At 38.6% G+C, this 115489-nt stretch overlaps 2 protein-coding genes across 2 annotated transcripts; one reads left to right on the top strand and one right to left on the bottom strand.

Annotated features, from left to right (window-relative positions):
• Positions 1-32860: 32860 nt before the first annotated feature.
• NUDT15 (nudix hydrolase 15) lies at positions 32861-43051 on the top strand. The gene is made up of 3 exons (XM_036746155.1): positions 32861-33043; positions 36703-36899; positions 42134-43051. Exons 1-3 carry the CDS (start codon positions 32874-32876, stop codon positions 42271-42273), a joined length of 507 nt encoding a protein of 168 aa, XP_036602050.1. The 5' UTR covers positions 32861-32873; the 3' UTR covers positions 42274-43051.
• A 4119-nt stretch (positions 43052-47170) lies between these two features.
• Positions 47171-89166, bottom strand: MED4 (mediator complex subunit 4). Its single transcript, XM_036744597.1, has 7 exons — positions 88956-89166; positions 68263-68329; positions 61927-62097; positions 58925-58982; positions 57722-57808; positions 53066-53197; positions 47171-49581 (listed from the first exon to the last, which is right to left on the bottom strand). Exons 1-7 carry the CDS (start codon positions 89084-89086, stop codon positions 49409-49411), a joined length of 819 nt encoding a protein of 272 aa, XP_036600492.1. The 5' UTR covers positions 89087-89166; the 3' UTR covers positions 47171-49408.
• Between the last annotated feature and the right edge of the window lie 26323 nt (positions 89167-115489).

Below are 115489 nucleotides of genomic sequence, written 5' to 3'. Positions count from 1 at the left end.
AGAATGACAAAATGTCATTGATGTCTAGGATACCCCTGGTGAAAGAACTAACCTCTGCCAGCACAGGGCATCCCCTGCTTGGCCACTTAGAGCCCTTAAAATTGTCTGGGATACTGAGAGTTTAAGTGACTGGTACCCCTTGTTAAAGTCGGGAGGCGGATGAGATGGGACTTGAACCCAGGCCTTCCCTGAGCCCTGTCCACTAGCCATTCTATCAGGCTGCCTCCTCTCTGTTGTTTTAAGGTTTAGGGCCCCTTACAGAAACCCTGTGAGGTAAGTCTAACAATTGTTAATATCCCCTTTTTACAGGTCAGGAAACTGAGGCTTAAAAACATTGAGCTAATTTGTCTGAGGTCATATAGATAATAAGTATTAGAGCCACGAACTTATGGCTGCTGTCTCCCAATCTCAAGCATTTTCCATTACAGAATAGGACAAGTAATAATAGCTTGCCAGTCGCTAGCATTTATATAGCGCTTATGGTTTACAAAGCACTTTGCATAGGTTAAATCCTTTGAACCTCACAACAACACTGTGAGGTAGGTGCCATTATTTTCCCCATTTTACAGATGAAGAAACTGAGTCATGGAGATGTCCAGAATCTCACAGCTAGTAAGTGTCCGAGGCACGATTTGAATGTAGGTCTTCCTAACTCCAAATCCTGTGCTCTATCTGCTGTTAGGAGAAAAATAAAGTTTACTCAAAGAGGAAAGGACAATATGTATCCTTTAATGAGCCATAGATCAGTACTGAAGACATAAGTAAATCCCCAGAGTCGCGGTCAGTCCTAAATACAAAGGCCCCTTTGGCATAGACCCCCTCCAAAATTCTGTCTTGACTTGCTCCCCACATCAGTGGGTGAAGATGGGCCATCCCCTTCCGTCTTCTTTTCCACAACAACCTGCTGGCTCATCATGGATCAATAACAAACCTACCCAATTCAAAAGTTTTTCAAGCCGGGACAAATCTCTAGAGTCTTTCGATCTTTCCGTGCCAAGACTGCTGAATTTGGAATCAAGGAACCAGAGTTCAAATGCTGCTGCCTCTGTCACCTGACCTTGGGCAAATGCTTCATTTGTCTCAACCTCATCCTCTTCAGCTGAGGACTAGATGGTCTCTTTGGAACCTTCCAGCTCTGGATCTCTGACTGTGATTCCTAGTGCAAAAATTAGACCAAAACCCTCCAGAGGAAACCACTCAACAAGCATTTAGTAAGTGCCTACTAAGTCCAAGGCACTGTGCCCAGCACTAAGGATTCAAAAATCAAAACCCTCTACCTCCTAAGGGGCAGCATAACATAAGTCTAAGAATAGCTAACCTTTATAGAGGACATTAAGATTTGGAAGGTTTTCCATGTTACCTCCTTTGGTCCTCACAACCACCTCATGAGATAGGCGCTCTACCTTGATCCCTATTTAACAGATGAAGAAACTGAGGTAAACAGAGGTCAAGTGACTTGCCCAGGGTCACACAGTTAGTAATTGTCAGAGGCCAGATTTTATTCCAAAGCCAGCATTTTATTCAGTATGCTACCAGCAAGCTCTGGCTCATATCCTCAAGGCCAAGCAAGCTACATCTTCACTCAGGATCCCAGGGTACCCTGAGGAGTTTGGGTGGGTTTCTTCTCTACTGCTCAAGCCCCCACCAGCTGTGTTATCTTTCTCCCATTGTTGGGGGCCAAGTGACTATCCCCTAGTTCCATTTAACTATTAACATAGAGTAGCTTTTACAAAAGGGTATTTCAAAGCCATAGGCACAAACACAAGCATTTCCCCCAACACTTCTAGGGCATATTATCCTCTTTCCCATTTTGTTCTCTGGGAGGGGAGTAGGTTCAAATTAGTTCTATTCCAAGGTAGCATCAGTCCCACTCAGTCCATATCCAAAGGCAGTACCTCTGCTAGATGAGTCCTTTTCTCAGCTTCTGCTGAGATCCTCCCGATGACAGATCCTTGCTCCTTAGCATGGGTGCAGGACTGGCTGCAACATTCAACATAGGCTTAAACTCTTAGATTCCTGTGATGTGCTCTCCCCACATTTCAAAACTACCAAGGTCAAAATTTCCATTCCTTTCACCAATTGTTGTTGTGGAAAAGGACCATAACAACAGGAAGATGATGCCATTACTTGCAAGTGAATTGGATTTAAGTGAGGGAGGGCTGTGCAAAGTCACCAGCCTTACTTTCTCCTCTGGAGCCATCTGGGTCCAGTGGCCAGACATAGATCAGGACAACTGGAGATGGCCCAGGATGCAACCCTACATGGAGAGAGGAGAGAAAAAGAGGAGGAGGAGCTAAGTTGCCCAACTGGAACTGGCCAGTTGGGTTCCCAGTGGGGCAGCTCGGACTACTCACAGGTTGTGGTTTGTCCTTTCTCAAAGAAGACCAGAACATCAGAAAGATGATGCCAGGACTTGCAAGTGAATTGGATTTAAATGAGGGAGGGCTGTGCAAAATCACCAGCCTCACTTTCTCCTCTGGAGCCATCTGGGTCTACTGGCCATGATGGGGTATAGGCTCTGGGAGCCCCCTTGAACTCTTCTTGAATCTTCTCACTTGATCTGGCATTTGCCTGAGGCCATAAGCCTTCCATTTTTGCTAGGTCCAAATTTCTGTTACCCCTAACCTAGCCTAGCCCTCCATTGTCTGTTATCTCCAGGTAGCCTCAGACTACTTCCCACCCTTGATCCTACCAAAATCACTTTCTCTTGGTTCCTGGAGTCTGACCTCTAGTCACCCCAGTCCCATCAAGATCCTCCTTAGACTCACTTAAAAAAAAGTTTCTCCTTAGACTCCTCCTCAAGATCCTCCCTGGATCCCTCCTCCCATCACCCCAAAATACTTGGCCTCTCCTAGATCTCTCCCATAGTCTTTCTGTATATAAGATCCATCTGGCCTGCATGAAGGTGCTCAGATTCAATCTAGCTCAGATTCAGTCTGGCCCCTTTATCAATACAAGCATCACAAAGGATCAGATTCCTTAAGATTCTAGCCAATGATCAGATTCCTTAAGAATCTAGCCTATGCTGAGATTTCTTAAGAGTCTGGCCAATATGGTGGATTTTTAATAAACTTTGTTTTTCTTTGGCTGAAAGAAGGCTTGAGTTGAATTCATTCAGGCAGGACCCAGTATGTCAATATTTTGGGGTCCTGAGCACCCCTAAACCCTAAAAGCCAGATACAGATGAGGACAACCGGGTATGGCCCCCCTTCACCAGAAATAATTAACAAAGGAGTCACTGAAATCCCCCAGAAACTAATGAAGCAAAGAAACAGGAGCTGAAGCTGACAGACTTTTTTGAATACCTCTACAGCCAATCAAAAAGTTTCCTCAACACTTGATAAGTCAATCAGAACTAGTTAAAAATGTCTATGCATGTTCCACAGCCTGTCTCTACAAGTTACTTACAAATCATCATTACTCTCCCAGGAACAGGCTTTCCAAGTTCTCCAGGTGGAAAGATGTGTTCTACCCATGTGCCAGACCCCCATTACAGATGAAAGGGACAGTTTCAGAAAAATATCAGAAGACTTATACGAACTGTTGCAGAATAAAGTGAACAGAACCAAATGAACAAATTATATAACAACAATATAAAGACAAACCCCTTTGAAAAACTTAAGAATTCAGAATGATGCAATGAGCAAACAAGATTCGAGAAGACCAATAATGAAACTTTGCTGCGTACCACCTGACAAAGAGGTGATGGACTCAAGATGTAGAATAAGGAATACATTTTTGGACATGGCCAATGTGGAAATTTGTTTTGCTTGACTATACATATTTGTTACAAAGTTTTCTTTTTCTTTTTTTACTTTTTTGAGCTAGAGGAGGAAGGTAGAGAAAATAAATGCTCATTAATTGAAAAAAAAAGTTAATCAAAAATTCTCCTCTTCAACATGGCTAACCAACCAGAAACATTCATAGAATGTCTCTATGTGATTGTAATGTCTTTCCAAGGCACTTACCTTATATATCATCATAATTATCCTGGATGCATTCTCCCTAACATCTTCCATACGGAGTGATGCCATTTTCTCCCTAGTGTCCTCCATGTTGAGATGCCATATGAGGCACTCTATGCATGGATCAGACCCCCATTACACTAGGAATATTGAGATTCAAATCCTATCTCTGACACATACCAGCTGTGAGACCCTGGGCAAGTTACTTCACCTCTGATGGATAGAGAGCTGGGTCTGGGATTAAGAAGACCTGAGCTCAAATCCAACCTCAGACATTAGCTTTGTGACCCTGGGAATAACATTTTTTTTGGTTTTTTTTTTTTTTTGGCAGGGCAATTGGAGTTAAATGACTTGCCCAAGGTCACACAGCTAGTAAATGTGTCAAGTGTCTGAGGCTGGATTTGAACTCAGGTCCTCCTGACTCCAGGGCCAGTGCTCTACTCACTGCACCACCTAGCTGCCCCCTGGGAATAACATTTAACCTCTTTTTGCTTCCTCAGTTCTCTCAGTTGTAAAATGGGGATAATAACACCTACCTCCCAGGGTTGGTGTGAGGATTAAATGAGATAGTTATTAAAAAATGCTTAGCATAGTGCCTGGCACATAGTAGGTACTATATAAATGCCTGTTCCCTCTCTCCTTCCTCCTTCAGTGCTCTTAGCAACTTTCTATAAATGATAAAGAAATGTACCATTGGATAAAATAGTTTTCTCACCGGGGAGTTCTCTATACCAATGAAATCACAAGTCCAGTTCCTCTCCCCTATACTTAAACAGTTCTTGCCCTCCAGGATTTTACAAATTCTATGGGGGAAAATAAATCATATCCACATATAAGTAAATATGAGGTAATTTTAGGAGGGTGCTAACAACTGAGGGGATCAGGAAAAGATTCCCTGAAGAAATGGGATCTAATGCTGAATGTAGAGAGCAGAACCAGGTGAACTTTGTACGCAGTAACGGCAACATTGTGTGATGATCACATATGATAGATTCGGTTCTTCTCAGCAACACAATGATCTAAGACAATTCCAAAAGACTCATGATGGAAAATGCTATTCACATACAGAAAAAGAACTATGGAATCTGAAAGCAGATCAAAGCATTCTATTTTCACTTTTGTTTTTTTTCTTTCTCGTGATTTTTCCCTTTTGTTCTGATTCTTCTTTCACAACATGACTAATGTGGAAATATGTTTAATATGATTGTACATGTATAACCTATATCAGATTGCTTGCCACCTTGGGAAGGTGGCAGTGGAGGAGGGAGGAAGAAAAAAATTTGGAACCCAAAATTTTATAAAAGTAAATGTTTTAGCAGAGACATTAAGGGACCGCAGGTCTTGAAACACAATATATTGAAGAGCAAAAGACCTGGGGCTCTGGCCAAAGATATCATACCCTGCAAAGCTAAGTATTATTTTGAATGAAAAAAAGGACATTTGATAAACTTTCAGACTTTCAAGACTTTGTAAAAAAAATCAGCAACTTAATAGAAGATTCGACATACGAGAACCAAGAGAAACATAAGGTGTATACCAAAGACTAATAAGGGATTCATAAGGACAGACTGTTTACCTTTTATATAATGTAAAATGTATGTCTAAGAGTCCTATTAATAACTGGTGAGCTCATAAGAAAGATTGGAGTAAACCTGACTATGATATGAATTTTAAAAAGTAAGACCATTTAGGAACAGCTAAAAAGAGTAACTTTTATACAAATGAGGTGCAAGAGGAAGAAAGGATACAGAGGAATTAGATGAGGGAGGAGGGCTGGTAGTTCTGGTAACCTACTTTCATCAGGAATGGGTTTAAGAGGGAACAATACATATATATTTAGAAGAGTGTAAAAGTCTTCTAAATTTAGAAGAAATAAAATGGTAGGGGCATAGAGAGTGGGGAGAGGACAAGGGAGGGATCTTTAGAGAGGAGAATGAGGGAATAGTAAAAGGGGAGTATAGAAGGGTTTTTAGATTAATGGGAATGGGAGCATAGAGGAGGGATCCTTGGAGGGGGAAGGCAAGTAATAGAAGGGCAAGGTAGCTGGTAGAGAAGGGGGTAGGCAAATAATAGGAGGGCAAGGTAGCAGGTAGAAGTAAAGTAGAGCAGGCAGGAGGGATAGGAAATGAGAGATATGTACAAACATAAAAGTCAGGAGTAGAGTATGTTTGGGAAAGTATATGTATAAGTGTATGTATATATCTGTATGTGTATGTATAAATCAAGAAACATATCTAAACTATATTGTAGCCTTCTGGGAGGTGGGGGAGGGGGGAAAGAACAATGTTAAAAAGTACACAGCAGAGAACAAAAGAAAACACAAGAAAGCAAAGAAAAAATGGACAATTCTCAACACAAGGTGTATTATTTATCATACAGGCTTTCTTGAAATGAAAATGTATTGTTACATGTTCTGAATCCTCTCTTATGTTCTGCTATGGACATGACATGCTTTTTTTTCTTCTTTCTTACTTTGTATTTTAGTTTCAATATTTAAGTTTATGATATGGTTTTGTTTCTTTTCTCTATTCTGTATTTGTGTCCTAGTAAAATAAATTTAAAAAAGAAAAAAAAGTAAATGTTTTATCTTTACATGTAATTGGAAAAAATAAAATACCATTATGTAGGGGAAAAATAAAATAAATCACATTTGATTTAAAAAAAAAAAAGAAATGGGATCTAAGATAAGAAGGCTAAGGATTCCAAGAGGCAGAAAGTGAGGAGTTAGAGCATTCCTTGTCTTATCTCTAAGTGCTTTCACCACCGGCCTTTTCTCCCCTTTTCATTCTCTCTCATTTACCATCTCCAGTGATTTTCATACATGTCTCTTGGGGCAGACACGTCTTATTTTTCCAAGTTATCCAGATGAGAAAGAGAGGACAAATAATCCAGATACACTGTAACACAAAGAACTAGAATTGCGCTAAGGTCCTTACTGAACCAAGCAAGTCTAATAGATGGGCAGGCACCAAGTCCCCGACTCTCACTCCTCAGACCTAACGCTTCTCATAGTGGGCACATGGCCAGAGCTCCAGCCAAACAGGAGCAGAAGCATAAGTGAAAGAGATGCTGAGTTAGCCAAGAGAGAAAGTAACAAAATAAACCAACAGATCTGAACTCCTTCGCTTCTTTTTTTCCCCCACTGGACCTGTGATTTTATCAATATTGGTAACCCCCTCTACCAATGCAAATCAACATCTGCTCTGCTCAGGACTTACTTGCCCGGGGTTACACACCAAGTACAGGGCAAAGACCACATTTGACCCCAGGCCTTCCTGACTTGGAGGCCTGTTCTCTCTCCGCTATGAACATCTTGGATACCACAACTGTAGGAATCTGTACCTTTCAGATGAACTCCTTAAAAACTCCCTGGCCAATCTTTGATGGCTCCAGAGGGACAAGTAGTGATTATATATTATTGCTTCTACCTGATAAGGTTACCAAGAGAGAAGTGAATGCCATGATCGACAATACCCAAAGGCTGATAAGAACTATAGACTATTTTGGATGTTAATCAAGAATGGACAGGCAATCTAGGGGTAAAACTTCATCTTCTCTATTTTCCTTTAATCTATAAATCCTTTATGAGATGAGACAATAAGTGCCTTTCACTTTTTAAACCATGATTATACATACTTGGGAATATTTTTCCATTTACAGCAAAGATCCAAGTGAGAAATGGGCATGATAGGGAATGAAGAATAGCAATGATGATTCTTGTTTATAGAGCAAGTACATTATCTCCCAGAATCAGGCTGCTACACCAGCCTCTCAGGGTGGTAGGAGGTAACCTTGAGGCTTGGGAGTCTTCTCTTTTTCTCTACTGGAGCCATCAAAGATTGTCCAGGAAGTTTTTAAGGAGTTCATCTGAAAGGCACTTACCTTTGGCTCGATTCCCAACCAGTTTGTTCCCCACACTATTTAGCATCAGCAAATAGCACCTCAATTCCATTTAACCACTTAACATTAATTGGCTTTTACAAAGGGATGTTTACTTCAAAAATACAAATATTGCTCCCCCTTACTCCTTCACCAACTACTCCAGGCAAACTCTCCCTTATACCAATTTGTTCTTTGGGGGGGAATAGGTTCAAGATAAAGCTCTACTCCTAAATAACATTGGTCTCACCAAATTCATATCCAAAGGAGACATCTCTGCCAAATGAATCTTTGTCTCAGCTACCGCTATGCTGGGGTCCCAAAGATCATGCCCAAAGATAACTCCTTGTTCCTTGGAACATCAATGTCACACTCACTTGGAAAAACTAGGATGTTAAGGGAGTCTCCACTTCCTTCATACTTCAGGGTCATAATGTTGTGCTGGCTGCAAGCCTGAACTCTTGAATGCCCCAATGCTGAGGCACCCTCTAGACCTTTTGAACTGACAAGGTGAGAGGCTCTACTCCCTTTACTAGCCACTGTGAGCTGAAGGTGGCACCAAGGTCTCCCAAGAGCACTGAGGCAAAGGAAGAAATGGCTCAAGCTGATGGGCCTTTCTGAACACCTCCACAGTCAAAGAGCCTCCTCTTCAACTATGTCTAGTTGACCTAAACCAGTTATGGAATACATATGCACACTCCACGGTCTTTCCATGGCATTACCATTCCAGGTCATCAAAATTCTCTCGAAAACAGGAAGCAGGCAGCCCAGAGTTTCCACATCAGGAGAAGCCATTAGAGGCACTCTGCACACAAACCAGACCCCGCCCCCCCCCATTATATTTAGATGGAATAATGCTCTGTCTAAGTTCATTTTCATTTTATTCTATATATAATAAACTGTGATCTTTAAGGAGCTTTAGGAAGACATCTGACAGAATGATTATTGTTAAGCCGGTCAGAGGCCAAATATAATTGTGTTCAATAATCTAACATATCACTTCTTCCCTTAGAAATATTCATTTTATATGATACTTGTTAAATTCAGAATAAAATAAAATTCACTTCATCCTTTAGATAGGGACTTGGGACCAGAAGAAGTTAAAATGTCATTTCTGAACCAAAAAGGGAAAAATCATAGCAATCATTCTGAGACTGGGAGTGCACATATTCAGAGATCTAGGCAGGCAGGATCTGCTCATTCATGTATAAGGATTAACTGAAAGCAGCTTGGGCTAGTAGTGAAGGAGAGGATCATCTAGTGGCTAACTCAAATATTACATACAGAGCTAATTCAAACCACTTGGCTGGATTTTCACCTAGATGACAGCACATAATGAACAAACAACCCTAAAGCAAATGCCACACCCGTATTTACTGTCACATGCGTATGCTTACTTAGATTGTTGATTTATTATGTGTTGTCACATAACGTGTCTTCCTACAGCCTGGCGGAAAGAAAATTTCTCACTTTGCTCCAGCTAGAAGGGATGACATAGTAAAATGAAGTTCATATGAATCGTGGTGTAATGAATAAAATTCCAAGAGACAAAGTTCTGGATAAGAAAAATCAATTTATTAATCAGGCTAGCAAATAATTAATAAATCAAGGCTAATGGTCTCTCTCTTGTTGACCAAAGATGAAAAGATGGCATCTCCTATCACCTTAACTATCTGTGTTTCCCTTCTGACAGAGTCCTTCCCTGACAGGCAAATGGCAACCTTGAATGGTGAATATTTAATGAGAGGGTGGGCTAAGGATTTTCAGTCCCTTCCCATTACTTCATTGTTGCGGGGATGAGGGGAGCTCATGGAACTGAGGAACAAGGCTGGTCATGAGCTTTAGCAGCCTCCAGCAATCTGGGAAAGAAGAACTACTCTATTCTGGCTTGATTTCTCTTTTGTGAGCTAGGTCACCCCAAACTCTAATGATAGGAACGAGGTCATACAAGTAGCTCTTCATAGCTCTTAAACAGCTCAGTTTAGTTTTTGTTTACCGGGCAAACAAAAGTAAGACCCCCTAGACCTTGGGAGAGACAGGAATACAATAACATTTCTCAGCTAAAATGGGCGGGGAGAGCTTTCTCAGTAAGCTAGTATAAGAAATGGCCTTTTGAACAGAAAGGGGAATACTGCAAATTAATATTAATAATCAAATGACTGAGGCAACACACGCATTCAGTGATTAAGGCTAGGTAAGAAATGAGGCAGGTAATGGCCTCTTTTATCTAGTCAAAAAAAAAAGTCAATGGGGCACAATTTAACTAGATCAGATTCTCCAGCCTTTAATCAAAAATAAGCTTTCCCACTTGGGTAAAGTCAAGCACAAGATTGAGGAGAATGTCAATCCAATCTCATCATCAGCTTTGTCCTTCAAAGGCTGCCTTGATCTAGTCTTTAACTGAGGAAATAGAAAGGGGAAAAAACCTGGATTCCCCCAATATTAGTAATTAGTTCTTAATAATCATTGTTGACACTGTTTTATCAAAGTTAGCTAAACAACCACATAAGTGCTGACTAGAACCTAAAAATAAAAATATCATATAGTCAGAGATCATGTATATGAACATAATAAATGATGGAAACTTTTTTTCTTATTTTATCACTTTATTGTAGATTTAACTATTACTTATACAATAAGAAGAGACATGATCTAGGCAGAAAAGCAAGAGCTGCACTCTGGGCAATATTTTTGACACCATCTCAAATGTGGTATTATGTTGAACTTGGGGTCAAATTCCACTTCTGATATTTACTACCTGTGTGACCATAGGCAAGTATGTGTGTTTTTTCCCTGTCATGAACCTTAACTCTGAAATCCTCCTTTCATTTTCCATTCCAGAGTCTGTATGAGTTACTGTTAAAAATTGTTAAAACCAAATTCCTAATGCAAAATAATTGTCTGAATGAACCAATTCCTATTTTTTGATAGTTCACATACTTGTGTTTGGGCTTAAATTTCTCAACTATGGTTTATATATTTTGATTCTGTATGATTAATAAATTTACATTCCTGTTTATAGTAAAGGACCTATGAAAGTATAAACCATTGGGTAAACTGCCATGATGGCTTATTGCCAAAGCTTTATGGTTTTAGCAAGATGCTCCCAAGATCATGAGAACCTTGCAATGTGTGTAAGAGAAAGAATGTTTCTAACATTTCTGTTAGAAAATAGCACTACAAAATAGAGAGCTGCCTGGCTAGCAGTAGTGAGCTTTTAATACAGTACTAAGCACAATAAAATCAACCCAGGCAAACAGAAAAGAACTTAAAAAAAAAAAGCCAAGACTTGTAAGTAAGCTCAAGAATGGCCTGGACTTCTGGTTAAGTTGGCAATGTGAAAGGTACTCAGGGAGGCCAGCCACACATATACTCCAGCAAAGAACTAAAAAAGGTACCACATCAAATAATGATTTAAAATTTTAGAGAAAAACAACAGTAGGAGTCTTTATCCAGCCCAGAGCAGTACAAAAACACAGAAGCCTGAAGGCATTGGGAGAGGGATGCCACATGGGAAGCCAGCACAAGCACAGGTGAACTGGCCAGAAGAGTGACAGCACTACGACCAGAAATGTGCCTGTGGCACAGGAAGCCTCTGATGCTCTGATGGGGTTCCTCATGGAAAAACAGGAGCTCACAGCACTCTGACCATGAAGCTCCAAGGTGAGGGTGGAAGAGGGGAAGGAAGTGGGTTGGGGCACGCTCAAAGACTGGGCTTAAAGACCATAGCACATGGTCCCAGGATGTTCCAGTGGGACCTTAACAATACAGAGCTCTAACTCATAGTAATCCAGCAGGGACTGAAACCTGCTGGTGCTTTGAATACAGATGTACCAGGAAAGTTGAAGCTAAGGTCAGAAGGCCAGGAATTTGAGGTAAGAAACAAACAAATGCCATCTATGAGTGAAGAAGAAGAAAGAGCCCAAACTTGGTACAAATTCCCAAACCAGGATACAGCAAGGTTAAGGGAAAGACAGGAAGCAGCATGTGTGTCTGGCAAATCAAACCATAACCATGTTAATTGTTTTGGCTTTACTCCTAGTTTTGTATATTTCTTTCTTTCAAAAATTACTACATTAACACAAACACAACACTCAAACCACAATAGCTTTCATGCCAGATTTGCTGGCTGTACTATCCTGCCTGAAATCCTGGCTCCAAGGTCATCAGGTCTGTAATCACCGAGTCCCATCAGGATCACTCCTGGCACTTGAAACCAAGGAACACAAACAATACAAAATAGAGACCCTAGGCCCATTTCTTTGAGTCAGGGAAAAAGAGAGAGAACATGAGACAAGAATTCCTTCCCCTCTCCCAGTTCAGTTCATGGCACCCATGCTGTGGTTGAACTATGATCTTCACCCTCTGCAGCAGATAGATTAGGTGGAAATAAAAATAAGTGATAAGACTTTATTTAGGCAGAATTAATATTAAGCATTCTACAGAGGTGCAGTTTTTTAAAAATTCAATTTAATTTTGACTACCAAATTCTCTTCCTCCCACTTTCCCTCCCCACCATTGAGAAAGCAAGAAAAACAAAACCCATTACACTTACAATCAAGCAAATCAATTTCCCACGTTGGTCATATCAAAAAAAAAAAAAGGTCTCAATCTATATTCTTAGTCTGCTACTTCTGTCAGTAGGTGGGCAACATGCTTTATCATCAGTCCTCTGGAATTATTGGGTTGATCACAGTTACTAAGTTTTTCAAAGTTGTTTGTCATTACATTGTTACTGTATAAATTGTTCTCCTGGTTCTGCTCATTTTACATCAGTTCATATAAGTCTTCCCAGGTTTCTCTGAAACCATTTCCTTCATTATTTCTTACAGCATAGTAGTATTCCATCACATTCACATATCATAACTTGTTCAGCCACTCTCCAACTGATGGGCATGGTACAGTTATTTAAAAGAATTAATATATTGCAAATTTAACAAAACTATACTTCTCAGGAAGGCTAACAATAAACAAAATACCAATCATTTGAAGGGGACTGGTTTGGAGCTAACAGTAATCATCCAGAGTCATCCATAGAAAACAAAAGGGCATTTAGAGGGTTCAAGGAAAATTTAATTTTTTAGTTATTCAGGATGTTTAAGGTTCATTTCATCCTGAAAGGCAAGCAACTACCGAAGTCAGTCTCCAATGAGTGTCCTCTAGGGCAGGGGTTTTTCACATGGGAACCATTAATATGTTTTTTTAAAACATATATTGTGATAACTGATTTTAATAATTTTAATTTCCTTTGTAACCTAATATATCTTGCTTTATACATTTAAAGACATTATTCTGAAGAGTCTCAGCTCCACCAGATTGCCAAAAGGGTAAATGGAACAAAAACCCTCTCACCTTTAGGCAGGACAATCATTCTTATTTTGGGTGGAAATGTCTCTTTCCGATAAGAACAATACAATAAATACAATACTGCAAACATTTATTAAATGACTACTCTACTGGGAAGAATACTGGAACTGGAGTCAAGAAGGCCTGAGTTCAAATCCATTCTCTGACATTTATCAGCTGTGTGACCATGGGCAAGTCACTATCTGTACCCTGTCTGCCTCAGTTTCCTCATTTTAAAAATTGGTATAATACAATTTACCTCCTAGTTGTGAGGATTGAATAAGATAGATTTGTAAAGTATTTTACAAATGTAAAAGCTTTATATAAATGCTAACTATTATTAATTGTAAGGAAAATCTTCTAGCATGCATTTTAAGAGGAGGGAGCTAACTTCTGTACGGTAAGTATTAACTGAAACTAGGATAGGTTTTCTTTCTTCTTTGTTTAATATTTTAGTATACTTCTTCTACACATAAATCTCCCTTTGAAGTACACAGAAGGAACAAAAGAAATAGACACAATGGTATAAGGTATCAGTATGCTGGTTACATGGGTATGTTAATGTGGGCCATTTAAATATAGTTAATGGGAGGCATTAATAGCTATCCCTAGAATCTTGACTGCCACTGTTCTTGAAGGGAGACTGTAATTCCTGCCTGAAAAGAAGCAGCAGAAAGGCCATGAGACTCACTGCTCTGTTCTTTAACCTCTGAGACTGATACTGTCTGCCTCCCTAAACATAGCTGGTGTTGAGGGCACGATTTTGGTTCAAAGCAAAACATCAGTTCTCTGATCACTCTTAAGGGGCCGGAGGTTATCCCAAATTTACAACTATAGGCTTAACTCCTTCCCACAAAATACTAGTTACACAAAAGACTTAAAAACAAATAGCAAGTAAATCCATTTATCTCAGCAGATACAAACAAAAATTGGAGAAGTTATGCAATATCTGACATAACATAATAGAATATACATGAGTGAAAGAGCTTTTTTTTTTTAAGCTTTTATAAAGTAGTATTTACTTCAATAGGTATAATCCACATAAATTTACTCCCCCAATATATAGGGTTTAATCTTCCTCTCTCTTTACACTACCTCACTCTGGAGAAAGGCAGAAGATTAGGTTTATGGCTCAGCTTGGATCTTATAGAGCACAGTTCCAGTTCCAAATACCAAACCTCCCTTGGGCTCAAGTCCCAGGCACCCTGGCTTCTAAGGCTTTCATGCCGGGTTTGCCTGCTGTGCCATACTGCCTGAAATCCTGGCTTCCAGCCATCATGCCTTGAACCCCTGGGTCCCATGAGGACCACCTCTGGCACTTGAAACTGAGGAACAAAAATGACACAAAATAGAGATCCTAGGCCCATTTATTTGCAGCGAGGTAAAAGAGGGAGAGAAGGGAAAAAGAAATCCTTCCCCACTCACCAATTCAGTGCGTGGTACCTGTGTTGTGGTCAAATTCCACTTCTAGATGCAGTAGATAAGAGTAAATAAAGAAAAAGAGAGTGGTTGGCTCTTTCTCACCAGCTTTAAAGACAAAGGCAGCTAATCAAAGGTTATCTCTACTCACTAGATAAAGAATGCATAGGTCTCCACATTAGGCAATCTGGACACCCTCCAAAGGGCCCCTCAAGGTCAACTCCATGTTATGGACCTGGGTGTGCCCAGGTTAGACATTTCTCTATTTGAAATTTGCCATCCAACCAGGTAGGATCTCAATTCAATGAAGAGAGAGGCCCCAATAGCACCCAAGGGGAAATTTCCCAAAGTCTTGCCAGCTCCCCTACATGTCTGCAGTTTCTGAACCCTTTCTGTCTATCTAGCTGTCTCTCTTTCCACAGGTGTAGAATTGATCTCAAATAAAGCCTGCCACCATGCATGATTCTCTTGAAGAAAAAATGCCTTTCTCCTTCAAAGCTCTCCCACCAACTCTGCCTTCAGGAATGGAATATCTTGCATCAGCCTTCTTTCCACTAATCTGCAGCCATACTTAAGTGCAAAATGTCCCGGGCTTACCTGGAAACTTGAGTTACACTAGTTATTCCTGATAGACATCCCAAAATATCATGCTTTTTTGCTGAGTTCACTTTTTAAAAAGGAAAAGAGGGTTAAGTTTAAGTCTGTTTTATTCCAAATTTGAGCTTTTAAAAGGAAATAATGTTCTCAATGATACCTTCAGTGCAGGGGTATATTGGGACTGTTAAACTACAACTGCCATGATTATTTCCAAAATGTCTGGTTTGTTATGATATGTCTAAGGATATTTTTGCTTCTTAGAATTTTGTAACTGTAAGTGCCATCCTTCTCTCTGGGGAATGAAAATGAATGGATATTACTTAAATAGCATTGGGACATGGAGTGGACTCCCACCTTCCTGCTCTGGGCTGGCCTATTTACCCTAACAGTGTGGCAGTCACAATGGCAGGGCTGGAGTTCCCAGAATGGAACCACTAGCCCCTGGCTATAACTGAGGGTCCTAGGAGTAACCCTATTGTAGGGAGAACACACTTCTAAGGTTGAAGCCTTCCTGTAAGCTTATTCTCCTACTGATATCTTTATAGCAAGCTTTTCCGCTATATCCAATTCCTATTCATCTTTATCTTGTGAAATAAAATTCACAAAATCTATCTTTCTGTCAGATATGAAATTATAGTCCTTATTTAGTCTTCTCATAGACTCCAAACAGTTAGTATTTGATGTATAATTTTTATCAATTATAACCTTTCAAAATCTAAAAAGTAAATGAGTGGATGGCCTACAATGTCCTGTAGTTAGTATCATCTCAGTCATTTCTTTTGCTTCAAATAGATCCTCTTAGTACATTCATCTGAGGAGCATTTATCTATCCAGTTCTCTTAAGTTTGCATTTTCACAACATTTTATCTGAGAAACTGTTTCTTTACAAGTTGATTTCATTCTTTTTCCTTATACAAAACTCATTTTCCTGCCCTTTTATCAGCCAAATTGCTTACATATAAAAGGGACAGTGCCTTACACTTGCTAGAAAAATGTGTATGTGTATATATACATACATGTTTGTGATTAGTCATATTAATAATTAAACTCTTTCCCCTTATTTGGATTTTGTGCATTTGAAGTTTATTCTTTCTTCCAGCTATTGAATCATATGTAAATCCAAAGGGGAAAAAATTCTACAGTCTCCATCAGAAGCCTTTGATCCTTACTGAAATCAAAAACTCATCTGTAACTTAGCCTTAGAGTAAGAACTGGAGCATTGAGAGGCGATCCTGACTCCAAGGCCCGCTAACCACTGTAATGCACTGCCTCTCACTTCTATATACTGTAAATATAGCCATTTCTAAAATTTATATGTAATATATAGACAGAGGGCACATAAAAATAGGGGCTGAGTTGAATATGAAGGGATGATATCTAAAAAAATAAAATTAAGGGATGAGAGAGGAATATATTGGGAGAGATAGGGAGAGATAGAATGGGTTAAATTATCTCACATGAAAGTGGCAAGAAAAAGCAGGTCTATTGGAAGGGAAGAGGAGGCAGGTGAAAGGGAATGAATGAATCTTGCTCTCACCGGATTTGGCTTAAGGAGGGAATAACATACACACTCAACTGGGTATCTTAGGGGGGAAGAGAATAAGGGGGTTGGGGATGATAGAAGGGAGGGCAGATGGGGGAGGAGTTAGTGAAAAAGAATCATTTTTTAAAAGGGACAGGGTCAAAGGAGAAAATTGAATAAAGGGAAACGTTCATATACCACAACTTGTTCAGCCATTTCCCAATTAATAGACATCCCCTCAATTTCCAATTCTTGGCCATCAGAAAGAGAGCTGCTATAAATATTTTTGTATAGGTGGGTCCTTTCCCCATTTGTATGACCTCTTTGGGATACACACCTAGAAGTGGTATTTCTGGGTCAAAAGGTATGCAGTTTTAGAGCCCTTTGGGCATAGTTCCAAATTGCTCTCCAGAATGGTTGGATCAATTTACAACTCCACCAGCAATGCATTAATGATCCAATTTTCCCACATCTCCAACATCTATCATTTTCCTGTTTTGACATGTTAGCCGATCTGATAGGTGTGATGTAGTACCTCAGAGTTGCTTTGATTTGCATTTCTCTAAACAATAGTGATTTAGATCATTTTTTCATATGACTATAGATAGCTTTAATTTCTTCCTCTAAAAACTGCCTGTTCATATCCTTTGACCATTTATCAATTGGGGAATGACTTATATTCTTATAAATTTGACTCAGTTCTCTATACATTTTAGAGATGAGGCCTTTCTCAGAGACACTGGTTGTAAAAATTCTTTCCCAGTTTTCTGCTTCCCTCCTAATTTTGGTTGCATTGGCTTTGCTCATGTAAAACCTTTTCAATTTAGTGTAATCAAAATTATCCATTTTGCATTTCATAATGTTTTCTATCTCTTGTTTGGCCATAAAATCTTCTGTTCTCCAAAAGTCTGACAGGTAAACTATTCTTTAAGAGCATACTATCTTAAATCAATCAATGGTGACATTATAACCCCATAGTATCATAAATCTAGAGTTAAAAGGGACCTTAGAAGCCATCTAGTCCATACTCTTCATTTTACATATAAGGGAAATACACTCAGAAAGATTAGGGGACTTACCCAGGGTCACACAGCTGAAAGGTGAGATTTGAACCCAGGGCTTCATAACTCCAGATTCAGCATTCTATCTACTAGCTGCCTCAATTCAACATTTATTACATACTTACTATGTGTTGGGCTTCATGGAGATTACTGTCTAGAAGAGAAGATACCATAATGCACATCATGATACATGATACCACCATCATTTCCTTTTTTCTTTCCTCTTCAGAATGAAGGCTGTTCCTTTCCCCAGTAGAGATTATTAACAGGTTTGGGTAATTGGAATGCTCATCTAAGAAGCAAAATGTAGATACTTAGGAGAGTTAATTGGGATTCAATGGGAGAAGGCATATGGGTTCCAAAAGAGGGAGAAGGATACATCTTGATGCAAGGTACTCCTCCCAGCTGTCAAAGGAAGAAAGGACAAGAGAAATGTTGCTTTCTGCTCCTGCTGGGGAAGGAAAAGAGAGCTGAATTGATGGGAAGAGATTGGTGGTGAGAAAGTGCCAGCCCAAGTCAAAAAACAGCCAAACTGTCTGCTTCCAACTGCATTGCAATGTACAAAACCCCTCTGCCCCAGAGAAAGGTAGTTCACTTACTTTTGTGTTATTGTCTGACAACACATTGAGCAAGTCAGCTGAGTGGTTAATGGTCCATTATAGATTTCAGCATCAGGGAATCTTTGGTCCTATGAACAAAGGATTGATCCGGCTGTTTCCTGATACTGTATACCTTTGCAAAGAACTTTTCTGTACCTCCAAACCAGAGACAAACTCCCTAGGCCATGGTGGCAAAAGCCTAAGGAGATTCAAGGCCACTGACAACCATGCCTCCCAGCCTCTAACCTCTCCTGCTACTGTCCTACACTCACATCAGATAACAAAGACTTGACGCAACCAGGAACTCTGTTAAATATGCTATAACACTAGGACTGATTTCATAGCCACCACCTTTTGCAATTTGCCACAATCCCTAGCTAATGACTCAGGTGGAACCAAGCTGGAACTAAGTTTACATATAATCAAAAGCCTCCTTTTTGCTACACGATACAAGTACTCAGTCACCTAGAAGCAGAAGTATGCTAACCAAGCCTCTGCTTGCAGTTGGAATGTAAAGAATATGGGAAAATATCTGTATAGCCCAATGGAAGGGTAAATCTGGGAGTGCTCTAAAGAGTGGCCCCTCATTGGCCAGTACCTTTTTTACACATTTATTTGCTGTTTCCTCCAAACCCTACTCTTGAAAATCTATAATGAAATTACTCCTCTCATCAGCTGTTCCAACTGCAGTGTTTGCTGTGATGGGAATCTTCCCAGGTCAAAGTGAATATCTGCATCTCCTTATTCCTCCAAGTTCTACACTACAATTCCCTAATAAAGGTAGGGTTGGTGGAAATACTTAGAAAGGGCTCAAACAAGGAATTAAATTAGTGGATTAATCCAGAGATTAACCTGCAGCCTCGAGACCACATGTGGCCCTCTAGGTCCTCTAGTGTAGCCCTTTGACTAAATTCAAACTTCACAGAACAAATCCCCTTAATAAAAAAATTTGTTCCGTAAAACTTGGACTCAATCAAAAGGTACCCAAGGACCTAGAAGACATCGAGTTCCCTACCCCTGGATTAATCAGTCATTCAAGGAGCATTTACTAAATACTTACCCCATGCCAGGGATGGTGCTAAACAGTGAGATGAGAAGAAAGGCAAAAACAATCGCTGTCCTTGAGGAGAAAACTTGTAAATAACTAGGTATATACAAGGCATACAGTAGACCAAGGTATCTCCAAAGGAAAAGCACTGGCAGCTGGGGAAACCAGGAAAGTCTTCCTGCAGAAGGTGGCATTTGAACTGACTCTTGAAAGGAAGCCAGGGAAACGAAGAAGCAAAGGTGAAGAGGGAAAACATTCCAGACACAGGGGACAGCCACTGTGAAGGCATGGAGACAGGATATGAAGTGTTGCGTATGAGGAATAGCAAATAGGTTAGAATTGCTGGATACTAGAGTATGTGGATGGGAGTAAAATGTAAGAAGACTGGAAAGGCAGGAAAGGACCAGGTTGTGAATACCTTTAAATGACAAAGGACTATATATTACATTCTGCAGGTTCACAGGTCTTTTGGTTCCTATAGACCCAGCTGATGAGGTCAGGGAACCATACGTTGAGGTTAGGGGTTTAGCAGACCCCAAAATACCGATGCACCAAGTCCTGCCAAATGAATTCGACTCAAGCCTTCTTTCAGCCAAAGAGAAAAACAAAGTTCATTAAAAGATTTGCCATACTGGGTAGAGCCTTAAGAAATATCACCATTTGTGACGCTCGTCTGACAAGCGGGCCAGATTGAATCTACTGAGCTAGATTGACTTTGAGGAGCGCCTTCATGAAGGCTAGATGGAGCTTATATACAGAAAGACTGTGGGAGTGATCTAGGGGTGGTTCTGGAGAGATGGGAGGAGGAGTTTAGGGAAGGTCTTGAGGAGGAGTTTAAGGATGGGACTGGGGTGACTGGAGTGAGGTCAGACTCCAGGAATGGGATTAAGGGTGGGAAGTTGACAGAGGCATTCTGGAGGTAACCAACTATGTAGGACTAGGCTAATTTAAGAGTAACAGATTTGGTCATAGATTGGTAGAGATTTGGGCCTAGAGATAATGAAAAGCTTACGGCCTGAGGCAAAGGCCAGATCAAGTGGGAAGATTCAAGGAGAGTTCAAGGGGGCTCCCAGCGTAAGGGATCTTACCATTCAGTTCAGTGGTTGACTGAACAACAACAAAAAGGGATAGAAAGCCTTGGCTTTCAGAGGACCTGGATACAAATACCATCTCTGATGCTTATTTCCTACTTATGTGATTTGGGGCAAGTTACCTAATTTTAAACAGCAGATCCAGGACTCAAACCCAGGTCTTCTGACTCTAAATTCAGCACTCTTTCCTGAAACTGGCAGGGAAAGGACCTGGGAGCCACATTACAGCCCAAGTTATATGCATAACCTGGTTCTCTTGGGGCTTGTGGAGACTCTTGCCCTCTACAGCATTGACGAGGGATGAGGGTGGATAGACGTCATTACCTTGTGCAGAGGGAAAAGAGGAAGTTGGATCAATAAATCAATCAATTGGTTGGTTGTTGTCCTTCATTCTTGAAGAGGACCAAAAGGACATCACTATGGTGGAGTCAAGTTTCAGTGTGTCTGACTGTGGCTGATCAGACCAATACGAACGTGGAATGTTCTACCACAGGCTGGGCACAAATAGTCGATGTGAACATTTGGGGTGGGTTCTCTAAATTTTTGCATCTTATGTTTCCTTTGAGGTGTTTCAATTCTGCTTTGCTCATAGAGCATGGCACCTTCTGTGACGTGGGCATGCCATGCTGAGCAGTCCTGTGCTAGTGTCTCCCATGTCACACAATCAATTCCAAAGTTCTTAAGAGAGACCTTGAGAGCATCCTTGTATTGCTTCATCTGACCACCATATGAATGTTTGCCCTGTGTGAATTCTCCATAAAATGGTCTTTTTGGCAAGCTTACATTTTGCACTCAAACAATGTGTCCAGCCCATGGGAGTTGAAGTTTGAAGTTTGAGCCATCACCAGTCATCTTGATTCTGTTCTGCCACTGGACTATGACGACTCTGGAGGAGTAAGGCCCATGACTTCATACAACTCTGCCTCACTTAAATCCAATGTACGCATGAATCAAAAGACATCACCCATACCATTTTACATTTTACCTACGGTGAAAGGCAAGTGACAAAGCAGCAGGTGCGGATACACGGGGAATTGTAGTCACAATCCTGCACAAAGGCGGCACAGGCCGTAGGGTCATCTCACTGAAAGCAGCAGTGAGATTTGGCAGTCCCCAGGTGTCTGAGCAGCCTTTTAAGGATCCTGCTGCTCACCTCCTGGTGTGAGGAAGGAGATAAAGAAGGTGCCCTAAAAATTGTCTGCTTACCGAACCCTGGCCTGATTTCAGCAGCAGGCAGGGATCCCACTCTATGGTCAAAACACACAAAAAAAAAATGTACAAAAACATCTGCAAAGACAATTCCATTCACCATCAGCACATAAAATGTGTGCACACTCATAGACAATACAAAATCCAGTGGATCTAAAAGACGAACAGCTCTTGTTGCAAGAGAACTCAGTTTCAATCAATTCCTCATTTCGATCAATTAGTAAACACTTATGAAGCACCTACTATGAGCCAGATACTGTGCTAAGTACTGAGGATACAAAAAGAGGCAAAAGATAGGAATAAACAAACGAACAGACATATATATATATTTATGTATGTATGTATGTATGTATATAAAGCAATAAAGCAATTAAGAGGATTTGGGGAAGGTTTCCTATAGAAGGTGGGATTTTTGTTGTGACTTAATGGAAACCAAATGGAAGCCTGAGCAAAGGAAGGAGAGCATTCCAGGCAGCAGCAGCAACAGGGTGGGGCAGGCAATGCCTGGAGTTGAGTTCAAGAACAGCCAGGAGGCCAGTGTCACTAGATTGAACAGTACTTCTGGGGAGTAAGGTATAAGGGACCAGATAGCTTCTAAACTGATTTGGGTCCAAATCCCAGATCTGCCAATTACTACTTGTGAAGTCTTGGGCAAGTCACTTAAACTCTCTAATGTCTTTAGTTATCTTATTTATAAAATTGGACAAAAGGATCTCTGAGGTCCCTTTTGGCTCTAAATCTATGAGCTATAAGAAGCACTGAGAGTGGCATATGGTTGGTTTTGAGAAATGATTTGCTCAGATTTTCTATAAGCCACATAAGTGTACGGTTCCCCAAAACATTAGCAAGTCTTTCAGGTCATAAGCATCTCTGAATAAAGCACTGTAAGTATACCCGAGAGGAGAGTAACAAAATAATGTGCTATGAGAAGTTCAAGGAGAAACCCCATAGTACCTATTATCTTTTCTCTGCTGTAAGACATAGAGTTTATCTCTAATATACTAGCTAGTTTGATTTTAGAAATCAAACTGTAAGGACTTAAATGAACTGATACTAAGCAAAATGAGCAATGCTAGGAAAACAATATATATACTGACTGTGGGAAACAGATGGAAGGAGTTTTGTTTCCACAGGATTAAAAGCCCCTCCAGCTTTAGCAGAATGTAAGTAAGTGACTGGTTACAATCAGAGCTGTGATCTAAGCAAAACCAGACTTCTGATTGGGTGAAAGGTTAGAGGCTTGTGCACGTGCTTAGGGAGCTGTTTGAGGGTGGGTAGTTCAGGAGGTTGCTTCTGGCCAATGAAGAGCCAGGCAGAAGATTCGAATTAGAAGTCAATAAAAGGACTGGCATTTATCTGAGTCCGTGTACTCTCCTGTACTCCGTTCAGTGGTCATACCCATTTATTCAGAACGAATAAATGTAAAATATAATGAAAACCTTCGGGGCTTTCCAATGCGTATAGTTTATTCCTAGACTAAGTATGTTTCTAACACTGGTATCAACAATGTAAATGGAAAGGACAAAAAAATTGAATACTGTCTAACCATTATGAGCAAACTTGGCCCTATAGAAGAGACGAGAAAATACACCTCTTCCATTTCTTTGCAGGGGTGGGAGACTACAGGTGTGGAATACTGCATATCCTGTCAGACTCCATGTCATGTTACTTAGTTTTGATGACCCATGCTTTTATGTTTTAATCTTCTACTATAAGGAATGGCTATTTTGGGGGGCAGCTAGGCGGTACAATGAATAGAACACCGGCTCTGGAGTCACGAAGACCTGAGTTCAAATCCCACCTCAGACACTTGACACACTTACTAGCTGTGTGACCTTGGGCAAGTCGCTTAACCCCAATTGCTCTGCCTTCCCCCCTCAAAAAAAGTGGCTATTTTTGTAGTTGTGAGGACAGGAATATATGTGTAAGTAAAGGTGATATATAAATAATGTAGAACATTTTAAAATCAGTCCACAGGTAAAACATTACCAAAACAGCCTCATGAATTACAGGGATGAGAAGAGGGAGCCTTTCTCTGTTAAGATTCTGTAATCAGAGGAATGGGCCCATTTTAGAAGGGGCTCAGAATTTAAACCTCTACCACTGCATTTCTTTTTCTTGTGCTCCCCCCTTTCTATGTAACAGCTGCTTCTTTGAGCCTATTCTCTCTCTTCTCTTCCCCTCTCTCTCTCTCCCTCTCTCTCTCTCTCTCTCTCTCTCTCTCTCTCTCTCTCTCTCTCTCTCTCTCTCTCTCTTCCTCTCTCTCTCTTAGAACCTATCATCTCTTAAAAGAGAACAACCCTTATCACAGCCTTACTTTTCCACATGGAAGTAACAAAATAAGGATTTTCTTATCTGCTGTATCTGGCTGGCCTTTGAGAATTGGTATATAAAAGTCTGTGGAATTCTCAAAGGCACTAAATGGAAGAATCAATTCAGAAAATTAATCTGTTGGTTAACATTTAGATCTGAACCCACTACAGGGTGCTGAACGTTAACAGTATTAACTATCCAGATCTCTGAACGAACTTCTAGATAGATCCCTTCAGTAAAAAGCTTTAAAAATAAAGACAAGCATGAGACTTAGGCCTCAATAGGATGCCTGTAAAACATCATTATGTGGATTTAAATATGCCATAAATTCTCATTCTCAAAACATAAAAGCCAAATAGAACATGATCAGGCTATATAAAGCAGGCATGGCTCATGTCCCCAGCATGGGTGTTCTAAAGCAGTGCCTAAATACAGGGGATTCCAAAAGTCTACATTTTAAGCTGTGGGTGGAACCAAAGAACATTTAATTGGGAAATATTTAACAAAATAAAAATACGATAGAATCTAGACCATGTTAATATGTAATTTTCAAAGTCAATATGAAGTCTGACAGAATCCTTATGTATAAATTAGTGTTTCTTGTTTCTCGTTGAGTTTGATACCATGACACTACACTACATGACTTCTTTAGGTTCGTTTCACCTCTAGATTTATGATTCTAAATATGAATGGAATGAGTTCAGGAAAGTGAAGCCCTGTGCTGGGTAGTTATGACTCTCAGTATAGAAAAATAAACTTTTCCAATTAAATTCTCCTTTAAATACAGACTCCCCAAAGTCTGCTACAGCCAGACTTCCAAACCAGTGGATCTGGAATTACCGGTAGGCCTTTAAGCCTTTCCTGGAAAATACCCAAACAAGGGAGGGTCTGGAATACAGTCTGAAATGTTGTTGTTGTTGTATAGGCTTTATATATTTCAGCCACTAAATTCATCAATTATGAAAGAGAAGACATACCACTTCTTTTCCTATCTAGGATCACTAATTGACCTCTGGCTTCCCAATTTTTGCTGCAAGCTTCCTAATCTCTTCTTTTGGAAACACTTCAGAAGCTCATTACCCCTTTGGTGCTACCCTGTGCTGGTATTCAAGGCTATAATTTGTAAAGAAAAACAAACTGCTGAGCTACTTAGGCAATAAAGGGAAATGAAGGAGGGATTGCTTCAGATTTCAAAGGAATTATTTATTGCGAGGGAGAACATTTTACATTTTAAGTTGTGAAGTAGGATGAGATGTCCTCCAGATAAAAAGCCTCATTGGCAATAAGATGAATGAAAGAGTTTGGAAAATTGGGTTGAGTGAGAGGCTGTCTTTGCAGCCTGTGCTCTCCATTGCTGTATTAGCTTCTTGTTGGCAGAAACAACCAGTTTTTTAAAAAGTTTTATTGATGCACTTTGCTTTCACATCACCATCATGTTCATGTACCACTCCTTCCCACAGGCCTTCCCTTGCAACATTCTGTGCCCATACTGGCACACTCACCCCACCACTGAAGGAAGCAGGTGCATTTCCTCATCTCTTCCCCAGGTCAAAACTGGTCATTACAATTACACTCTTTAGCATTGTTTTAATTGACATTTTTATAGTCAATATGCTGCATATTGTTTTCCTGCTCCTGCTGCATTCTGTATCAGTTTATATATGCCTTCTCATATTTCTTCAATTTCTTCATTTGTTGTTGTGGATTTTGGTTTTGTTTTTGTTTTTGGTGAAGCAATCTGGGTTAAGTGACTTGCCCAGGGTCACACAGCTAGTATGCATCAAGTGTCTGAGGCCTGATTTGAACTGAGATCCTCCTGACTCCAGGGCTGGTGTTCTATCCATTGCACCACCTAGCTGCCCCCATTGTTTCTTAAGGTACAATAATCTATTATATATGTCTACTATAATGTATTCAGTTATTACCTAATCAATAGCCACTATATTTTACTGTTAGAACCCCATTATCCTTTTTCCCAAGGATCCCAAGGTCTTGAAAAAAAGAAAAGTAGTTGGTCTTCACAAATAAGACCACTGCAATGTTTTGCACTGCAAAACTTGGCTTTCAACTGTCCTCCAAAAGATAAGTGGCCAAAGATTACAAACAAATGAATTTCATATGAACTGAAAACTATCAACAATCATACGAAAGATTTTTCCTAATCACTAATTAAAAGAAATGCAAATTAAAACAACCCTGAGGTTTTACCTCATCCACCAAGCTCACAGAAGTGATGAGAAACAGAAATAGCCATTGTGGAGGTTCATGGTTTTTTTTATTCCAGTTGAGCTTTCCCTTTAAAATCTATGTACTGTAACAGCCCAAGCATTACCTATAGATTCTACTATTCTATATCATGACGCTGTAAAGACAAACTACGTGTGCATTAAGGTAATCAGATTTTATTTTCCCCTTGATAATATAAATCATACTCTGTAATACTCATCATCAGATCATATAGGACTCTGAAGATTCTTATGAAGTCCATCTGCTCCTCATTCTTATAGCACAATAGTATTCCATTACATTAATATGCCACAATTTGTTTAGCCATTCCCCAATTGATGGGCATCCCCTTGATTTCCAATTCTTTGCTACTACAAAAAGAGCTGCTATAAATATTTTTTGTACATACGGGTCCTTTTCCCCTTTGTATGATCTCTTTGGGATACAGCCCTAGAAGTGGTACTGCTGGGTCAAAGGGTATGCACATTTTTATAGCCCTTTGGGCATAGTTCCAAATTGCTCTCCAAAATGGTTAGATCAGTTCACAACTCCAACAATACAGTAGTGTTCCAATTTTTCCACATCTTCTCCAGCATTTATCATTTTCCTGTTTTGACATGTTAGCCAATCTGATAGATGTGATATGGTACCTCAGAGTTGTTTTGATTTGCATTTCTCTAATCAATAGTGATTTAGAGCATTTTTCATATGACTATTGATAGCTTTAATTTCTTCCTCTGAAAACTGCCTGTCCATATCCTTTGACCATGTATCAATTGGGGAATGACTTGTGTTCTTATAAATTTGATTAAGTTCCCTATGTATTTTAGAGATGAGGCCTTTGTCAGAGACACTGGTTATAAAAATTCTTTCCCAATTTTCTGCTTCCCTCCTAATCTTGGTTGTATTGGCTTTGTTTGTACAAAACTTTTCAATTTAACATAATCAAAATTATCCATTTTGCATTTCATAACACTCTTTTTTTATTAAGATTTTTGATTTTTAGTTTACAAGACTCAGTTCCACATGATTCTGAGTTCCAGATTTTCTTCCTCCTTCCATCCCCCCCTCCCCAAGACGGTATGGAATCCGATATATCTTCTATATATCTGATATAACTTCATATTAAACTTATCTAAACAATAGTCAAGTTGTAAAGAAGAATCATGACCAATGGAATGAATAATGAGAAGAAGAAACAAAACAAAAAAAAAAGAGAGAGAAAAAAAACAGAGGAAAACAAAGGAGAGCAAATAGTTTGCCTCAATCTGCACTCAGACTCCATCGTTCTCTCTCTGGATGTTGATGGCTCTCTCCATCATGAGTCCTCCAGAGTTATCATTAAACCCTGCATTGCTGAGAAGAGCCAAGTTTATCAAAAGTTAGTCACCACAGAATCAATATATCTGTGGTTGTGTATAATGTTCTCCTGATTCTGCTCCACTCACTCAGCATTATATCATGTAGTTTTTTCCAGGTTATTATGAAGTCCGTATCTTCCCCATTTCTTATAGCATAATAGTATTCCATTACATTCATATACCACGACTTGTTCAGCCATTCCCCAATTGATGGGCATTCCCTTGATTTCCAATTCTTTTCTACCACAAAAAGAGCCACTATAAATATTTTTGTACATATGGGTACCTTTCCCATTTGTGTGATCTCTTTGGAATACAGCCCTAGAAGTGTTACTGCTGGGTCAAAGTACCGCACATTTTTATAGCCTTTTGGGCATAGTTCCAAATTGATCTCCAGGATGGCTGGATCAGTTCACAGCTCCACCAGCAATGTAACAGTGTTCCAATTTTCTCACATCCTCTCCAGCATTTATCATTTTCCTATTTTGTCATGTTAGCCAATCCGACAGGAGACATGCAGTATCTAAGAGTTGTTTTGATTTGCATTTCTCTAATCAACAGTGATTTAGAACATTTTTCATATGACTATAGATAGCTTTAATTTCTTCCTCTGAAAACTGCCTATCCATATCCTTTGACCATTTATCAATTGGGGAATGACTTGTGTTCTTATAAATTTGATTCAGTTCCCTATATATTTTAGAGATGAGGCCTTTGTCAGAGACACTGGTTGTAAAAATTCTTTCCCAATTTTCTGCTTCCTTCCTAATCTTGGTTGTATTGGCTTTGTTTGTACAAAAACTTTTCAATTTAACATAATCAAAATTATCCATTTTGCATTTCATAACACTCTCAATCTCTCATTTATTCATAAATTCTTCCCTTCTCAATAAGTCTGACAGGTAAACTATTCCCTTCTCCCAAGCTGCTTATAATATCGGCCTTTAAATCTAAGTCGTGAACCCATTTTGACTTTATTTTGGTATATGGAGTAAGATATCAGTCTATGCCCAATTTTTGCCATACTACTTTCCAGTTTTCCCAGCAGTTTTTGTGAAATAATGAGTTCTTATCTCCAAAGCTGGACACTTTGGGTTTATCAAAGAGTAGATTACTATATTTGTTGACTACTGCATCTTGTGTACCTAACCTATTCCGCTGATCCACCACTCTTTTTCTTAGCCAGTACCAAGTAGTTTTGATGATTGCTGCTTTATAATACAGTTTAATATCTGGTATGGCTAGGCCTCCTTCCCTAGCATTTCTTTTCATTTATTCCCTTGATATTCTGAATCATTTGTTCTTTCAGATAAATTTTATGTAGCTCTATAAAATAAGTTTTTGGTAGTTTGAGTGGTATGGCACTAAATAAGTAAATTAATTTAGGTAAAATTATCATTTTTATTGTATTAGCTTGAACTAACTACAAGCAACTAATGTTTTTCCATTTATTTAGATCTGACTTTATTTGTGTGAGAAGTGTTTTGTAATTGTGTTCATATAGTTCCTGGGTTTCTTTTGACAGGTAGACTCCCAAATATTTTATATTGTCTACAATAATTTTAAATGGAATTTCTCTTTCTATCTCTTGCTGTTGGGCTTTGTTAGTATTATATAGGAATGCCGCAGATTTAGGTGGGTTTATTTTATAACCTGCAACTTTGTTAAAGTTATTTATTATTTCAAGTAGTTTTTTGCTTAATTCTCTAGGATTCTCTAAGTATATCATCATATCATCTGCAAAAAGTGATAAAAGTTTCTTCTTTGCCTATTCTAATTCCTTCAATTTCTTTTTCTTTTCTTATTGCTAAAGCCAACATTTCTAGTACCAAATTGAATAATAGGGGTGATAATGGACATCCTCGTTTCACCCCCTTCTTATTGGAAATGCATCTAGCTTATCCCCGTTACATATAAGGCTTGCTGTTTGGTTTTAGGTAGATGCTTTATTCCTATGCTCTTTAGTGTTTTTAACAGGAATAGGTGTTGTATTTTATCAAAAGCTTTTTCTGCATCTATTGAGATAATCATATGGTTTTTGCTAGTTTTGTTGTTAACATGATCAATTATGCTGATAATTTTCCTAATATTGAACCAGCCTTGCATTCTTGGAATAAATCCTACCTGGTCATAAGTGTATTATTCTCATGATAAGTTGCTGTAATCTTTTTGTTAATATTTTATTTAAAATTTTTGCATCTTTATTCATTAGGGAATTGGTCTATAACTTTCTTTCTCTGTTTTGGCCCTTCCTGGATTAGAAATTAGTACCATATTTGTGTCATAAAAAGAATTTGGTAAGACTCCTTCTTCCCCTATTTTCCCAAATAGTCTATAAAGGATTGGAATTGTTCTTTAAATGTTTGATAGAATTCACTTGTACATCTACCTGGCCCTGGAGATTTTTTCTAGGGAGTTCATTGATGGCTGTTCAATTTCTTTTTCTGAGATGGGGTTAAGTATTTTATTTCCTCTTCTGTTAATCTGGGCAATTTATATTTTTGTAAATATTCATCCATTTCCCTAAGATTATAAAATTTATGGGCATACAATTGGGTTAAATAATTCCTAATTATTGTTTTAATTTCTTCTTCATTTGAGGTGAATTCACCCTTTTCATTTTTGATACTGGTAATTTGGTTTTCTCAGGGCCTGTATTTTACCTATGCTATATAAATATTGTTGTTACTGATTTTAAAAGGTCTTAGCACAGTGCCTGGCACATTGTTGTTGTTCAGTCGGGTTTGATTCTTCCTGATGCCACTTCTTTCTCCAGTGGATTAAGGCAAACAGATTAAGGGGCTTGCCCAGGGTCACACAGCTCAATAGTGTCAGAGGCCAGGTTTGAACTCAGGTCTTCCCAACTCCAGGCCCAATGTTCTTTGTGCCTTAAATACATAGAAGGTGCTTTTAAAATGTTTAAAATGTTTATTGAACTACTTCTAGGGCTGTATCCCAAAGAGATCATAGAAATGCAAAATAGACCTGAATGTATAAAAACATTTATAGTGGCTCTTTTTGTGGTAGCAAAGAATTGGAAATCAAGGGGATGCCCATCAATTGGGGAATGGCTAAATAAGCTGTGGCATATGAATGTAATGTAATACTATTGTGCTATAAGAAATGGGGAAGATACAGACTTCATAATAACCTGGAAAGACCTACATGATCTGATGCTGATTGAGGGGAGCAGAATCAGGAGAACATTATACACGATTACAGACACACTGTATCTGTGATGACTAACTTTGATAGACTTGGCTCTTCTCAGCAATACCAAGGTTTAGACAGCTCCAAAAGACTAGTGAAGGAAAAAGCTATCCACATCCAGAGAAAGAATTAAGGAGTCTGAATGCAGATTGAGGCAAACTATTTGCTCTCTTTTTCTTCTTCTTTTTTTGTTTCTTTTTTCTCATGATTCATTCCATTGGTTATAATTTTTCTTTATAACTTGACTATTGCGTAAATAAGTTTAATGTGAAGGTATATGTAGAACCTATATCAGATTACATGCCATCTTGGGGGGGCAGGGGGATGGAAAGGGAGGGGGAGAAAATTTGGAACTCAAAAACTTGTGGAACTGAGTGTTGTAAACCAAAAATAAAAATAAAAAATAAATTTAAAAAATGAAAAAAAAAACGTTTATTGAGTGATTGAATAGTATAATCCTGGGCAAGTTATTTTGGCTTTCTGGGTCTCAGTTCCCTTGTCTCTTAAAATGAGATTAGACCAGTTTCTGCAGCTGTAAAATGGAAATAAGAGCACCTATTTTTAGGCTTGTTGTGAGGAACAAATTAGGTAACATTTATAACGAGTTTTGCAAATCTTAAAGCTCTAAATAAACATTATCTATTATTGCAATCCCGTGAGCTGAGTAATATCATGACTATGGACTATCAAGTTTTGGAGAATTCGCCTCAATTTTCCATTCTTCTATTATTCTTTCTACCCTGCTTCCAATGGAATTTAATCAATCAGTCATTAAACATTTATGGAGCACTGTGTACCAGGTTCTAAGCACTGGGGAGACAAAGAGGCAAACGAAATGTCTGCCCTCAAGGAACTTAAAATCTAATGGGGGGGGGCAACATACAATATATACTAAGCAAGCTATATACAGGATAAATAGGTCATAATTAACAGAGAGAAGGCACTAGAATTAAGAGGAGTTGATGAAGACTTCCAGTGAAAGAAGTTTTTTCAGTTGAGACTAAAGGAAGCTAGGGAGGGCAGCAGACAGATCAAAGGAGGGAGAGCCTAGGCATAAAGGAACAGCCAAAGAAAATCCCCAGAGCCAAGACTTTTGTTTGTGGAACATCAAAGGGACCAGTGCCATTGCCTCGAAGACTGGAAAGGTAGGAGGGGGCTAGGTTATGAAGGGCTTGGAAAGCCAAACAGAGCATTTTGTATTTCCTCCTGGAGGCAATAGGAAGCCACCCGAGTTAAATATGAATGGGGTGACGCGATGGGAGCTGGATTTCTGGAAAATCACATTGGTTGCTGAATGGAGAATGGGGAGACACTTGAGGCAGGGCGACCCACCAGCATGGTGATGCAATGGTCCAGGCGTGAGGAGGTGATGAGGGCCGGCACTTGAACGGTGGCAGTGTCAGAGACGAGGCCAAAGTGAAATGACAGGCCTTGAGAACAGCGTGGATATGGGGGGAGATGATGAGGAATCCAAGATGACTCCTCGGTTGTAAGCCCTAGGGACTGGGAGGATGGTGTCGCCCTGTACAGTAATAGGGAAGGTGGGGGGTGGGGAGGGAGGCAGGAAATTTGGGATAACGACATTATAAAAAGAACTCAGGACTTGAAGTCAGGGCAGACCTGGGTTTGTTCAACCGTTTACTGGCTGAATGACCTTGGAAAAATCACTTAATGTCTCTAAGCCTCAGTTTCCTCATCTTTAAGGAACTGAAGCACTCCGAGAACTCAGCGTCCACACCTGAGGATGACGGGGGAAAGCACACGCTTCAGAGGAAGGGCCCTGTGGCTTCTGCCGCCACCACGCGTCCTCCGGAGACAATACTCCTTCCCAGACCACAAGCCTGACGCGCCTCCGACGAGGTGGGCAACAGCAAACAGCAAGACGCAGGCTTTACTGGCGCGCCAGCGGGGGGCACTACGCCCGCGAGAGGCGCTAGGGACGCGATTGGCGAGGCCGGAGAAACGTCACTTCCGGAAGTGCTGCCTCCAATGGCTCCGTAAGCGCTGCCTCCAATGGCTCCGTAAGCATGGATCCGGCCACCCGCAAGAAATTGGGCCGGTTGCGGACACGGCCGGGGGTCGGAGTCGGGGTGGTGATTACGAGCTCCAAACACCCTCAATGTGTTCTGCTGGGGAAAAGGAAAGGGTCCGTTGGAGCCGGCACTTTCCAGCTTCCCGGGGGTCACTTGGAATTCGGGTGAGTTGCTTCCGGCGCGTTTCTTCCGTCGGGCCGCTTCCGGCGCGCGTGTTTCAACTGGCTCTGACGTCAGCTCCTCGCGCTCCTAGGAGTAGGGGCTGGGCGGGGTTAGGCAGACAGCTGTTTGGGGAATTTGAAAGTTGTAAGGCAGTTTGGTTTTAATTCGTTAACCACCGTTAGATCCCAATTCCTGTAAAGAGGTATTGCCCCCAACTTGGTCGCGTTATTCGAATTCCCACGCTGCATATTTCCATTGGGCTAGAATAATTTATCGTACAGTGTTGCTGCTGTTCGGTCCTTTTAGTCGTGTCCTAGTTCTTCGTGTCCCTCTTTGAGGTTTTCTTGGCAGGGGTACTGGGGTGGTTCGCCATTTCCTTCTCAAGCTCATTTTACACGTGGGGAAACCGAGGCAGAAAGGATTAAATGTGTTACTCCTGTTCAAATAACCCTCCTTCCCAGTGTTGAATGAAATGGATGAAATAAAGCATTTAAGCCCTATGTCGGAAGCACTGTGCCGACCTCTGGAGATATATACAATGGCAACAACTGGGAAACAACTTGGAAAGCTGCGAGAACTATGACCCATGCAGAGATCCTTCATGATCTGAAGACATCTGAAGGACATTTGAGGTATAGGTAGGGGAGCAGAAGGAAGAAGGTGTGGGGCAGGTATGCAGGTTGGCAGTCACTTTAACCAATTATTGGTACTGCTGCAGAAGAGAATACTACAAGATAGACATAGTTAGGGAGGGAGGGCCAAGATTGTAGAGAGCCTTGAATGCCCAGCAGAGGATTTTAAACTTTGCCCGCTGGAAGGCACAGAAGGTAGCCCAGTCATAAGGAAGATGTCTAAATGTACTTGTCTTTGTACTGACCTTTGAAGCTTTCCTTATTAGGTTTTGCATCCATTTTGCAGAATATGATGGGAATGAATGAAAAAAGCATTTACTAAGCTCTTAATGTCTGCCAAGCAGTGTGCTAACTTTGGGAGATAGAAATAGATTGAGACAGTCCCTGCTCTCAAGGAGCTCACACTTGCAGGGTAGATAGAAGGGCCTGGAAGTCTCAAGAACATAAGGGGCCAGAGCGATATCAAGGCCCAGGGTCTTTAGGTTAAAAGTAGTCAGCTAGCCTTTGCTTGAAGACCTGCAGTGGTCATACGGGGACCCATGACTTCCTCAGGCGGCCCATTCCACTTTGGGACAACTGTCATTGTGAAGAGGTTTTTCCTTTAGTTAGGCCTAAATATGCCTCTCTCTGGCTTCTGGTAATTGCTCTAGCTCTGCCCTCTGAAACCAAACGAGGAGGTTAATATGCCCCTCTGACCTTTCCAGTCTTCTTACACCTTCCTCCTCCACATATTCTTTGATCCGGTGATGCCGGCTTCCTGGCTGTTCCACAAACAAGACACTCCAGACACCTCCCAGCTCCAGGCATGCTCTCTGCATGTCTCACATGTCAGCAATGCTCTCCCTCCTGCATTTTGATTACTGACCCGGATGGCTTCCTTTAAGACCCAGTTAAAATCCCACCTACTACAAGGAGCTTTCCCCAACCCCTCTTAATTCCAGTACCTACTCTCTGTCAGTTATCACCTATTTATCCTGTATGTAGCTTGCTTTGTTTCTGTTTGTGTGCATGTTGACTGTGCCATTAGACGGTAAGCTCCTTGAGGACAGGAACTGTCTTTTGCCTCTTTTTGTATCACCAGCACTTGGCACAGGACCTGGTGCCTAATAAATGTTGATTGATTGATTGCCGAACTTTGGGCTATAGTTTTTTATCTGTAAGATGAAAGGTTTGTACTGGATGGTCTTTCGGTTTCCTTGCAGCTCTACTGTTTATCTGTGACTGATGAACTAAAATTAATCTCATTCAAAAACAATTAAGCCTATTCTCTGTATAGTCAATTCGGTTGACCCAGAATCATTAAATTTAACTGTGTGGCAGACAGTTGTAATATTAGAAAGGTGAAGGTGACTTGCTGAATAAATTGTTTCTGGGTATTGACTTAAATGGATATCATAAGGTTCATGATTTTTAAAAATTGATTTTTTTTAAAAAAAAATTATACTATTTAAACCAGTTTTAATATGGAAAGATATAATAATTTATCACTTCCTCCCCAGAGATTGAATCTAGACGTTAATCAGATGAACTCTAAAGATGTATAACATTAATAGTGAAGATATGTTAATAGAGACCTTTTTGCCAGAACCAATATCTTCCTTAATTGTTAGAGACTAGAAATAAAGATGAATTGTCCTCAAAATTCAAGATATACATATGTGTATGTATAGGTGTATGTATACACATAAATGTATACATACATATGCATGTGTTTGTGTGTGTGTGTATAGGTATACGCATACATATACGTATATGTATATGTATATACTAGCATAATGGCTGTTAATCAACTAATGTCATTTAGGCATTGCTACTTGCCTCATCAGATTGATAATGTATTTGGTTTACCTCATAGTTAACTCTTAGCACAACAATGGGCATTTTAAAAATAGCTACAGGAACAAAATATATCTGTAGATCAGAAGGCTTTTGTGTAGCGCCTGTTGTGTGCTAGTCACTCCAGATACGATGACAGAAGTGAAAAAGACCCTTCCCCAAAGGAGTGTGTGGTCTAGTTAGGTAAGACAATATGTATAAATAGAGGTATACACAAAATACAAGATAATTTAATTTTCACTAGAAGCCGACAGAGGCAGGGGGACTAGAAAAGACTTCGTGTAGGAGGTGGCATTTGAGCTGAATCTTGATAAAAGGTAGGGATTTTAAGAGGGTGAGAAGAAGGTACATTCCAGTCATGAGTGGGAGCCAGTGGCCTGGCATGATAGATCAAGGGCCATGTGTCTGACAAAGGAAGAAGGCTATATTGCCTGGACTGTAGTGTGTGTTAAGGGGAGAAAAGTAGGAAAGGACAAACTAAGGAGTTTATATTCAATGGTAGAGGTAATTGGTAGCCATTGGGGTTTGTTGAGTAGGGGTATGACTTTATGAAAGTCACTTTGGGTAGCTGTGTGGAGGATGGATTGGGAATGGAGAGAGACTTGAGGCAGGGAGACCAGTTGAATGGAATGAATAAATGAAAAGTTATTTATCAAGTGCTTTTTATATGCTAAGCATTATAGTAAGTGCTAGGGTTACAGGTAGGAAAAAAAAGATCATTCCTGCTCTCAAGGAGTTCACATTAATTGGAGAAGACATCGCATAAAAGAAAGTTCAGCTACAGGATGGATGCCAGTGCCCAGATAGCCGAAGTAGGTGGAGAGGAGGTGGATGGTAGGGCCCTAGTTTACATATGGGAAAACTGAGGCTCAGAGAGGGGTAATAATTTGGCCAAAATAAATACAGCTAGTAAGTGTCAGGCCCACCTTTTGAGCCCTGATTTTGACTCCTAAATCCTTCTTTTCTTTATTTAATTACACCTTAGAATGGTGGGTTTCCTGCTGAATATATATGCATATATACATATATATATATGTATATATATGTAAAATACACACACACATATATGATTTTGAGGGTTTTGAACCAATTATGATTTTTGCTGTACTTTAAAGTTTCTGTTTATTAAAATTTCTAGCGAGTATCCTATAAATCAGAATGAACACCATAGTGTATTTCTATTGTCTTTCCAGTGAAAGCTGGGAAGAATGTGCTGTGAGGGAAACCTTGGAAGAAGCCGCTCTTCACCTGAAAAATGTTCGCTTTGCTTCTGTGGTCAATTCTGTCAGTGAAAAGGATGATTACCATTATGTCACTATATTGATGAAAGGAGAGGTGGACATGACTTATGATTCAGAGCCAAAGAACATAGAACCTGAAAAAAATGAAGGTAAGTTGGATTTGTAGTGATCTTCATTCTTTGGGGGAAGAATATGAAATGGTGGACAGTATGGTCCTACTCATTAGATTACCCAGTTGTCCTGCTGGCTCTTGCCACTGTTTTAGACACTGTCGTGACTATAAGCCAGTCATTTAAATCCCTGTCTCAGCTACTCTACCGTAAAATAAGGGTAACAGCACCTTCCTCTTATAGAGGAGTTGTGACTCAAATAAAGAGAGCTTCTATTTATTCAGCACTTTATTGTTCACACAGAGCTGTATAGCAACAAGTAGGGGGTCATGTTTCATCTGCCTCCTAAATTGAACAGTGACATACCCTGAGTTCTTTAAGGAAGAAAGACTCTGATGTACAGGAGCTTAACAGAGAGGCATTAGCCCAAGCATTGGCTTAAGCAGAATTCAATTGTGATTTATTTAAAGTATGAAAATATGTTAATGCTACTTAACTTTAGTTTAATAATTTGAATTCAAGTATATTTAAACTTGTTACCTTTTTTCCCAAATTAATTAATTTATTTTTAGTTTTCAACATTCACTTCCATAAGTTTTGAATTTTCTCTCCTCCCTTCCCCCTCCCTCTCCAAGACAGTGTGCAATCTGATCTGGGCTCTACACATACATTTCTAATAAACATATTTTCACATTAGTCATGTTGCATAGAAGAATTATAACGAATGGGAGAAAGAAAACAAAACAAAACAAAACAAAAGAGAAAAGAAAATAGCCTGCTTTGCTCTGCATTCCGACTCCGTAGTTCTTTCTCTGGATGTGGATATTTGTTACTTTTCAATAAAGTTGTATATTTTATTTTTATGGATCTTGAAGTCACAGCAGAAAGAACCAAGTTCCAAATGCCTTCTAACTATAAAAACATAAATCCCATTCTTAGAATTAACAGGGTGATGAGCTCCTTGTTTCTAATATCTGTGGGAATAAATGGATGCTGTTGAATAGGCCTTCACTTCTAGCCCTTAACAGCTTAGCCAGCCTAGAGTACCATTGTAGCCTTCTAACTGGTCTCCCTGCCTCAAGCCCCTTCCCACTCCCATTCATTCTCCACTCAGCTGCCAAGGTGATTTTTCTAAATCGAGGGTCCGACCATGTCACTCCCCTTGCTTCGTGGAGTTCCAGTAGTTCCCTGTTACCTTTAGGATGGAACATAAGGTCCTCTGTTTCTCATTTAAAGCCTTTCACAACCTGGCCCCTTCCTACCTTTCCAGCCTTCTTTCACCTGAATCCCTTCCACACACTGTCTCAAGCATGACACTCCATCTGCCATCTCTGTGCTTTTGTCCCATGTCTAGAATGCTCAGCCCCCTCATCTCTGCTTCTTAGTTTCCCTGGCTTCCTTCAGGGCTCAGCTCAAAACCCACCTTCCACGGAAGGCCTTTCCTAATCACTCTCTGCTGTAGAGTTTGTTACTTACAAGTTGTCTCCCCTATCTTGAAGGCAGGGGTGGTTTTTTGCATTTCTTTGGCACGTAGAGCTTAATAAATCCCTTTGACTGCCTGTCAGATGAACAGAGGATACCTTGAATCTTCTCATTTGTGAAGATGGCAGTGCCATCTGGAGGCAGAAATGCTTTTTACTCTTACATTTGACAGTTATGTTATAGTGCTTATCTTTACTGTATAACAATTGAAAGCTGATATGATAGTTTTACATAAAATCTTCCTGTTGCGTTTTTCTAAGAAATAATTTGGTAGACATGAAGGGCATGTGGTAATATGAAACATACATGGTATCTTAAATATTTGCATCATTCACAAAGTAATCTTCAAAACCGAAGGTTTTTCTTATTTTGAAAGGGAGGAACAAAAAGTCTTCAGAAACAAAGCTTCCCCACCCTCTGGGACATCATAGCCCTAGTAAGTGAACTAATGAGAAATCTAGAGCATCCGGAGGATAATGTTACATCTTCAGGCAGGCAGGCTAGGGGTTGCCAGTGTGGTATGCATACCAGTGATACATTTAACTCACTTTTCTGGACGTCGTTATCCTGCCTTTTAAACTCTATCTCCTAATCTTCTGCCTCCCAAAGAGCAAAAAGAAAATCAAGGAGGGTAACATGAAAAAGAAGGAAGATTATATTTAGCCCTGGATCTGAGAATCAGCCATAAATGAGGTTAGTTTTAAGCAGACACTTCTCCTGAGTTAATAGAATTCATAGAATCTAAAAACTAGAAGGGAATTCAGGCCATCTGCTCAGTTCATAGGTAACCAAGAATCCTCCTTACAATATTCCCAAGTGGTTTTTTAGCCTCTGCTTAAAGACTTTGAGTAAGGAGGAACTCACTAAAGTGGCCCCACAACAAAACGAACAACCTTTTCTATTTGACAACCCTTCAAATACTTGGACAGCTATGACTGCACTATTTAAATTTCTCTCCTCCAGTTCAAACATCTCCAGTTCTCCAGCTGGGCCCATTTTTCAGTCTACTCACCAGCCTGATTACCTTTTCCTGGAAACCCTTCAGCTTCTCTGTGTCTGAAAATGTGATGCCCAGAACTGAACACAATTCTCCAGATATGGTTTAACCAGGTCAAAGATAGTAAAGCTATCTTCCATTTCAGGTTATTGACACATCTTGAGGTATACAGTCCACTACCTTGCTTCCCCCAACCCTACTCCCCGAAGTCTTTCTCATAAGAATTGGGTATAGCAAAACCTTCCTTATCCTTATTTGTGAAGTTGATTTTTAGAACACAAATACATAGCTTTATGTTCTATGAAATTCATTTTATTCAGTTCAGTGCATTGTTCTAGTCTGTTGACATCATCTTGGATCCTGTCTCTGTTATTTATATTAGATAGCTTTGCAGGCTTTGTGTAATCTGCAGTTTGATTAATATGGCATATATGCTTTAAACCAAACCACGGATAAAAAATGTTGAACAGTTTGGGACCAATGACAGATCCCCGGATCTCTCCACAGGAGATCTTCCTTCATGTTGTTATTAATGACTACTCTCAAGACTGGTCAGTTCACTAGTTCTAAATGTATAATCTATGTTCTGTATGTTCTAAATGTGCTGTCATTTAGCCCTCATCCTCCTATCTTCAACATAAGCATAGCATGAGAGATCATTACATGTTTTCTTGGAACTAAGTATACGGTGTCTGTGGATTCCCCTGATCTACCAGTCTCATTACCCTGGCAGACAAGACCCATTTCTTTATGAAGACATGCCAATTTTTAGCAATCCTTATTTCCTTATTAATGTGTCCTACAGTTTTGCCAGGAATAGGAGACAATCTCATCAGCTTAGAGTTTGCAGATTTCACTCTGTCCTTTTTGAATTGAGACAATTGTTAGTCCTTTCTTTGGTCCTTTGGAACCTGTTTCATTCTCTAAGATCTTCCAGGGATTGTCGACAGCAGCTCTACAAGTGCCAGTTCTCTCAGTCCTTTGGCATGTAATTTGTCTAGACCTGGTGACCTGCACTCGAGGTCAGCTATGTTAATAGTCCTCTCCCCTCTCTTGCCTTGACACTGATTGCCTCTGGAAAGAAGACAGGAGCAAACTAAGACTTCAGCAGTTCAGTTATCATCATGTCATTTATCCTAAGCCGTGTTCTTCCTCCTTCTGTGATCTTTACGTTGCCTCCAACATAGCTGGGGGAATGGGGACTCATAAAAAAAAGCTTTGTTGTGCTTAGCATTCATCACCAGCTTTAGCACATTCTGGGTTTTAGCTCTCAATAGAGTTCTTAGTGAGTTATGCTATCTTTTTGTATTTATCCTCATTTACTTACTCATATCTATCTTCTATTCACCTCTTTTTAAAAGATCTGATAATTGGTCTCATTATAATCATATCATCATAATTCCTTCTTGTGTTTCCCCAAACTCATTCTTAGGAGTGTTCCATCAATCTCTGGCTGATTACTACCTGCAGAATAATGAGCTATTAGAGCTTACCTTTCTCTGAACCCTTTTATATCTGCTCTCTCAAGATAGAAGGTGCATTTTAGATTATACTTGGATTTTCAATCTTTTTCTCTCAAAAACTCTGGGGAGTCATTTGTGCTTAGGATTCCTACTATTTCTGCTCAGGCAAACCAGTTCAAAATTGGTGAGAATTGCGTCCATTGTAGCAGTTCTCCTTGATACTTCTTTCACCTTTGGAAGAATGAAATTATCATTAAGGCAAGCCACGAATGTTTTAGCTGCTTTGCTCTTGGCGGAGCTCTAGCGAAAGGGGAGTTTCAACCATTCAGACATCAAACACTCAAACATCAAACTCACAGTATGCTTCTGTGCCAGGTTTGGGATGGTTTTCTAAGTTTGTCACCTCATTCCTTCTGTCCAGGTGATCTGTATTATCATTGTACCTCCACCACTGTATCACTGTCTCTCCTCTTGATCCTCAGCCACCATTGTCCTCTCTTTAGGTGCTTGAATTCCCTAACAAGAGTTTATATTTTTAATATGCAATGTCACTCCATCTCTTCCTTTTTAAAAATTCTTTTCTGTTTTATTAAATGAGATCTGCCCTTTCAGGGTCAATTTCTAGTCACGATTCCCATCCAACTAAATCTTGCCTAAACTGAGTTTAAAATTTTTTTCTTTGATATGAAAAGTGATGTTCTACTGTACTTCATTTGTGATTAACCATTTAGTTGTTTCCAAGAAGTCATTTCCTCTCATTATGGAGATAAGTCATCATATTATGTCGAGAACAATAGAATATAACTACAAAAATAACAAGAAATGTTTATTTCTATAAGACCTGGAAAGAACTTTAAGATCATCCACTTCAATTCCCTAAATTCACACATGAGGAAGGAAATTGAGGTTTTAATGAAAGTGAAGACCAGTGTTCTAAAAAAAACTTTCTGGAATTTTGCTTCGCCATTATTTGAATTAATATTGTAAAATATTAAATGTATATAGTCGTATTCTATTTTTTAAGATGGCCTCAATAAATTTTTTTATAATAAATTTCTTAAATAATTTTTTAAGATTATACTTTAAGATGGCCCTAATAAAGTTAACTAAAGAAATTACATGTTCAACCAGTTTGCTTTAAAAACTTATTTCCTTAAGATATTCACGTAAATGAGAAATCCTCTTGGTTCCTTCAAGTGAAATTATGGCGTCACCATTTCATTTTATTTAGGCATTTTTGAGTTTTCCCTCCAAAAACATATAAACTCACCATCATAAATATCTTTTTCCTCCCAACTAATTTTATATTTTGTTTATTTTCTGTTTTCCAGGTTGGGAATGGGTTCCTTGGGAAGACTTCCCTCCACTAGATCAGCTTTTCTGGGCTTTGCGATGTTTAAAGGAACAAGGCTACAATCCTTTTAAGGAAGAGTTGAATCATCTAGTGGGCTACAGAGGAAATCCTCAATAGAGTGCCTGCACATCAATCAATTCATTTTAGTAAGGAAAATCCTAGAGTGTACAAAAAAGCCTCAGATGTTCTGGAAAACCATGCCACTTCCAAAAGAAGATAAGTAGCTATTTATTCTGGTAGCAAAGTAAGGGAGGCAACATAAGAGTAGAGAGTTGGCCTCAGAGCAAGGAAGACTTGGGCTCAGCCATTTCCAAGTTAGTGGCTGTTTGCCACCTCAGAGTATACACCTTACAGAGCCTGGAACTGGGACTGGAACTCCCATGAGGGAATCCTCCCATGCCCTGCCCCCACAAGGCAGGTCAGCCCCTTCTCTGTTACTATAGCTTTAGCAAGTTGCCAAAACTATGAGAGGGTCACACATCAGGAAGCATTTGTTAGAGACTGCATTTGAACCCAGGTTGCAATCTCTAAAATGAGAGAATTGGGATTAAATAATTTTATGATCCATTCCAGCTCTGGGTCTACAGTCTTGTGATCTTATTCATGGAAAACAGTCCCTCCCATTAAGCAGTGTATTGAGAACACAGGGAAATGACCTGTCTCGGGAGATTGCTTCTGCAGTTTTAAAATGCCAGCAAGTTGAGATTTTGTGATTGTGAGGATAAGCAGTTCCTACGTGAGACAGGGGCCTGAGCCACAGACAAAAAGGGACCTCATTTCTCAAATGGATTTGAGTCTTAAAATAGGGATGAACTAGCAAAAAAACCAATGAGCTTGTGTTTTTCTTTGCTTTTTTCCATTTTTAAATTTTTGGAATAAAATATAATATAAAACATGATTGCACATGAAACTGCAAATCTATTGTATACAACTTGCTATTCTTTTTAAGTATAGTTATTATGTAAATTTCTATTTTTCTTCCCAACCTAGAGAAGGCTACCATTAGACAGAAATGTGTGTGTGTGTGTGTGTCTGTCTGTGTGTATAGTTCTATTTTTCAGTTCTTTCTCTGGATGCAAATAGCATCTTCCTTTATATGTCCTTTGTAGTTAATTTGGGTATTTATAATAGTCAAAATGACATAGTCACTCAAGGTTGTTCTTCAAACAATATTGCTGTTACTTTACAGTGTTCTCTTGCTTCTGTTCTTTTATCTCTTCATTATTTCATGCAAGTTTACTTATGTTTTTCTAAGATCATCAAACTCATCATTTCTTATAGCATAGTAGTATTCCATCTTGATCAAATACCACAACTTATTCAGCCATTCCCCTGATGACCAGCATCCCTGAAATTCCCAGTTCTTTGCCACTACAAAGAGAGCCGCTATAAATATTTTAGAGCGTATAGGTCCTTCCTTTTTCCCTAACCATCTCTGGAAATAGACCTGGTAGTGGTGTTGCTGGGTCAGAGGCAGTTTAATAACTCTTTGGGCATAATTCCAGATTGCTCTCTAAAATGGTTGGGTCAGTTTACAGTTCCACAGCTCCACGATGAGTTAGTGTCCCAATTTTTTCCACATGCCCTCCATCATTTGTCACTTTCTCCTTATCGTGTGTTTTTCAAAGTGTGTTCCATGAAGCCTTGGTGCTCTGCAAAGACAAATTGAAGGACATACAGTCCCAGCTAATCCATCTGTTTTGCTGTGTCCATTTCTCATAAAATGTGTATTTAGTCATTGTGGAGAGCTGTGGTATTTGGTTGAAATAAATCATGGTACTAAAATGTTAGGTTTTTATTGGAATAGAATCAATCATTGAATATGCCTAATAGTATCTTGATAGTTTATGAAAAATCATTAATGCCTGTTTATTGTCTTTGGTGTTTTTTCAATTAGATTTATTTTCATATAAATTTCCATTTTGGTAATTAAGTAAAATTAGGATATTTGAAAATATAAGAAGGCAAAAAAAGTAAGCAAAACTTAGCTGTTGGTGCAGGGGGAAAAGTGTTAAATTTGGAGTCAGTGGAACTCACTTCAAATCCTGGCCCTGTTACTATAAATCTGCCCCAGCCGTGTCATGTCGCCTACTTGGGCCATAGTTATTCAAATGTAAAAGGAGGGGATTGGACTAGATACTTTCTGAAGTCCCTTGCAGCTCTAAGTCTGTGTTCCTCTGAACTCTGACATGAAACACACCTCCACAGAACCAGTAGGGGTCCCACATTCCAAATGGAGATTAACTGCAAATAGGAATGTCACTGTCAGACTTTAATCCCCTGCGTTGAACCTTGGGGCAAGTCATTGGTACACAGTTTCTTCATCTGTGAAGTGAGGAAACTGGACTAGATACCCTCTGAGGTCCCTTTCACTCTAGATATGTGATTCCATAATTGCTTTCTCCCACATAGTTTTATTTCAAGTTCCTTGACTCTTGCAAAATATTCTCGTACTTAGAAAAACAAAATTCAAAATCTGTAGGTGAAAATATGGAATAATCCCAATTAAAGGGAAAATATTTTATGAGGTGAACTCTTGCATTTAGTGTTATCCTAATTGTAAAATGCTATAGCAAACAATTCCATCTTTCTCACCCAATATTAGATTTATAATAAAATTAGTATGAACATATATTTTGTTAGTTTAAATTAGCCTGGGTTATTTGGTCTCATATAGGACACAACCTCTTCTGTCTCCATGCTTTAACAAAGGCCTTCCTCCAGGCTTGGAGACCTCCAAGGTGTGACCTGGCTCCAGCCTAACTTTCTGAGGTATTTCACGTTACTCTCCTGGCACTCTACATTCCAACCAAAGTGGCTTACTTAGAGAACCTTCCTGTTGTAGGTCTGGCCTGACTCAGACTAGTATAGTGGTTTAAGTTCAGGATAGAAAAAATGAGACATTTGCATACCACCAAATATTTTTTAGAGGGAAGCCTATTTAATTATATAGCATGGAAAGAAGAATCAACAAACAGTATTGATTCAGTTCAGTGCACCTTCCCTGCTTTTGGGTTGGCCTTGTGATCAATACCTTTTAAAAGAAAAACTAGCAAGCCTGGAGATAAAGTCCTCCCATGCCCCAGCCTTGGCAAGGCAAGGCCCTAATGGTTTTCTAAAGGACCACTTAAAGGCTTTAGGGCCGCTGGTGTACACCCTTCATCTAAGGGATGTGAGAAGTCTGGTGTAGCTAGCATTGGAATAACTTAATGGAGGTAAGGTAGGAGAGAACAAAGACCAGAAGTCCCAGATTTCCTTTCCTCCCTTCCGAAGGTGCTTCTTATCTTGACAGTTTTGTCCATGCAGTAGGCGATAACAAATCTTTGTGGTTCACTGTGGGTTCCCCAAAGTAAAGTGGTGATTTTGAGTCGGAGTATCACACCAGGAACATCAGGGCCACAGAAAAGATAATTTCCGGCAGACTTGCCAGTTGTCACCATGGGTCAAAGTAATCTGTAGTTCAAATGGCTAAGAGGTCATTACCATCTTGCGTACAGCCTGTCCATATGCCAATAGAGAATCACCCTGTATTACCATTCACCAAGTGTCCTTGGCCCATCAGCCAGGACCTGCCCTTCCTTGGGAGCCCCATGGCTTTGACCCTTTAGAGGCCTCTGCTGAGTGTCCTCATTTTCTAAGGGGCACCTCAGAAAGCAGGGCACCACTTCTAATTATATCCAAGCCACACCGGGAATCTCAATTACTATGGGATGCTCCCCTGGCACGGTTTGGGTACATCAGTTCCAGGTTACAGTAAACAAAAAGGTTTGTTTATATTGGACTTGACTTTGCTGTTGCCCAATTCCATCCTTGACACCTGTAGCACTGTTACTCTCCCTGGGACCTATGCTACTCCCTCACACCCTTGCTCCCTGTGCCATACCAAGCAAAGCGTGTCTGGCCACTGCTAGAGACTGAGTGATACCCGCCAGTGTTTATTAGGTCAATTCACTGCCACAGCCAGCCTTGTCACCCTACCGGAAGCCCCAGAGGTCTGGTTACATTTCAGAGAAATTGAAGTTGAAATCGACTTACGCTTTTTAAACTGATATAACCTAACCCTGTACTTGGCAACTCAACGTGAGTGCATTTGGCACATTTCTTCAGCCCTGATTCTAGAAAAGTCTCTAGGTCCTTGGGCGTGATAAAGCATTATTCTTTTGTACACTCACCTAGGCTTCAATTATGTTCTAAAAAATTAGGATTCATTGTTTCAGCATTCTAGTCTGGAAACCTTTTAATATTTTGATCAAAAGCTCAATCAATTTTTGGAAACAAGTCAAAGTCGAAGGAGGAACAGTGGTCTCTCCAAAAAAAGAATTAGTGGCAACTAGATAAAACACAAGAGACCTCCTTTTAATCAATTAAGGGCAGTACCTCTTTTCCCTAGACCAGAATGAACAGATTCAGGAAAATGATCTAGGGTGTGCCCAAATCCCATGTCTGATATTTACTACCTATGACCTTGAGTTAAGTCTCTTCTTGTGCCTGTTTCCTCAACTCTAAAATGAGGGGTTTGGCCTAGATGGTCTCTGGGGAATTTATTTCCAATTTTAAAACCAAAGATCCTATGAAACTACTAAAAAATTCTAATGCAAACTGTACCCAAGTTTTGTCTTCTTTTGGAATTTTATGTCTCTTGAACCCTGTAAATATTGTAAACAGAAAATGGTTTGGGTCAAAAGGATCTACTACTAGCAGGGCAAAAAATGCCCTTTGTATTTCTCCCTAAGCCGGGATGCTTAGCATTGGGCAGCTAGGTGGTCCTAGAGGTGACAGGTGATAGAGGGCCAGGCCTGCAGTAAGGAAGATGTATCCTCCTGAGTTCGAATCCGGCGTCAGACACTTACTGTGTAATCCTGGGCAAGTCATTTAACCCCGTTTCCCTCAGCTCCTCATCTGTAAAATGAGCTGGAGAAGGAAAAGGCAAACCACTCCAGTTTCTTCACCAAGAAAACCCCAAATAGAGTCACAAAGAGTTGGACGCAACTAAATCAACACAACCACAACAAGAGATGCTTAGACTTATTTAATATTTCCGAATGATTTGTGCCAAACAAGTAATGAGTTTTTCTTCTACATTTAAGTGACTCCCCTAGAATCTTACATCGAAGAATTCCAACAAAGTCCATGTGGCACAATTCCCAATTGTGCCTCTCCCCTCCCCCCAGTGCCATATGAAAAAAATCACAAGCACTTCATTTAGTAGTTTTTAGACAATCCCAAAATTCAAGTCAGAGAAGTAAACAAACCCAACTACCATAGTCAGTGGGTCAGGAGATCACTACTACTCTTAAGTACAAAAACTGAAAATTCTACAAATGAGTTTACAGCATTCACTGGGATGTCATTCTTAAAGGTGCTGGGCACATTCACATCTGTCTAAGTTGCTGAATATCCACAAAATGCTTCTTAATCCTCCTGGGTCAATTAGGGGTACCTCATAGTATGCAGTACTGCCAGAATCATGGAAGCCACCTAGGGAATCACACTTCTGCCACAAGCTCATCCAATCCAATCCTAATGACTATGGCAACTTTGTCTCGAGTGAAATTTAACAAAAAAGATAAACTGAGACAATTATTCAAGCAAGATATCATTTATCAATAGGGGCATGCAACCTGATGATAATAGGGTCTATGGCCTGACTCCACTTTGCCAAAGACCTGGAGTGAAGGCCAACAGGACCTTTTAAACCTAGTATGTCTTACTTTTGATTGGCCTGGCAGTACATCATTGGGACCTCCCCTGGCAAATGCAAAGCTATCCAGACTGGCAGACATTTTAATGGGGAGGTGGGCTGAGTTTTCAGCTCCTCCCTATTATTTCATCATTGGGAGGCAGGACTAATCTTCAGGTGATAGGAAAGTGGGCTGGCCTTCAGATGTGGCTCATTATGACTCTGACACTTAAGGAATGCTAGTTACTTTATGAGACCCAGTTGCCTCCAGGAATCTTGGTCAGAAAAACAAAAACCACCTCAGTCAAGTTCATTCCCTGGTTTGGTCTCCCCATATAGACCAAGCTACCCCAACTTTGATTAGAAAGTAAGGATAAGAGACTTGTCCCCTGTAGAGGGCGCCTAGCTTAAGCATTCTCTTCAGGGGAAGCTGCTTTCAGAAGTGGGGGTGACAAAATGAAGAAAAGGATGGATCACAGAGTAATATTCTGAAATAATACAGCATAATATTAATTTTCCTCATATTGTAGGGCAAAGCTGACAGGGTAATCTGGTGGTTCAAGTTTGGGACTGGAACAAAGTGAGACATTCTCTAGACCATTTAACAATTAACGAAAGGAAGTTTGGTTAGCCATAGCATGGAAAGAATATTCAGCAAGGATATGCCATTAATTCAGGTGAGTGCAGCTTCCGTTTGGGTCGGTCATGGTGGTCTACAGGTCAGAAACCTGAGCTCCTGACTCCCGGGATGCTGACTTTTGTATTCAGGCCACCATGTCTCGTCTACAAGTGTGGTTTCAATACTTTCAGGGAAAAACCAACCTCACTTGCAGGGATCAGGGCCCTAGGAGATACTGCTCCTACATTTGATCTCGTTTGTATACTTTTGCACAAGCTATTTATTCCCCTTCCTAACCTGTCCATGCCTAGAACGCACCAATACTCCCTTCTTGATACAAAATGATGATCAATATTGAGAATAAGATATATTCCACCAGAAATAATTTCCCATCTCTCATTAAAAGCACTGTTTATGCTTTTAAATGTACAATGGTGAGGTTATTTACAAAAAACATTTATGGTAATTACACATCACTTCATTACTGTAGCCTTGAGATAGTAATGAAATACAATTTTCAAGCAAAAGACAGGAAGTAAACTTTGCTTTCAAATGAGATGTTTGGTTATATCTTTAAAACATGTAATATGTTCACAGTTCTATGAGACAGTAGAGCTGTTAGCAAAACACCTAAGTGTCATTCATTTTTCTACAGCCTCCTATCCAGTTACATTAGTCCAATGTAACTGGAACAGGCCTGGAAAAGACAGCTCTTAAGGCATATCCTCCAAAAAACTGAAAAATTTACTCCAATAATGAAAGTCACACCAACCACTTTAATGAATACTTTGTTGGATCTGAAATCATGATTTTGATTATGAAAACAAAGTCCACGGAGGTACTGAACAGGCTGAACATTTACACAATAGACAACTGTTACAGGTTTTTGGTTCTGCATGCTTGTTTCAGTATTTCTTTGATCAGATGTAGTACATTTTTTTCTGGCGTGGCTCTTAATCAGAGTCACTGCTGCTACTTGAGGAGTCTGTTGACATGACTTCCACATCATCTTCATTTTCCTTATTGTGGCCAGGTGGCTCCAACATAAAGTCATTGCTGTGATTTGGAGGCAACATGTTAACTGACATATCGCTTGACTGCCATGGGTACTGTGGAGCAAGAACATCTGGGAAAAAAAAAAGATCATCACTTTAATCCAAATTGTCTATCTCCTTTTTAACAGGAAAAGCTATTTGTAAGTATAAGAAAAAAACTGAAAAACCTGACAGAAATAACAAAAATCTAATGTTTATAAGATAACAGTTCTATTTTATCATCTGGGAGTATGTTATCCAAGCAGCTGGGTGGCACAGTGAATAGAGTGCTGGGCCTGGACTTAGGAAGACTCATCTTTCTGAATTCAAATCCGGCCTCAGACACTTATTTGCTGTGTTACCCTACTTGCTTCACTTCCTCACCTGTAAAATGAGCTGGAGAAGGAAATGGCAAACCACTCCAGTATCTTTGCCAAGAAAACCTCAAATAGGGTCATGAAGAGTCAGAGGTGACTGAAGTGACTGGACAACAACATAAAATGCTATCCAAAGAGGGGTGGCAGATGAAATAATTCACATCATAAAACCACACTTTTATGAAAATACAATGCTTGACATTCAGCTAAAATAAAGAATTTTTAAATAAGTTCCAAATGTTTAAATAGAGACCAAATGTTTCTAATCCAATAAAACGTTAAAAATCAGGTAGATCACTATAATTATTTAAAAAATAGAGATGGCACTAAAAGGAGTTGCTTTTCTGGAAATACTTATCTGCCAACAAGAAAGAATCAATTGGCAACATGGAGGTGGCATTGGACCTTGGAAAAATGTGATCAAATCACCTTGGAGTTGGTAATAATAAGAAACGGGCACGTACAAAAACATGAAGAAAGAAGATTTAAAGATGGAGAAAAGAAAGAGCCATATTCCTATGATTAGATAATCTATAAGGGAATTTGACTCAGAAAAAATGGGAGAGTTTAAAAATGAATCTATGATTACAATTGTTAACTCACTCAATGAAGCACAAAAGGAAGACATATCAAGAAACCAACTGTAGCTCTCCAAGCTGAGATTAAAAACAGGAAGTGTATCAAAGGTGGGGTGAAAATAACACGTTTAGTAGAGTGATAGATGTGTAATAACAGTGTTAGAAAATTACACTGGAAGGAGTGGGGGGAGATTGTACAGGATAAATTATCCTGCATGAAAGAGGCATGAAACACACTTGTTACATACCAAAATAAGGCCCAAATAGGTACACGATTTAGATATAAAGGCCGATACTATAAACAAATTAGGGGAGCAAGGAATAGTTTATCTGTCAGATTTATGGAAAAAGGAGGAATTTATGACCAAACAAGAGACAGAGAACATTATGAAATGCAAAATGGATAATTCGGATGAAATTAAATTGAAAAGTTTTTGCACAAACAAAGCCAGTGGAACCAAGAATAGGAGGGAGGCAGAAAACGGGGAAAAATTTTTTACAACTAGTGTCTCTGATAAAGGCCTCATTTCTAAAATATAGAGAGAACTGAGTCAAATTTACAAGAATATAAGTCATTCCCCAATTGATAAATGGTCAAAGGATATGAACAGGCAGTTTTCAGAGGAAGAAATTAAAGCTATCTATAGTCATATGAAAAATGCTCTAAATCACTATTGATTAGAGAAATGCAAATCAAAACAACTCTGAGGTATCACATCACACCTATCAGATTGGCTAACATGACAAAACATGATAAATGTTGGGGAAGATATGGGAAAATTGGAACACTAATTCATTGTTGGTGGAGTTGTGAACTGATCCAACCATTTGAGGGCAATTTGGAACTATGCCCAAAGGGCTAAAAAATGTATGCATACCCTTTGACCCAGCAATATCACTTCTAGGGCTGTATCCCAAAGAGATCATAAAAGTGGGAAAAGGACCCACATGTACAAAAATATTTATAGCAGCTCTTTTTGTGGTGACCAAGAACTGGAAATTGAGAGGATGCCCATCAATTGGGCAATGGCTGAACAAGTTGTTGTATATGAATATAATGGAATACTATTCTGCTATAAAGAAATGATGAATACGCAGACTTCTGAAAAGCTTGGAAAGACTTATATGAACTGATGCTGAGTGAAGTGAGCAGAACCAGGAGAACATCACAGTAACAGCCACAGTGTGCAATGACTGACTTTGATAGACTTAGCTCTTCTCATCAATGCAAAGACCTAAAACAAAAGACTCATGATGGAAAATGCCATCCATATCCAGAAAAAGAAATATGGAGTCTGAATACAGATCGCAGCAGACTATTTTCTTTCTTTGTTTTGTTTTATGTTTTTCTTTCTCATGATTACTCCCATTCGTTCTAATTTTTCTATATAACATGACTAATGTGAAAATATGTTTAATAGGAATGTATATGTAGAACCTATATTGGATTGCATGCCATCTTGGGGAGGGGGAGAAAACTTAAAACTTATGGAAGTGAGAGTTGAAAACTAAAAATAAATAAACTTATTAAAAATAGATTCATTTATAAAAAAAGAAAGCTATTATAATGTAGGGGAAGGGAGGAGTAGGGTGGTGGGCAAAGCTTAAACCTTACTCTTATCAAAACTGGCTCAAGAGGGAATAACACACACTCAGTTGGATATAGAAATCTATGTTACCCTATAAGGAAGTAAAAAGAGATGGAAATAACAGAAGAGGGAGAGGAGACTGATAAAGGGAGAATTTACTGGGGAAGGCAGTGATCAGAAGTACCACCTCACACATATCAGTAGCTAATATGACAAAAAAGGAAAATGTTGGATATTGGAGGGGATGTTGGAAAACTGGGGACCCTAATGCACTGTCCATGGAGTTGTGAACTGATCCAACCATTCTGGAGAGCAATTTGGAATTATGCCCTAAGGGTTCTAAAACTGTGCATACCCTTATTGATCTAGGAATATCACTGCTAGGTCTATATCCCAAAGACACCCAAAAAAAGAGAAAAGGACCTATTTGTACAAAAATGTTTATAGCACCTCTTTTTGTGGCAGCTAAGAATTGGAAATCAAAGGGATGTCCAACAATGGGGAATGGCTCAACAAGATGTGGTAAATGTTTGTAATGGAATATTATTGTACTATAAGAAATGACAAGCAACATGATTTCAGAAAAACCTGGAAAGACTTACATGAACTGATGATGAGTGACCTGAGCAGAACCAGAAAAACATTCTACACAGTAACAGCAATATTTTTCAGTGAAGAACTGTGAATGACTTAGCTATTCTCAGCAATACAATGATCCAAGACGATCCCAAAGGACTAATGATAAAGCATACTACCTGCCTCCAGAGAAAGAACTGATATTGATTGAATACAGACTGAAGCATGCTATTTTCACTTTCTTTCTTTCTTTCATGTTTTCCTCTCATTTAAGTCCTCCTGTACAAAATGACTAATATAGAAATGTTTTCTATATATATATGTACATATATAACCTATATCTGATTAGTTACTACCTCAGGGAGGGGAGAGGGGAGAGAAGAATAGAATTGGGAATTCAAAACTTTCAATAAAAATGTTAAAAAATTGGGAAAAAATGTCAACAATGAATATTACCTGGCAACCTGCCTGCTGCAAGTGCATCCCCTGGCAAATGGCCATTCACACCATTAGTGGATGGATTATTCATCTGGCCCAATAATCCGCTTCTCATCTCTAAATCAGTTGGGTATGGCCTCCGTGGGTCCCCTTAAAATGAAAAATAGTTTTTATCTTAATAATATTAAAAAATAAATACCACATACCTTGTTTTACTTAGAAAAGCACTCACATGGACTGATCCAACTTTTCTGGAGAGCAATCTGGAACTATGCCCAAAGGGCTATAAAACTGTGCATACCCTTTGATCCAGTAATACCACTGCTAGGTCTATAGCCCAAAGAAATCCAAAAAAAGGGAAAAGGAGGTGTTTATACAAAAATATTTATAGCAGCTCTTTTTGTCGTGGCAAAGAATTGGAAATTGAGGGGATGCTCCTTAATTGGGAAATGATTGAACAAATTATGGTACTGAATGTACTGAAATACAACTGTTCTATAAGAAATGATGAACAGGTCGATTTCAGAAAAACCTGTAAAGACTTATATGAACTGATGCTGAGTGAAGTGAGCAGAACCAGGAGAACATTGTACACAGTAACATCAACATTGTACAAGGACTAACTGTGATATAGACTTAGCTCTTCTCAGCAATACGATGGTCCAAGACAATTCCAAAAGACTCATGATGGAAAATGCTAACCACATTCAGAGAAAGAACTACGGAGTCTGAATACAGAGCAAAGCATATTATTATCATTTTGTTTTTTCCTTCTTGTGGTTTTTCCCCTTTTCACAACATGACTAATGTGGAAATATATTTAACATCATTGTACGTGCATAGCCTGTATCAGCTTGCAAACTGTCCTGGGGAGGGAGGAGGGAAGGAGAAAAATTTAGAAATCAAAATCTTACAAAAATAAACGTTGAAAGCCATCTTTACATGTAATTGAAAAAAAAATACTATTAAGAAAAGAAAAAAGATATGACAAGCAAGATGATTTCAGAAAAACCTGGAAAGACTTACATGAACTGATGCATGGTGAAGTAAATACAGAATCAGAAGAAAATTTTACAGGGTAACAGCAATATTGTTCAATGAAGAGCTGTGAATGACTTAGCTATTCTCAGCAATACAATGATCCAAGACAATCCCAAAGACTAATGATCCATACTATCAGCTTCCAGAGAAAGACATGATATTGACTGAATATAGAATGAAGCATGCTATTTTTCACTTTATTTCTTTTCCTTTTGAGTCTTCTTGTACAAAATGACTGATCTGGAAATGTTTTACATAAATGCACATGTATAACCTACATACATGTATAACCTTCGCAGGGAGGGGAAGGAGGGATAGAATATGGAACTCAAAACTTTAAATAAAAATGTTTAAAAAATTGGGGAAAAAAGCATGCTAGTTTGAATTCCGTGATACAAAATTCATCTGTGCAATCAGATCAAATACAAAGATCAATATGTTAAGATATATAAGAGTAAATTAAATTTAACTCTAAAAAGTCATTCTCATGCTTCCTATTTATCTCTAGTTTTTCTCTAAAGAATTCTGGCATGTAGTAGTATGCTCATCCCTAGATAAGAAAAAAAAATCCCTTTATTTTAGGGGACATACCTAAGGGGAATTTATAAAAAATGGAGGGAAATAATTTTCAAACTTATAGCTTGTCTGAGGATGAAAAACAATATAATTTCATTCAGTATATCACATTATGACATAGTGTCTTAAGAAACAGAATGCAGAAATTTTGAAAGTGCTGTCTAAATCCTCCTTCTATACCTGCTCCTGGCTTAGTCTTGCTTCTCAAATGATATCGCCATTATAAACATGTCATTATTATCCTTTTAATCTAGTCTCAAGAGTCAGCAACGATTGTGTTCTTAATCACTACCCTTACTACTCAGGAATAATGGCAATATGCTCAGAAAGAATCAGATTCAACCAAATTCTAGTTTTCTTTTTAGCAGTATCTTTAGCCAATTCTAAGTCATTCAATTAACCCCAAAAAGGGCATTTTAAAATAGAGAATGCTTCCATAATATCACATACTGAATAAACATGAATATATGTGTAGGCCCACAAATTAAGCAAACAGAAAAAAAGCCATTTAAACCATTTTGAAAGGACCCAGGATGTGTAACATAAAGCTTAATTTGTATTTTAGAGTTTTATTTATATAATCAAAATTGATTTAAAACCTATTTCCAGTTAATTGCTTGAAATTTTTTAGGCACCCAAATGAACCATAAGACACAGTTCAAAAACCAAAGGCTAAAATTTGTCCCCTTGTTACTACCAAGAAACAAGTAGGTTAACAGTACAGACAATGAGTTTTCCCCTCACCAATCTTCCCTGTTTCTCCTGAGTCTATACTTCCCATTCCCCAAACTCGAAGGATTCTGAGGGTTTTTTTTTTATTCTAGGAAAATACTCAACCTACAGTTACACGTATTTCAAAAGTAAAAAATACCTATTTAATAATCCAACATTTTCTGAAAATGCTTTTTCTCCTACGTAAATATTTACTTTCCATGGTTTGCATGCCATTAAGCAGGGAAAACGGGCTGAGTTTTGGCAGTCTTGAGTCACTGAAGAATAATATTTTTGTACTTATTAGAAGACATTACAAAAACAACAGATTTAACTAACCTAGACTTATCAAAAATGAATGTTATTCCAAATGGCTGAGTTTTTCAGGGGGCTGAAGCTTTAAGTGCCAGAACTTTTGTATTTTAACACATTCTCTAATGAAAATCTTCAAAAAATACACTATATACTTCTCTACCTTCCAAACAGTGAGGCTGAGCCTCTAAACTTTTACCAATAACTTGGGGTCAGCATTAGGAACATTAGCCATCCCTACGATAGTATTTATGATTTTGGAAGATGGAAAGCTACTTGGAGACTTCATGATACAAGTGGCACTTGGTACCAGTTTATTACTGCTCAACATATGGCCCACTAAACTAGAGGGGGAGTGAATACTCCCAAATACAACTGGACTCTGCGGGTACCTGAAGAAATGCTATGTATAATACAAGATGCCTCCTATAAACATGTATACTCATCCTAACACTACCCCCTGGTAGCTTCTTTTCCCCCATCGCCTTCTTTGTCAGCCTCAAAGGGAAAGAGTTCTCCTTCAAAGGGCAAAAGGGTCAGATCCTTCTTTAGAGATATGGCTTCCCAGTCTTTCAGAGAATACTGTTTAGGAGGGTAGCCTTCAACCAAAAAGACTATAGGTGACAATTACCATGTATCACTAATTTGTTGCCTTTCTTTCTGATAACTTCTTCCCATTCTCCCTTCTCTCCTCAAAGTCTAAGATCTTAATCCTATCCTAAAGAAGCCACCATATAGCTATCCAGTATCAATTCTTGTGAAGTGCTAAAGATGAAGACAGAGATAAGATACACAGGGCCAAATAGATACTAACCCCAGGAGTGGCCCTTAAACTTGCTTTCTGGTAACTTCCCTTCTTATCCTCAAGGCAGAGTGAAGTATTATGTAACCATATGATTATTTGGGCAGCATAACATAGACACTTTTCTACAAAATCTGATTTAGTGAATCAAAGTCTATTCTTCCAAAATGCTTTCCTACCCTGCAGAAAACTGTTATCCCATTACTATTGCTATTATCCTCTGACTGGCAAGAACACTAAACACATTACTGACGATTGCTGCATTGCTAACCCAGTAGATCACAAGGACATTCTTGCCATTGTGTATGCAGACGTCTACTTCTCTCCTTTGCATTACAGCCATATTTAAGGGGGGCAGGAAGGATGGCAGTTGCTCTGAATCCCAGAATTAGTTCATACCAGGTGATGATACTTCTGTATCCATGACACCAAGTCAAATTTTGGCAAACCCTCTTTAATGTATAACTTTAAACAAGATTAAAATATCCTCAAATTTAAACAGTACTGAAGAACACATAGCAATAAAAAAAAGCTTTAATGTTATGTGATCTAAAGTTTTACATAGTGTTTATATGATAGATCAATTTTCTCATAAAATCTCCTTTGTAGTAACACTTCATATTTGAATCACCCAGACTCACTGGTTGAATTAACGAGGTGACATCTGTAGCTAGGAAAATGATTTCTTAGAAATATCAGGTCCTAGTTCTGCTTCCTCATCTAGGAACAATTACTAATGAATGAATAGCTATCCCTGTCTGATTATGATCAACATTCCCTTAGCTCTTGGCTGGTGTCAGTGGGTGATTTTCATGTTTGCTGCTCACAATCTGGAGATGTGTATTGTTACATGTCTACTTCTCTCTTTGCTGTCATTTTTCTGGGCTGGGTTCCTTGGTAGGTGCTATAAGGAAACTCTCTTTGCTACCAAAAGGGGTAGTTTTCCTACTACTTCCAGTTCTAAAGCTGCTCTAGAAGTGTGAATTCTACAAAAAAGGTCCTACAGTAAAAACCAGTGACCTATAATGGCCTATTTGCAAACCATGCCTTTCATGTGATGTTATATAAGAGGCTTAAAAATGAGAAAATGTTGTTGAAAAAGTTATTTCCTGGGATAAGTGTGTTTTATACATTGCACCTTAATCTAGTTTCCTATTTTTATTTAAGTCTTGTGAAAGCTGCTCAATGCACAAATACCTGGTATAGAAGAGTGTTTTGTTTTGTTTTTTTACCTGGGACCCATGTTAGTGGGGCACACACAGCATTACTTGCACTGATCCTATGTGCATACTTAATTATTTCTTCAGAAGAGATGGCACCTGAAAGAGGAAACATTTTAACCTAATCACATATGAGGAAGACATATTCAATTTTACCACTTATCAAAAGCAAGGTAATCCATGATGCTTGAGTTTCTCCATACTTTGATATTTCCAACATCTGCATGTGTTTTGTATTAACTTGACTGAAAATGAGTTCTTGCAATTGCTCAAAAAATACAATATAGAATGTTAGTATAATGAAAGTTTCTTGAGGGTCAGGAATGGTTTTTCTTGTATAATTTTCTTGCTAATGCAGCACCTTACATATATTTGATAATGATGCTTGAAATAGAAGCATTGTGAGAAGTAGAGAGATACAACCTAACAAAAAGGTGCAGAGACCTAAGGACAATTCTAAATCACAAATCACAAAATAAACAAGTCAGACTCATTTGGGCCACATTATATGCCTTTGCTCATATTATTCTTCTACCTGGAAAACCCTCCCCCTTCCTCTTGCTACTTATTCAAAGTCTAGTCCAAACAGTCACTTTTCAAGCCCAAATTAATCTTCCCCTCTCTCGAGATAATAGTTTACTTATCATTTGTACCGTTCATTTTTGCATTTAGTCACATACTATCTCACATTATCATTTAACAGCTACTTGAGTGTATCTCTGTAACTAAACTGTAATCTCTTGTAAAGATACTGAAACAAGGTCTTATGCTACCTCTGTACCTTTCACAGGTAGGACCAACCCAATGTAAAGACACTCAACAGACTATATTAAACTGAAAGTAAAGTAAGCTGGACTCAGTATTGCAGAGAGAGATCAAAGTGTTAACTAAAAGGAAATCCAGTCAATAAAGGATTTAAAAGTTATTTAAATATTTACATGGTAACATTTTATAAACCCAGTAAAGCATTCTCAGAATCTATAGTACATTTTAACAATACCAAACTACAACCATCATCCTATTACTTCTTTGTCAATCAACCAACAATTCTATCTATTAATCACTTACCATGTCCCAGATACAGTGCTGGGTTCTAGGGATACAAGTACAAAGACTGAAACAATCCCTACTCATGATGATCTTACATTCTAACGAGGGAGACAAGTACATATAAAAATACATACATAGCTAGGTCAGTTTTCTCATTGTACAAACCTTTTCTTGCTTTATCTATGGATTTGAGCTTTTCTTTTGCTTGATAAACAGCTGTTGCCTAATTTAAAGGAAAAAGAAAGATATCTTATTTACAATCGTATTAGTTTTACTTCTTGGCTCAATAAAAAAATCTATTAATTAGTTTTAATCCCATCAGATAAATATGGAACATTTAGAAATACCCATAACATTTTTTTTTATAAAATCCCAGCTATCAAACTAAATATCATAGACCCAACCTGCAAAAAGCAAAAAAAAAAAAAAATGCAAGAATCAATGTTCTGTTTGTACTTCTATTATTAAAAATATTTTTTTTTAGTTTAAGGAATCTATTTCTAGATTATAACTATTCCTATAAATAAACTACTGCCTGAGCAAAAGGGACTCACTTTGAAATTCAAGAACACTGACACTAACTATGTGGCATGCAAAAGGTTCAAACAAATAGATAATACTGACAACCCACATGCAAAAAGAGTCCTATTCATCAGGGTTCAAGATATTTAACAGACAATCAGGCCAAAACGATGGATTTCTTTCATGTACAAGATTAGGTCTATCCAAATACATGTTTTAAAACTAGAATCATATAGTCCATATGAGAAAAATATTTCTCCAAGGTACACTAGATGTATAAAACTAATGAAATTACTATAGTATTTGTGTATTCTGCCTTCAATTTCTACATGTTTACCATATAAACCACTTTCGACTTTAATCTATACATATGTTAATGGACTTCTTTATGTTATTGTGATGAGTTAGCATTAGATATTCAGAAAGCTAAACAAGTAAAAGAAATTATGGAGTTGATGTAAATAGTGGGAAAGGAATGAAGTATGGAGACTTAAATTTCAATGAGGGAAAAATGAGTCAGAGAGGGCAGAAAGGAATCTAATACAGATGCAGGAGGATGGAAATTTAGGAAGTTAAGATAATAGACACATTTCAGTTCAGGAAGATTTCTGATTGTTGAGTACAAGGAGAAAGAAAGAGTATAAGGCATCAAGACATCACTTGGAGGGAAGTTTTGCTTTAAAATTAGGAACTGTGCCAACTAAGAAGGATATTACTTCTTCAAGGGCTAAGGAAGCTAAGAGAAATTATTCTAGCCTGCACCCAAGGGTAGCAACAAAAGGTAATGGAGCTGGCCTTCAGGCGAAAGAGACTTAAAGCAGGGGCTACCATGCTTACCCTACTTTCCTTTGGGAGAACCAGATAATCAGGAAGAAGAGACTGAAATTATAGCTTGAAGGCTCAAGGTACAGATCAGGGACTCTCTTGTACTTCCTCTAGCAAAGTTTTCTTTCCCCCTTCAGGTTAGCCAGGTGGGCAAGCTTATTAGTTCCTTATCTGTTGCTTTCAGATCTCATTTACCTAAAATAAAACCCAAAGCTGGAAAAAATGCTAAGCAGTGTACTTAAGGCTTACAAATAGATAGAAACAGAAGAGACGATGAGAATGTTCCTTATTCCAAAAAGAGAAAATGTTTGAAGAACTAGGGCTGATTTGGGGGACTGAAACCTTTAGGGCAAAGAGAGAGGAGAGCTAGCTCTATTAAACTGTACAAGATTGCCATGTATAATCAGGATTCATATGTTCCTAGAAATAAACCACGGTATTGCCTTAATAGCTCTGGCCTTCAGATTATCCCTCATTGACTGAACCTTTCCTCTCTCTAGAATAAAAAATGTTTCTTCCCTTATCTGTTCTCTATAAGACATCCTTACTGTGACATTTCCATAGGCCAATAGGATTTTTTCAGTAGGTAAATGAGATCTTAATTGTGTACCAAAGTGACAAGCTTGCCCATAGCTCTAGGAGAGAAAGTAGGAGATTCTGACCTGTCCCTTGGGCCAGTTCTCACCAGCCTGTAATTGTGGGTACCTGGCATGGAGGCTCTTGCTTTTGTCACAGGGCAGGATCAGTCCAGCTCTTTGGATAACCTGTCATGGTTTATCTCTGTGTGCCGCCCAATTTTATGTTTTACTCACCAGTCCCTTCTTCCTGCTTTTCCAGCTCTCCAAAAGAAAAGGAAAGGGGAACCTGGGAGTCCTCTTCTTCAAGTCTCTTTGCCCCAAAGGTAGGTTACAGTAGCTAAAGAGATTGAGACTGGAGAAAATAACCTAAGGCAGAGATATCTTCTATACTGGATAAGACTGGCCCTTGTATCTGTAATCTGCTATCTCATTTATTTTATATCATGACGAAATGGACTATTATATGCTGAAGGGAACTTCCTTATAAACATATGATGCCTGTGTAAGTGTCAATTAAAATTTTAACCACTTTTTAATAGACACTTCTAAAACATACCATGTATTTCTTTACCTTCTCTGAGTATGTTAAGTAAATTTAACCTTTTCTTGATAAATCAGGATCACAATTATGAACACTAATTATTGTATTGTGCTGTAATTTAATAACATCATCAGATATTACTGAGATATGTTTAATTCAACATTACATAGCCCCAGTATATTATACTTAGAAAAATTTGTATCTTTTTAGTTTTGTTTTTTCAACCCTTAATGACTGCTGTCTGTCACTAGTCATTAATTTCAGTATGCCTAATAGAAATGTCTCACCTCCCTTCTACTTTAGTACTTCTAAGTTTATGTGGGCTAAGAAAGCATATATATTTTTAAGGAGCATAAAGCAAATCAGCTTTAACGAATGGGATTTATGACAGCTATTTCTGCTACTTAGAAGCCTTCTTAGAGGGTTCACAGCTGTGTTCCTCAGGGCTAAAAAACCTGGAAGTTTGACCTTTGGGATATTATTAGAGAAAATAAGTTTATCTTGGGAATTTTCCCTATTTAGAACTCTATCTATCCTTTGCTTTATCCCTAGTCTAGTCTTTTCTCTCAGCTAAGAACTGTTCTTTTGAGATTTAGAAAACTGATTAATTCAGGCTATTCATTAACTGGGATTTTTGGGCAAAGTTTCATGGGTCATACAACTTTACATTCTACTATGAAGATTCTTCATCTAGCACTTACCAATATCTGCTCTGCTTCCTTCAGCTGTTTCTGTAATTGTTGAATGTCACTATCTCTCTTCTCTACTTCTTTTTCTAGTAGTTGCATTTCATGATGGACTTTTCCTTGTTCAAGTGCCAATTTCATTAGTTCTTGAAACTCCCCATCTCTATGTATTAACAATTCTATAATCTGTCAGAAAATATGTGGTTTAATCAAGTATCATATTATCAAGAAGCCATATCCCAAACAAATATCTTAATGTGTTAATGATTTTGCCATATTGTAATCTCTGCACTTTAAAATTATTTTGTATCTCTTGAAATTATAAAATGTCCTTTTCCTACAAACATTGAATAAAGGTAGATACTAAAGATAAGATATAATATTGGTATAGACAACGGGCTACACCAAATGACTCTAAAATGAAATCTCCATGTAAGAAAAACAAAACTGGTATATCCTAAAAGATAATAATACAGTATTGATGAATATATATGTATATATGATCTTTAAATTCAATTAAAATAACATTTTATTCATTTTAATCCTAACTACTCTTCCTTAGTCACTTCATGATGTTATCATACTTTATTATTTTTGAAAGGCAGAATTTTTAAAATCAGAGGCAAGAGATTCATGAGACAATGTCTTTTAACTGCAGTTAAAATCCAACGAACAGATGAACTCTGGGACAGCTTCCTTCCTTTTTCTGTTTGGGGCAGCTTCCATTTGGGAAAAAAAAAATCTGAATTCTGCTTTTGAAGTTTTTTCTTGAAGTATTTATTGTTATTTAAAGTTTAAAAGTTTTTTACAAATACATAGTTATTGTATTAACCACTAAATAATAAATTTTTTATCTCAATATGATCACCCACATTTTTTAACAAACTAAGTCACCTGCCGTCTCCAGGTTTCTCTCAAAATTAGTAGTCCACAAGACAGTCACGGTCACTTATTAAGAAGATGGGTGACTCTTACAAAATCTATAAAAGTATACTGAAATCTCAAAGAGATCAAAGGAAAAGTATGCATATGTACAAAAATATTCATAGCAGGAATTTTTATAGTGGCAAAGAGCTGGAAATTGAAGGGATGCTTATCAATTGGGGAATGGCGTGGTATATGATTGTGATGGAATACTATTATGCTTTAAGAAATGACGAAGAGGATGATTTCAGAAAAACTGGGGAAGACTTATGTGAACTGATGCAAAGTGAACTGAGCAGAACTGGGAAAACACTGTACACAGTAATAGCAATATTGTAATGATGATCAACTACGAAAGACTTAGCTACTCTGATAAATATAATGATATGCAACAATTACAAAGAATTCATGATGAGGAATACTGTCCACCTCCAAAGAGACATGATGAACTCTAGGTGCAGACTGAAGCATTTATTTTCATTTTCTTGCCTTTTTTTCCGGCAACATGGCTAATGTGGTGATATGTTTTGCATGACCTCACACATATAACGAGGGTCATACACTTGCCTTCTCAATGGATGGTGGGAAGGGGAGAATTTGGAACTCAAAATTTAAAAATGAATGTGAAAAATATGTTTTGAAGGTCTTTGTAGTTCTTAAGGCCTCATCTAAACCAGTTTTTACAGCTGGTGTTAAGAACATGATTATAGGTTGTATTTAGGCTTTGTGCATTGTGTTAATTAAAATGGGAGGTGAGTGGGTGGGATGGGAACTACAGGCTAAATAGGGCCCACTGTGGTCTCTATTTTTTTCTCTAGTTTTCTCATTTTCCAAAGCAACTTGGGGTTTAAAATATTATTTTTTTTTTAACCATGCAATGATAAATTGCTTCCCGTCAAGACTAGTAACACTCCAAAATGTCATTTCAAAATGCATCATTTCAATTCACTTTCCAATTAGGGGAGATCTGAGCCTCAATTATTAGAAATATAATTTTAAGTCATTACTGATAAAGTGAAATATTTATGTAGTGCCTACTAGGTGCCTGGCATAGTGCTAATTGTTTTACAAATATTATCTCATTTGATCCTCACAATAACTCAGAGGTATGTGCTATATTACTTATTATCCCCATTTTACAGTTGAGGTAACTGAGATAAAAATGTTAAGTGATATTTGTCCAAGATCACAGCAAGGTAGCATGTGAGGCTGGATTTGGATTCAGGACTTCTTGATTCCAGGCCCAGCACTCTATCCACCTTGCTAGCTATTCAGTTTCTATTTCAACTGGACAGCACTTATTGCTTCATGTCTATACCATAACTTTTATACAGTGAATTTTACTGGATTTAATATACCTCTAAATAAAGACAGACTAAATTAGGTTTGTGTTCAGTAAAGAGTACTGGATTACTCTAATACTGGTACTATGACTAATCTATTGTGCAATTGTAGGCAACTTTCTGTGCCTTAGTTTCCTCATTTGTAATATAAACTGTTTCAAACAATCCTTTCTCATTCTTCTAGATATAAGGAAATGTTTGTATTCATTGATAATTAAGTTCAAAGTAAAAAAGAAAATAAGAGAGTTAAATCATATGATATCTAAGATCTTTCCAGCTTTAATGGAGTGCGTGTGTGTTTGTGTGTGTGTGTATATGTGTAGTCAATAAGCTTTCAAAAAGCCATATCTTGTGTAATTTTTAAACACATTTACATAAAATGTGCATGTAAGTAAAGGGAATACAAATATGTGACTTTACTGGGGTCTGAGGGGTAGTGTGTCCCAGAAGATGGCATATTGGACTTGGATTCAGAACTGGAACTCCATGGACAAGACACTTAACTTCTCTGTGCCTGAGGCAGCTCCCCAAAACTTAAAATCATCTATGATTTGTGTTCTGCCAAGGCAAGAAACTTGCCTAGGATCACAAAAGTACTAAGTGTCTGAGGCTGGATATGAATTCAGGCCTTCCTGACTCTAAGCCTGGTGCGCTATCCACTCATAGCTGGTCACAGGCTAATGAATTGTTTTGGCCACAGAAACTCTGAAAAGCTATGAAGGGGTTGTATTTTAGACTGATGGAGGGAGTACATATTGATGAAATCAAAAGTCTTTGTATTTTAAATGTTATTTAAAATGTTACATTAACATATGTTCTCAAAAAATGATGTAACTACAAGTTATAGTTCCATGATGATTCTTTATCCAAAATTATTTTTAAAAATTGTTGTTTGAGAAGTGTGTGTGTGTGGAGGTTTAGAGGAGGGCATTTTCCTTCCCATGATGATATATTTTAGCATGAGCATACCTTAAAATGACACTACCATTATACAGTTTTAGGGGATTCTTTTAAAATAATTTTTTGTATATAAATTTAACATTTTAGTGTAAAAATTCTATTATAATTTATGTCTAATGCCATCTAGTTATATTACTGGCCAGGAATCAAGAAACATGACTTTCCAGTTCTGCTATCTACTCTGATTCTTTAAGGTTGTGAGAGAAAATAAGAATCATAATGTACTTTAAATACTTTACCATCAGAGGAAAAAAGTATCACATAAAATGAAGTTACTATCGTCGTGAAAATTCTTCAAAAATCTTCCTATAATATTGATAATACTTTAAAAAGAGTCTATAGCAGGGATGGAGAATCCTTTATCCTCATTTTAATTTCGTCCTGCCTATGGCAAGCTTTCTAGATCTGGTCATGCTTGCCATAAAATACAGTAAATGCAACTGTTCAGACAAGTAAAAGGTTCAATTCGTTCTAATGAGTATGCTCATCTCAGTGAGAACAGGGAAAAAGAGGTGAGCTGGCAAGAAACAGTAGCCTTTCCTCATTTGCTTTTGGTAAATTTTTTATTCATTCTAAACTTAAATGCAAAATGAGAAAAGAAAAAGAACATTTTCACCTACATAGCAGAACATAAGAAAGGATTCAATATCAACAAATTTCCATTTCACAAAAGTCTATATGATAAATACTACACATTGTTTTCAAATCTACCCAGCTTTTCTTTGCTTCCTTGTAGGTTTTCTTTGGTTCTCTGCTGCGTACTTTTAATTTTTAATTTTTTTCCTCCCTCCCCCTCATTTTTTAAACTTAGTTTCTACTTCATAATCATAGACTTAACTCTAGACTCAAGTTAACTTGTGGGAAAAAAAAGGGAAATGAAATTTAAAGAGAATTATAATAAGAGTACGAAGGTTACATGATAGGACAAAAGTTACAGAAGAAAAGGCTTGGTGGATGACTTCTCTGACTTCTATGTTTATTCCTTCTTTCAACTGTTCACAGCCCACATGACTGCCAAATACACAATTTTCGCAGTATATAAGAAAATGTATTTTCCCCATCTTTACCTGTTGAATTTCTGTAGTTGTTGTTCTGTCGTTTCAGTCGTGGCCAACTCTTCGTGACCCCATTTGGGGTTTTCTTGGCAGAGATACTGGAATAGTTTGCCATTTCCTTCTCCAGCTCATTTTACAGATGAGGAAACTGAGGCAAATAGGGTTAAACGACTTGCCCAGGGTCACACAGCTAGTAAGTGTCTGAGGCTGGATTTGAATTCAGGAAGATGAGTCTTCCGCACTCCAGACCTAGCACTCTACCCACCGTGCTACCTAGCTGCCTATTGAATTCCTAGCCATCATTTAAATACAAACTCAAATATCCATTCCTTCAGGAAGCCTTCCTCAACACCCCTCAAGAAATCAAGGTGCCCTTTGGCCCCTCTGACATAGAACTTTGCAACTCATCCGTATTTTTTGGCATTCTAGTTATTTTTATATCAAACTATCTTACTAGACTATATGCTCTATAAAAAGAAGGGATTATCTTACCTACATTTCCCCTAATGCAAGGCTCAGACAAGAAGGTACTTAGGTAGAAAGCGGTAGGATCTATGCCAGGGGTGAGGAATCTGCAGCCTTGAGGCCACATGTGGCCTTCGAGTTCCGTAGTCTTTTGACGCAGTCCAAGTTTTACAGAACAAATCATTTATTAAGGGGGTTTGTTTTGTGAAGTTTGGATTCAGCCAAAGAGCTGCACTGGAGGACCTGGAGGGCCACATGTGGCCTTGAGGCCATAGGCTTCCCACTGCTGATCCATGATATCTCTGGTACCGAGAATTCCCTGGTGAGCAAAGTCGTACCCCTGTCAGTCAGCACCTGCTCTACAACTGCTAGTCTACATACAGAGTTGCCTAGAGCACTGTGAGGAAAGAGCCTCTATGGGTCAGAGGCAGGACTTGAACCCAAGTCTCCTTGGCTTTGAGGCCATCCACTATGTCACAATACCTCTCAGTGGATGCTTACTGGTTGTTAAATTGCAAGTTATAGTCTCATATTTCATTTTAAAAGCAAGTTAAATATTTTCTATTTCTCAAAGTGAACTATATAAAGGTAATTTCTAAAATTGGTATGCAGTTCTTAGCTACTTTTTCCTTCTGGATAAATAACCCTTAACAGAGGGGTGAAAAAGGTTTCTCAATTCTATTTTATAGCCAAACCTTATAGCCCTTCTGTTCCTTAAATGAATTATGAAAGAAAATGGGGGGAAAAAAGGGGAGGCAGCAAAAGCAGTGAACTCATCAACTACTGTCATCTCCGTCACCTTGTATTTACTCAAAATGCCTATTCTGTCTCCCTAGTTTTAAAGTTATACATGATCATTTGCAACAGAAGGGGGCGTAGTCAAAATGAAACTAGAGCTAAGCCTTGACATGGCATAAAAATAAGACTGGAGCAGAGACAGGGGCAAAATTCGTGAGGAATTTGTGAAGATGCTATTAAACAATACCATAAGGCAGACTTATGTTAGGAAGTCTAAAGACAAATGACACTTAGAGAAAACAGAAGTGTAGGAGTGGAAAGCCAGAGCAATTAATTTAACAAGATTATTTTAAATCTTTAGACAAATATTTACACTTTTAAATTGTTATATATTTAAATAGAACTTTAAGGTTTACAAAGTACTTTTCTCACAACCAATCTGTAGGAAGTAAAAAAAGTATTATTATCTCCACTTTACAGGTGAGAAAACTAAGGCTTACTGTGGTAAAATGGCCAATAAAGGGACAGCGCGAGAATGTGAACCTTGGTCTAAACTCTACTGTCCTTTTCAATACACAATTCTGTCTCTCTCACTAAGTATATGTTTATTTTATGTGTGTGTATATCTTTTTCAATCCTGAGTCTGCACTAAAACATGTACACACATGTCTGTGTATCTATACCTATATATCTGTGTTAACTATAAACACTAGAATTATCTAAGATTTCTCTAAGTGACAGGCAAATTGTGATCTGTATCAGTTGAAAGAGATGAGCAAACCACAGATACATGATGCATGCACACAAATGAGAGGTTAGAGGAATTTTATTTTACTTTTTAAAAACTTCAAATAGAAACCACTTACCTGCTTTTCGTCTCCAGGTTGTAGCAACTTTTGGCTTCTTGAAATCGCCAGATTCTCTATAAGTTCCCTAAAAATTAATTACGACATCAGTGTATGTGTTTGAAAGTCAGAGCCACGCTCAAAACTGAAGTATCAAACTGATTTGCGGCAGCAAGCAACTATAGCAACTCATTTCTTAACAAAGTAAAACCTCTTTCTAGGCAGAACAGAAGTCACATTTTCCCTAAATGAAACCATGAAGAACAATTGAATCTAGTCCCTATGTTGCCAATAGTCTCAAAACTGCCCCGAATTCAAGCCATAACGTCACTTTCTTGGAGGTTAATATATTCACAACCTCCAGACTGCCACTGTGTACCTCCAGGTGCTACTCTGTCAGTCCTAATGCCTAATATGTTCTGTTTTTCCTGTGGTGCCAGCACTTTCTATAGGCCTCAGTTTCTTTCTGATAAGATGATCTGCATTTTCATTTCATTTCACGGGTATAATCCATTCACTGATCTGCTCTGCGCAAAACAGTAAAAAACCTACACACCCAACAGATTTTACAATACTGTAGTAACTTTACTTCATACATATGTAGCATTTTTCTTTTGAAGGATGGGTAAATTTAAGAAAACTGATTCTAGTTTAGGGTAAAAGATGATTCTGTTTTCATTACTCTTCAGCTGAAATGTATTCTCTTGCCACTTTGAATGTGAGGCAACTGGAAAATAGACAGTTTCATTTCTGCAACTGTTTTAACATTTTCTTCCTGAAAATGGGTGGAACATTAGAAGGAAGGCATCATGGAATGGGTGGCACCTGGGAGAGCTGAGCAGAGATTATCTTTTATGTTTCTTTGTATCCCTAGTGCTTTAGAACAGTGCTAAGTAGAAGGGAAATCCGTTTCCAGGCAATAAATAATAGGCAAAAATAAGGTGGGAAAAGACTGGACAAAATAAAGAGAAGAGCTAGCAATCAAGTAAACAAGTAAAATGAGTAAACAACAAAAAAGGAACTTGACCATAAAAATCCACTACAGTAGCAGGGAAGACCAAGACATAAACTCAGAAGAAGAAAACAATCTAAAAATAGCTACAAAGCCTCAAAGAAAAATGCTACTTGGATCCAAGCCCAACAAAAGTTAAAGAAAGAGATAAGAATGGTAGAGGAAAAACTGGGAAAAGAAATGAAAGTGATGCAAGAAAATTAATGACTTAGTAAGAAGAGACACAAAAAAAATACCAAAGAAAAATCACACCTTAAAAAAAAATAGAATTGACCTAATAGTGAAAGAGGCAAAAAAATTCACCGAAGAACTCTTTAAAAAGAAGAATAAACCAAATGGAAAAAGAGGCACAAAAGTCACTGAAGAAAAGAATTCCTTAAAAATCAGAATTGGGCAAGTGGAAGCTAATAACTCCACAAGACATCAAGAAACAATAAAGCAAAGTAAAAAGAATGAAAAAAAAAATGAAAACGTGAAACATCTTATTGGAAAAACAACTGACCTGGAAAATAGACCAAGGAGAGATGTTTTAAGAATTATTAGATTACCTGAAAGCTGTGACTAAAAAAAAAAAAAAGAGGCTAGACATCGTATTTCAAGAAATTATCAAGGAAAACTGCCTATCCTAGAACTCAAGGGTAAAACAGAAACCTTGAAAGAATTCAACACCAATCACCTCCTGAAACAGATCCCTAGATGAAAATTCCCAGGAATATTATAGCCAAATTCCAGAGTTCCCAGGTCATGGAGAAAATATTGCAATCAGCCATAAAGAAACAATTCAAATATCATACAGCCATAGTCAAAGATTCAGCAGCTTCCATGTTAAAAGAGCAGGGAGCTTGGAATATCGTATTCTGGAAAGCAAAGGAGCTAGAATTAAAAACAACAATAACCTGTCCAGCAAAACTGAGCATAATCCTTCAGGGGAAAAAATGGATATTTAATAAAAAAGAAGACTTTCAGGAATTCTTAATGAAAAGACCAGAGCTGAATAGAAAGTCTGACCTTCAAACACAAGACTCAAAAGAAGCATAAAAAGATAAACATTAAAGAGTAATCATAAGGGACTCAATAAAGTTAAATTGATACTGGTAACTCCTAAGAACTGCATCATTATTAGGGTAGCTAGAAAGCACACATAGAGGGCATGACTGTGTGTCAATTATGCTGGGATGATCACTAAAAAAGGGGGCAAGGGGGTGAGAAAGAAGGATGCGCTGGGAGAAAGGTGAAGGGAGAAATAGAATGAGGAAATATTCCTTATATAAAAGAGGTGCACAAGGAAGAGCTTTTACAGTGTAGGAAAAGGGGAGGGTGGCAGGCAATGCCTGAACCTTGTTCTCATAGTATCTTCAACATTCATGCATTTAACTTTTGTGACTTCAATTATGCCTGATTTTCACTTTTGTGTTTATATATTCAAGACTTTGCAGTAAAGAAAAAAAAGAGAGGCAGAATGTGCTCAAGTTTGTGGAGCAGCAGGTATCCTGCTTGGCATTTAGGGGCCTTGTTCACCCTATTGTTGTAAAGAGCTCCCCATGCATTCACTGCATTTTTTTATTGCTTGCTTTAAAACTCAAGTTTTATGCAGAATTATCTCCCCCCCTCCCCACCTCAAGCATGGTACAAGTCCTTTAGGTTCCAGCCCAAGAGTTTAAAGTCAACAATGCCACTTAGTGAGAAAATAAAGGTCTTAGGTAAACTTCATGCCAGAAACGTCTGCTGCCACTGTGAGCTGCTAGTTGTCACATCTGCAAAAAGGAGGAAAATATTTATAATAGTGTTGTGTTGGTAAGCAAAATGGGCTCTCAGCACTCAGTTCAACCAAGTGCCCTTGAAGAGTTTGGCTTTTGTTTCCTTTGATTAATTCAGTGTATTTCATGGAGTCTTACTAGGTGCTAAGCCTATGTGGGTGTGAAGCTCCCAGGGTACTAAGGGAAGGTGCTAACTCAAGAGCTAATCATAGGAGCATCAGTTCTGGTCATTCAGATGACATTTGATGACATCTGAAATGCTATGAGAAAGACAGAGCCATTTGCGCGGGGCTCTCACTCTTCTGGGCAGCTGTAGCTAAGAGCCCTCCAGCTCGTAAACCCAGATGTTGGGACTTTGTTAAACTCTGGTAACTACGTATTAGGATTTAGGGAATCAGACAAGGTCTGTCTGTCGATGTTTGTACTTTGTTTGTATTTTGCTCTGAAGTTCAGGGTGCTGGTTTTTTCCCCTGAACTAAGTGAATGGTATTTGTACGCTGGATTAAAGTAAACTTGTCAACCCCTTAACGTTGCTTTCCTTACTAAAGCAGAACAAAAGAACCTGGGCTTTTGCAGCGTGCTGGCAGTATTCTTGTTGTTGGGCTTGTGTTCGTCTTTCACCCCCACAACAGTTGCTAGCCAGATTGTTAAAACAAGTGTATGTGAATTTGCTCCAGAAAATGCTGAAGTAAATGCCCAATGAGAGAAATTTTAAAAAATGGAAAAGTGACTGTTTCACAGGTAAATACACAGGTAACACTGATTATGCCAAGTGTTAGACAGGTGGAGATAAGGGAAGGCGCTAGCAGGTGTTCTACCACAGGTACACTCTTAATCTGGGCAGACAGGAAGACAGGAACAGGGTCATAATAAGGGGTTAAATAAGCTTACTTTATTCTATAATTCTCAAAGCGGTTTGGTGATAATGGGAGTACCAACTCCTACAGCTTCCCTACAGCTCTTCTCGCAGGAGTGGTCGAGAATATAGTAGGAGCTACAACTCCTACAGGTCCCCTAAGCTTCAATGGGGGCCGGTTGAGGTAAACACAAATTCCCCCCAAGCCTTGATGGGGACCGATCAAAGCATGTACAGCATTCTAGCTTGATGCATTCAGATTCCCCTGTGGGTTCCCCACTTACTGACCAGTGCCTACTTGATTTATAGAACAGACAAAGAAGGCAATTTGCCAGCAATAGCCTCACAAGTTCACATTAACTCATTGTTATTGTCCACTGAACAGTTGCAGTGGATATTTATAATTTTAAGCACAAATGTTCATATTATTTATCATTATATAATGCCGCACAATTGTGGTGGAGATGTTTACAAACCATGAGCCAGTTTACATACAGTGGCTACATTTACTGGTAAATGAGGTGGTGGCCACCTCTGCCCTATCGCCACCGGCTTCCCTCTCTCCCTTGCTACCTGGTTGGGTAAGTAGAGAGCCCTGGGCTCCAATGGAGTAACTCCTAGAGGCATCCAGGAACAGTTCAGTCAAAGAGAGGAAAAGGAGATTAGAGAGGGCAGGCTGCCCCTTTCCCTTTTTTACCTTGAGGTTCTTCTGTCATGCCAGCCCCTGCTCCCGCCCCTCCCTGTCCTGTCTAGGGTTGCTGCTCCTCTCCCCTGCATTTTATGGGTTATTTCATGGTTACTGTATTGGGAAAAGTGCATATTATCAGAATTAATGTTTTATTATAAAGAACTGTATGCAGAAAAGTGTATTTTCAGCAATTTCTAGCTAAAGATTACCCTTTTTGATGGTTGGGAAAAATTAACTCCTATTTCCCATAGGTTCAACGAAGAAACATTTGAGTTTTTTTACTTTTGTGCCATTTTCTAGGAATGTTACACCAGCAAATGTTGAAGATTGACTCTCTCTCTCTCTCTCTCTCTCTCTCTCTCTCTATATATATATATATATATATATATATATATATATATGCTCAATTGGTTATAAAAATCTATCTTACCCAATAGAGAAACAGGAAGGGAAAGGGAGATATGGATTGGGGTAGGGGGAACAGAAGGGATGATAAAAGAAAGGTAGATTAAGGGAGTCAATGTTCAGAAGCAAAACAGGCTTTTGAGGAGGGATAGAGCAAAGAGACAGATAGGAAGATAAACAGAAGAAAACAGGATGGAGGGACATACACGGCTAGTAATCATAACTGTGAATGGGATGAACTCACCCATAAAATAGAAGCAGATAGCAGAATGGATTAGAAACTAGAATCCAACAATTTGTTATGTAACAAGAGACACACTTGAAACAGAAACACAGAGAGTTAAAAATAAAGCCCTAGAGCAGAATCTATCATGCTTCAGCTGAAGTAAAAAAAGGCAGGGGTAGCAATCATGATCTCAGACAAAGCAAAAGCAAAAACAGAGCTAATTAAAAGAGATAATCAGGGCAGCTACATTTTGCTAAAAAGTACCACAGACAATGAAGTAGTATCAAAAATTTACAGCAAGTTTCTCTGATAAAGGTTTCATTTCTCAAATATATAGGGAACTGAGTTAAATGGGTAATGAATATGAACAGGCAGTTGCAGAAGAAGAAATCAAAGCTATCTCTAGCCACATGAAAAAATGCTCTAAATCACTACTGATTAAAGAAATGAAAATTAAAATAACCTTCAGGTGCTATAAGAAATGAGGAGGGAGGTGATGTCAGAAAAAACATGGTAAGACCTGTATGAACTGATGCAAATGTTATAATGATGACCAACTGTGAAAGACTTGGCCACTCTGATCAATACAATGATCTAAGACGATTCCAAAGGACTTAGGATTTTAAAAAAATGAAAAATGCTATCCACCTCCAGAGAGAGAACTGATGAACTCGAGTACAAATTGGGGCATAATTTTCTCACTTAAACTTTTTGCCCCCCCCCCCCCGCAATATGGAAACATACTTTGCATGATTTCACATATATAACCGATATCATTTTTCTTGCTTTCACAGTGAGTGGGTAGGAGATTGAAAAAAGGGAAAGAATCTGGAATTCAAAATTTAAAAAGAATGTTAAAAATAAATCACACTTTTTTTGGGGGGGAGGAAGACCACACACACACACACACACCCCAACCTGCTGCTACTAAAATTTAAAAATGCGGCACAAGAAGTCACAGTGGAAAAAGAATTTTTTACCTATACCTAAAATCTGCCTTACCCATTTTCTCACTTTATGTTCTGTATCACAACCTTAAAAATGCATATAGATGTTTCCTGCATCAGAAATTTTAAAAGGCCTGTTTAACCTGTTTTATGCTGAAGGAAGCTATGGTTTTCTGAGACACCCAAAGTTACTGACCAAGACACCCAAAGAAGATCTTTGGGTTTCCAAAAGATGTTGTCTTTTAAGAAATGTGACTCTATTTCCCAGACATGAACAACTTTGCCTCCTTGATTTGTTCACGCTTACAGTTGTCCTTTTGTCATTTGGGAAGTTGTATAATTTTGTCCCAAACCCCTCTTTTCCTCAATTTCCTAGGACTATGTACCCCAACATGAGTGCTAAATATAGCATTCAGATTCCTCTCCACTCCCTGATTCTGATCCCACTAAAGTCAAACTGCAACATATCCATGACATATGTAGCACTATGGATTTAATAACATACACATAACCAGAGCTCATTACTGCTTAAGAATTCTGCCCCAATTTCCCAGATGTGCAGCTGTGAGAAATGAACATTAATTATTTGACTGCTAACCACAGTATGGTCTTGTTTGTTCCACAACCAAAACATTGGTCATTTTTTAGTTTTTGTTGGTCATTTTCTAGGAGAAAATGGTGACTATATACAAATTTCAATGAAAACTGGCAGTTTACAGATCACGGCTAGGTAACTCATTTTACTGGATGAGCACACAATAGGTTTTTTTTAAAAGCCAATCATATTGCAGCAATGTAATACTGGTAAAAGGCATAAGATCCAATGAAGCTTGCATGGGAAGCCAGAAAGTTTTATCACCAGAATCATCACCACCAAGACTTTACATGAGCAACAATTTTAAAATCTGTTTTTCACTCAGTCTCCTAGCAAAACATAATTCAGAGTTTTGACAGTTCTATCAGATGTGAGATTTCTGAACATATAAAATGATACATAAATCATGAAAACAAAAAAAAAGAAAAAAAATCTCACAAGACAATGGATTATGATACAGGCAGCAGAACGTCTCAAGAAGGAAGAGGCCTATCACCAATTTGTTAGTGGGCTCAGTGAAGATGACTACAGATTAATAAGAAACAAAAATCTTCTTGGCACTCCTGGAGAAAAGACAATGGAGGAACTACAGCTTCTCTTAGAACAAGCAAAGGAAAATTTAGCAGCCCAATCAAATGTATGTAGTTTAGGAGCTGAAGAAGAAAGCAGTTGCACCGAAGTTCCTGGGGAAAATTTAAGTGAAGAATCAATTCTTCAATGGATAAATACATTTTGTCGCACAGGAATCGCCATACTCAATGGGCAAAATAGAAACCAGTTTTGGACAGCTTTAAGTCAGAGAAGTTCAGACACAGGAGAATTCCAATTTAAACTTAAAATTAACACATACGATGAATTCCAAAATGTTGGTATCTCAAGGGAGGGATTCATAAATATGCCATATTTGAATGCCAACGGATGCCAACACCAACAAATAAATAGATCTCAGCCATCCCACAGCCCAGTAGCCAGACGAAATAGAAGCAAGACCTCAAATGTGAATACTGCAATGTTGGGAGTCATGAGAGGCTCTAGAAGGCAGCACATAATAGGAGGGCTTTCTTCTTGGATGATGGGCAGGGTCAGAAATGGAGCCCAGGAATTCAGAGAAAGGTTCACAGATTGTCACCCTAACACCAGACCCATTCAGTTCTCTAGACACATCAATGCTACCCCAAGAGAAGCTCACGAAAGAAATGACTCTACAATGTACCAGACGCACAGAGTAAGAAACAACAGTCCACTGAGTGAACTAAGAGAAAAAATTGAAAATCTAAGATTAAGACCTCAGAATGGCAGTAGTCATTCAAGGTTGCAAAGACCAACTGACATCATTTCAAGGAGAAAACAAATCAACAAAAAGCTTAAGCAGTGTCATCAGCATCATGTAGTTCAAAATGAACAAGAAATAGAGGACACTCCACAATCTTCACATTCACCAGCGCTATCAAGAATTCTTTCCGTAACTGTAAGAACTCTAAGGCTAAACCTTAGGGTAAAAGTTCTCCCCGAAGAAGAAATAACACAAGGGGATATTTCAAGCAGAACTCGATCTAGGTTTCAGAGACCGGGAGGAGCAAACAGGAGTAACAGAGGTATATTTCAACTAGTCATTTCTCGTTCTGAAAATAATGGGTCACAAATCTGTTTCAGAACAACATGGCTACCCCTTCATGGTATGTCAGAGCCTGAATTTCGCCAGCCAAGGGTTCTACAGATACTTCTCCAGCAGGTCCTAGCTGGGCTGAGCTCTCTAAATTTTTCAAATGAAACTGAGGCCTATTTAGAAACACAGAGAGACAATCAGCATTTATGGGACATCAATTCTGAGCTGAACAGAGTAAGAGTTCAAAGAGAACTAAATGAAACTCTAATGTGCTACACCAGCGAAAATCATGCCAGGCAGAACAGTGACGTGAGTAATTTGATTGAAAATATCATATTACCAACACTCCGTCTTGCTCGTACTTTTTTACTAAGTGATGATAGCTGGTATTGCTCTGGGGGATTAACCAATGAAGAAATTGATAAGTTTTCTACCAAAAGCTACGAAAGCAGCATAAATGGAGAGATAAATAAGGCCTGCAGTATTTGTGTCAACACCTACACACAGGGAAACAAACTAAGACAACTGCCTTGCACACATGAGTTTCATGTCCATTGTATTGATCGCTGGCTGGCTGAAAATAATACTTGCCCCATTTGCCGCCAAGCTGTATTAGACTCACATACAGTCTAACCAGTGGATTAAACATGTAAATCTATTTAATTTTTGTGTCTTTTTTTAAAGTTTTATTTATGTAGATAGTTCCCAATTTATGGGCCATAAGGGAGGAGGGAAGGGAAATAAGCATTTATATAGCTTCTACTTCGTGCATGCAACATACTAAGTAAGTGCTTTACAAAATGTTATTTCATTTGATCCTGAAAACAACCCTGGGGCATAGCTACTATTATTATCATCATTTTACAGTTAAGGAAACGATGGCAGAGATAGGCTAAGTGCCTTGTCTAGGGTCACACAGCTATTAAGTTGTCTGAGGCTGAATCTGAACTCAGGTCTTCCTGACTGCGCCTAGGACACTATTCTCTATGCATTGCCTAACTGCCATGAAAACCTCTCCTATAAAAATTGACCACTGTCCTTGCTTTTAATTCACTTTGCTGATGCTTGAAGACCTTCTTTTATGCACACATAGGGACAGTTCAGGATGGGATCTGTGGTGAAGGGCAGTAGCAAGGGAAAAGAAAAGAGAATAAATCCTCTTCTTCACCACCCTCAAAAAAATAACATTTTTTTCAAGCTAATCCCAATACTGGCCTAGTTAGCATCATCTCCGGTTTCTGCAGTTCCTCCTTCTACTTTGTTATTCTTTTCACTGAAGAGTACCTACCCCAAACTCCAGTTCCCGTGAGGTAATATGAAATCTGAGGCATGCCTAAAGCTTCCTCAAATTCTCAAATATCAAGCAATATTTCCATTACAATTCTCTCATCTGCAATTTTGTTAGCCTTCATAGGCAATGCACGAAAAAAAAAAGCAGCACTAGGAGGCAGGTATATTTAATTTGATATTTTCCACCTGTTGTTACTAGTAATTAACCTTTAGAACTTGATTTAAAGACAGGAGCAAAGTGAGGAAGATAGGTCAGAAATAACATAAAGGGAGAAGCAGAAATGAATTAAGTGGCCCAATCCCTAATATGTGAGAGAATAAAGAAAGAAGGTGGTCAGGGCCTAGCTGGGGATGGTCGTTGTTTATACATACTGCCATTACTACTCCTTACCACTGGGCAACCATGTCTAATATTTCCCCTCCCTACCAACAATCAGAGGTAGTGAGTCAAGAATTCCTAAGTCAAGAACTGCCTGTACTGGTTTTTCTTAAAGAGGTATACCTATAGTACAAATTATATCAAAATAATGAACCTCAAGGAACTCAGAAACAAATGTCTTACACACAGTTACTCAAGTCCTATTTACTGATAAACTTTGTACATTATGTATAACTTGCCAACTATGCAATCTACAACCCCTTTAAGATATTTACAAGATCATTAGATGCAGTTTATTTTGAAATTTTTTCCCTGTTATATATTAACAAGAAATATTTAGTAAACATAAAATATTAAAATCAAGAAAATAACAAATCATATTCAGCACTATAAAGTATGCACAGAGTGCAATACCAAAAACTTTTAACTTTGTTGTTCAAAGTCCTTCCTAACCTAACCTCCTACCCCCTACCTTTCCAGTCTCCAGTGCAATTCCCAACAAGACACTCCATCTCCCAACTCAGGGCATTTCTATTGGCAGTCTCCCCATGGCAGGAATGCTTTCTCTCATATCCACCACCTGGCTTCCCTGGCTTCCTTCAAGTCCCAGCTAAAATCCTACCTTTCCATTTCCTCTGTTATTTCCTTTTTATCCTGCATTTAGCTTGCTGGTACATAGATGTTTATATGTTATCTCCCTTATGAGATTTTGAGCTCCTTGAGGGCAGGGACTGTCTTTCTTTGCATCCCCAGTGCTTAGTATGGTGCCCGATATAGCCACCATCTTGATGACCTTTTGGTAGTAACATGATCTGGTTGTTTTTTTTTCCAATTATTTGCCAAATTATTTCCCTTTATCAGATTTCTTGAAAATCAGTTGCTCAACACTCTCAAATGTGCATCACCTCCAGCACAGAAATTGGCCATGTGTCTGGCCTAGCCACTCTTCTTGATTTCAATCTCATCATCTTGAGAGCCATTTCTGCTTCCTCATACACACAGGCTAGTCAATGAGCAGAGCCAAGACTCAGAATCCACATTTTCTAACTTACTCTTCACAATATACTCAATCTTATTAACTAGACTTTTTCCACACTCCAAACTGGACTCTGAGCAAAGTGGTTCACATAGTTCATCTTATTTGATCGTAATAAAAACTTTGTGAGACAGTTTTTATCACGTGGACTAGCTTCTGACATCATTACTGAATTGAAACCGCTCTTTCCAAAGTTACCAGTGATCTTTCAGTTGATGATCCTAATGGCCTTCTATTAATTCTCGTCGTTTTCGACCTATCTGTTGATCGCCCTCTTCTCCTTAATTTGCTCTTTTTGCTAGGTTTTTGTGACACTGCTTTCTCCTAGTTTTCCTCCCTACCTGTCCAAAGGCTCCTTCTCTGTCTCTTGCTGTTATCTTCATCCAGCAAACTAACTGTGTCATGGTTAGAAAACACATAACTACATTAATCATGCCCAGTAGGTATCCCCTAAGGCTCTGTTCTGGGCTCTCTTCTCTACTCCCAGTATACTATTTCTTTTGGTAATCTCATCAGCTCTCATAGATACAATTATCATCTCTATTCAGATATCCGATTTTCAGATCTATTTATCCAGCCCTAATCTCCAGTCTCACATTCCCAGCTGCCTATTGGACATCTAGAAATGAATGTCCCCAAAGATATCTTAAATTCAACATGTCCAAAAGTGAACTATTTTTCCCCCAAATCCTCCCCTCTTCCTAACTTTCCTATTACTATAGAGGGGGCATCTTCCTCCTGTTCACCCAGGCTTACAACTTGGGTGTCATCCTTAACTTCTCACTCTTACCCTGACATCCAATCAGTCATCAAGTCCTGTTGTTTCAATTTTTGAAACCTCTCTCCTTCCTAACCTCTACTCTCCTACAACACTGCCAGCACTCTGGTCCAGGCCCTCATCACTCCTCCCCTGGACTACTGTAATAGCCCGACAGTTGTTCTCTCAGTCTCAAGGATCTTCCTACTGTAGTACGTCCTCCAATGTGTTGTCAAATTGATCTTCTCCAGTATCTAGGAGAAAATATGTATCTCTAAATGCTTACATCAATAAAACAAAGAAAGAACAAACCAATGAATTGGGTATGCAATGAAAAAAACAAGAAAAAAGAACAAACTAAAAATCCTCAATTAAACAACAAATTGGAAATCCTGAAAAATCAAAGGAAAGTAAGAAAACAAAGTAAAAAAACCACCAAACTAAAATATTACCTAGCAGCTAGTTTTATGGGAAAAAAATACAATAAAATGGATAAAACACTGGTTAATTTGATTTAAAAAAAGAAAACCAAATTGCTAGTATCAAAAATGAAAAAGATAAATTTACCACCAATGAAGAAATCTGTCAGAAGATCAACTGTCCAGATCAACAGAAGAGGAAAAAGAATACTTAAATAACACTATCTTAGAAAAAGAAATTGAACAAGTTATCAATGAACTCCCAGGGAAAAAATCTCCAGGACTAGATAGATTCGCAAGTGAATTCTGCCAGATACTTTTTAAATTCCAATACTATATAAACTATTTGGAAAAATAAACAAAAAAAAAAGTTCTACCAAATTCCTTTTACAACATATATATGGTGCTGATACCTAAGCCAGGAAAAGCAAAAACAAAGAAAGGAAATGATAGACCAGTTTCCCTAATGAACATGATGAAATAATTCTAAATAAAATACCAGCAAGGAGATTATAACAACATATCACAAAAATCATATACTATGACCAGATGGGATTTATACTAGGATTGCAGGGCTGGTTGAATATAATTGACCATATCAATATAATTGACCTTATCAATTAAAAAAACCCATAAATTATGTAATTATTTCAATAGATGAAGTAAGAGCTTTTGATAAAATCTAACACACATTAGGAAGCTAGGTGACATAGTGAGTTGAGCACCGGCCCTGGAGTCAGGAGGACCTGAGTTCAAATCTGGCCTCAGACACTTGACATACCAGCTGTATGACCTTGGGCAAGTCACTTAACCCCAATTGCCCTCCTTACCCCCCTGTAAAAAAAAAATAAGTAATATTTATCTAAAACCATTAGCAAGTATTTGTAGTAGAGGTAAGCTAGAAGCCTTCCCAATAAGATCAGGGGTGAAGCAAGGATGTCCATTATCAATATTATTATTCAATATTGTACTAGAAATGCTAGCTATAGCATTAAGAGAAGAACAAGAAATTGAAGGTGTGAGAACAATGAAGAGACAAAACTAATACTCTTTGCAGACAATATGATGGTAGAGTTGGAGACTCCTACAGGATCAACTAAAAAACTTCCTGAAATAATTAACAACTGCAACAAAGTTGCAGGATATAAAATAAACCCATATAAATCATCAGCATTTCTATATATTACCAACAAAGTCCAGCAGCAAAAGAAGGAAAGAGAAATTCCATTTAAAATAACTGTACTTGGGAGTCTACTGACAAGACAAACCCAGGAGCTATATGAATAAATTATAAAACATTTTTCATACTAATAAAATCATATCTGCATAACTGGAAAAATATTAATTGCTCATAGGTAGACTGAGCAAATATAATAAAAATGACAATTCTAAGTTAATTTACTTATTCAATGCCATACCAATAAAACTACCAAAAAATATTTTATAGAGGTAGGGGAAAAAAATTCATCTGGAAGAACAAAAGATCAAGAATATCAAGGGAATTAATGAAAAAAAAAATGTGAAGGAAGGTGGCCTAGCTGTATCAGATCTCAAACTGTATAATAAAGTAGTAATCATCAAAATAAACTGGCCTAAGAAATAAAGTAGTGGATCAAGGGAATAGATTAGGTACACAATACAAAGTAGGTAATGAATGACTATAGTAATCTAGTGTTTGATAAACTCAAATCCCTAGCTTTGGGGATTTGACAAAAACTGCTGGGAAAACTGGGAAAGTAATTTGGCAGAAACTAGGTATAGACCAACATCTCACACCATATATCAAGATAAGATCAAAATGGGTACATGATTTCTACATAAAAAATAATACTATAAGCAAAAATACGGAATAGTTTACCCGTCAGATCTATGGATAAGGGAAAAATTTATGATCAAACAAGAGACAGCATTTTGGGATGTAAAATGGGTAATTTTGATTACATCAAACTAAAAAGGTTTTGCACAAACAAAACCAATACAACCAAAATTAGAAGGAAAGCAGAAAACTGGGAGGGGGAGCAGGGGGTGGAAATTTACAGTAATTTTCTCTGATAAAGACCTCATTTCTCACATATATAGAAAACCAAGTCAAATTTATAAGAATATGAGTCATTCCCCAACTGATAAATGTATTAAAGGCTATGAAAAGGCAGTTTTCAGGCAAAGAAATCGAAGGTATCCATAGTCATATGAAAAAATGCTCTAAATCACTATTAGAGAAATGCAAATTAAAACAACTCCGAGGCTTCATCTCATATCTACCACATTGGATGTGACAGAAAAGGAAAATGACAAATGTTGGAGGGGATGTGGGAGAATTGGGACACTAATGTACTGTTGATAGAGTTTGTGAACTGATTTAACTTTGTATATCTTTGGACCCAGCAATAGCACTACTAGGTTTGTACCCCAAAGAGATCAAAGGAAAAGGAAAAAGACCAATATGTATAAACATATTTATACTAGCTCTTTTTGTGTTGGCAAAGAATTGAAAACTGAGAGGATATCCATCACTTGGGAAATGGTTGAACAAGTTGTGGTATATGACTGTGGTGGAATTCTATAGTACTATAAGAAATGATGAGCAGAATGCTTTCAGAAAAACCTGGAAAGACCTACATGAACTGATGCAAAGGGAAGTGAGTAGAACCAGGAGAACACTGTATACAATAACAGCAATATCGTATGTTGATTTAGCTATTCTCACCAATACAATTCAGAAGGATTTATGATGAAAAATGCTATCCACCTCCAAAGAAAGAACTGATGAAAGAACTGATAGATTGTGAATGCAGATGAAAGCATCCTTTTTTTTTTACTTTTTTATTTTTCATGGTTTTTTTTTTGGGGGGGGGTTTCTTTTCACAACATGACAATACGGAAATATACCTTGCATGAATGCACATGTATAATCTATATCAAACTGCCATCTTAGAAAGAAGGGAGGAGTGGAAAGGAGGGAGAAAATTTGGAACTCAAAATTTTAAAAAACAAATATTAAAAATTGTTTTCACATGTAATTGGAAAAAAATATTCATACTGATCTTCTGACAGAGCATGTCTGATTATGTCATTTTCCCTCTCTTCCCCTTCAAGAAACTCTAACTGTGGTTCCCTATTGCCTCCAGATCAACATTAAACCTGTTTGGCTTTTAGAGCCCTTCATAACTTTGCCCCTTACTATCTTTTCAGTCTTCTTAAACATTACTCCTCTCCAAATAATCTGCAATCCAGTGATACTGGCCACCTTACTGCTCCTTGAACACAGCACTCCATCTCCTTACTCTGAGCTCTTCTTTTCTTTTCTTTCTTCTTTCCTTTTTGTAGAATAAAAATTAATTTGTTAGTCCAATTTCAGTTGACTACGGCTCCGAGGGGTCACTTGCTAGTCCATGCCCCACCCAAAGTAGAAATGTGGGTGACAGGACTAATCCTTCCCAGGTTCCAGCTCCCTTACCATCTACTCATATTTCTATTCTTATCCCTATCCCTTGGTGGAGGAGGGGGGCGGTTAGAGAGGAAATGGGTGGCAGGATTTGACCCCTTAGCTAATGCAAACGAGGCACTGGCAAATGTTCTCAGAAGAGTGACATATACCTCAGGGTAACTTGGGCTTTATAGTTTAATTTATGCAAAGGGAGAGCCTACAGTCCAACACCCAGGCCACTGGCTCTATAGTTAGAAAAGAAAGGTGTTAGGCAGTCATTGCTACCATTGGCCTCCCAGCAAGATCACCATCTCAAGACACTTTCAAAATGAGCTTGGGTAACTACCCAGGAATGCAGAAGCCATGAGGACCCCCTCCCTAAATGGGCGAGTGTTCACTTTTTATACGTACTGCTGGCTGCTGTTTTTCTAGAAAGCATGGAAATAAATATGTTCAAATAGAAGCCTTACAGAAGATGGTGGAGGAAACTCCACAAGCAGCACTAGGAGGGAGAAGAGAAGGAAGGCTAGAGTAGGAGGACCACTGAGATGAAATGAGAAAATACACAAAGTACTTTGTAAATCTCCAAACACCACATAAATGGTACCTGTTATTATTTAAATGTATTAACCCTTAGCTCCTTTTAAAGATCCTATGCTAAAATGAGAACTAATATGATCAGGAAGGTGCTTCTGGACCCCAGGAATAGGTCATTTCTTTGAATGGATACCTTTCATGAAAGAAGAACTCTAGGACTTGCTCCCACTTAGCTGGTCATAGGCCCTAGACTTGGAGAAGGGGGAAAAGCTTGGCCTCTGTGGGAGAATGAAGAAGAGAGAAGCAGCTATTTTGTGAATGAAGAAAGCTAGAAGGCCCAACTGGTTGGAGTTGGACTCTTGTTCTAAGCAGTGCTCCCCAGGCCAGAGTGGTTGGGCTCATGACTAGGCAGGAGAGCAATTACCCAGGAAGGAGGGTAAGGAAGTGTGAGGAGCTGAGAGAGTTTAAGGAGAGCGGGAAGGAAGGTCAACACTGCTTCCCACTCTATCTAGGCATGACCCATGGCCTGTCATTTCTCTTTGAGGGAAACTATGATCTGCAAACAGCCTAGCCATATATCTCAACTGCTCAGAAGGATCTGGGAATGGTAGTTACCACTGTTGGGTAAGAAGAGCTTCACAGGAGGTATTTCAAAGGTGGAATCTTGAGCAGGGAATAAATACCCTTGTTAAAGGTACAGAAGGAGGGTAGGCCAGGTGGGATGAAGGAGTCATTTATCTCATAGGGGCAGCTTCCAATATTTTTAATATAAGAAACTGGTAGATATAATCCATGAGCCATTTCCCTCTCCATAGTTATCAGCCCTTTCAAAGCGGCAGTGAAAGCTCTGTTGATCTTGCCTTTCAGGATGAGAGTCACATTCCCAGGCACGTTGAGGGGGATTAGTTCTACCACCAGGCTCATGATCACTGCTGGGTCTTTTCTGTCACTACAGTTGTCTCATGAAAAAACACCGAATTTGCTCAAATGGAATGAAGCCTGAATTCCTCTTGGGCAGGTGAAGGCCAAGGCAGTACTAGAGAAAGGGTAGCCAACAGTCCAAAGATCCAAATATTTTCACTACCTGTCCTACATGCCTAGAATGCTCTCCTTCCTTATCTCCACACCTCCTAGTTTCCCTAATTTCCTTCAAGTCTTGACTATAGTCCTACCTTGTAAAAAAGCCTTTCTTAGACCTCCTTAATTTTAGTGCCTTCCCTCGGGGACTACCCCCAATTTAGAATAGAATATATAGATATACATACACACACGTATATATCTTGCTTGTGTGTAGTTGTTTGCATGTTGTGTTCCTCACTAGGTTATTAACTCCTTGAGGGCAGGGACTGGTTTTGGCCTTTCTTTGCATTCCCAGCACTTACTACAGTGCCTAGCATACAGTAGATCCTTAATAAATATTTAACTGATTCTTCATGTACACCAAGGTGACATCATCTTTTTTGGCTGCTACATCACAATATTGACTAAAAGTGAACTTGCTGTTCACTAAAACCTCCATATTTTTTGTAGAATGACTATTGTCTAAACAAGCCTTCGCTCATCTTACACTTGGTAAGCTAATTTTTTTTTGGTATTATACTTTATACTTATCCTTAATGAATTTCATATTATTAGATTCATATTATTAGTGGTTCTTAACCTGGGTTCAGTGAACTTATTTTTTTTAATTAAGATTTTTTATTTTTAGTTTAGAACACTCAGTTCTGCATGATTCTGAGTTCCAGATTTTCTCCACCCCACCCCCTCCCCAAGACAGCATGGAATCCACTATATCTTCCACATATCCGATATAACCTTGCATTAAACTTATTTCCACAACAGTTAATTTGCAAAGAAGAACTATGACCAATGGAATGAATCATGAGAAAGAAGAAACAAATTTATTTTTAAAATATTTTGGTAGCTGTATTTTAATGTAATTGGTTTTCTTTGTAATGCTATGTATTTTATTTTATGAATTTAAAAATATGATTCTGAGAAGGGGTCCTTCCAGAGATCTCACCAGATTGCCTCAATCAATGGACACCCACTGCTTCCAATGTTTTTGCTACCAGAGATGGTTAAAGAAGCATGCCTAGTAACGGGATTGCTGGTCAAATGGAATGAACAATTTAAATCTTTCTCCCATAATTCCAAATTATTTTCCAACACTGGACCAATTCACAGTTCCACCAAACAGTGTCTAATATCCATCCTACCACTTTTTCAACATTAACTATTTCCAACTTTATCAGTTTGATAGGAGTGATATGAAACCTCAGTTGCCTTAATTTACATTTCTTTTAGTACTAGTGATTTGGAGCATCTTTCCATATGGTTACTGATAGTTTGCATTTCTTTCTGTGAAAATTTCATTTAAAAAAAAAATGCATGGGGACCAGCAATATGGACAAAGAGTTGTTTTCTACAAACTTCTCTAACGCCAAAACCTCAAATGAAAAAGGACTTAGGGAGCCACATTGGGTAATTACATGTAATCTATAGGACTGTATCCTTTCTCTCACAAAGTAAAAACCTTAGAAACAATATCGAAGGATTTTAACACTTAGAACTCTTATTCTATACCAGTGTCTATACCTTCAAATTAGCTTGTGACCCAGGGTCCAGCTCTATGGATTTCCCATAGCAGTGACTCTGCCCAAGTCCCCCATTCTCCACAAAAAGGGGCAGACTGATTCTGCTCAACCATCTGAAGAAATGAGGGGGGAGGGGAGTGGACAGAAGAAACGCATACAGGCTTAGAGTCACAGGAGAGAAAAGAGCTCCCCTCTGACAGAAAGGGGACTAGAAAACCATCTTCCCATAGGTCCTCTCCCCTCTAGTCAGATATATACTCAAGCCAGAGTTGGCCTGCTCCTCATAGGAAGGCTAGATAAAGCAGGTTAACCTACAGGTCCCTGAACCAAAGCAAGGGGGAGGAACTTAAGAGTCAGAATTCCCAATTGTGACTGATAAGGGACACAAGAAAAACTTAAAAACCAAAAGACCGAATGAAAACCTGAACAAAAGCCCAGGACACAATCAGATAAACTAACGAGAGGATCTAAAAACAGAAAAATGAGAAAAACTATTTGTATCCTTTCCCTACTGACCCAATGCAAAATTTTTTGGCTTTATAGGTTTGTCAATTTATTATATTATCTTGTAATTCAGAGTTTAAGCACAGATATGTTTGAGGCAAAGATTTTCCTCACTCTGTATTATCTTCTTTATTTTAATTACAGTTTTGTTTGTACAAAAGATTTTAAATTTTATATAACCAGAAATGTTTTATTTTATATTTTATGATTTCTGTGCATTGTTTGGTTAAGATTCCATTGTCTTAATACCTTGAAATTTGATTTCCAATTCCCCCACTTCACTGAAAACTGCATTCTCCAAGCTCATCAATGATCTAAATTATTAAATCCTAAAATGCCTTTTGCTCAGACATCCTCCTTGAATCCTCTGCAGCTTTTGACACTGATCACCACCCCCTTTTCCCCGGAGACTCTCCCCTCCTGGATTTTTGAGACATGGATCTCCTATCTGTCTGATCACGTCTCAGTTTCCGTGGTAAGCCCATCATCCATGTCTTAATCCTTGTACCCCAGGGCTTTGTCCTGGGCCCTCTTATGTTCTCTCCATAACAATCTTTCATCCTCAAACTCCGTCTCTCATCAATTCCAAGAGTTTAACTATCATCTCTGAGCAAATGACTCCTAAATCTACGCCTAGCTCTCATTTTCCTCCTGAGCTCTAATACAACTTCACCAACTGTCTGCTAGACTGTTCCACCTGCATGGCATATAGGCACCTTATACCTGATAAATTCAAAAGAGGACTCATTGCGTTCTCCCTTAAGGCTACCAGCCCTCTAAATTTTTTTTTTTATTTCCGTCAAGGATTCCATCATCCTTCCAATCACTTAAGTGCGCAATCTGGGAGAGATGGTTAACTCTTTACTCTCCCTGAACGTCCCCCCGCCTCCCCAACCGTCCAATCAGACACCAGTTCTCGTCAATTCCACCTCCAGTGACATCTTTCACATTGTTCTCCTCTCTATTCATAAAACCACCACCCTAGGTTCAGGCTTTCATCACCTGTAGGCTGGGCTGTTCTCATTAGGTTATTATTATTATTAATGATACCCGGGAGACAGGTGCTATTATTTATCCTCATTTTACAGAGGAGGAAACTGACGCAGAGAGAGTTTAAGTGACTTGTTTAAATGACACAGCCAATAAATGTGAGGATGGATTGGAACTCAGTTCTTCCTGACTCCAGGGCCAAAGCTGCAACCACACCTGTCCTTAAGTACGCACTCTTTTCCAAGGGGCGCCACCCCGTCCCCAGAACGAGTTTTACTTAAATAAATTGACAAGGAGGTCATTTTTATTCAATTACCAAACATGCGTCGGCAACTACGCAGCTGCCGGGAAATCTACAGCCCGGAAAAAACCTCAGACGTCATCGAGTCCCAGGCCCTCATTCTGCAGATAAGGAAACTGAGGCTCGGAGCGGGGCTCCCCCAGCCAGTCGGCGGCTCCACACAGACAGCTGCGTAGCCTCGCTTCCCCGGCCCGCCCTCGGCGAAGGCGGGTGGGCTGCCCCGGGATGATCCTCGCCCCATCCCCCCCCCCCCGGCCGTCCCGGGGGTAGGGAGCCCCAGACCACGCCGGGAGTCAGGCACCCTTGGGGCCGCCTCCCCGGCGGCTTCTACCTCCCAGCCCGCCCGGCCCTGCCCCGCAGCGGCCAGGCCCCGTGGCAGCCCTACCTCGACAGCACCTCCAGGTCCTCCAGCACAGACAGCAGCTTCTCCCGCGTGCTGTTGCCGGGCACGTTGGCGATGCTGACCGATCCGGGTCGCTCCTTCTCCTTCTCGGCAGCTGAGGACGCAGCCATCATCGAGGTCGGGAGAGCAGACAGCGCGCACCTTCCCAGAGCCTGCAGACAGACGAATGCGGCAACCGCAGCAGTGCGACAATATCTAGTGCGCAGTTAGAGAAGACGCGAGCTCACGCTGCTCCCACAGCGACCGCTAGCGGTGCGGAGGAGCGACTGCAGGCACCGGCGCCGGCGCCTACGCCTGTGCCATCTCCTGGGGAAGTGGTGACTTGCATTTTCTCCTGCAGAAGCCTGATCTCAAATCCAAAAAAGCAAAGACGTTTGAGGAAAACAGGGCCAGAAAAAAAAGCGCAAGTGCCTTGTTTTCCTGGTGCGTCACGAGATTTCTACTAATCAACTCAATCTTTTTTTTTAATGTGGGTCTATGACTTCATTGCTAAGGAAACCACTCCCAGTGTGGAAACTCCCCTCCACTGATGCAAATCACAGGATCATAGGCCTAGTGTTGAAAGGGGCCTTAGAGGCCTCCAGTCCATTACAGATGAGCAGGGTGAGGCGAAGTGTTCTGTCCCGGGTCACACAACACACAGAATCAGAACCTGAACCCGCTATATCACCCTGCCTCTCCCATCACTTTTAATATTTGAATAAAACCGAATAATCATTGGTAGCTTTCCAGTCTGGTTTAATTGGTAATGCATAAGAACATGGCCCAGCTTTGCTTAATAAATACCGTATTTGGGCCGCAGATTGTGAACATTTTAAATTCAGTCTCCCCAATCTGCAGCCTGCTTTGCAATTTACAGTCTTCCTCACCCACAGCCCTTTGAGATAGAGTGACTTGCCCAGGCTCACCCACCCAGCATATGTCAGAGGTGGGACTATGAACCAAAATCTTCTGGCTTTCTATCCGCTCTGCCGTACTGCTTCCATATAAACACTTGCCATAAAGGACACAGATTAAGAGAGTCCGTGTGAGAAGAGATACCAAGATAAATGTGAAACTAGTTCTTGTCCTCAAGAAACTTACATTCTGTTGGGGAGACAATAAATAAGTATTAAAATAGACCAACTGAATTTTTTAGGGGAGGGTGCTATAAGCTAGGTGTTCAGGAAAGGCTTCATGTAAAAAGCAGGTGAACTGCTTTTTTTTTTTTTTGGAGGAAACAAGGGATTCTAATCAATCAATAAGCATTTATTAAGTGTATACTGTATGCCAGGCTCTGCGCTGAGTGTTGGTGATGTAAGAGGTGACAAAAGATGGTCCCTGTCCTCAAGGAGCTCACGGTCTAATGGGAGAAACAGCAAACATATCAACAAGTTATATAGAGAATAAACAGGAAATAATTAACAAAGAGACCTTAGGGAAGGCTTCCTGTAAAAGGTGGGATTTTTTTTCTCAGAGGATTCTGGGAAAATGGCAGAGTAGATCAGAAAACTCCAGACTCTACAAATTTCATCCACAAAAAAAAAAAAAACGTTGATGGGGCTCTAATGATAGACCCCTAAAAGGCTCTGGCCTTCCCCTCATAGCCCATAGTCCTGGCATTTACCTGGAGTAATGGCCCACCCCAGCCCACCTTGATTACTTAATTAACTTGCTTGACACTTCTTAATCCCATTCAGGCCCTTTCTCTGTTACCCTAGAGACCACCCCAGGCTACTTGTCCCTCTTTAATCCCATGCAGATCTTCCCACAGCCTTTCTGTATAAAAGTGTCCATCTTGCCACCATTAAGTTGCTCAGATCTGGCCCACTTGTATTGACATCACAAATAGCGCAGACTCACTAGGAATCTCATCCACCCCAACCGGTGTTTTAATAATTCTAGTAGAATTTAATAATTCTACTTTTAAGACAGACCTGCTCCCATTGCCCTTGAATTTCTGGGTTCCCAAGATCCCACACTGCAACAAACATTACCCTCAAAGTAAAAATAGAGCAGCAGAGATAAATAAAAGTCAGGGTAAAACAGTTGAGAAGTCTTCAGGAAAGACTCAACCTGCAGGGTGTGGACGTTTGGCCTGAGTGATGTGCAAACACCTCCAGGCAGAGTCCAGGGAATCAACAAACTACAAGCCCTGGGAGCAGTTGGGTCTGGGGGCAGCCCGATCAGGCCTCAGAAACTTTCGCGTCATACTCAGAGTGGGAGTCTAAAGTAGGGTAATATTAAAGGATCCTCTGCTGTTGCTGGATGCAAGGCCCAGTTGTGCTCATCAGACATTAGTCCTGGGCTGCAGCTGTGGGCAAGAGGGAGCAAGCATATGCCTGGTAGCAGAGAGGGACCCTGCTGGCTGTGGCACTTGCTGGAGGGCAAAGTCCCTGGTTTTAGTTCCAGGGCAGAGAGGAAAACTGAAATTTGCAGCCACTGGGAGGGACTGCAGGGAGCAAGAGCATTTATGGGTCAGTGTGGCTGGGATCCCTAGCCATGGCTTAGGAGTAAAGAGGAGTGCCCAAGATTGGGCCCTGGACAGAGCTCAGAAAATAATAGTAAAAAAGACTTGATGCCCGGGCCACCATTCCTCACATCTCAGGACTAGAACTTGATTATAATAATAAGCTACTAAAAATAAAATAAAAATAAAAACGAGTAAGCATAGGAGGAAAAACCCAACCACAGAAGGCTACTTTGGAGATAAAAAAGATCTGGGTTCATATTCAGAGGAAGATAGTGAAATTAAAAAGCTACTCTTTTTTCAAAGAGAAACATCAAATGGCCACAAGCCCCAAAGAATTCTTGAAAGAACTTAAAATGGACTTCAAAAATCAAATAAAAGAGATTGAGGAAAAATTAGGAGGGAAAAATAAGAGTAATCCAAGAAAATTATGAAAAGAAAGTCAACCAACTGGAAAAAGAGATCCCAAGACTTAAGAAAACAACTCTTTGAAAACTAGAATTGGAGGAATAGGATGGAGAAAAATACAATTAGCAGTAGTAACTGTGAAAAAAATTTTGAAGCAAGTTTCTCTGATAAAGGCCTCATTTCTCAGACATATAGAGAATTGAGTCAGATTTATAAGAAATGAAAACTAGAATTGGGCAAGGGGAAGCTAATGACATTAGAAGACACCAACAAGTAATAAAATAAAACCAAAGAATTAAATTATAGAAAAGAATGTGAACTATTTCATTAGAAAAACAACTGATCTGGAGAACAGATGGAGGAGAGACATTATAACGATTGTTGAACTTACCTGAAAGTTATGGTAAAAAAAATATTGATACAATATTACAAGAAATTATTAAGGAAAATTGCTCTGAGTTCTAGAACAAGATGATGAAGCAGAAATAGAAAAAGAAAAACTACCCATCACCATCGGAATGAGATCCCAGGAGCAAAACCTACAGGACTATCATAGCCAAATTTCGAAGTTCCCAGGCTAAGGAGAAAATATTGCAAGCAACAAGAAAAAAAGAAACAATTTAAATATGGTGGAAAAATAATCAGGATCATACAAAACCTAGTGGTTTCTATGTTGAAGGACCATAGATCTTAGAACACTATATTTTGAAGAGCAAAACAGGTGGGGTTGCTACCAAGGGTAACTTATCCAGCAAAGTCAAGTATAATCCTTTCAGGTATTTGTGACAAAAAGACCAGAACTAAATGGAAAATTTAACATATAAGATCCAGGAAAAATATAAGGTAAACATTAAAGACTAATTATCAGGAACTCAATAAGGTCAAACTGTTTACTTCTTTTGAGTGAAAATGTTGTCAGTACTATTATGACTGTCATTACTTGAGTAGTTTGAAAAAAACGCATGGGCTGAGCTGAGTATGATGAGATGATTCTAAAAAATAAAACTGGGTAGGGAGAGGAAAAAAGGAGCAATTATCTCATACAAATGAGGTGTCAAAGGGAGAAATGATACAGAAGAAGCAAGTGGGGAAGGGAGGGCTGGTAGTGATGGAAACTTATTCTCATCTGAAATGGGTCCAAGAGGGGATAACGTATACATCCAGAAAAGTATAAAAGTCTTCTAAATTTAGAAAGAAATAAGAGGATGAGGGCATAGGATAAGGGAGAGACTTTTATTTTTCTAAATTTTTTTTTATTTTTAGTTTACAACACTCAGTTCCACAATTTTTTGGGTTCCAAATTTTCTCTCCCTCCCTCTCCTTCCCACTTCCCTCAAGACAGCATGGAATCTGATATAGGTTCTACATATACCTTCACACTAAACTCATTTACATAATAGTCAAGTTGTAAAGAAGAATTACAACCAACGGAATGAATCATGAGAAAGAAGAAACAAAACCAAAAAAGAAGGAAAAGAAAGAGAGCAAATAGTTTGCCTCAATCTGCTTTCAGACTCCTTAATTCTTTCTCTGGATGTGCACAGCTTTTTCCATCCGGAGTCTTTTGGGGCTGTCTTTGAACCTCAAATTGATGAGAAGAGCCAAGTCTATCAAAGTTAGTCCTTACGGATACTGTGTGTCTGTAATCATGTATAATGATTTCCTGGTTCTGCTCCCCTTACTCAGCATCAGTTCATGTAAGTCCTTCCAGATTATTAATGAAGTCCGTCTGCTCTTCATTTCTTATAGCACAATATTACTCCATTACATTCATATACCACAGCTTGTTTAACCATTCCCCAATTGATGGGCATCCCCTTGATTTCCAATTCTTTGCTACCACAAAAAGACCTGATATAAATATTCTTGTACATGCTGGGCCCTTTCCCACTTGTATGATCTCTTTGGGATACAGCCCTAGAAGTGGTATTGCTGGGTCAAAGGGTACACAAATTTTTATAACCCTTTGGGCATAGTTCCAAATTGCTCAAGGGAGAGACTTTTATAAGGGTGCTGTAGTGTGTAGATTAAAAAGTAGGAAGGTAGGTGAGAGGATAAGGGAGGGACTCTTAGAGGAGTAGTTAGATTAAAGAATAGGAGGACAAGGTAGAAATAAATTAGATGTGTGAGGAGAGACAGGGTAAATAGGATGAGAAAGATAGTGAAGAAAAATAGGTTGGAGGAAAATACACAATGAGTAATTATAACATTGAGTGTAAATTTACCCACAAAGTGGAACTCAATAACAGAATGGATTAAATATATGAATTTGACAATATCTTGCTTACAAGAAACACAATAAAAATGAGAGATACACACATAGTTAAAATAAAGGACTGGAGTAGAATTTATTATGCTTCAGCTAATGTTAAAAAATCATGATCACAGACAAAATTAAAGCTAAAATAGATTTAATAAAAAGAGAAAAACAGGGAAACTGTACTATGTGTCACCGATGTTATTTAATATAGTTTTAGACCATTTAAAATAACTGTCTGCAGTACAAAATACTTGAAAGTATACTTGCCAAAATAGACCCAGGAACTACATGGACTTAATTACAAAATACTTTATACAAATAAAGTCATTTAAATAATTGGAGAAATAGTCATTGTTCATTGGTAGGCAAAGCCAATATAATAAAAATGACAATTTTACCTAGCTAGTGTATTTATTCAATGCCATCCCAATTAATTTACTAAAAATTATTTTACTGACAGAAAAAATAATAGCAAAATTTATTTGGAAGAACAATAGGTCAAGAACTTCGAAGAAACTAATGAAAATATGTAAAGGAAGGAGATTCAAAAGTACCAGGTCTTAAACTATATTATAAAGCAGTAAATATCAAGATTATCTGGTACTAGCTAAGAAGTAGAGAGGTAGATCAGAGTAGATACACAATTCACAATAGCAAAGGACTATAGTGACCTTGTGTTTGACAAATGTAAAGATTTAAGTTTTGGGGATAAGAATTCATTATTTGGTAAAGATTGTTGGGAAGGCTGGAAAGCAGTCTGGCAGAAATTGAGCACTGAGACCAAATTGAGACCAATTTCTTAAACTATGTACCAAGATAAGGTCAAAATGGATAAATGACCTAGATATAAAGGAAACTATCACAAGAAAATTAGAACATGAAACATATTATCTATCAGAGTCATGGATAGGAGAATAACATATGAAGAAAGGAGAGATAGACAGCATTTGAGATGTGAAGTGGATAATTTCAATTATCAATGTAACCAAAATTAGAAAGAAAGCAGAAAATTGGCGGGGGGGAGACTTTCATACACAGTCTCTCAGATAAAGGTCTCATTTCTCAAACATATAAAGGACTTTGTCAAATCTATAAAAATATAAATCATTCCCCCATGATAAATGGTCAAAGAGTATGAACAGGCAGTTTTTCAATGAAGAAATCAAAACTATAGTCATATGAAAAAATGCTCTAAATCATTATTGATTAGAAAAATGCAAATTAAAACAACTTTGAGATATCACGTTACATCTATCAGATTGGCTAAAATGATAGATGACCTTCAGTTGAGAAATGGCTAAACAAATTGAGGGAGATGATTATGATGGAATGCTCACTGTGATATAAGAAATGATGACCTTTTTGATTTTAGAAAAATGTGGAAAGACTTCGACCCATGAAGGAAGATGCTACCCACCTCTAAAGAAAGAACTGACATAGAAATATGTTTAGCATGGTCTTACATATATTGTGTATGTGTGTATTATATATAGGTATGTATATATATATATATGTATATGTATATAGTCATGTTTAATTGTAGCCTTCTCTAGTGCAGGGTGGGGAGAAAGGGAGAAAAAAAATAAAAAGTGCCCAGCAGAGAACAAAAGAAAACTTAGAAGGAAGCACAGAATAGCTGGGTAGCTTTGAAAACAATGTGTAGTATTTATTATATAGGTTTTCAAAAAAAATATAAACAGTTTGAAATATAAATTTATTGTTTAATATTGAATCCTTTATGTTCTGCTATATGTAAGGAAACGTTCTTTTGTTCTTTCATTTTGTATTTAAGTTTTAAAATGAACTTTTGAAGTAGAATTTTTAAAAAAGATGAGATTAGTTGAGACTTAAAGAAAGCCAGGGAAGTCAGTAGGTGGAGCTGAGGAGGGAGAGCATTCCAGGCATGGAGGACAGCCAGAGAAAATACCCAGAGCTCAGAGATGAAGTGTCTTGCTTGAGAAACAGCCAGGAGGTCAATGACACTGGATAGAACAGTACCTATTAGGGAGTGAAGTGTGTGGTTTGTCCTTCATTCTCAAAGGAGACCATGACATCAGGGAGATGATGACATCATGACTTGCAATTGACTTTGATTTGCTTGAGGAAGGACTGTGCAAAGCCTCATTTTATCCTCCAGAGCCATCTGGGTCCAAGGTAACTAGGTAGCTCTCAGTTATCAAAATTTACCTTCCTTTGGGCAGAACACCCTCAGGTAAGGGGAGAGGAGAGGAGAGGAAAAGAGAAGACAAGCTGAGTTCCCCAACTGGAATTGGCCAGCTGGGTCCTCATTCAGGCAGCTCAGACTACTCACAGGTTGTGGTTTGTCCTTTGTTCTAGAAGAGGACCATGACATCAGGGAGATGATGAGATGACTTACAGTTGACTTTGATTTGAGTGAGTGAGGGCTGTGCAAAGTCACCAGCTTCACTTTCTCCTTGAGAGCCATTTGGGTCCTGTGGCCAGATATGGATCAGGACAACTTGAGATGGCCCAGGGGGAGTGAGGTATGTGAAAGCTGGAAAAGTAAGAAGGGGCAAGTTGTGAAGGACTTTCAATGAGAGAGAATTTTGTTTTTGATTTTGTAATCAAAAGGCAACCACTGGAGTTTATTGAGGTGGGGGTAGAAGTGGGGGTAAAGGGAGGGAGGTACCATGATTTAAGAGGCAGAGGTGAAAAGGGAGTATATTCAAGGCAGGAGGAGGGACTGCCAGGACAAAAGAACAAAGACAGCAGGTGGGGTGTTGTGTGTGAAGAGCATTAAGAAAGCCAGTTTGACTGAATTACAGAGTACAGGAAAGGGAGTAATATATAAGGTTGGAAAAGTATTTGGAGACCAAATTATGAAGGTATTTAAAAGCCAAGCAGGTGGCTAAGTGGATAGAACACTGGGCTTGGAATCAGGAAGACTTATCTTACCAGGTTCAAATCCAGCCTCAGACACTTACTAGCTGTGTAACCTTTGGCAAGTCACTTAACCCTGTTTGCTGTTCAGTTCCTCATCTATAAAATAGGCTAGACAAGGAAATGGAAGTATCTTTGCCAAAAGAATCCCCCAAACAGAGTCACAGAGAGTTGGACACAACTGAAACAACTCAGTAACAACAAAAACCAAACAAGGAGTTTCTGTTTCATCCTAGAGATTCCTAGGGGCTGCTGGAGTTTGTTGAGTAGGGGAATTACATGTTTAGACCTGTACTTTAGGAAGTCATATTGGCATCTGTAGTCGGGTAGATTGGAGAGGGAAAATAATCGAGGTAAAGAAACCAATATGGAGGCTATTGTAATAGTCTATGAAGTTTTTTTTAAGAGAAGGGAAAAAAGTTTGGCAAAACCAATCAATACATCCACTGGGATATTTCATATCCATAGTTCTCCCTTCTCTGCAACAAAGGAGGAAAGTGCATTTTCTCAGCCCTTCTCTAGGACCAAGTTTGTATAACAGACTATTTTATATTATTAGCCAAAAATTATTATTAATCATATCTTTTAAATGGCGGTGGTCCTTAAGAGTCAATATTCTCAGTTGGGTAGCTGAGTGTTTTCATGGTTCAATGGAAAGGATGATAGATTTGTAGTCAGAGATATGCATTGGAATCCCTATTCTGCTACTTAGCAGTATGACTTTTGGCAAGTTACTAAATCTCTCTATATCTCAGTTTTCCTTATTTGTAAAGTGAGGGATTGGATTAAATGACTTCCAAGGTCTCTTCTACCTTTAACTTTAATATTTCATGATCTTAAGTATAAACTATTTTTCATTCTGACTTCAGTGCTCCTCCATTCCTGGAATGCTCTTCCTCCTCAACTCCAACTGCTGACTTCACTGGCTTCCTTTAAGTCTCGACTACCACCTTTTTAAAAATTCTATCTTTAAAATTCATTTTAAAACTTAAATACAAAATGAGAAAAGAAAAAAGGGACATTTCCATACACATAGCAGAACATAGAGGATTCAATATAAAACAATAAATTTATATTTCAAACTGTTTGCATTTTTTTTGAAAACCTATGTAATAATATGAATTGGATAAGAAGGCAATTAGCATTGGTGATTTGGAGGAGTTTTGGCCTGTGAATTTTGGGAGGAAAAATTGGGGGAAGTTGCTAAAAATTTGAAGGGGAGCAATCTCTACATCTAGCTCCTGCTTCAGACACGTAGGAGAGAAGGTTGAAGAAAAAGGAGCAGGATTAAGGAGAATCAATAGGGAAATTAATAAGTAAAGACCTGAAGCCATAGATTAAAGAGAAACTCAAGAAGAAGGAAATCTGAAAAGCAAGAAAAGTAAGGAACAGTAAATGATATCAAGTAAGTTAAGCAAATTGGTAAAATAAATTAGTAAAGAGGAGAAATTAGTGAAATAAAAGGGTAATCTGGAAAGGGAAATGAATCTGGATCTGACTCTAAGATTGCCCTTAAACAAAGGAAAACAAGACAAGCCTAGGCACTGTATGAACACAATTAGAAAACACTTTTCATACAGATAAAGAAAGATCTAAACAATTGGTGAAATATGATTTGCTTATGGGTAGGCCAAGTCAATATAATAAAAATGACAATTCTACCTAAATTAATTTACTTATTCAGTACATTACTAATCAAATTATTTTATAGAACTAGAAAAATCCATAACAAAATTCATCTGGAAGAAGAAAAGATCAAGAATATCAAGGGAATCGATGAAAAAAAAAGTGAAGGAAGGTACCAGACGTCAAACAGTAATCATCAAAATGACCTGGTACTGCCTAAGAAATAGAATGGTGAATCAGTGGAATAGATTAAGTACGCAATACATAGGAGGTAATGACCATTGAAATTTATTGTTTGATCAATCCAAAGACCCCAGCTTTTGGGACAAGAAATCACTATTTGAAAAAAACTGCTGGGAAAGCTTTAAAGTAGTTTGGCAGAAATTAGGTATAGACCAATATCTCATACCATATACCAAGGTAAGGTCAAAATGGGTAGGTGATTTAGACATAAAGAATGATACTGGGGGTGGAACAAAGATGGCAGAAAAAAGGCAGCAACTTGCGTGAGTTCTCCCCCAAACTCCTCAAAACACCTTTAAATAATGCTATAAAACAATTCCTGGAGCAGCAGAACCCACAAAAGGATACAGTGAAATCATTTTCCAGACAAATACAACTTAGAAGGTTGGCAGGAAAGATCTCTCTTACCAGGGTGAGAGTGGAGTGCAGTCCAGTGCAGGAATGGAAGAGAACTGAGAGTGATACAAGAAAATCATGAAAAATGAGTCAACAACTTGGTAAAGGAGACACAAAAAAATACTGAAGAAAATAATACCTTAAAAAACATATGAGACCAAATGATAAAAGTGGTCCAAAAAGCCAAAGAAGAATTGTCCAAGTGGAAAAAGAGTCACAAAAATTCACTGAAGAAAAAAACTCCTTAAAAAGTAGAACTGAGCATACAGAAACTAATGACTTCATGAGAAACCTAGAAACAATAAAACAAAACCAAAAAAAGAGAAAAATAGAAGACAATCTGACATAACTCATCAGAAAAACAACTGATCTGGAAAATAGATCTAGGAGAGATGATTTAAAAATTATTGAACTACCTAAAAGCCAGAACAAAAAAGAGCCTAGACATCATCTTTCAAGAAATTATCAAAGAAAACTGCCCTAATATTCTAGAAACAGACGGTAAAATAGAAATTGAAAGAATCTACTGATCACCTCCTGAAAGAGATCCCAAATGAAAACCCCCAGGAATATTATGGCCAAATTCCAGCTCTCCAAGGTCAAGAAGAGAGTACTGCAAGTAACCAGAAAGAAACAGTTAAAGTATTGTGGAACCACACTCAGGATAACATAAGATTTAGAAGCTTCCATGTTAAAATAGCAAAGGGGTTGGAGTATGATATTCCTGAGAGTAAAGGAGCTAGGATTACAACCAAAAATCACCTACTCAGCAAAACTGAGTATAATTCTTTGGGGGCAGGAAGTTGGACATTCAATGAAATAGAGGACTTTTGAGCATTCTTGATGAAAAGACCAGAGCTGAATAAAAATTTTGACTTTCAAATACTGGATTCAAGAGAAGCATAAAAAGGTAGAGAGGAAAGGGAAATCGTAACGGACTTAATAAGGTTAAACTATTTACATTCCTGTGTGGGAAGATGATATTTGTAACTCATAAAAACGTTTTCATTATCAGGGCAGATAGGAGTGTATATAGACAGAGGACACAGGTGTGAGTTGAATATGAAAGGATGATATCTTTAAAAAAATGAAATTAAAGTGTGAGAAAGAGGAATGCACTGGGAGAAAGAGAAAGGGAGGGGTAGAATGGGATAAATTATCTCACATAAAAGAGGCAAGAAAAAGCTTTTACAGTGGAGGGGAAGATGGGGGAGGCAGGAGAAGTGAGTAAACCTCACTTGCATCAAAATTGGCTCAAAGAGGAAATAACATACATACACAATTGGGTATAGAAATCTATCTTACCCTACAGGACAGTAGGAGGGGAAGGGAATAAGAGTGGGGGTGGTGGTAATAGAAGTGGGGGCAGATTGGGGGAGGTGGTAGTGAGAAGCAAAACACTTTTGAGGAGGGACAGGGTAAAAAGAGAGAGAGAACAGAATAAACGAGATAGAATGGAGGGAAATACATTTAACAATATTAACTGAAAAAAATTTTGAAGTAAGTTTCTCTGATAAAGACCTCATTTCTCAAATATATAGGGAACTGAGTCAAATTTAGAAAAATAAGAACCATTCCCAATTGATAAGTGATCAAAAGATATGAACAGTTTTGAGATGAAGTGATTAAAGCTATTTATAGCCATATGAAAAAAAATGTTCTAAATCACTATTGATTGGAGAAATGAAAATTAAAATAATTCTGAGGTACTACCTCATGCTTATTAGATTAGCTAATAAGACAGAAAAGGAAAAGAAAACAAATGTTGGAGGGGATGTGGGAAAAATGAGACATTAATGGATCGTTGGTGGAGTTATGAACTGATTTAACCATTCTTTAGAGCAATTTGGAACTATACCCAAAGGGCTATAAAACTATGCATGCCCTTTGACCTAGCAATACCAATACCAGGTCTGTATCCAAAAAGAGATTTTTTTTAAAAGGAAAAGCACCTTTTGTACCAAAAAAATTATAGCAGCTCCTTTGGCAAAGAATTAGAAATTGAGGGGATGTCCATTAATTGGAGAATGGCTGAGCAAGTTGTAGTATATGATTGTGATGGAATACTATTATGCTATAAGAAATGATGAGGAGGATGCTCTCAGAAAAACCTGGAAAGACTTACATGAACTGATACAAAGGGAAGTGAACAGAACGAAGAGAACGTTGTACACAGTAACAGCAATATTGTATGATGATCACCTGTGAATGACTTAGCTATTCTCAGCAAGACAAAGATCCAAGACAATTCTGAAGGACTTATGTTAAAAAAATGCTATCCACCTCTAGAGAAAGTACTGATGAAGTCTGAATGCAGATCAAAGAACACTATTTTTTACTTTTTTTGTGGGTTGTTTTTTTTTGGGGGGGCGGTCTGTATTTTGTTTCACAATATGACAACTATGTTTTGCATGACTACACATGTATAAATTGCTTGCCTTCTCAATGAGGGGAGAGAGTAGGGGGGAGAGAGGGAGAGAGAAAGTTTGAAACTAAAAATTTTAAAATTCAATGCTAAAAATTGTTTTTACATGTAATTGGAAAAAGTAAAATATAAAAAAAAAATTGAAAGCCTGTGTTAACTGCCTATTGTGTGCCAGGCACTTGAGTACATCCTGGGAATGCAGGTACAAACAAAATAAAAGATAGTCTCTGCCCTCAAGAAGCTTATATTCTAATGGGAAAAGACTTAAGGAGGGGCAGAGAGAGTGATGGCCCAGGCCCTGGGCCCATCAGGCCCAGGGATATGGTAGAGAAGAACAGAATATAGCCTGGTGAGAAATAAAACATATGGCTAATCAGGCTGCCCAAGGAGGTCATACCCTTGTTAAATGGAGGTCCTAAGAAGAGCTAGCCAATCTGAGGAAGATGCTTCAGGGGTATACTGGAGCCAGCTCATAACAATTGAGAGTCAATTGTTAAATTTTCATTGTGAGGGTTTATACCTTGAAAATTGTCAAATGCTACAAATCAGGGCTTGATTTACTGTTTTGTTATTTGTCTAGGCTTAAGAAAGTGATGGAGAATGTTAATAATTCAGATTAAGTTTAAAAGTGTGTCTTTTGTACTTTTTTTTTTGAGAGAGGATTGTTAAACATTTACCAAAAAACATACCTTTATGTAAAGGACACTCCTGAGATGTAAATTTCCAGGCTAGAGAGATCTTTTGGGATGAAGAGGTTTCTGGGGCATTGTGAGAAATTAATTACCTGGGCTCAAAAATCAACTTCACAAAAACAAGAGAAGGGAAGAATGGTTCAACAGCACTTTGGAAAAAAAAAGCATGGGGTTTAGTGCATGGTAAACGCAGTATGAGTTAGCAGAGTTATGTGCAAACTCCCAAAAAATAATGGGGTCACAAAGAATCAGATCCAACTGGACAACAACAAATGTTAAAGCAGGCACAGTCTCCTGAAATAAAGAGGTGATAGCTCCTCTGTAATCTAGTTGGTAAGACCATATCTAGAGTATTAGTTTCAATTCTGGGTACCATAGTTTAAACAGGAACGTACTAACTGTCCAGAGGCAGGCAACCAGGATGGAGAAGAGCCTGGAGTTTATGTCACTGGAGGATCATTTGAAGGAACTGAGGATGTTCAGTCTGGAGAAAAGGCCATGGGGAAAAATATGTCAAGTATTTGAAGGGTTACCACATAAAAGAAAGGATAGGTTTGTTTTCTTTGGTCCCAGAAGGAAGAATCAGGAACAATACATGGAAGTTAAATAAAAAAAAACAAAAACAAAACCAAACAGATTTAGGCTTGATAGCAGAAAAGACTTTCCAATTCCTAATAATTCTACCCAAAGTGAATTGAGCTGCTTTAGGCCTAGTAGATTATCTTCCTTGGAAGTCTTCGGGTAGTAGGGATTTCTTTTCAGATTGGATTAGATAGCTGCTGGCCTCTCCAACTCTGACTCTAAAATTCTGTGATTCTTTGGGGAGCCAGTCAGGACAGATCCTCTAAGTATGCAGAATAGGTACAAATGAAAATGGATATCCTGAGGGATATCTGCCCAAATGGATCTCTCCTACCTCACTGCCCAGTGCTTTAAATTTTCATTACTTCCTACCTTTGGGTTGACTTAGAAGCTACAAAAAAAATCATCTATTATTATGGTTACTGAGACATTAAAGGCCTTGTTAAAATGTAAATGTACTTCATTTATTCATCAAATTAAACAAATTCATCTGGAACACCTTCTCTGTGCAAAAATTATGCTAGGTTCTGTGGGACTATACAGAGCTTAAGATTAAATCCCTATCTTTGGGAGCTTATGATATATGTGGGGAGACGAGATAAATAAACATGAAAAATTAAGTAACAATGCACAACCACTTATGATGTGCTTATGAAGTGCTAAAAGAATGACACAGATTATAAAATTTCAGAGAAGGGAGAGATTACTGTATTAGCATGTTCATAGAAGGCTTCACTTAGGAAGTATACCTAAGAATATTATGATTTGAAGGGACCTTAGATGTCGTTTAGTCCAGTTCCTACCTGAAGCATGATCAACAACAGGCTGACAATTGGTGGCCCAGGAGCCTATAGTCAGTTGAGGATCAGCTGAAGGAGCTGAGAACTCACTGTGTCCCAGGACAATTTATTCTAGTGTTAGACTATTATAATTATTTTGAAAGTTTTCCTCATGTAGTCTTTATAAACTCTGAGAGGTCCTTACCTCAATTCCCACCCCCAATGATGAATTCTGTCTCTTAAGGCAAGGCTAATTCCCTGTCAGAATTCTAGGGGTACCCCCTAAAAGGTTGTGAGGGTTTTCTCTAATGCTAGAGAAATGTGAGCTAGAGCTCCCATTCTGTTGGGCTACAATATGAGTGTCTGATTCTTCATGACCCCATTTGTGGTTTTCTTGGCAAAGATACTGGAGTAGTTGGCCATTTCTTTCTCCAGCTCATTTTACAGGTGAGGAAACTGAAGCAGACAGGGTTAAGTGGCTTGCCCAGGGTCACATGGCTAGTGTCTGAGGCTGGATTTGAACTCAGGAAGATGAGTCTTCCTGACTCCAGACTCAGTACTCTATCCACTGTACCACCTAGCTGCCCCATATCCGATATCAATCACCAGTTATCTTTTCAGTATCATCCAGTTAATCTCTCATCAATATCGTTTATACTATTGATTAGCAGCCCAATATCATTTCACCAACTTAACATCAGTTGGATTTCATAAACCATATATTTACCAAGAAGATATATAGCAAGAACAAAAGTACAAAATGGGGGGAGGAGTGGGATGGGACGCCCTCTCTTCTTTGTGACCCCAGTTCCCAGGGCTCAAAGTCCAAGTTCATTTCCGAATCAGACATGGCTAGCGGGTGAAGTTGATCCCTTGCTGCAGCAGGACATAGTTTCAGTCAGCCTGCTTCTGGGATGGGTCAAGCAGGTCCCTTCTCATGGCCTTGCTGCCTCACTTGACTCAGTGTTGGAAAACTCTGGCATGGACCTCGGGTGGCTTACTCCCTATGTTTTGAAGCCACATCCAATACACCTTTCTCTAAGAGCAGGAAAGAATAAACACAAAAGAGAGAGAAGCAATACCAGGATACTCATGCATTTCATACTGACCCTGGTTGGGAGAATAGGTCACCCTAGCACTTTCCTCACCTGGTGGATTACAGCAGATATAGACACTCGAATGGCAGCAAAGATAGAATTTGAGCTGTCCCTTTAAGATTGTTTTGTTCCTCTCTGAAGTGGAGAGCCAGGCCTCTCTATTCCACATAAGGACAAACTTCCCGGGGAAAGCTTACCAAACTCCAACATTTGCACATGCTCCTAGGATTGGGCTCTCATCGGCCAGTATCATGATCCTCATGCTGAGCCAAAATCTCTCTCTTTTCCACTTCTGGTATTTAAAGTCAAGCAGAATAAATATCTTGCCTATGATGACCAGCAGAGTATAGTTGGGGGGAATCACTAGATTTTGAGTCAGAAGAACTGGGTTAAAATCTCAACTCATTCCCTATGTGAATTTGGACAAACTGCTTAACATCTCTGGGCTTTATATTCCTCATCTGGAAAATGAGGGGTTTAGACTAGATGACCTCTAAGATCCTTTCTGACCCTAGAGCTGTGATCCTATAAATGTTTCGAGTACTCAAAGACTGAGACACCTTCTTCCCTAAGCCTCGCTATTAGTAGAAAGGAGGGAAGGAAGAAGAGAGAGCAAAAAACATGGCAGCAGTGAGCTCATTGAATAGCAGAAAATTTGTGTTGGGAAGTAGTAGGAATTGAGATTAGAAAGTTAGGCTGGGATCAGAGAGTGCTGGGTCTTGAATTTAGCCAGTAAGTTATCATGAGTCACTGAAGGTCTTTAAGCTTATTATGCAGCAATGTTATGCAAGTATGTATACTTGAAGATGGATTTAAAAGGACTGATCTCCTTGGACATTAATAATCTAAAAAATTGTTGACTGCTTGAAGTGTTCGTAAGGGAAGGAAGAGTTTGAAATTTTAGGGCATTATTGCAAAAGTGAATTTAAGAATAAATAGTTGCTTGACTTCTAAAAGGCTGGAATCCATTGAAAAATGACTATCCCAAATACCGTATGTCAAATAAAGCAGATTACACTGAATGACATCAGACTTCAAGGAAATATTTCCATTTTTTATTAAGGGGATAGGGGAGTTTGGGGCAAACCCTGGGGCTTAGATTAGGGTTGAATAAACATAGTAGCAGTAACACTATATCTTACATACAAAAATTTATAGAGGGAAGAGAAATGAAATTCAATTGTATTCTCTTACTCAAATTTCATATCATAAAGGATTTGTATTGCAGTAAATGAACATAGTTCTGATTTGTCCTCAGATGTAATTCTTTATAGACCTGTTTACAAGTACTTGTCTTCAATCCACTACAATACTTTTAAATTTTTATTGGAGGGGGGGAAGGCAGGGCAATTGGGGTTAAGTGACTTGCCCAAGGTCACACAGCTAGTAAGTCAATTGTGTGAGGCCAGATTTGAACTCAGGTCTTCCTGACTCCAGGGCCGGTGCTTTATTCACTGCACCACCTAGCTGACCCCCACTGTAATACTTTTAATAAAGCATGAAGATAAACAGACAAAAACTCAATAAGACTGAGTTCCAGAGGTGTCTGGGATAGATCTGCAGGGAGGAAGGCTAGCTAACTTTTAGCTATTACTAGTTTTTAATGCTTTAGTACACCATTTTATCAGGTAAGCTAGCCTCATTCTAGCAGGGCCCTCAGGAGAGGAGAGTCCCATACGCTGAGAGCTAGAAAGAACCTTAGGCATCATTTAGTTCAACCCCTCATTATACAGCTGAGAAAACTGAAGGTCAGAGAGATTTAAATGACCTGCTCAAAGCCATGCGAGTAATAAGTGTTGGGGAAGGGGATTTGAACCCAAGTCCTCTGACTCTGAATCTAGAATCATTTTCACTGTACCAGATTTCATGAGTAAACTGTGAAAGGCTAAAGAACTACTGAAGAGAGTAGATGCCAACCACACCCCCTCCCTGCAGGGAAACCAAGTCAGGATTGCCCCAAAAAGAGCCTTGAATGACCATTTGGTCATTTGTTGGCATTTTGTTTCATTAACAATGCTTCTGGAATTCTGAACTCTGCAATTCTCTAACAATACTAGAGGCATTAATTATATTGTATGGATGTAATAGAAGGTTATTGTAACATGAGAAAGAATGAATAGGATGGTTTTGGAGAAACTTGGGATGACTTGTACAAACTGATGCAGAGTGCATCAGAGAGCAGGAGCAGAACAACTGATACAAAAATATCTCATAAAGGCAAACAAAGACTTTGGAAGACTTGAGAACTTGATCACGGCAAAGGTCAGCAACAATTGCAGAGGTCCACTGAAGAAGCGTGCTACTCACCTCCCAATAAGTGAATCCTAGATTTAAGCTTCAGAATAGCTGTTCTGCCATTATAGCAATTTGTTTGGCTTGGCTTGGTATATCTGTTACAAGGGTTTTGCGTTTTTTTCTTTGGGGGGGGTGGGAAGAGAAGTGGGAGGGAGAGAGTCTAGGCATAGGATTCCAACTCCCTCCTCACCAAATGAGAAGAGAACAGAGGGAATGCCATAAGGAATCACAGGCGAGCAGGACAACTTTGAAAGTTACATGTTGAATTATTTATACATGTGAAAAGAAAAGACAGTGATTTGTGCGCAGTCTTCTCTATTCCACATGGTACAGGGAAATGCTCAATTCATTTGGTGTTTGTTGAGTTCAGAATAAAAAAAAAAGAAAAAGAAAAAAATAATAGCTTATATTTACATGGTGCTTTATTCACATGATCTCATTTGATCCCCAGCAACCCTGTGAGGTGGGCAGGACTTATCACAGATGGGAAAACTGAGGCCCCTAGAGATGAAATGATTTGTTCACAGTCCCACCTGGCAAGTGACAGAGTAGGTTAGCCTCCAAATCCAAAGAAAGTGTTCTTTTTCCTACCCCACAGCTGCCTCTTTTCCACCAAAGCTCTTTCGCATTCATCATGAATTTTAAAAAACACTAGTCCACACAAACACCTTTAAGCTTCTTCAGGTCTTGATGTTTTGTCTGCCTTATTTAAAAAATAAATCTAAGGCAGGATGGAGGGATAGTAGAGACTACTATTAGCTTTCCAATGGCAGATGATAGGAAGGAAAACAGAGCAGCCTCTCCTAATTCAATAGTCGATTTGGTGCTTTAGAACCTAGAAAGATGCTGGCTTTCACTCCTCACTCTTCTTTCTTGTACCCCTCCCAAACTGCCCAAAAGGAAATTTTTATTCATTTCTTTCTTCTTTAGGAAATATGGCCCTTACACCTTCCAAAGCATATCCCTCATAAGACTCCATAAAATCCAAGGAAAGTCAACACTGGATTCAGTGATTACATAGCATTAAGCCTAAAACCAGGGACTGGCCCCCATACCTTTGTCCCTGGCAAACTGCTTATAGACCCTTAGGGAACCAGTTCCAACTTTCAAATTGATTACAAAGCGTCAGAACAAGTTAATTTTGGCAGCTTTTAATTTTTCAAATCCAATTATCTCATTTAAATCCAATTGAGGCTGTTTTATAGTGGAAGTTTCACAGACTAATGAGTTTTCTCATCTCACTCATCCATCTGTCCTAATTAGATTGTGAGACCCTCCATCAGTGTTCTGTCTCCCTATGTGCAAAAAACACTGTACAGTATCACTTAATGTTAATTAAAGTCACTAGCTCCACTGTATAAGTGAAGCGCTTGACCTGGACTCCCTGAACTCTTAATCTTTAATAAGTGATTTATTCACCAATCAGTTTAGATTGCACCCTTATGCTTTTCAAATTTCTGTAATGTGGAAAAGAGCTTCTTCTATAAATAACCACACCTTCCGAAATAAAAGGCTCATTTTGTACCTGAAATTCTCTAGACACCATTAAAAACTCACAAACTCTCAGAACTCTGTAAGAAAGGTGTTTGATAGCATTAGCCCCATTTGGCAAGAAGAGAAACTGAGGGAGAGGATGAATGCTAAGAAAGAACCTATGATAAAACCTCATTAATTCATACTTACTCAGAAGGGCAGCTAGGTGGAGCCATAGGGCCCAGAGCATTGGGCCTGAAGTTAGGAACATCTGAGTTCAAAGTGGTTTCAGACACTGTCTGGCTATGTGATCCCGGGCAAGTCAATCTCTGTTTGCCTCAGTTTCCTCATCCATAAAGTGGGGATGATAAAGGCACCTATCACCTAGGGTTGTTGTAAGGATCAAAGGAGGTAAGTTTTAATGCACTTAGCACAGTGCCTGGTGCATAGTAAGGACTATATAAGTGTTCGTTAGGGTGCTGTGTGGAATAGTTTTCTAGTGACTTGGTGAGGCTCAAGCATTGCCTGCTTGAGTTTCTCCCCCAATGCCTTGTAACTATGTAATCTCATCAAAGTCCATGAGTTAGTTCTTAAACAATGTACAAATTAATATTCTATCCTGAAATTCCATGATCACCTTAGCTTATGGGTCTGGGGATGACTCACCAGCAAATCTATTGTACAGTTTAACAAGTAAGCCCGATTCTACATAATTCTCATAGGTGAGTGGTGGTCTTGGTGCTTGTAAAGGCCGACCTCCACACAATCGGAAAAAGGAAAAAAGAAAATCAAATTTCCCTCTCAGAGAGAAGATGTGGTTTCATTTAGGGGTCCCAATAGGGAAAAAGCATCTAGTGTTGACTGGAAGTCACCTCCTCACCTTCAGGAGAGAAATCAAATTGTGGTGGGTGAATATGGAGTACAAATTCAATGAGTCGATAATCAGGTATGGTAGCCAGAAAAGCTAATGCAGCCTCAGACCACATTAAGAGAGGCAGTGTATCCAAGAATACTCCGCTTTGGTCAGACCACACACACAGTAATGGACTTAGTTTGGGGTACCACATTTTGGGAAGGAAGTCAATAAACTGGAGAGTGTCAAGGAGGCCGAACAGGGTAGTGAGTGTCCTCAAATTCAGAATCAGTTGAAAGTGCTTCTCATGTTTTGCCTGGAGAAGAGATGATTTGGCTGGGGGGTGGGGAGGGAGGATGACATGATCATTGCCTTTAAGTAGCTGAAAGGCTATGTTAGGAGAGATTATATTTCTTCTATTTTGTCACAGAGGGCAAAATTAGAGCAATAGGTAGAAGTCGGAAAGAGGCAGAATTAGATTTAATGTAAGGAAAAACGTCCTAACAATAAGAGCTATCCGGTAGTAGAATCAGCTGCTTCAGAAAGTAGTGGAGGATTCACCCAATGGAAGAGAGAGAGAGGATTCTTATTTAGGTTGAACTAGAGAGCCTCTGAAGTAATTTTCAACTCTAAAATTCTGAATTTATTGAATTAATCAAGCATGAATTAATGACTCATCAATCATTCAACAAGCATTTATTATGCACCGACTTTGACAGGCATCGTAGAAGGCTTTGAAGATGTGAGTACAAAGAATGAAACAATCTCTGCTTGCAAGGAATTTATTGTCTAATGGGGAAGACAGGAAGATAGATAGACAGACAATAAAGTGATACAGTTACACAGGCATGCAGATATGTGTGTACAGAATAAATATAAATATAAAGTAGTTACAAGGTAATTTGAGAGGTAGGGCACTAGCAATAAAGCAATCAGGGAAGGCTTTATATAGAACAAAAAGGCCAAAGAAATCAAGGTAAATAATAGCAAAAAACAGGGAGGAAGATCAGATCTCACACAACAACTACTGCTATACTCAAAGGGTTTCAGGTATTGTCCAGACCACAGAATAAGCCTATCGTCTTGTGGCCAACCCAGCTATGAACAGAGAGGCTCAACGGCAAGAATCTGGCCAAAAGGTGGAGAATTCTTTGGTCATGATAACCCTATGGACATTCTATTACTTCCGTGTTGTAAAAGTAATTTAATAGGCCTCCTTTTCTTTGTTGATTTTTCCAAATAGTTTATATAGTATTGGAATTAAATATTTGGTAGAATTAACTTATGAATTCATCTGGCCCTGGGGATTTTTTCTTAGGGAGTTCTTTGATGGCTTGTTCAATTTCTTTTTCTAAGATGAGGTTATTTCTATTTCCTCTTCTGTTAGTCTGGGCAATTTATATTTTTGTAAATATTCATCCATTTCACTTGAATTTTCAAATTTATTGTCATTTAATTGGGCAAAGTAGCTCCTAATAGTTTCTTTAATCTCCTTTTCATTGGTGGTGAATTCACCTTTTTCATTTTTGATAATAGTAATTTGGTTTTATTCTTTCTTTTGTTAAATTAACCAATGGTTTTATCCATTTTATTTACTTTTTCATAAAATCAGCTCCCACTTTTATTTATGAGTTGAATGGTTTTCTTACTTTCAATTTTATTAATCTCTCCTTTGATTTTCAGAATTTCCCAATTGGTATTTAATTGGGGATTTTTAATTTGTTCTTTTTTCTAGGTTGTTTTTTTAGCTGCTGCCCAATTCATTGATCTGATCTTTCTCTATTTTATCGATGTGTTTAGAAATATACATTTCCCCCTAATTACCGCTTTGGCTGTATCCCACAAATTTGGGTATGTTGCTTCCTTCTCATCATTCCCTTTAATGAAATTTTGACTGTTTCTATGATTTCATTCTATCGTTTTTAAATGGGACCCATGAATACATTAGCCTTTATGTCAAATGCTTTTTTTTCACATTGCAGGGTCTTGATTTCCAGCAGTTGTGAGAAGGCCCCAGGCATTCATTCCCAGATGAACCACCTAATCTGAGAGTTGGAAGAGACCTTAAAAGTGGTCCAGTCCAACCCATGCCTGTCAGACAATCCCTCCTACAACATCCCTAACAAGTGCCCATCCAGCCTTCACTTGAAGACTTCAGGTCTGGGAGTGCCCACTATCTTCTGAAGTAGCTCATTCCATTTTTCAGATAGCTCTGATCTTATATCTTCTCTCCATTGCTTCTCATTCTAATTTCTGAGGCTATGAAAAAGTCTGGCCCTTCTTCCAGGTGGCGGCCCTTCTAATAATAATTATTGAAGATTACTATCACGATCCATTTAAGACTTCTTTTCTCGAAGGCTAAACATCCCCAGTTCCCTCCCTGTTACTCCTTTTATGTCATGATCTTGAGGTTCTTTTGATCCCTGATGGCCCCATCTGGCCTTTTTCCATCTCCTCAATGTCTTTTTTTAAATGTTATGCCCAGAACTAAATGCAATGCTCCAGGGTGTGTTCTGACTAAGGCACAGTACAATGAGATTTTTACCTCCTACATTGGAACACTATGCCTCTCTCGTTTGTACTCACAGATTTGCCTGTAGATAAAAATGTGAAGTACACAAAGTTTATCTTCAGTGTCGTCCTGCATCTTAGTGACTTTTTCCCTTTTCATTTCTCCTACAATGTTCCGGTCCCTAATGCAGCTTCCTGGTTGCTAAGAGATCCTACTATGCTTCATCCTTACCTTTGTTGGAAGAAACTGTTTGAGATATTTTTACTTAATGGGCCACATAATCCCTTTACTATGGTGGCACCTAGAGTCTAGAAAGCCATTCATTCTTTAGGGAAATTGTGAAGGAATCTGAGGTTTGTTAAGAGTGTCCCTCTGGAAAGTATTCTATTAGCTCTATTAATAAACTGAGAACCAGGAAGTTCTGGAAACAGGAATTACATGGGAGGTCATAAATTCTTATATAGAACGTTAGAGCTGAATGAGAGTATAGATATTATCTCATGCAACCCTCCCATTTGACAGATGAAGAAACTGAGGCTCAGAGAATTAAAGTATTCGAGGTTATACAGATAGTAAGTGGAGGTGTGAAAAGTAAGATTCAGCTAAGTCTGAACAGAACTTAAGACTGGAAGAGAGAATTGTATCTAGTTCCTCAAACAACAGTTCTAGGTCTACATGTCTTCCAGAGAGGAAGAACCAAGCAATGGAGCTAAGGATTATAGATCTATCTATCTATCCATCTACATATACATATACTATATATATATATATACATATATATATATATAACATATTGAGAAATATGTAGATAATATACTAATATGAGATATACATATATACATTATATGTATACATATACAAATATATAAAAGTTAAGAAGTTTAGCTGAAGCCAAAACTTAGCACTCACTTAGGTTAAAAAAAAAAAAACCCCAAACACTAGGGGGAAGCTAGGTGATGCAGTGAATAGAACAGCAGCCCTGGAGTCAGGAGGACTGGAGTTCAAATTCACCTCAGACACTTGACACTTACTAGCTGTGTGACCTTGGGAAAGTCACTTAACCCCAATTGCCTTGCCTTCCCCCTCCAAAAAAAACCCCAAACAAACACTAAAAACCATAAGAACGCACCTGTCTTTAATACAAGCAATAGTTATTTAAAATCAAGAGTGAACATTATTTGTAATGGAAAAATGCAGAAATAGAAAAGGCTAGCCCAACATATACTAGCCCAGGAGTTATGCTTCTCAGAGCTTTTATCTTCTGCACATAAGCAGCCCCACCCTTTGAGACAGAGAGATCATACATAATATATACACATACATATATGTATACATAGACATGTGTGTATATATGTATGTATACACACATACACACATAAATATGTATATATACACACAAACACACACACACATACATACACACACACATACATAACCCTTCTGGCTTGGTTGGATCTGTCAGCGGTCATGCTGGCCCAGGGTGCCCTCCGTAGCATGGTAAGATGTCAAAGAAGAATGTCACTGGGGACTATAAATAACCATGACCCAAAACAGAAAAGGAGATCCATAGGCAACTAGCAGATTGGTATCTAATCAGCAAAACATGCCAAGGTTCCTGCAGAAGGAAAAGTGGAAGGGGAAGAGAACAAACATTTATTAAGTGCCTGCTGTGTGCCAGGCACTGTGTTAAGTGCTTTACAAATATAATCTCGTTTGATCCTCGCCCAACCTTGTGAGGTAGGTGCTGACTCCAAGCCCAGCACTCTCTGCACTGCACCACCAGCTGTGAACAGGGCAGGCCCAGATTTCTCTCCCAGGCTGGGACAGGATTATACATATTCTTATGTATTTCTTAAGAATATAATATATATAATAAGACAGGTATATACAATCTATACAGATATATAATATATTATCTATAGTCATATATACGAAATATACACTATAAGAATATATTAAGAAATGTATTATATATAATCTCTTTGTCTCAAGGCGGGGTCTGCTTATGCGCAGAAGATAGAAGCTCTGAGAAGCATAACTTCTGAGCTGGTATATGTTGGACTGGCCTTTTCTATTTGTGGATTTTTCCATTACAAAATATGTTAATTCTCAATTTTAAGTAACTATTGCTTATATTAAAGAAAGGTGCATTCTTAAGGTTTTTAGTACTTGTTTTCTTTTTTTAACCTAAACGAGTGCTAAATTTTGGCTTCAACTAAACTTCTCTACTCACTGTTCCTAAAACATCCCCAATACGTTCTTAGTTTCCTTTGCCAGAAATATGTTCCCACATCTTCCTAGTCTAAGTCCTATCCTTCCTTCAAGAGTCATCTCTCATACAAAGCCTTTCCTCGCTGCCTCAGCCTTTAATGATCATTCACTCCTCTAAATTCCTGTAACACTTACCATCTCTGTCCCTTAAGCTGGCATTTAACAGAGACTAGATCTTTCTGTTCTATCCACTTTATTCAGAACAAAATTGTGATCTCCACTAGGGTATGGACTGCATCTTACTACCCAAGTACCTAGATCAGAGGTGGAGATCCTGCGGCCTGGAGGCCACATGTGACCTGCTAGGTCCTTGGGTGCAGCCTTTTGACTGAGACCAAATTTTACAGAACAAATCCTTTTAATAAAGAGATTTATTTTGTGAAGTTTGGATTCAGTCAAAGGGCTGCACTTGAGGACCTAGAGAGCCACCTGTGGCCTCAAGGCTGCAAATTCCCCACTCCTGACTAGATTAATCATAACAATAACTGTCATTCACATAACTGTCACTTTCAGATTTCTAAATGATTTACATATCCTATTGTGCCTCAACTACTTTGTGAGGTTGCTGCTATAGGTATTGTTGTTGTCCCAGTTTGACAGAGAAGGAAACTGAAGTTCAGAGTATTTGTGACTTGCCAGTGGTCCCATAGCCATATGAGGAGGAGAGGTTTCAACCCAGGCCTTCCTGACTCCACGACCAGCAGCTCTCTATTCACACACAACGCTTCCCCTCAATGATTGTTTTGACCCTGGTTTGATGATGATAACTATGATGATGAGGCTGAGCTCATCAGGTGCTGCTGTCCTAGACCATTCTGGAAGAGATACATTCTTGCATGGAGCCAGGAAGTGGCCACCATAGATTCAAGTGGCCACCATAGAGGTTCAGGACATCAAGAACGGCAATGTCTCGGATCTAGCTGTTACCAGGAGTGGATAGGATTCCTCTGCTTGAGAAGAAAACGAAAATGTTTGGGGACAAACAACACAAAATGGTTTCGAAAAACTTGCCTCCTAGGGATCCCGCCTCATTTCAGGATGTTGGTTGAACTCCAGAGCAGATTCCATGCACACAAGGTATATACATGTGATTAATCGTGTCTCTGAAGTGAGAGAGATTAGCAAAGGAGCCTCAGAACATGAGACACTGTCTCAACTGTTCACTTTAATTCCTCTAGATTTTTGAGAATAGCTTCTATCCTTTTGCTTCTCCCTTTTTTTCCATTTAAACTTTCAATATTTCCCAATTCAGTT

The sequence above is a fragment of the Trichosurus vulpecula genome, chromosome 2 (assembly GCF_011100635.1).
Source record: "Trichosurus vulpecula isolate mTriVul1 chromosome 2, mTriVul1.pri, whole genome shotgun sequence".
NCBI classification, from domain to species: domain Eukaryota; kingdom Metazoa; phylum Chordata; class Mammalia; order Diprotodontia; family Phalangeridae; genus Trichosurus; species Trichosurus vulpecula.
Note: the sequence above shows the minus strand (reverse complement) of the source record. Positions and strands in the feature narration are given on the sequence as shown.

Bases quoted from the DNA above. Each gene is read 5' to 3' on its own strand.
- NUDT15 (XM_036746155.1), top strand. From the start codon at position 32,874: ATGGATCCGGCCACCCGCAAGAAATTGGGCCGGTTGCGGACACGGCCG. The intron at 33,044-36,702 runs GTGAGTTGCTTC...TTGTCTTTCCAG, and splicing joins GGGGGTCACTTGGAATTCGG to TGAAAGCTGGGAAGAATGTG. The intron at 36,900-42,133 runs GTAAGTTGGATT...TCTGTTTTCCAG, and splicing joins AGAACCTGAAAAAAATGAAG to GTTGGGAATGGGTTCCTTGG.
- MED4 (XM_036744597.1), bottom strand. From the start codon at position 89,086: ATGATGGCTGCGTCCTCAGCTGCCGAGAAGGAGAAGGAGCGACCCGGA. The intron at 68,330-88,955 runs GTAGGGCTGCCA...ATTAATTTTTAG, and splicing joins GACCTGGAGGTGCTGTCGAG to GGAACTTATAGAGAATCTGG. The intron at 58,983-61,926 runs GTAAGTGCTAGA...CCTTTAAATTAG, and splicing joins AGGAAGCAGAGCAGATATTG to GCAACAGCTGTTTATCAAGC.